The following is a 144,179-nucleotide window of genomic DNA, read 5'->3' as shown; positions in this document are numbered from 1 at the left end:
GTGAGACTTGGGGTCCATACAGTTCTGCTTCAGAGTCCAAGCCCAATACAGAGTATAGGAGAGAGGCACCACTGCAATGAAGCTCTGTTATCCTGAGGCTCCTGCAGCTTCCAGGGGCAATGCAGACCTGGGGTGTGAGAGCAGGAGGGTGGGTGTTGGGAGGGATTGTGGAGGAGCCATGGTGACACTGTGTTCTTCTCTCTTCAGGGGCCCAGCAGCTGTGCTGCAGTAAGGAGGACCCTCTGCAAGCAGCAGACCCTGCTGAGAATGTTGGGTTGGAAGAACATGGAGATACTTGTTCCCCAGAACACATGAGATCCCCTTGAAGAATCCCAAATAAATGGAAGGCTTTCTTTAAGAAGGAGTGTGGAGATGAGGGCCTGAAGTTACACAGTTACCATTAATGTGATTCCATGTGAACCCACAGACTATTGAGATCTGGGAATATCTAAGTCATATTAGTGTGGAGAGGAAGGGTTAAGAGTATGTGTGAGCCACCCACAGCCAACATCATACTGAACAGCGAGAAGCTGAAAGCTTTTCCTCTGCGTTCGGGAACAAGGCAGGGATGCCCACTCTCCCCACTGTTATTCAACATAGTACTGGAGGTCCTAGTCATGGCAATTAGACAAAACAAAGAAATACAAGGAATCCAGATTGGTAAAGAAGAAGTTAAACTGTCACTATGTGCAGATGACATGATATTGTACATAAAAAACCCTAAAGACTCCACTCCGAAATTACTAGAGCTAATATCGGAATTCAGCAAAGTTGCAGGATACAAAATTAACACACAGAAATCTGTGGCTTTCCTATACACTAACAATAAACTAACAGAAAGAGAAATCAGGAAGACAATTCTATTCACAATAGCATTAAAAAGAATAAAATACCTAGGAATAAACCTAACCAAGGAAGTGAAAGACCTATACCCTGAAAACTATAAGACACTCTTAAGAGAAATTAAAGAGGTCACTAACAAATGGAAACTCATCCCATGCTCCTGGATAGGAAGATTTAATATCATCAAAATGGCCATCCTGCCCAAAGCAATATACAGATTCGGTGCAATCCCTATCAAACTACCAACAGCATTCTTCAATGAACTGGAACAAATAGTTCAAAAATTCATATGGAAACACCAAAGACCCCGACTAGCTAAAGTAATCCTGAGAAGGAAGAATAACATTGGGAGGATCTCAATCCCCAACTTCAAGCTCTACTACAAAGCCACAGTAATCAAGACAATTTGGTACTGGCACAAGAAAAGAGCCACAGACCAATGGAACAGAATAGAGACTCCAAACATTAACCCAAACATATATGGTCAACTAATATTTGATAAAGGGACCTTGGACATACAATGGGGAAATGACAGTCTCTTCAACAGATGGTGCTGGCAAAACTGGACAGCTACATGTAAGAGAATGAAACTGGATCACTGTCTAACCCCATACACAAAAGTAAATTCGAAATGGATCAAAGACCTGAATGTAAGTCATGAAACCATAAAACTCTTAGAAAAAAACATAGGCAAAAATCTCTTAGACATAAACCTGAGTGACCTCTTCTTGAACATATCTCCCCGGGCAAGGGAAAAAAAAGCAAAAATGAACAAATGGGACTATATCAAGCTGAAAACCTTCTGTACAGCAAAGGACACCATCAATAGAACAAAAAGGTATTCTACAGTATGGGAGAATATATTCATAAATGACAGGTCCTATAAAGGGTTGACATCCAAAATATATAAAGAGCTCACACATCTCAACAAACAAAAAGCAAATAATCCAATTAAAAAATGGGCAGAGGAGCTGAATAGACAGTTCTCTAAAGAAGAAAGTCAGATGGCCAACAGACACATGAAAAGATGCTCCACATCGCTACTCATCAGAGAAATGCAAATTAAAACCACAATGAGATATCATCTCACACCAGTAAGGATGGCTACCATCCAAAAGACAAACAACAACAAATGTTGGCGAGGTTGTGGAGAAAGGGGAACCCTCCTACACTGCTGGTGGGAATGTAAATTAGTTCAACCATTGTGGAAAGCAGTATGGAGGTTCCTCAAAATGCTCAAAATAGAAATACCATTTGACCCAGGAATTCCACTTCTAGGAATTTACCCTAAGAATGCAGCACTCCAGTTTGAAAAAGACAGATGCACCCCTATGTTTATCACTGCACTATTTACAATAGCCAAGATATGGAAGCAACCTAAGTGTCCATCAGTAGATGAATGGATAAAGAAAATATGGTACATATACATAACAGAATATTACTCAGCTATAAGAAAAAGACGGATCCTACCATTTGCAACAACATGGATGGAGCTAGAGGGTATTATGCTCAGTGAAATAAGCCAGGTGGAGAAAGACAAGTACCAAATGATTTCACTCATATGTGGAGTATAAGAACAAAAGAAAACTGAAGGAACAAAACAACAGCAGAAGCACAGAACCCAAGAATGGACTAACAGTTACCAAAGGGAAAGGGACTGGGGAGGATGGGTGGGAAGGGAGGGATAAGGGCGGGAAAAAAAGAAAGGGGGCATTACAATTAACATCTATAGTATGAGGTGGGGCACGGGGAGGGCTGTGCAACACAGAGAAGACAAGTAGTGATTTTACAGCATCTTACTATGTTCATGGACAGTGACTGTGAACGGGTATGTGGGGGGTACTTGGTGAAGGGGGGAGCCTAGTAAACATAATGTCCTTCATGTAATTATAGATTAATGATACCAAAATAAAATTAATAATAATAAAAAAAAGAGTATGTGTAAGCCTTTCAATGAACCTTGGAACTGGGTTGATAGATGGCTGTGATAGAAACAATGATAATGAGACCCTATTTCTATAGTGCTCTAAATTTTAGCACTTGCAAATGCTTCCTCTTACTTGAGCCCCTCAACAAGCTTACAAGAGGTAGATGGGACCCTCAGTTTGCAGATGAGGAAACTGAGGCATAGAGTTAAGGTACCTAAGTCTTCCCTGGTTGCATACACCAGTATTGGGGCTTGACCCACATCCAGTACTCTATCCACTACATGAAGCCATTGCATTACACAACTGGAATGGTACCCCTTTAGTGGTGCTATGCACAGCTGGTGTGCCTAACCAAGGCAATCCTGCCACCAGGCTATGCGGTGCTCCAAGAAAGGAAAAAGTTAGGTATACTCCTGGCTGCAATCTAATAATTTTCATCTGAGAAATTTGACTTTAAAGTAGGGGGAATGCATGCTTCAGAAGACAGTTACCCCAAGTGCTTAGCATGCAGGCAGGTCAAAGGTCACAGGAAGCTTTGTGTGCATGTGCTAGTGCACATGTATGTGGACAACTGTGGACTCCTCTCCACCTCTCTGACATCTAGAAGGACATGGTTCTTCGCACTGGTGCCTTGGGCCTGGCGATTTAAGCAATGGTGGGTGCTCCCCACCAAAGCCTGCTCTCATTCTCTGTATAATGAGGAAGAGGTGAACCTGTTGGACCTTCCTTCCCTATTTGGGAACTCCTGGGACACCCCTTCTCCCTGTGAACGGCTCTCACAAGACACCCAACTCTTCTTGGCCAGGCCCAGTGGATCTTCAGGGAAATTCAGTGGTGGGGCCAAGCAGTGCCTTGAGGGTCTTTAGCTCCCTAAAACCTCCTTCAGCTCCTGAGTAAGATACCCCAAATGGATATGCAACCTAAGTAGAATAATATGCTTGCTATACAAACTCAGTCATAAGAGGGTTCACTAAACACTTTCCTAGCAGATTGCTTATTCTGTATAGTGATGTATTTCCTTTTCATCCCCTGCCCTTCTTGGTGCTTCCAAGGCTGTTCATGCCTCTGTGGTGGTGCTCCCTGCTGTTTCTGAGAAGCATTCATGTACTTTCCATAGTTTTCTTTCTGGATCCCACTTTTCAGGGCAAGGATGTATCTTATTCAGCTCTGAATCCCCCTCAGTCTACCACATCTCCACGGCAGCTGCTCACCCAACGTGAGTTGACTTGAGCAGGAACATGGAGCCCACAGCACAAACATCCTTTCAGCCCAGTCTTATTAATGGGGTGCAGGCACCACAGCTGAAGGTCCTGCCTCTCCAGGCAAAGGGCTGGGCTTCTAATCTAAGCCAGCACCCTCCCAGGCTTCAAGATTTCCTTCCATGATTCTTTATGCTAGGGGGATAAAATGGGGTATGTGGGGATTGCCTTTTGCTCTTCTGTCCCTTTTGGATTCTTATCATTTTCAGTCCTGCTGCCTTCTCTTTCTCTCAAATGCCCCTCAAGTTATAGAGTGCTGAGGCCACATGAGGACACTCTGCCTAGGTCCAAGTCTGTCCTCTCCCTTTGGTACCTACACTGCATTTTGGACCCTTAGTTCCATGATTACTATTCTCCTTTAACATGCAAAATCTCCTATCTCCGGTCTCATCTAAGCAAGGCTATATCAACTTTGGGCTCTCAGCCTTGGCACAGCTGACATTTGGGGCTGGATAAATGTCTTACTGTGGGACTGACCCATGCATTGTGGGGTGCTTAGCAGTATACCCAGCCTCTACCAGTAAGGCCTGCCTGCCACCCTTCAGTTATGACAAACAAAAATGGCTTTAGATATTACCAACTTTTCCCTAGGATGCAAAATTGTACCCATTTGAGAACTGCTGGGATAGATAATCCTCTTGGATTTACTAAGATTATAATTTCCATACTATTTAAGGAGATTAAAGGAAGTATTCAAGGCCAAATGTAATGTCATTAGGGAAGACACAAGGTTGATGGTGAGATACCTTGTGAGGCTATGGAAGTAAAATAAATACTTGATAGATAAGATCAGGTGTTGAAGTTATCTAAAAGAATAGGATGTATGTCAAGCCAAAAACAAGAAAGGAAGAACTTGGTTCTAGCCCAGGGTTTTAAACCTTGGCTCCAATGACATTTTGGACTGGTTAATTCCATATGGTATGGTGTTGTCTTATGCATCATATGATCCACCCCTGGCCTCCACCCATGAGGGACCAGTAGCACTGTGCCATCCCCTTCCACCTTTACAAAACCCAGACTGCCTCCAGACATTGCCAAATACCCCTGGGTGACATAATTGCCCCCAGGTGAGAATCAGTGCTCTAATTTAATTGAAGCTTCATTAAAAATGCATGAATTACATAAAGCCTAGAAATTGGGAGTCCAGAGAGCTGGCATTTGGTAGTGTTCATTCACAGTGTGCTGGGAAGGGGCTACCCTGATCCTCTAGTTATCACCTGATAACTCAATAGATGCTTCAGACATCACAGAGTACTGTTATTGGCTTACTGGTATCCTCCAACTACATTTCTTTGCCTGATTTCTGCTCACTGTAGTAGGCTGCTTACTGTAGCTGCTCACTGTAGTAGGCTTTTTCATTCATTTTGGTTGCCCAACATCTGAAACCCATCTCTGAGATGAATTGGAAAGATTCACTTACTTGATGAATCAGTCTTTCCTGTAAGGCTGAGAATACCAGTTACTTACTTTTCCAGCTTCCCTTGCAGCTAAGGACCAGGTTTGTGACCCAGGCCCAACAATCAGATGCACCCAACTCACAGTCATGGAAATCATAAGGGACTCTTTTTGGTGATAGAACAACTGTAGCAATTGCAGGAAAATCCAGTTCTTCCAACACACTAACTGAGCTTTGGGTGGAATCCAAAGCAAGAGATTTGTCTCCAGCTAGTCAAGTTTGTAATGGCAGAGCAATGATGCTCAAAGTATTCATGGTAGATTATGGTGTCAAGCCTGCAGAAATTTCCAATAGGATTACCAAAGAGGAGATCTCTAAAGTTTTAGAGCAAGTAAAGAAGCTACTGACTATTGAAAAATATCTGTTGGCTTGCTAATAGGCCCTGTTAGAGACTAATGGTAGGACAATAGATAACTATATATATACCACCTCAGCTATTCAGAGTTCTATTTTCTTCATCATAGTGTTTGTATTTTAACTATTTTTCTTCTTTTCTCTCTCTTCCCACCATTATTTTGTACAGAGTGAGTTGGTAGTAGTTTCCTTTATAATTAAATCCATAGAATATTACAGATATTATGGAATATAAATACATGTATTCCTCTTCTAAAGGAGAAAAATCCTCATTCAGAGATCTGGGACATGAGCTGGGTACAGTACCTGATGAGATTTGGTGATGTTATCTTTTTGAGAAAGGAGTTAGAAATTGAATGACTGTATGAGGAATGGTGGCACTCTGTTAGGCAGGAGCATTTAGCATGAAGAAGAATGTTGATGTTGGAGAGTCAAGGGGTGGTCTATGGTGGGCGTTTGTTATTCCTACTAATAATATATCAAATTCCTTAGAGTTTCTCATTACAAAATACAATACCTAATATCCAGTGACTGAAGCAGAGTGTCTTCACTATACCAGTCCCTTTGCATGGTCTGGCTATGTACCTAAACTTGATTCTTTAGTCACCCGTGATTGCAAGTATTATCCAATGTAATTTTAATAAATCCCTTTTTCACTTAAATCCACCATAATCATTTTCTACTACATCTAACTGAGAATCCAAACCAGTCCTCTCAGTAAAACACCCTTCTAGCTACCCAGTAAAGAAGGGTTTCCTTGGGTACTAGATATGAGCATTCCTGTTACTAAAAAGGGATATTCTTTTTTTATTATTAAGGTATCATTGATATACAATATTATGAAGGTTTCACATGAGGAACATTGTGGTTACTACATTCGCCCATATTATCAAGTCCCCCATACCCACATCCCATTGCAGTCACTGTCCATCAGGGTAGTAAGATGCTATAGAGTCACTACTTATCTTCTCTGTGCTGTACTGCCTTCCCCATGCCCCCCTACATTATGTGTGTTAATTATAATGCTAAAGGGACATCATTTTTAAAAACCAATATTGTGACTCAAACATTGATCTCTTCTAAGTTTGGTTGGCATGAGTCCAACTCTGGTGAGCCTAGTCTCCTCTGGGCACACTAGTAAAATCCAGTAACATTGTGGGAGCCAACAAGAGGTTCTGTCTCAGTGGTTACCATTGATCTCCTAGTCTCCAACTCTTTTCCCCTCAAACAAAAAATTCTGCCAAAGCCCACCTCCTACAGCCCATATCTCTAGAGTAGGTTCACACATTTCTTCATTTATTCCCCCACTAAAAGGCAGGGATACATTTTTATCTTCAATTTAGATAACATAATTAAGGTTAAGAGAAGATGCATTCAACCAGCTAGGAAGAAGTGGATCAGAAACCAGAACTTGGGTGTTTTGGCTGGACTAGCCTACTGCAGAGAATGTCTGCGTCATTTACATAATGCAAATGAGCAGTCAAAGAGCTCCCATGCTTGGAACTAATAGCACCTGCACCCAGGAACAAACACTTGTGGATGTCATGGGAGAGATTAAGCAAGTGTAATTCATTTCTAGGGGGCTTGAGGGTTTCTATACCTTGTATCTTCTGCTTGTTTTGTGTTTGTATTTGTGTTGTTTTGAGCTCCTAAGTTATCTTTGTTCTGGTGTCTGGTATCTTTAGCCTCATGTATCTTTAGGGTCACCTGTCCTATAGCCAGACTCATGCAAATGTGAACATAGTGTCCACTATTCCCTGGGATTGTAACACTAAGCCCATGTATAATGTGGAATATTTTACTTTTTGAAAACACAGAACAGTGATGCACAGAGGTCAGTTGGTTCAAAGGGGTTCTGTGTCAGCTAGTGAGATACTTTTTAATTTCTTCGCAGATAACTTATTGCCAAGAAGATATTAGCAAGTTATACAGATCACCACAGGAACAAAATTCTCATAAAAATGAACTTTCATTGCAAGGCCCCTTTTCTGAGTTAGAGAGAAAAGGATCCTAAGCCTCAAGGCTGTCCAGCTGCATGTTGTGTGCATGTTTGGTTTTATCTCTCTTAAGTTTGCTTTCAGCTCCCACTGTATACCTTTGTTCCAGGACCTACCTCAATATTTGAAACTAAAATTGCCACATCAACTTAAATTTACCAACAGACCCTTCTATTTATATTACTCTTTCAGAAACTTAGAAACTCAAAACATTTTTCTTATTTTGCTCTTTATATAGCAAAAAATCATTTCCAGAATTCTTTAAATTGTTGATGCTTCAAAACCAAACTAAATAGGCTATCATGGTACAGAGAGTATTACTCATACTCTAAAGTGGACAAATCAAGATATTTGAACAGATTTTCACCTTTGCTGCTTCCTATTTATGCTACTCATTCATTCATTCAATTGGCATATATCATCTCCTGTTGAGGACTCAGCTCTATATAAATACCTTAATTATACTTAAAGAGTAAGCATGACCCCTTCCAATTAGGAGCTTACCATCTTTTCCAGTTGTGAAGGACAAATAGCAATTATATGGAGCATAATGTATTTGTAATTATATAGATTTGTCCATATGTGTTCTGAGAAATACAAATTGTGCCTGCTGTTACAAAATATATAAGGTAAACCCTTTAAATTTTTTAGAAAGATGCAGAATTTCTCCACTTGACAGGATTGTTAAAGATCTAGAACAGGCACTAATTGCTAACAACACGTTATTATGTACTAGCCACGAGTTCTCTGTCAACAGGCCTGGGGGCCCAGGACTCCCTAAGTCACCTGGTGGTCTCCCCACATTCATTCTAACTGCTCTGACTCTCATCATTCCAGCTAGCACAAGGAAGGCAAAGTTCCCAGTCAGGTGGGTCAGGTGGCAGAAGATGACAGGAGAGCAAACCACAGAACCTCATCTCCATGGAATGCAGCAAGAGCACATGGCTGACATTTTTCTAAGTGGAGGGGAATAACTTCTTTCTAAAAAGGAAAGAATTCATCTTTACAGGAAAATCTATTAAGAATCCTTTTTGGTAAATTTTGGATCAATTTCTTTTCTAGATTTACATTAAATATTAGCATTTCTCTTAGCAGCAAAAGTTACAGCCTGCAATTGAGATAAACTTGCTTCTGGTACACACGCTAATCATTTGAGCTCTCTGAAATTGACATGGTTAGAAATGAAAAGATTATAAATTCACATTTGAGGATTTTAACCACAAGTTTTAGACAGAAAACTTATTCATTTAAATAGAGCCTTAAAGGACCTAATATATTCTCCTCCAATATTATTGGTAAAATGTTACTTTTATTTCTGACCTCATCAACCATTTTCTTTCTTCTCAAAGTTCAAGTCAAACCATGGGGCATGCAAGTGGGCTGTGGTTTACCACTTGAACCGGTGTTTCTACCTAAGGCTGACTCATCTAGCAGGGCTAAATTGTTTCAAGTCTGGAATATATTTTTTCATTCAACAAGAAAATCTGTTGATTTTTATCATCCCCTGAAAATGCTGATCAAATTCAGACAGGGCCTTCTGCTAGGCTTTCCTTGCAAATAACCTCAGCTTTAAGACCTGATATATTCCACCTCAGAGAATGCATAGCACATGCCACAGTTCCAATAAACATTAAGTCTGTCTGTCTATCTATCATCTATCTATCTATCTATCTATCTATCTTTGTCTATCCATCTTTCCAACCTCCACTCAAACATGTGTTGATCACTTACCATGTAAGTGATACCAAGCCATCAAGCCATGCCAAGCATAGTTTGGGCACAAAGATACACAAATGAATAACATGAAAACAGAGGTAACAGTTTAGTATGGAAGATAGGTAAACAGACTGTGTGGGTCTTGCCAATGGGTTTCAACCCCGGGAAATTTCGCTATGGATTCAGTGTGACCAAAGGAATCAACAGCAAAATGTTCTTGGGGTGAAAGGATTTATTACCCGGTTTGTTCTCCAGTGGTAGGTCGAGCACTAGCATCTCTGCCTCCTCCCAGAGCACTGGGCCCAGCTCTCTGTATAGCACAATAATAGCTTATTCCCTGAAGGTGTGGAAGCGGTAGCCCAGCAACAGGCCAGTTACATCATCAGGTGGTTTAAGTTCAGTGAGGATCCTGGCCATAGGAACCCCAACTTCCCCACAGTGGGTATGTGTTTTTAACTGTATCTTCACCCTTATATTTCTAATACAGAGAACAGTGCCCAGCACACAGTAGGTGCTCAAATCCTTATTGACAAAATTGGATGAATACATCACAGAGGCCAGTGTAAGTGGAGCAAAGTGAGAGGGAGAGCTGTGGATGGGGGCGGAGGGCATTCAGGGTGGGGCTGGTGGGTGAGGTAGAGACAGTGTGAGACCCTATAGGAACTTTAGCTTTTACTCTGAGAAAGATGGTGTGGATAAAGTGAAGGTTCCTGTGGCCAGGATTCTCACCTGGCTCTGGTCAGCTGGCTCACTACACACATGTGGGCAATGCATCATTATTGTCTCTATATAAAGAGCCCTGCCCAGTGCTCTGAGTGAACTGGTGGCACAGCTGCAAGGTTTCAGGAGAGCAGAGGCTGGAGTGGTGGCAGTGCCGAGGACAAAGACTGGAATGGCTGTGCAGGCAGAGAGGCCCAGAGGCAGAGACCAGCTTGCTGCATGCAGACTCTCTCTGGGTGGATGGGATTCTAGTGACTGACCTGCCACCATGGAAATAAAGTTGAGTATAACCCTTTCACCCCAAGAACATTCCACTGTCATTTATTTGGTGACACTGAATCCATAGTAAACTTGCCCAGGGCTGAAATCCATTGGTAAGACGATTGGCGACAGTCGGTAGGGTTCATTGGTGACCAAAGAAAAGGCTGCCCTCATGGAAAGAGTATTTCAGCAGGCTGCACCTATGGACGGAGACACATTTAAGTGTCCCCCTGTCTTGCCAATGGGTTTCAGCCCCGGGCAAGTTTGCTACGGATTCAATGTGACTAAAGAAAATGACAGAACATTCTTGGGGTGAAAGGGTTATACCCAACTTTATTTCCAAGTGGCAGGTCAGTCACTAAAATCCCATTCACTCAGAGCGAGTCTGCATGCAGCAAGCTAGTCTCTGTTTCTGGGTCCCTCTATCCTCACAGCTGTCCTCTGGGCCTCTCTCACACAATTGTCCCACACAGCCATCCTCTGGGCCTCTGTCCTCAGTGCTGCCACCACTCCAGCCTCTGCTCTGCTCTCCTGCAGCCTTGTAGCCATGCCACCATGTCATGCCCAGAGCACTGGGCAGAGCTCTTTATATAGAGTCAACAGCCATGTATTGCCCACAGATGTGCAGTGAGCTATTCAACCAAGGCCAGGTGAGAATCCTGGCCATAGGAACTCTCCTTTTATCCATGCCCCCTGCGGACATGTTGTACTGTGAAGGAGTGGAGAACTGGGGTCCACCCCAAGAGAAATAAAATTTGTTGCTGGCTGAAATAGCATCACTATGAAGTACTGTGGAAATAGTAAAGGTCTGAGAGGAGGCAGCACAAGAAGGAGCAAAGGCCCGAGAAGGAGCAGCATGAGAAGCAGCAGCACACAGTCTGCCAGGTGCTGTGGAGCAAGAGAAAGATATAGTGGAACTGTCAGCCCCAGAAATGGAGGAGAGGAGGTTTGACAAGCAGGTGGGGGTGGAGGCCCTGCAGGTGCCAGAGGCATCAGCCCCTCCTTGGTTGAGAACCCACCTGGTTGAAAGCTGGTAGAAAGCCAGGACTTGGCAACCACAGGTTCATTCAGGAGACGTGCAGACCTCCTCAGGTTGTGGAGCGCTCCATGCTCTGCTTCTGTCCTCAGGCTCAAGCACAAAAGGAAATATGGTCTGCTTCTCGAAGGAGGAATTTAAAGGACCCTGTGAAGGTCACGAGGATGCAGACATGAGTTGGTTTGAAAAGGCAGGAGCAGACAGAAAGAAATTGGATGACTGGAGTAGCAGTTCTGGCTGCTGAGGATGAAGCAGAAGGCAGAGATAAAGCAACAAGATCAGCCTGTGTGTCTATAAGACTTTTTGCTGGAGAGGTTGGAGAAGGTGGGTATTTTAAGGCCCACCCATGGTCCTTTTGGTTAACCCATTTGAGTAGAACTGGTTTGAATACAGGATGACCACTTGGTGGCAATGGATTTTGTCAGGCTTGAGGTTTATTATAATTTGTTGTAATTTTTGTTATTTGTATATAGTTGCAGATTATGGAATTTGGTTACAATGTTCCAGCATCCTTGCACAGGGACCATTGCAGAGGATTGAGAGCACATAGATTGAAAGGTGAGAATCCTGGAGGGGTGAAGTGTGGATAAATTAAAGGTTCCTGTGGCCAGATTCTCACCTGGCCCTGGTCAGCTAGCTCACTACACAATGTGTGGGCAATGCATCATTACTGACTCTATCTAAAGAACCCTGCCCAGTGCTCTGGTGACATGGTGGCATGGCTGCACGGCTGTAGGAGAGAAGAGCAGAGGCTGGAGTGGTAGCAGAGCCTAGGAGAGAGGCCCAGAGGGTGACTGTACAGGTAGAGAGGCCCAGAGGCTGAGACCAGCTCATGCAGACTCACTCTGAGTAGACGGGATTTTAGTGACTGACCTGCCACCATGGAAATAAAGTTGGGTATAACCCTTGGTCACACTGAATCATAGTGAACTTGCCCAGGGCTGAAACCCATTGGCGAGACAGATGGGAAGCCACAGAAGAGTTTGGGCGGAGGACAGTCATGATCTGATTTAAGTTTGAAAAACATCCCTCTGGCTGCTGTAGGGGCCCCAGGTGGAAGTAGAGAGAATGGTCAGGAGGCTCCTGCAGTGATCCAGATGAGAGAGGGCCAGGCTTGAACCACAGGTGAAGGCAGTGAACAGTGCTCAAATCTGGATATATCTTGAAAGTCTGCTGAAGGATCTGATGTGGGCTGTGAAAGGAAGAGAGGAAAGAGTCAAGGATGAGTCTAAGCTGTCTAGCCTGATGTCTGGCCAATGGGTTTCAGCCCTGGGCAAGTTCACTATGGATTCAGCAAGACTAAGGAATGACAATGGAACATTCTTGGGGTGAAAGTGTTTATTACCCATCTTGTTCTCCTCGCAGTAGGTTGAGCACTAGAGTTATGTCTGTATCCAGCAGTCTGCAGGTCTGTAGTCCTCCTTTGTCTCTGTCTCTTCCCAGAGCACTGGGCAGACCTCTTTATATAGTGACTCAGTCAATAATAGCTTATTGCCTATCAAATAGTTTAGGTTCAGGTGAGGATCCTGGCCATTGGAACCCCAACTTTCCCCACACCTAAGAAGGCAGAAGGATGATGTCTCTAGCCCAAATGTCTACCAGCTAGCTCCCTACTTTCTTGAAGTTTCTGCTTGAATGTCCCTTTATCAGAGAGGCCTTCCCTGATCATGTGTAGCAATCTTCAGGACTATTAGATGTGCTTGATTCTCTCTCCCCTCAAGAAGATAGTAGGGTTTCTCTTCTGCATCCTATTTAACTCAGGTGTGTGTGACCATGTGATCATTTTGGCCAATGAAATGTGAGTAAACAGGACTTGTGCCATTTTTAGATGAAAACCTTAATGGTTGGTACATGCTTCCCTCATTTTCTTCAGCCTTTGCCAGGGCAATTAGAAACATTTGCTTGGATTTATCTTCAGAGTGAGGAATGTGGAGCTGATCATCATTGGTCATGTAGAATAAACTAGAAGCAGATCTTTATTATAAACCACTAAGATTTTAGGGAGTTGTTTGTTATTGCAATATAATCCAGCCTATCCTAACTGATACATCATCCTAAATAAACTAGCACTCTCAACCCCTTCCCCTATTCCCATCTTCTTACTTTTACCACTTCCTAACATACAGTGCATATTGATTTTCTTTCTTTTGTTTCTAATCCACCCCTCATCTGAATGAATGCTCCATGAGGATAAAACATGGTCAGATGTGTTCACTGCTGTGTACTGCACTCAGAGCAGTGCCTGGTTTATATTACATGCTGAGGTGAAACATCACGCTTGTTCTGTGAATGAATACATACCTAGGACATCAGGGAGCTCTTTACAATACAGAGAGCACTGAAGCTGTATCTTGAAGGATGTGTAGGAGTGTACCAAGGAGAAGAAATAACATATGAGAAGACCTGGCATGTTTAGGGGACTCTAAGTTCAGTATCATTAGAATGTAGGGTGAGTAAAGACAATGTGGAAGGAAGTGGGATTTGGGGAGACGGAGTGATGGAAGGTGGAACCTGGAAGATTGTTTGGATCCAGTTTATGAAGAACTCTCTATGCCCTACTAATACACTTGGACTTTATTTTTTGAACAATGAAGAGCCAATGAAATACTTAAATATGGAAGTAAAAAGATGAGTTTTGATTCTGCCTGAGCAAATTACTTTTAGGAAGAAAGCTCGGATCAACTAATATTCTAATTTCTTTTTGACCACTGCAGCCATGTCATCCTTCATTAAATCAGTCATTCACTTTTTCCCCCAATAAATATTTATGATTACCATGAGCAATGTACTATGTAAGGTGCATGGAAACAAACCGAAGTGAAAGACACTCCTTGCATTAAATGAGCTCCCTAATCTGGGGTTCAAAGCCAATAAACATAAAGGTCAACTAGTCATGCAAGCCACAGAAGCAAATTCCTGCACTGGGGTCTCTGGCTTCTGTGAACTTTCTTTTTATTGGCACATCCACTCGTGTTCCACATATGAAATTCTCTACACCATTTCACATCATTTTCTTCTTAAAGAAGCCATCATTGTTGTCATTGTTTTCATCGTCATCATATTATCATCACAAAATGAACATTTATACAACACTTTACAGTTTACAAATCACTTTGATATACATTATCTCATTTAATCCTTACAAGAACCCTATAAAGTAGTATTATCTACACCTTAAAGATGAAAAAACAAAACAAACAAAACAAAATACCAGGTCCCAAGAAGTTGTAACTTGTCGAAAGTCATTTATTCAGAAAGCCTGGAATCCAGGTCATGCTAAACAGAGTGAAGTAAGAAATGGTCGTGGCCCCATTTGCACATTTTCATTTCTTTTCTTTTTCTGTTTATTTATTTATTTTTTATTTAAATTTATTTTTTATATGCCTTCATTTTTTTTAAATTAATTAATTTTTTAAGGTATTATTGATATACACTCTTATGAAGGTTTCACATGAAAAACCAATGTGGTTACTACATTCACCCCTATTATCATGTCCCCCATCCCCATTTCAGTCACTACTCATCAGTGCAGTAAGATGCCACAGAGTCACTATATGCCTTCTCTTTGCTACACTGTCTTTCCCGTGATCCCCGCGACACCATGTGTACCAATCATAATACCCCCCAATCCCCTTCTCCCTCCCTTACCACCTGCCTATCCCCACCCATCCCCTTTGGTAGCCGCTAATCCCTTCTTGGAGTCTGTGAGTCTGCTGCTATTTTGTTCCTTCAGTTTTGCTTCATTGTTATACTCCACAAATGAGGGAAACCATTTGGTACTTGTTTTTCCCTGCATTGCTTATATCACTGAGCATAATATCCTCCAGCTCCATCCATGTCAAAGCAAATGGTAGAATTTGTTTCTTTCTTATTGCTGAGAAGTATTCCATTGTGTATATGTACCACATCTTCTTTATCCATTCATCTACTGATGGACACTTAGGTTGCTTCCATATCTTAGCTATTGTAAATAGTCCCGCAATAAACATAGGGGTGCATATGTCTTTTTGAATCTGAGAAATTATATTCTTTGGGTAAATTCCTAGGAGTGGAATTCCTAGGTCAAATGGTATTTCTATTTTTAGTTTTCTGAGGAACTTCCATATTTCTTTCCACAATGATTGAACTAGCTTACATTCCCACCAGCAGTGTAGGAGGGTTCCCCTTTCTCCACATCCTCACCAGCATTTGTTGTTCTTAGTCTTTTTGATACTGGCCATCCTAACTGGTGTGAGGTAATATCTCATTGTGGTTTTTGTTTGCATTTCTCTGATAATTAGTTATGTGGAGCATCTTTTCATCTGCCTATTGGCCTCTGAATATCTTATTTGGAGAAGTGTCTGTTCATATACTCCACCCATTTTTTTAATTGGGTTATTTGCTTTTTGGATGTTGAAGCATGTGAGTTCTTTATATATTTTGGATGTTAACTGCTTGTCGGATATGTCATTTACAAATATATTCTCCCATACTGTAGGATGCCTTTTTGTTCTGTTGATAGTGTCCTCTGCCATACAGAAGCTTTTTAGTTTGATGTAGTCACATGTGTTCATTTTTGCTTTCATTTCCCTCACTTGAGGACATGTATTCAGAAAAAAGTTGCTCATGTTTATATTCAGGAGATTTTTGCCTATGTTTTCTTCTAAGAGTTTTATGGTTTCATGACTTACATTCAGGTTTTTGATCCATTTCAAGTTTACGTTTGTGTATGGGGATAGACAGTGATCCAGTTTCATTCTCTTGCACATAGCTGTTCAGTTTTGCCAACACCAGTTGCTGAAGAGGCTGTCATTTCCCCATTGTATGTCCATGGCTCCTTCATCATATATTAATTGACCATATATGTTTGGGTTTATATCTGGGCTCTCTAGTCTGTTCCATTGGTCTATGGGTCCATTCTTGTGCCAAATTGTCTTGATTACTGTGGCTTTGTAGTAGAGCTTGAAGTCAGGGAGAGTAAGCGCCCCCCCAGCTTTATTCTTCCTTCTCAGGATTGATTTGGCCTTTCAGGATCTTTTATCATTCCCATATGAATTTTGGAAGTATTTGTTTCAGTTCATTGAAGAATGCTGTTGGTATTTTGAGAGGGATTGCATTGAATCTGTAGACTGCATTAGGCAGGATGTCCATTTTGACAATATTAACTCTTTCTATCTGTGAGCATGGGATGTGTTTCCATTTATTGGGATCTTCTTTAAATTCTCTCATGAGGGTCTTACAGTTTTTAGTGTATAGGTCTTTCACTTCCTTCATTAGGTTTATTCCTAGGTATTTTATTCTTTTTGATGCAATTGTGAATGGAATTGTTTTCCTGATTTCTCTTCCTGTTAGTTCATCATTAGTGTATAGGCGTGCAACAGATTTCTGTGTATTAATTGTGTATCCTGTGATGTTGCTGAATTCAGATATTGGATCTAATAGTTTTGGACTAGATTCTTAAGGGTTTTTTACATACAATATTATGTCATCTGCAAACAGGGTCAGTTTGACTTCACCCTTACTCATCTGGATGCCTTTAATTTCTTTGTGTTGTCTGCCATGGTGAGGACCTCCAGAACTATGTTGAATAAAAGTGGGAAGTGTGGGTATCCTTGTCTTGTTACTGATCTTAAAGGAAAAGCTTTCAGCTTCTCACTGTTAAGTATAATGTTGTCTGTGGGTTTGTCATATATTGCCTTTATTATGTTGAGGTACTTGCCCTCTATACCCATTTTGTTGAGAGTTTTTGTCATGAATGGATGCTTTGAATTTTTTCAAATGCTTTTTCAGCATCTATGGAGGTGATCATGTGGTTTTTGTCCTTCTTTTTGTTGATGTGGTGGATGATGTTGATGGGTTTTGTAATATTGTACCATCCATGCATCCCTGGAATAAATCCTACTTGATTGTGATGGATGATCTTTTTTATGTATTTTTGAATTTGGTTTGCTAATATCTTGTTGAGCATTTTTGCATCATTGTTCATCAGGGATATTGGTCTGTAATTTTCTTTTTTGTGGTGTCTTTTCCTGGTTTTGGTATTACAGTGATGCTGGCCTCATAGAATGAGTTCAGAAGTATGCCTTCCTCTTCTATTTTTTGCAAAACTTTAAGGAGATTGGGTATTAGATATTCACTAAATGTCTGATAAAATTCTGTGGTGAAGCCATCTGGTCCAGGGGTTTTGTTCTTAGGTAGTTTTTTTATTACCAATTCAATTTCATTGCTGGTAATTGGTATGTTCAGATTTTCTGTTTCTTCCTGGGTCAGCCTTGGAAGGTTGTATTTTTCTAGAAAGTTGTCCATTTCTTCTAGGTTTTCCAGTTTGTTGGTATATAATTTTTCATAGTGTTCTGTAATAATTCTCTGTAGTTCTGTGGTGTCTGTAATGATTTTTCCTTTCTCATTTCTGATTTCATTTATGTGTGTAGACTCTCTTTTTTTCTTGATAAGTCTTTCTGGGGGTTTCTCTATTTTGTTTATTTTCTCGAAGAACCAGCTCTTGCTTTCATTGAGTCTTTCTATTGTTTTATTCTTCTCAATTTTGTTTATTTCTGCTCTAATCTTTATTATGTACCTCCTCCTACTGACTTTGGACCTCATCTGTTCTTTTCCTACCTTTGTTAATTGTGAGTTTAAACTGTTCATATGGGATTGTTCTTTCCTGAGGTAGGCCTTTATTTCAATATATTTCCCTCTTAGCTCCGCCTTCACTGCATCCCACAGATTTTGTACTGTTGAATTATAGTTTTCATTTGTCTCTACATATTGCTTGATCTCTGTTTTTATTTGGTCATTGATCAATTGGTTATTTAGGAGCATATTTTTAAGCCTCCATGTGTTTGTAGGCTATTTCATTTTCTTTGCATAATTTATTTCTGGTTTCATACCCTTGTGGTCTGAGAAGCTGGTTGTTACAATTTCAATCTTTTTTAACTTATTGAGACTCTTTTTGTGGCCTAGTGTTCTTGAAAATGTTCCAAGTGCACTTGAGAAGAATGTATATCCTGCTGCTTTTGGATGGAGTGTTCTGTAGATGTCTGTTAGGTCCATCTGTTCTAATGTGTTGTTCAATGCCTCTGTCTCTGTACTTATTTTCTGTCTGCTTGATTTTTCCTTTGGAGTGAGTAGAGTGTTGAAGTCTCCTAGAATGAATGCATTGCATTCTATTTCCCCTCTTAATTATGTTAATAGTTTTTTCGCATATGTAGGTGCTCCTTTGTTGTGTGCATAGATATTTATAATGGTTATATACTCTTGTTGGATTGACCCTTTATCATTAGGTAATATCCTTCTTTGCCTCTTGTGACTTTATTTGTTTGAGGTCTATTTTTGTCTTATACAAGTACTATAACTCCTGCTTTTTTCTCCCTATTAGTTGCCTGAAATATCTTTTTCCATCCCTTTACTTTTAGTTTGTGTATGTCTTTGGGTTTGAAGTGAGTCTCTTGTAGGAAGCATATAGTTGGGTCTTGTTTTTTTATCCATTCAGTGACTCTATGTCTTTTGATTGGTGTATTCAGACCATTTACATTTAGGTGATTATTGATAGGTATGTACTTATTCCCATTGCAGCCTTTAGATTCATGGTTACCAAAGGTTTAAGGGTAACTTCTTAGTATCTAAGTGTCTAACTTAACTCACTTAGGATGCTAATACAAACATAATCTAAAGGTTCTTTTTTTCCCCCTCCTATTTTTCCTCTTCCATTCTTTATATATTAGGTATCATATTCTGCACTCTTCATCTATCCCTTTAGTTACCTCTGGTGACAGCTATTTATCCTTAGAAACACTTCCATCTATAAAGGTCTCTCCAAAATACACTGCAGAGATAGTTTATGGGAGCTAAATTCTCTCAGCTTTTGCTTATCTGGAAATTGCTTAATCTCTCCTTCAAATTTAAATGATAATCTTGCCAGATAAAGTGTTCTTGATTGGAGGCCCTTCTGCTTCATAGCATTAAATATATCATGCCGGGGAGGCGGAGCCAAGATGGCGGCATGAGTAGAGCAGTGGAAATCTCCTCCCAAAAACACATAGAGCTATGAAAATATAACAAAGAAAAATCTTCCTAAAATAGGATCACAGGACACAGGACAACATCCAGACCACACCCACACCTGCAAGAACCCAGCGCCTTGCGAAAGGGGTAAGATACAAGCCCCGGCCCGGCGGGACCCCAGCGCCCCTCCCCCCGGCTCCCGGCGGGTGTAAAGAAACTGGAGCGGTTTTTTTTTTTTTTTTGGCAAGTGCTTTTTGGAAGCCTTAAAGGGACAGGGACCCTGGTGCTAGGGAGGCAGGGTGGCGGGACCGGTGAGCGGGTGCCCGGGACAGGCACTTGAGGACGGAGGAAATAATGTGTTTTTCCCCTTTTTTTTTTCTCTTTTTGGCGAGTGCTTTTTGGAAACCTTAAAGGGACAGGGACCCCGGTGCTAGGGAGGCAGTGCGGTGGGACTGGTGAGTGGGTGACTGAGACCAGTGCCTGAGGACAAAGAATATCCCGCGTTTTTCCCTGCGGGACCGGTGGGCAGGTGCCTGAGACCGGCACTTGAGGATGGAGGAAATCGCGCTTTTTTCCCCTTTTTATTCTCTCTTGTTGGCGAGTGCTTTTTGGAAGCCTTAAAGGGACAGGGACCCCGGTGGTAGGGAGGCAGGGCGGTGGGGCTGGTGAGCGGGTACCTGGGACCGGTGCCTTAGGACAAAGAATATTGCGCGTTTCTCCCTACGGGACCAGAGGGCGGGTGCTTTTTGGAAGCCTTCAAGGGACAGGGACCCTGGTGCTAGGGAGGCAGGGCAGCGGGACCAGTGAGCGGGTGTCTGGGACCGGCGCCTGAGGACAAAAAAAAAATCAAGTGTTTTCTCCTTTTTTTTTTTTCTTTTTTCTGTTCCCTCTCTAATTGTTGCTGTTGTTGTTTTGGTTTAGAGAGTGCTTTTTGGAAGTCTTAAAGGGGCAGGGCAGGTGACTTAGACCAGAGGCAGGGAATCTGGGGATCTCTGGGCACTCAAAACCCCTGGGCAGCAGGAAGCACAGAGGCCCCTTACGGAGATAAATAGCCTCCCAGCCGCTCCCCCTCCAACAGGGCTCCACCATATTGGAGGAGCAGCCCCAGCCAGGCCACGCCCACAGCAACAATGGAGATAAACCCCATAGCAACCGGGAAGGAAGCAGAAGCCCTGTCTGCACACAGATGCCCAGCACACGCCACTAGAGGTCGCTTTTCTCCAAAGTGAGGAAGGCCACAAACCAACAAGAAGGGAAGCACTTCCAGCGGTCACTTGTACCAGCTCTACACACTATCTCTATCACCATGAAAAGACAAAACTACAGGCAGACAAAGATCACAGAGACAACACCTGAGAAGGAGACAGACCTAACCAGTCCTCCTGAAAAATAATTCAAAATAAAAATCATGAACATGCTGACAGAGATGCAGAGAAAAATGCAAGAGCAATGGGATGAGATGCAGAGAAAAATGCAAGAGCAGTGGGATGAAGTCTGGAGGGAGATCACAGATGTCAGGAAGGAGATCACAGAAGTGAAACAATCCCTGGAAGGATTTATAAGCAGAATGGATAAGATGCAAGAGGCCATTGAAGGAATAGAAGCCAGAGAACAGGAACGTATAGAAGCTGACATAGAGAGAGATAAAAGGATCTCCAGGAATGAAACAACACTAAGAGAACTATGTGACCAAGCCAAAAGGAATAATATTCATATTATAGGGATACCAGAAGAAGAAGAAAGAGGAAAAGGGATAGAAAGTCTCTTTGAAGAAATAATTGCTGAAAACTTCCCCAAACTGGGGGAGGAAATAATCGAACAGACCATGGAATTACACAGAACCCCCAACAGAAAGGATCCAAGGAGAGCAACACCAAGACACATAGTAATTAAAATGGAAGGATCAAGGACAAGGGAAGAGTTTTAAAGGCAGCTAGAGAGAAAAAGGTCACCTATAAAGGAAAACCCATCAGGCTAACATCAGACTTCTCGACAGAAACCCTACAGGCCAGAAGAGAATGGCATGATATACTTAATGCAATGAAACAGAAGGGCCTTGAGCCAAGGATAGTGTATCCAGCATGACTATCATTTAAATATGATGGCGGGATTAAACAATTCCCAGACAAGCAAAAGCTGAGGGAATTTGCTTCCCACAAACCACCTCTACAGGGCATCCTACAGGGACTGCTCTGAATGGGAGCACCCCTAAAAAGAGCACAGAACAAAACACACAATATATGAAGAATGTAGGAGGAGGAATAAGAAGGGAGAGAAGAAAAGAATCTCCAGACAGTGTATATAACAGCTCAATAAGCGAGCTAAGTTAGGCAGTAAGATACTAAAGAAGCTAACCTTGAACCTTTGGTAACCACGAATCTAAAGCCCGCAATGGCAATAAGTACATATCTCTCAATAGTCACCCTAAATGTAAATGGACTTAATGCACCAATCAAAAGACACAGAGTAATAGAATGGATAAAAAAGCAAGACCCATCTATATGCTGCTTACAAGAAACTCACCTTAAACCCAAAGATAAGCATAGACTAAAAGTCAAGGGATGGAAAAACATATTTCAGGCAAACAACAGTGAGAAGAAAGCAGGGGTGCAGTACTAATATCAGACAAAATAGACTTCAAAACAAAGAAAGTAACAAGAGATAAAGGACACTACATAATGATAAAGGGCTCAGTCCAACAAGAGGATATAACCATTCTAAATATATATGCACCCAATACAGGAGCACCAGCATATGTGAAGCAAATAGTAACAGAACTAAAGAGGGAAATAGACTGCAATGCATTCACTTTAGGAGACTTCAACACACCACTCACCCCAAAGGATAGATCCACCGGGCAGAAAATAAGTAAGGACACAGTGGCACTGAACAACACACTAGAACAGATGGACCTAATAGACATCTATAGAACCCTACATCCAAAAGCAACAGGATATATATTCTTCTCAAGTGCACATGGAACATTCTCCAGAATAGACCACATACTAGCTCACAAAAAGAGCCTCAGTAGACTCCAAAATATTGAAATTCTACCAACCAATTTTTCAGACCACAAAGGTATAAAAGTAGAAATAAATTCTACAAAGAAAACAAAAAGGCTCACAAACACATGGAGGCTTAACAACATGCAACTAAATAATCAATGGATCAAAGAACAAATCAAAATAGAGATCAAGGAATATATAGAAACAAATGACAACAACAACACTAAGCCCCAACTTCTGTGGGACGCAGCGAAAGCAGTCTTAAGAGGAAAGTATATAGCAATCCAGGCACACTTGAAGAAGGAAGAACAATCCCAAATGAATAGTCTAACATCACAATTATCAAAACTGGAAAAAGAAGAACAAATGAGGCCTAAAGTCAGCAGAAGGAGGGACATAATAAAGATCAGAGAAGAAGTAAACAAAATTGAGAAGAATAAAACAATAGCAAAAATCAACGAAACCAAGAGCTGGTTCTTTGAGAAAATAAACAAAATAGATAAGCCTCTAGCCCAACTTTTTAAGAGAAAAAGAGAATCAACACAAATCAACACAATCAGAAATGAGAATGGAAAAATCACGACAGACTCCACAGAAATACAAAGAATTATTAAAGACTACTATGAAAACCTATATGCCAAACAAGCTGGAAAACCTAGAAGAAATGGACAACTTCCTAGAAAAATACAACCTCCCAAGACTGACCAAGGAAGAAAGACAAAAGTTAAACAAACCAATTACGAGCAAAGAAATTGAAACGGTAATCAAAAAACTACCCAAGAGCTAAACCCCGGGGCCGGACGGATTTACCTCGGAATTTTATCAGACACACAGAGAAGACATAATACCCATTCTCCTTAAAGTGTTCCAAAAAATAGAAGAAGAGGGAATACTCCCAAACCCATTCTATGAAGCCAACATCAACCTAATACCAAAACCAGGCAAAGACCCCACCAAAAAAGAAAATTAGAGACCAATATCCCTGATGAATGTAGATGCAAAAATACTCAATAAAATATTAGCAAACAGAATTCAACAGTATATCAAAAGGATCATACACCATGACCAAGTGGGATTCATCCCAGGGACGCAAGGATGGTACAACATTAGAAAATCCATCAACATCATCCACCACATCAACAAAAAGAAAGACAAAAACCACATGATCATCTCCATAGATGCTGAAAAAGCATTTGACAAAATTCAACATACATTCATGATAAAAACTCTCAGCAAAATGGGAATAGAGGGCAAGTACCTCAACATAATAAAGACCATATATGTAAACCCACAGCCAGCATTATACTGAACAGCGAGAAGCTGAAAGCATTTCCTCTGAGATCGGGAACCAGACAGGGATGCCCACTCTCCCCACTGTTATTTAACATAGTACTGGACGTCCTAGCCACGGCAATCAGACAAAACAAAGAAATACAAGGAATCCAGAATGGTAAAGAAGAAGTTAAACTGTCACTATTTGCAGATGATATGATACTGTACATAAAAAACCCTAAAGACTCCACTCCAAAACTACTAGAACTGATATCATAATACAGCAAAGTTGCAGGATACAAAATTAACACACAGAAATCTGTTGCATTCCTTTACACTAACAATGAGCTAGCAGAAAGAGAAATCAGGAAAACAATTCCATTCACCATTGCATCAAAAAGAATAAAATACCTAGGAATAAACCTAACCAAAGAAGTGAAAGACTTATACTCTGAAAACTACAAGTCACTCTTAAGAGAAATTAAAGGGGACACTAATAAATGGAAACTCATCCCATGCTCATGGCTAGGAAGAATTAATATCGTCAAAATGGCCATCCTGCCCAAAGCAATATACAGATTTGATGCAATCCCTCTCAAATTACCAGCAACATTCTTCAATGAATTGGAACAAATAATTCAAAAATTCATATGGAAACACCAGAGACCCCAAATAGCCAAAGCAATCCTGAAAAAGAAGAATAAAGTAGGGGGGATCTCACTCCCCCACTTCAAGCTCTACTACAAAGCCATAGTAATCAAGACAATTTGGTACTGGCACAAGAACGGAGCCACAGACCAGTGGAACAGATTAGAGACTCCAGACATTAACCCAAACATATATGGTCAATTAATATTTGATAAAGGAGCCATAGACATACAATGGCAAAATGACAGTCTCTTCAACAGATGGTGCTGGCAAAACTGGACAGCTACATGTAGGAGAATGAAACTGGACCATTGTCTAACCCCGTATAGAAAGGTAAACTCAAAATGGATCAAAGACCTAAATGTAAGTTATGAAACCATTGAATTCTTGGAAAAAAACATAGGCAAAAACCTCTTAGACATAAACATGAGTGACCTCTTCTTGAACATATCTCCCTGGGCAAGGAAAACAACAACAAAAATGAGCAAGTGGGACTACATTAAGGTGAAAAGCTTCTGTACAGCGAAAGACACCATCAATAGAACAAAAAGGAACCCTACAGTATGGGAGAATATATTTGAAAATGACAGATCCGATAAAGGCTTGACATCCAGAATATATAAAGAGCTCACACGCCTCAACAAACAAAAAACAAATAACCCAATTAAAAAATGGGCAGAGGAACTGAACAGGCAGTTCTCTAAAAAAGAAATACAGATGGCCAAGAGACACATGAAAAGATGCTCCACATCGCTAATTATCAGAGAAATGCAAATTAAAACTACAATGAGGTATCACCTCACACCAGTAAGGATAGCTGCCATCCAAAAGACAAACAACAACAAATGTTGGCGAGGCTGTGGAGAAAGGGGAACTCTCCTACACTGCTGGTGGGAATGTAAATTAGTTCAACCATTGTGGAAAGCAGTATGGAGGTTCATCAAAATGCTCAAAACAGACCTACCATTTGACCCAGGAATTCCACTCCTAAGAATTTACCCTAGGAACGCAGCAATCAAGTTTGAGAAAGACAAATGCACCCCTATGTTTATCGCAGCACTATTTACAATAGCCAAGAATTGGAAGCAACCTAAATGTCCATCAGTAGATGAATGGATAAAGAAGATGTGGTACATATACACAATGGAATACTACTCAGCCATAAGAAGTGGAAAAATCCAACCATTTGCAGCAACATGGATGGAGCTGGAGAGTATTATGCTCAGTGAAATAAGCTAATCGGAGAAAGAGAAACACCAAATGATTTCACTCATCTGAGGAGTATAGGAACAAAGGAAAAACTGAAGGAACAAAACACCAGCGGAATTACACAACCCAAAAATGGACTAACGGGTACCAAAGGGAAAGAACTGGGGAGGATGGGTGGGCAGGGTGGGATAAGGGCGGGGAAGAAGAAGGGGGGTATTAAGATTAGCATGCATGGGTGGGAGGGAGAAAGGGGAGGGTGGGCTGCACAACACAGAGAGGACAAGTAGTGACTCTACAGCATTTTGCTAAGCTGATGGGCAGTAACCGTAATGTGGTTGTTAGGGGGGACCTTATATAGGGGAGTGCATAGTAAACATAGTATTCTTCATGTAAGTGTAGATTAAAAATTAAAAAAAAAAAAGAAAGAAAGAAAGAAAGAAAAGGGGGATTACTCCTTGATAGGATAAAACTATTGGTAAATCAAACATCAATGCATGCTTTAAATATCCTTAATGTTGATCACTTAAAGGGTGTCAGATGATCAGCTATGGAGGTACTCTTTTCTGATAATATTCCTTTCTCTTAATTAAAAAAAAAAAAAAGCAGTTACTGTGTGCTGACCTCCAATGAGTTCTGCACAGTGGTATAGAGGGCATGTCAAAGTGTGGGCAAAGGGTCTGTTTGTTTCTATGCAGAAGATCAAGGCCTAGCTTGGATACCCAGAAAATGAACTAAGATACGATATGAGGAGGAGCTTCCGGCATCAGCACTCTCTGGAGGACTTGTGCCGGGGGATGATCATCAAAAAGCCTCCACAGGGATCCGGACGATGCTGCGGTTGTGGCTGCATCCAGCCCACCGTCTCCTGGACTTGCCATAGGAATGAGGAGGGAGATGTCTAGGCTGGCATGTGCATACAGTGAGACAACGAATTTGACCGGATCTGTACTGTTGGAACTCAACCAGGAGGTGGGAGGGGTGCAAGGTGTAGCACTCCTAAATCTTATGACTATAGACTATCTACGGTTAAAAGAACATATGGGATGTGAACAGATCCCAGAAATGGGCTGCTTTAATTTGTCTGATTTCTCTCAGACAGTTCAAGTACAGTTGGACAATATCCGTCATATCATAGACAAATTTTCACAAATGCCTAGGGTGCCTAAATGGTTTTCTTGGCTTCACTGGAGATGGATGGTAATTATAGATTTGCTTTGTTTATGTCACCATATTCCTATTATGTTAATATGTGTGTGCAAATTAGTTAGTAGTTTAAAACCTATACATACTTAAGGTACTCTACAAGAAGATATGTCAAAGAAATAATCAGTCCTCCCATGTTTCCTTCCATATGCTACATCTGTAGCTTTTCTTCTTTCTTCCTAATTACAACCCTTAAATAGAATTCGTGCCTCATATCGAATTTACCGAGTATCATAATTCCTCCAGGTGGTAAAGATACCTCGAGACAAGTGCTGGGCATAGAAGCCACAGGGCATAAATCTGCAAAGAAGTAAAAAGCTAACCTTTTCAAACAATATGGCTTCTCTCTCACTTATCAACTTTTTATTTCCCTGTATGGCCCCAGATGATGACTGGTTAGCCAGAGACGGGTAAGATTCCTCAAGGGAGGAACAACCTAAGACAGGCACAGTCGCAGGGGGGCCATCAGGTGAGAATTTGGGGATCAACAGAGGTGAGGCTCAGAACCTCACCCCCCTGCTTTGAGAGAAATCTTCTGCATCTGTGGATGTCTTGCTGCCCTTGTCTAGCCTGGATTAATACTTAGTCCATAGGCACACACCTGATCATCTGATCATCTACATTTGCCCTCTTACAACACTAAACTATATTTTCTTCCTTTATCTTGCATCTACCTACCACTTCAGCATTTTATTAAAAATAAAAATAATAATAATAATAAAGGGAGAAATGTGGGATCCACATATAAATCAAGTACAAAAATGAAATGAATATTCATATTTGACCTGATTGTTTATAGGTCATAATGCGTGATCAAAACCGAAAGTTTCTGTGATGAATGCCCTAGTACTGTTCACCATGTAAGAATTTATTCACTATGTAAGAATTCGTTCACCATGTAAGAACTTGTTTGTTATGCTTCAGAAGATTGGAGACTGACGAGAATTAGACTTGAGATGGATTAATGATTGTACATTGAGTATTGACCCCCCTATACTGAATTTTATTGTTGTTAACAACCATTTGATCAATAAATATGAGAGATGCCCTCTCAAAAAAAAGAAAAGTGGAAACAACCTAAATGTCCATTAGTTGATGAATAAATAAACAAAAGTGGTATGTCCATCAAAAAAAATAAATAAAATAAAATAAAGTTGCCTTTAAACAGAAAAAATATATATATATATCATGCACTCCCTTCTGGCCTGTAAGGTTTCTGCTGAGAAGTCTGATAATTGCCTGATGGATTTTTCTTTGTACGTGATCTTATTTCTGTCTCTGGCTGTTTTTAATAGTCTGTTCGTATCCTTGATTTTTGCCTTTTTAATTTTTATATGTCTTGTTGTTGGACTGCCTTGGGTCCCTTGTGATGGGAGATCTGTGTACTTCCATGGCCTGAGAGACTATCTCCTTCCCCAGATTGGGGAAGTTTTTAGCAATTACTTCCTCAAAGACACTTTCTATCCCTTTTTCTCTCTATTCTTCTTTTGGTACCCCTATAATATGAATATTGTTCAATTTGGTCACAGAGTTCTCTCAGTATTCTTTCATTCCTAGAGATCCTATTTTTCTCTCTGTGCCTCAGCTTCTTTGTATTCCTCTTCTCTAGTTTCAATTCCATTTATCTTTTCCTCCACTGTATCTAATCGGCTTTTAATGCCCTCCATTGTGCTCTTCAATGATTGCATCTCTGTCCTAAATTCATTCCTGAGTTCTTGAATATTTTTCTGTACCTCCATGAGCATGTTTACGATTTTTATTTTGAAATCTCTTTCAGGAAGACTTATTAATTCAGTCTCACTCAGTCCTTTCTTTGGTGTTGAGATTTTGCTTTGAACCAGGTTCTTCTGATGTTTCATATTTGTGTGTGGCACTCTCTAGTGCCCAGAAGCTGTACTCTCTGGAGAGCTCAGCTGCTGGAGCAATGTTGTGGGTCACCAGGGAACGGTGCTGGTGCCTGGGGTGCAGAAAGAGCTCTTTCCTGTTTCCTGACTGTTATACCTGTCTCCATGACCAGAACTAGTGGGCCAAATACACATGTGTAAGCCTCTATACTTTGTGTGTTTGTAGCTGTGGGGCTTCCCTCTGTCTGGCCCTTTCCAATGTCAGTGTTGGGGCTGCTGGTTTGCGAGCCAGGTGAAAGCTAACCAGGAGGAAGACACAGCAACTGTGTATCACAGTGGGGGCCTTGGAGCTGCATAGCCAGCAAGGGGGATGGAGTTCCTGATGGTTGTTTAAGTTCCCAACCTGCAGGACAGAGTGCACCCAGACAGTTTTGTCTACCCGTCATTTCTCCTCAGCAGTAAGCTCTGTGCAATTCTTGCCCCTTTAGCATCCCCCTTGCTGTTAGGAAATCTCTCAGTCTGCCTTCCCAGCTCAGCTGGATATGAATTCCTGTTTTCCACAAGCAGCTGGAATCTGTCTCTCCAGGTATTCCACCTGTCTTAGCTATCCAACCCCACTAATTACCAGAGTACCATGCAATGCAGGTTCGTGCTCCCAGAGCAGATCTCCAGGGCTAGGTGTTCAGCAGTCCCAGGCCTCCACTCCCTCCTTGCACTGTTTTTCTTCCTCAGACCAGTGAGCTGGGGTAGGGGAAGGGCTGGGGTCCTGCTGGGTCACAACTTTGGTATGTTACCCTGTTCCATGAGGTTCACTCTTTTCTCCAGGTGTATGCAGTCTGGTGCAACCTTCTTTTCTGTTGCTCTTTTGTATTAATTATATTTTCATTTTATGTGTGGTTTTAGGAGGAGGTCTCTGTCTCACCTCTCATGCTGCTGTCTTTAATCCAATCCCCACTTGCACATTTTCTCACCTGAAGTTTTCCATTTCATTTGTTTTCTCCTTCTGGGCAACAAATATTTTCTGGGCATCTATGATATTTCAGGTACTGTCTTGGGACTGCAGACAAGTGGCAAAGAAAACACACAATGCCTCTGCTTTCTTGGAGCCTAACAGAGCTTACAGTCTAGTTTAGCCCTCAGGGGCTTTCCCTTTTGCTACCATGCCTGGTGCACTGGGAACAAGGCCTTTCTCTCACTTGGCTCATGGACCGAATGGGCCTGCCACTGGTTCTCTGCTTCTGCAGCCCTCCTCTCTGCCACTGGTGTGTTTTTGCCTCCTGATTGTGCATAAACGTGCTGGGCCCACTCTTTCTGCCCTTTCCCTGCCTCACCAGCTACTAGACAGTAGCCCTCTCTTGCTGCAAGGGGCCATTCAGCTGCCTGACCCTCAGATATCCTAATTCCTCTAGGCAACAGGCAGAAGCTCCTCAGGAAATATGTGCCACTTGCCCCTTTCCTCACCTTATCTTCCTCTCTGTGGCTTTAGCCACTGAGGTTCTGGAACTTCCAGGATTATTATGCAGCCAGCCAAGGGTTGAGTTCAGTCAGGCACTGGAAGTCCCACAGGCAGCAACAGGCTAGCATGCTGCATGGGAGCCCACCTGAAAGTATCTGGTGATTGTTTCCAAACAGATGCCTCCTGGCCAGTAAGCCTAGTTCAGTTTTATTTTTTTTAGATATTATTAATGTACAATTACTTGAACAACATTATGGTTACTAGACTCACCCTATTATCAACTCCCACCCACATACCCCATTACAGTCACTGTCCATCAGCGTAGTAAGATGCTATAGAGTCATTACTTGTCTTCTCTGCATATACTGCCTTCCCCATGTCCCCCCCCGTGCTACATTATGTGTGCTAATTGTAATGTCCCATTTTTCCCCCCTTATCCCTCCCTTCCCACACATCTCCCAGTTCCTTTCCCTTTGGTAACTGTTAGTCCATTCTTGGGTTCCGTGAGTCTGCTGCTGTTTTGTTCCTTCAGTTTTTGTTCTGTTCTTATACTCCCCAGATGAGTGAAATCACTTGGTACTTGTCTTTCTCCACCTGGCTTATTTCACTGAGCATAATACCCTCTAGCTCCATCCATGTTGTTGCAAATGGTAGGATCTGTTTTCTTCTTATGGTTGAGTAATATTCCATTGTGTATATGTACCACATCTTCTTTATCCGTTCATCTACTGATGGACACTTAGGTTGCTTCCATTTCTTGGATATTGTAATATATAGTGCTGGATAAACATAGGGGTGCATATGTCTTTTTCAAACTGGGCTGCTATGTTCTTAGGTTAAATTCCTACAAGTGGAATTCCTGGGTCAAATGGTATTTATACTTTGATTTTTTAAAGGAACCTCCATACTGCTTCCCACAGTGGTTGAACTAGCTTACTTTTCACCAGCAGTGTAGGAGGGTTCCCCTTTCTCCACATCCTCACCAATGTGTGTTGTTGTTTGTCTTTTGGATGTTGGCCATCCTAACTGGTGTGGGTGATATCTCATTATGGTTTTAATTTGCATTTCTCTGATGATTAGTGATGTGGAGCATCTTTTCATGTGCCTGTTGGCCATATGAATTTCTTCTTTGGAGAAGTGTCTGTTCAGATCCTCTGCCCATTTTTAGTTGAATTATCTGCTTTTTGTTTGTTGAGGTGCATGAGCTTTTATATATTTTGGATGTCAGCTCCTTATCGGATATGTCACTTATGAATATATTCTTCCATACTGTAGGATGTCTTTTTGTTCTACTGATGGTATCCTTTGCTGTGCAGAAGTTTTTAGTTTGATATAGTCCCACTTGTTCATTTTTGCTTTTGTTTCCCTTGCCCAGGGAGATATGTTCATGAAGAAGTTGCTCATGATTATGTCCAAGAGATTTTTGCCTATATTTTTTTCTAAGAGTTTAATGGTTTCATGTCTGACATTCAGGTCCTTAATCCACTTTGAGTTTCCTGTTGTGTATTGGGTTAGAGAATAATCCATTTTCATTCTCTTACATGTAGCTGTCCAGTTTTGCCAACACCAGCTGTTGAAGAGGCTGTCATTTCCCTGTTGTATATCCATGGCTCCTTTATTTTTTGTTAATTGGCCATATATGCTTGGGTTTATATCTGGACTCTCTATTCTGTTCCACTGGTCTATGGGTCTGTTCTTGTGCCAGTACCAAATTGTCTTTATTACTGTGGCTTTGTAGTAGAGCTTGAAGTCAGGTAGTATAATTCCCCTTGCTTTTTACTTCTTTCTCAGGATTTCTTTAACTATTCAGGGTCTTTTGTCATTCCATATGAATTTTCTAACTATTTGTTCTAGTTCTTTGAAGAATGCTGTAGGTATTTTGATAGGGATTGTATTGAATCTGTAGATTGCTTTAGGCAGGATGACCATTTTGACAATATTAATTATTCCTAGCCAAGAGCATGGGATGACTTTCCATTTATTAGTGTCCTCTTTAATTTCTCTCTTGAGAATCTTGTACTATTCACTGTATAGTTCTTTCACTTCCTTCATTAGGTTTATTCCTAGGTATTTTATTCTTTTTGATGCAATTGTGAATAGAATTGTTTTTCTGATTTCTCTTTCTGGTAGTTCATCTTTAGTGTATAGGAATGCAACAGATTTCTTTGTAGTAATTTTGTATCCCACAACTTTGCTGAATTCAGGTATTAGATCTTGTAGTTTTGGAGTGGATTCTTTAGGGTTTTTTATGTACAATATCATGTCATCTGCAAATGGGGACAGTTTGACTTCTTCCTTAGTAATCTAGATGCCTTTTATTTCTTTGTTTTTGTCTGATGGCTGTGGCTAGGACCTCCAGAACTATGTTGAATAAAAGTGGGGAGAGTGGACATCCTTGTTTTGTTCCCTACCTTAGAGGAAAAGCTTTCAGCTTCTCTCTGTTAAATATGATGTTGGCTGTGGGTTTGTCATATATGGCCTTTATTATGTTGAGGTACTTGCCCTCTATACCCATTTTGTTGAGAGTTTTTATCATGAATGGAAGTTGAAGTTGTCAAATGCTTTTTCAGCCTCTGTGGAGATGATCATGTGGCTTTTGTCCTTCTTTTTGTTGATGTGGTGGATGACGATGGATTTTCAAATGCTGTACCATCCTTGCATCCCTGTGATGAATCCCACTTGATCAAGATGGATGTTTTTTTTTGTTGTATTTTTTAATTCAATTTGCTAATGTTTTTTTGAGTATTTTTTCATCTATGCTCATCAGGGATATTGGTCTTTAATTTTCTTTTTTTGTGGTGTCTTTGCCTGGTTTTGGTATTAGAGTGATGTGGGCCTCATAGGATGAGTTTGGGAGTATTCTCTCTTCTACTTTTTGGAAAACTTTAAGGAGAATGGGTATTAGGTCTTCAATAAATATTTGATAAAATTCAGCAGTGAAACCATCTGGTCCCAGTGTTTTGTTCTTAGGTAGTTGTTTGATTACCAATTCAATTTCTTTGCTGGTAATTGGTGTACTCAGATTTTATGTTTCTTCCTGGGTAAGCCTTGGAAGGCTGTATATTTTTCTAGAAAGTTCTCCATTTCTTCTAGGTTATCCAGTTTGGTACCATATAATTTTTCATAGTATTCTCTAATAAGTCTTTGTATTTCTGTGCTATCTCTAGTGATTTTTCATTTCTCATTTCTGATTTTGTTTATGTGTGTAGACTCTCTTTTTTTCTTGATAAGTCTGGCTAGGGGGTTATCTATATTTTTTTATTTTTTCAAGGAATCAGCTCCTGCTTTCATTGATTCTTACTATTGTTTTATTCTTCTCAATTTTATTTATTTCTGCTTTAATATTTATTATGTCCCTCCTTCTACTGACTTTGGGCTCATTTGTTCTTCCTTTTCTTGTTTCATTAATTGGGAGTTTAGACTGTTTATTGGGGATTGTTCTTCTTTCCTGAGGTAGACCTGTATTGCAATATATTTTCCTCTTATTATGGCCTTCCCTGCATCCCACAGATTTTAAGGTGTTGAATTATTGTTGTCATTTGTCTCCATATATTGCTTGACCTCTGTTTTTATTTGGTCATTGATCCCTAGATTATTTAGGAGCATGTTATTAAGCCTCCATGTGTTTGTAGGCTTTCTTGCTTTCTTTGTGTATTTTATTTCTAGTTTCATACCTTTGTGATCTGAGAAGGTGGTTGTTACAATTTCAATCTTTTTTAATTTACTGAGATTGTTTTTGTTGCCTAGTATATGATCTACTCTTAAAAATGTTCCATGTGTACTGGGAAGAATGTATATCCTGTTGCTTTTGGGTTGAGCATTCTATAGATGTCTGTAAGGTCCATCTGTTCTAATGTCCTGTTTATTGCCTCTGTCTCTTTACTTATTTTCTGTCTGCTTGGTCTGTCCTTTGGAGTGAGTGGTGTGTTGAAGTCTCCTAAAATGAATGCATTGCATTCTATTTCCCCCTTTAATTCTGTTAGTATTTGTTTCACATATGTAAGTGATCCTGTGTTGGGTGCATATTTATAATAGTTATATCCTCTTGTTGGACTGACCCCTTTATCATTATGTAATGTCCTTTTTGTCTCTTGTGACTTTCTTTGTTTTGAAGTCTATTTTGTCTGATACAAGTACTGCAACTCCTGCTTTTTTATCCCTGCTAGTTGCATGAAATATCTTTTTCCATCCCTTTACCTTCAGTCTCTATATGTCTTTGGGTTTGAAGTGAGTCTCTTGTAGGCAGCATATAGACGGGTCCTGTTTTTTTTATCCATCCAGTGACTTTTGATTGGTTCATTCAGACCATTTACATTTAGGGTGATTATCAATAGGTATGTACTTATTGCCATTGCAGGCTTTAGTTTCGTGGTTATCAAAGGTTCAAGGGTAATTCCCTTACTATCTAAGTGTGTTATTACAAACACAACCTAAAGGCTCTTTTTGTTTTTTCCTCCTTTTTCTTCCTTCTCCATTCTTTGTATGTTATGAATCATATTATGTACTTTTTGTCTATCCCTTGGGTGACATCTATTTAGTCTTAGGAATACTTCCATCTATAGGAGTCCCTCCAAAATGCACTGTAGATGTGGTTTGTGGGAGGTAAATTCTCTCAACTTTTTATTATCTGAAAATTGTTTAATCCCTCCTTGCTGGATAGAGTATTCTTGGTTCAAGGCCCTTCTCCTTCATTGTTTTGAATATGTCATGCCACTCCCTACTGGCTGGTAAGGTTTCTGTTGAGAAGTCTGATGATAACCGGATGAGTTTTCCTTTGTTTGTGATCTTCCTTCTCTCTCTAGCTGCTTTTAAGAGTCTGTCTTTATCCTTGATCTTTGCTATTTTAATTATTACATGTCTTGATACTGTCTTCCTTGGGTCCTTTGTGTTGGGAGATCTGTGCATCTCCATGGCTTGAGAGACTAACTCCTTCACCAGATTGGGGAAGTTTTCAGCAACTGCCTCCTCAATGACACTTTCTATCCCTTTTTCTCTATCTTCTTCTGGTACCCCTATAATAAGAATATTGTTCCATTTGGATTGGTCACACAGTTCTCTCAATATTCTTTCATTCCTAGAGATCCTTTTTCCTCTCTGTGTCTCAGCTTCTTTGTATTCATCTTGTCTAATTTCTACTCCATTTACTGTCTCTTCTACTACATACAACCTGCTTTTAAATCCCTCCATTGCATGTTTCATTTCAGATACAGAATTTCTTAATAATTGAATCTCTCTGACTTAAATTAGTTCCTGAGTTCTTGAATATTTTTCTGTACCTCCATAAGCATGTTTATGATTTTTATTTTGAACTCTCTTTCAGGCAGATTGGTGAGTTCAGTTTCATTTGTCCCTTTTTCTGGGGTTTGTGAGATTTTGGTCTGAACCATGTTCTTTTGACATTTCATATTTCTGTGTGGTGCCAACTAGTGCCCAGAGGCTCCAGTTTCTGGAGTTGCTCAGCCCCTAGAGTGAGGTTGGGGGTTGTAGGGGGTGGAGCTGGTGCCTGGGGGGAGGAAAGATCTGTTTTCTGATTCCCGTCTGCAGTGCTTGTCTCAGGTGTCAGAGCCAGTGGGCCATGCACACAGGTATAAAGCCTCTGTGCTTTGCATCTCTAGCTGTTGTAGGTGGGGCCTCTCTCTGGCTGGCCTGATGCCAGCAGAGTGACTGCAGGTTTGTGAACCAGTGATGGCAGGAGGAAGGCTCTGCAGGCTGTGTGTCACAGTGGGGGGCCTTGGAGCTCAGTAGGCAACAGGGGGATGGGGCACCTGAAGCTCCTCAAAGTTCCCAACCAGGTGGGCACAGCGCACCCAGAGAACCTTGTCCAGCTCTCCCCTTCCCTGCACAGCAAGCTCTGTGCAAACCCTGCCCCTTCAGCAGCCCTCTCGCTGCTAGGAAGCCTCTCAGATCATCTGCTTTAGCTCTGACACAGAGCGGCCAATTGTGGATCTGGTCCTCCACAAATGGCCAGAATCTCAGTCTCTCAAGCACTCCACCTGTCCAAGTTCCCCAATGTCCAGAGTACCACACAGTGTAGGTTTCTTCTCCCAAAGCAGACCTCCAGGGCTGGGTGTTCAGCAGCTCTAGGCTTCCACCCCCTCCCTGCTCTGTTTCTCTTACTCCACCAGTGAGCTGGGGTGGGGGAAGGGCTTGGGTCCCACCGGATTAAGGCTTTTGTACTTTACCCTGTTCCGTGAGGTCTGCTCTGTTCCTGACGTCTGTATGCAGTCTGGTTCAGCCTTCTTTCTTGTTGCTGTTTTAGGGTTAGTTGTATTAATTAAGTATATTTTTGTACTCTTTGTGGTTTTGGGAGGAGTTCTCCATCTCACCTCTCATGCAGCCTAGTTCACTTTTGAGTGAACACTTATAATCCCACTATTTCTTGCTCCTGAGGATGCTCGTTCTCCTGCTCTTCCATCCAGGGCTTGGCTGCCCAAAGGGCACAATATTCTGTTGGTGCCCAATAAGCAATTCCCAGTCACTGGCATTCCCTGACATCCCTGGAAATGTCTGCAGTGACAGCATAGTCTTCTGACTCCTGCCTGTTTGAGGCTTCCTCTGGGCCCACCAGGACACTATCTAAACCCAAAACAAAAATAAAGAATTTCTAAACATGGACTGGACAAATTAACAGTGGCCAACTAGGCCTGAATTACCAGTCTGAAGTTGCTCTGAGAAGTGACCTTAAATAATAACAGCAGAGGGGGCCTGTCCTGGGCTGAGGGCTCTCATCATCATCACAGCTCATGCTCTCATTTTCTGTTTGATCCATTGCTGACTTCCATATGGCTTCTGAAGCTGGGAACTGGAAACTTAACTGGATGGCACTGAACAGTTCCTGGCAGGGAAGGTGACACAATTATTTCTGGGGTTCAGACTGTGCCTCTGTTTAGTTCTGCTCCAAATAATCCCTCCTTCACCCTATCCATGGTCTTTGCTAGTGGGGTTAACTTTGAGCACCTGAACTTTTCCACTCCTAAATCCTAGCAGCCTCATTTTCCCTGGTGCTGGGGTGGGGAGTAGGAGGGCAGCTGCTCTCAACAGAAACAAAATGATTTCAGCCATGGAGAGCAAGCTGGAAGCTGGTGGAGCAGAGCGTAACTTCTTGCGTGGAGGATGAGCACCGTGCAGGGATGAAACTCTGTCCACAGGCAGCAAGAGTGGTGGAAGGTTGGGAGGAAGCCAAAGGAAGATGTGTGTGTTTCTCTCTTCAAAATGAAAATTATTGTGTTTCTGTTCATAAAAGTAAAGCAAATTCATTGTGGAGAATCTGGAAAATGCAAAAGGAACTATAAAGAAAATGCTTGTAATAATTGTATGTAATATTATGAAATGCTGCTTTTGACTTTTTCTCAGTCCATAAGTACATACATAAAGCTCCTCTCCTGTTTTTGAATAGTTAAAATATTTTCAATTTCCAATTATAAATAACTTTGTGATGAACATCATTGTCCCCAAATAGTTCTCTAACTTATTCATAATGGTGCCTTTCCTCATGACAGACAATGTAAGCATCTCAAGAGGAGATAAGAGTGGCTAGGATAGCAGGTTGGATCAGGGGTCACCCTGGGAGGATGACAGAAATGACATGGCTTATAGAGGTCAAGGTCTTTTGTGCAACTTCTTTCTCATGTGTGCTTAATGATAGTTTTAGACTATAATCAATCTTGCAGAGTAAGAAATAATATTAAAATCCTTGTGATTCGCATTTCCATCCTTTTTACTTTAGCTTGATTTTATTTGGCAATTTGGCCAAAGCATTCATTGCCCACAACATTATCTTGTGTATTGACAGACTCAGCATGCAGCCCAGCTCTTTCCTCACTGCATGGGAAGGTAGGAAGCGAAAATCGATGTTTCTCTTCTTACCTGGTAGCTGGGCTTCAGTGTGCAATTTAGAGGCTGCCTATCAGATGCCCTCCTGCTAGAAGAGGTGTTTGGAAATGAGCCAGGAGAAACAGGGAGAAAAGGAGGAAGCAGGCATTCATTTTGCTTAACAAATAAGGTTCAAGTTCCATCTGCCCACTTCCCCAATCCTGATCCCCTCCCCAGCATAACACTGAAGAGAACCACTGTTATCAGATTGGTGTGTATCTTTCCATTCCCTTTTCTGTCCATTTTCTAAATAGACCTATATACATAGATTCTATTTTTGTTTTGTTTCTCCAGTTTTTTTAATATGGGAAAATACACATTATTTAATGTGGTAAAATACATAAAACATACAATTTACCATCTTAACCATTTTTAAATGTGCAGTTCAGTGGTATTAAATGTATCTGTAATATTGTGCAGCTGTCACCACCATTCATCTCCAGAGCTCTTTACATTTTCACAAACTGTAACTCAATACCTATTAATTTTACCTTCCCATTCCTTTTCCCCACTGCCCCTGGTAATCACCATTCTACTTCCTGTCTCTATGAATTTGGCAATTTTAAGTACCTCATATAAATGGAATCATTCAGTATTACCTTTTGTGGCTGACTTATCTCACTTTGGATAATGTCCTGAAGATCATCCATTATGTAGCATGTGTCCACAATTTCTTCCTTTTTAAGGCTGGATACTATTCAATTGCATGTGTACACTGCATTTTGCTTATCCATTCATCCATTGGTGGACACTTGAGTTGCTTCCATGTTTTGACTATTGTGAATAATGCTGCTATGAACATGGGTGTGCAGATTATCTCTTCCAAACCCTGCTTGTAGGATATCAAGGAACTGAGGTGATACTTAGCATCACTGCTGGCATAGTAAATGATGATGAAGAGTGGCTCTTACTACTACCAGTATTACTGCTCTACCTCTCTAAGCTTATCTATAGAGGACATAGTTCTACTACAGTCCTTGTGGGATTGAGAGCATTTTGTTATTACTACAGGATATGCCTGCTTTTGAGAAGTGTTAACACACTCTGTACTGCATTTCTAAACTGGTCGTTTGAAAGAAACCCACAGTGATGTGGACTCCTATCTCCTTATGCTTTTAATATAATGAACTGAATATGTTCATGAGTCATGCTCAATTTTTTACTGAAAGAACCACTTCCCTGTGCACTTTTCAAAGGTTTTAAATGTAAGAGGCTAAAATTAAGTTAATATCTTCAGAATGGCAATTTTCAAATGATGTGAATTGTGCTCATTAGCGTGTTCTATTTAAGGGAGAGGACTATATGGTTCCATTTTAAAAGAGGCTTTTAGAGTAACTCAGGCTGTCATGGGGTGCAGGGAGAATGTAATGGGGAATTAGAAAGCCCCAGGATTGGTTCCAATTCCTGCTCCTGATTAGCATTGAAAGACTCATAATAGTTCTGAACCTCAATATTCTCATATTTATATTTACCTGATGGGGTTGTTAAGACATAATGTGTGTAAGTTCCAGGCACATAAGGCATCCTTAAATAATGTTCATTCCTGTCTACCCTTTAGTGGCACTTGCATGGCCTTCTGAATTCAGTGTCGATTTACTAAGGACCAGCTCTGTGCCAGCAGGCACTTTATAGGCTCTGGGGTAAAGGTATGAATCAGAAGGATAGTCTTATCTTCAGAGGGTCTTTAAACTAGTGAGAAAGATGGGCCATGGCTAAGGGAACTCAGAGAATGATAAGTATGACAATAACATTATGTGCAGGGCCCATACCTTCCAGCATGGCAAATAAGAGAGACCTTCACAGAAGTGTCACTGAAGCTAGGTCTTGAAGGATAAGAATGAGTTTACTAGGCAGGTAAGAAGAGCAGGCATAAAAGCAAAGACAGAAAGAGTATAAGGTAATGAACACTTCTTTCTTCTCTAGAATGCCTGGCCCAGCATTCTGATAGTCTTTCCTTTGGCTGGCATCCACATTTGAGTCTCCTTGGGTGTTGGAATCCATAGAGAAACCAAGTCATTAATGCCCTTTGCAGACTGGAATTTAGAGCTCCATAAATGAGCCCAGGCCTACAAGTCTACTTGGAAAATGTTTAGTTCATACCTCTTTTTCTCTTATTTTTCTTGGGGAGGACTAAGCAAATCACAATGGTAGTATCTGTCTGTAAATAGGTCCTACCTGTCAGTGTTGACCATGAGAGAGATTTTTCTTTCTGGAACTAAATCATTTAATCTCATTTCTAAAAGTTGTGCTCAGGGGCTGGGTGGGTAGAGGCTGCTAATAACAACAAAAGACCAATGATTCTTCTACTAAATATAGGAGTAAGTCACCTAGTGGACAGAGAAGTCTGTTTCTCCATGTTCATTTAATAAAGAAAATTCCACAGCATGAATTAGTTTGTAACTAAAATGACCATTCCTAGATAGAATTCTTATGTCCCTATACTCTTTTATATATAAATCACAGGCATCTGCCAGCTGCTGCTGCTGAGAGGAATGTTTATATCCAGGCAGAAGGACAAAAACATGGTAGAAAATGAGCAAGCTGAAACCAATAAGAAGAAATACTGAAAGAAAAAATGAACAATCAATTTTTCCTGGGTATTTTAAAAGAAATTCTAGTCCAGTTGTAGCTGTGAGATGACTCATCCTGTCTACAGACGCACCAAGAGGAGGAATGAAGCAGGAAAGAGGAACAAAAACAAGACTGTTTTACGTAATTCTCATTTTCATGCAAAGAGCTATTTAAACAGCTCATGACATTAGCCAGCAATTTAACTACCTCACAATTCAGTGTGTGAGGCAACGTGCAGGAGATTTTTCAAGATAATAATTATGACAGCTGGTCAGTGGAAAGACAGTCCTTGGCCATATCCTAACCCCTAGAACGCCAGGGAAATAGCAAAGCCCCTCGAGAGACTGGGAGAAGTGGTGCACATAGATCTTTTGGTCGCAACAGAAACTCACTCAAATGAGCTCCGGAAAGGCGGTCAGGTGGTTATCAGTGATTCTCAGACCTGGCCACATACTCACTTTGCCTGAGGAATTCTTTTAAACTACTGAGGTCTGGGTCTTAAGCCAGAAATTCTCATTTATTTAGTCTAAGGTGTTACTTGGGGAACAGGATTTTTTTTTTTTTAATCTCCAGATAATTTTCACGTACAGCCGAGTTTGAGAACACTGACAGAGCTGTGGAACAACTGGAACGGGAACAGAAACACGCCGGGAAGCAAAACGCAGTCAGGGCGACCACACCGCGCAGCTTGTGAGAGCCCCAAGTCGCCTGGCTCTTTGTGAGAACAGTGCCGTCTGGCGAGCGGCCCCGGACGCTCAGTCCTGTGGTTGTGTTGACGACTGATACTTCATCCCTTTCACTGGGGGATGAACAGATCGTGAAGCAAGTCTTGAATGCTGCCTCATGCCGTTTCATTATAGCTATGTTCCTAATCACACAAGTTTCTCCATTTCCCAATTTGAAATTCCTGAGAAAGGAATTTAGTATATTAAACTCCTGTTTCTGAGACAGATAACAAAAATCACCTGCTTCTGGGGGTGGGGATTTAATAATATTGGAAACTGTTATGTACTGTTTGTATACTTGAAAACAATATAAGATTGTGTATCAATGATACTTCAATTTAAAAAATTGCCTGTTTCTGAGCAGCCTACAGGTGAGGTACACCTGAGCCAGGTGGCCATCCCCCATTCATCATGAGTGGGGACAGAGGTAGCGCTGGCCACTAAGGGAGAATTCTGAATGGAATCTTCCTTCAGAAAGTGTGATGATGGTATCTTAAACACAATGATTTTGACAGAGGCTGACAGATTTCATTCACAAGATTGAACCTTGGGTGACAGGACAATTTTGAAAGAGAAAGGGTGCAATTAATAATAATATTGAGACAGTTAGGTGTAAAATGGAACAATCCCAGGTAAATTGGCATATATAACCACCCTTGTTTGGCTTCATTTTGATGGAAAAAGAGAAAAAAAGACCTAGATAAAACTTAGGATATGGATTTGGAAAGTAATGTTTAGATTAGGTGGAAGATCCATAATGAAGAAGGGGTTATGGAGAAATACACTCAGGCAACTACTCTGTAGGGTGGAATTCATGGAGGTGACAACCCCCTAATTCTGGAAGTTCTAGATATGCAAATTTCTCACCTAAAACGGGTGTATTAATTTACTAGGGCTACCATAACAAATTTCCACAAACTGGATGGCTTAAAACAGTAGAAATTCATTCTGTCACAGCTCTTGAGGCTGGAAGTCCAAAATTAAAGTCCCTAGGTTCTAATGTTGAAGACTATAGGGGAGAATCCTTCCTTGTCTCTCACAGCTTCTGGGGCTCCAGGCATTGCTTGACTTGTAGATGCATATCTCCAACATTTGCCTCTGCCTTCACATGGCCTTCTTCTCTTTTCTATCCATATCTTATCCTCTTCTGTCTCATTTAAGGATACTTGTCACTGAATTTAGAGCCCATCCAGTTGATTCAGTATATCTCATTTTGAGATTCTTAACAATTAATCTGCAAAGACTCCTTTTCCAAATGAGGTCACAGCCATGCATTCCAGATGGACATATCTTTTGGGGAGCCATCCTTCAACCTACCAAAGCAGATAAGGACCTTAGAGTTAGCTTTACTTAGGTCAGTATGGCCTGAAGAATCAGTGCTCAATAATCCATTTTTAGGTACTATACAGTAGGCTCTATGTTGAAAGCAGCAACAATCCCATCTCAAGATGGCCTAAACAATAAAGCAAATTTATGGGCTCATGAAAAATCAAGATATAGGATTAGCTTCAGGTGAGATTTAAACCAGCAACTAAATCATGTTTCATCCCAGGCCTCCACTTTGTCCTCCATAGGGTTGTTTCCTCATAAACCCAGCTTCATTTGTGGTCCTGGGGCTGCAAATATTCTGATTCAGGATATCCAGGGAAGGAAAGTCCACTTCCCAATGATGCAAAGTAAACCACTGGAATTAAACTGTTTTGGCTCTCATTAGTCCTACTTGGCTTAAGGTGATTGGCTTAAGTCAACTGGGACTCACTCCTGTAGTTGCAGTGGGGTCATTTCAACCCAAACCACATGACTGAGATTTAAGATGCTGTTAAAAAGAAGGAAAATGATGAGGATGCTGGAGACACAACCAGAATCACAGAATCACTACAGGTACCATCAAATAATGAAAATGAGAAGCTAATAACTAGAAATATTTTCTGAGTGCCCATTATGCACCATGCACTAGACATGAATTATATCATATGTTCACAACAGCATTAAGAGGTACTATAATTATCCCCATTTTAAAGAGCAGGAAACAGAGATATGAGATGTTAAGTAGTGTACTAAAAGTCACACAGCTAGTAAGTGTATTATTCTAAAGGCAATGAGGACCATCATAATCAAACTTATTTTAGAAATATCATTCTGGCAGTACCATAGAGAAAGGATTGGAAGGACACGAGGGGCTGCTGGGAGGCCAGTAATCCAGATAAACAGCAATGAGGGTCTGATGAGAGCAAGGGAAGCAGGGAAGGGGAGAAGTATTGGTGTGAGAAACGTCAAGGAAATTCCCTCAGGAATTATCAAGAACACGAACTTGGTAACTGCATGTGGAGAGACAACATGGGTATCAATGAAGAGCTCCAGGTCTCCAACCTGAGTGACTCAGTTCATTCCCTTCTCTGAACTGAAATTGTAATGATACTTATATTTATTGAGTGCTTACTTGGTACCAGAACTTCACAGGGATTTGCTCATTTAATCTTCAAAATACCTTATAATGCCACATGACAAACATCAAAATCTCAGTAGCACTCATCAGCAAGCACTTGTATAGCCAATGTGTGTCTGTGAGTGGGGGATGGAGGTCAGCTAAGTCACAGCTGAGGAAGTCTGGCTCTGTCCCACACGTCTTTCATCTTCCTCTTGGGACCAGCAGGTAAGAGAGACCTCCCTTACCAGATAATAACACTTACTGTTAAAATGTACCTAATCAAAGAGTGTGATTTTGGCTTAGGGGTAGATAAATAAGACAATGGGATTTTTTCCAAAAAAGAGTTGTTGTAGGCATGAAAAAAGAGAAATTTTGCAATTGTTATTGGCAGCATAAATCAATACAACCATTTTAGAGAACAATTTGGCAATATCTAGTAAAGTTAAAGATGTCTATAACTGATGACCCACGAATGCCACTCTTGAGTGGAAAGAACAGAATGCTGGTATACGGAAACCCGGTCTATGGCAGAGGTGGTATTTTAAATCAGTGGGGAAAGGATTCAATAAATGGCACTCTTACACTATACATAAAAAGTTGAAATTAGGTCTATATCATAGATTTCAATTGGATAAAATATAGAAAATTATCTTTATGAGAATGTCTTATGACCTTGGGATAGAGAAGGATTTCTTTCAAAGTCAGAAGTCATTAAGGAAAGATTGATATATTTGAATATTAAATTTAAAAACCTCTGTTGAACAACATAGCCAAGCATGATAGCTAACATTGCCTTTAACTGACAATCATTTAGTATCTAGAATAAATCTAGAACTTTTATAAATCTATAAGAAATGGTAAACACATAGTACTGAAATAGACAAAGATATTAAGGAGCACATTAAAAAAGAGGATATTTGAATTGCCAATACTCATATGAAAAATGTCTCAACCTCAGTAGGAATCAAGGAAAAACAAATCAAAATCACAATAAGATATTATTTCATCCTGATCAATTTGGCAAAGACACAAAAGTCTGACATTCTCAAGAGTTAGCAAGGATAAATAGTCAATATCATGGAATATTTTGTTAAAAGTTTAGGGAATTTTTCTAGATTAAAGGAGACTAAATATACATGACGATTAAATGTAATATTCAATCCCTGATTAGATGATGTATGGAGGAAAAATGATAAAGAGCATTATTACATCGATGGGGAAATAATCTGGACTCGACAACAGATAGAACTGTATCAATGTTCCATTTTCTGAGTGTAATGATTGCATTATGTTACATTGTTCTAGGAGATTTTTTATATTTATATATATATAAAACAGAAGGCCAAGAAATTTTGAAGCTACTGAAATGGAAAGCAAATATAGCAAAATGTTAATAACTGTTGAATCAAGAAAGTATACACATGTTCATTGTACCATTTTGGAAACTTTTCTGTAAATTTAAAATTCTTCCCATAAGAGAAGGCAAGGATATGAAAAATGGAAACTTTGTCATTGTTATTTGCCATATAAACTGATACAACTACTTTAGAGAACAATTTGGCTAAAGAGATCTAATCCTATAACCCACCAATTCTACACTTGAGATATTTTCTCAAATTGTGCAAGTAGACATGCCTAAGACAGTTCACTACAGTATTGTTGTTTTTTTTTTTTGAGAGGGCATCTCTCATATTTATTGATCAAATGGTTGTTAACAACAATAAAATTCAGTATAGGGGGGTCAACGCTCAATGTACAATCATTAATCCATCTCAAGCCTAATTCTCGTCAGTCTCCAATCTTCTGAAGCATAACGAACAAGTTCTTACATGGTGAACGAATTCTTACATAGTGAATAAATTCTTACATGGTGAACAGTACAAGGGCAGTCATCACAGAAACTTTCGGTTTTGATCATGCAATATGACCTATAAACAATCAGGTCAAATATGAATATTCGTTTGATTTTTGTACTTGATTTATATGTTGATCCCACATTTCTCCTATTATTATTATTTTTTTTATTTTTAATAAAATGCTGAAGTGGTAGGTAGATGCAAGATAAAGGTAGAAAACAGAGTTTAGTGCTGTAAGAAGGCAAATGTAGATGATCAGATGATCAGGTGTGTGCCTATGGACTAAGTATTAATCCAGGCTAGACAAGGGCAGCAAGACATCCACAGATGCAGAAGATTTCTCTCAAAGCAGGGGGGGTGAGGTTCTGAGCCTCACCTCTGTTGATCCCCAAATTCTCACCTGATGGACCCCCCTGCGACTGTGCCTGTCTTAGGTTGTTCCTCCCTTGAGGAATCTTACCCGTCTCTGGCTAACCAGTCATCTTCCGGGGCCATACAGGGAAATGTAAAGTTGGTAAGTGAGAGAGAAGCCATATTGTTTGAAAAGGTTAGCTTTTTACTTCTTTGCAGATTTATGTCCTGTGGCTTCTATGCCCAGCACTTGTCTCGAGGTATCTTTACCACCTGGAGGAATTATGATACTCGGTAAATTCGATATGAGGCACGAATTCTATTTAAGGGTTGTAATTAGGAAGGAAGAAGAAAAGCTATAGATGTAGCATATGAAGGAAACTTGGGAGGATTGATTATTTCTTTGACATATCTTCTTGTATAGTACCTTAAGTATGTATAGGTTTTAAACTACTAACTAATTTGCACACACATATTAACATAATAGGAATACGGTGACATAAACAAAGCAAATCTATAATTACTCCAGTGAAGCCAAGAAAACCATTTAGGCACCCTAGGCATTTGTGAAAATTTATCTATGATATGATGGATATTGTCCAACTGTACTTGAACCATCAGACAAATTAAAGCAGCCCATTTCTGGGATCTGTTCACATCCCATATGTTCTTTTAACCATAGATAGTCTATAGTAATGAGATTTTGGAGTGCTGCAACTTGCACCCCTCCCAACTCCTGGTTGAGTTCCAACAGTACAGATCCGGTCAAATTCGTTGTCTCACTGTATGCACATGCCAGCCTAGACATCTCCCTCCTCATTCCTATGGCAAGTCCAGGAGACGGTGGGCTGGATGCAGCCACAACCGCAGCTTCGTCCGGATCCCTGTGGAGGCTTTTTGATGATCATCCCCGGCACAAGTCCTCCAGAGAGTGCTGATGCCGGAAGCTCCTCCTCATATCGTATCTTAGTTCATTTTCTGGGTATCCAAGCTAGGCCTTGATCTTCTGCATAGAAACAAACAGACCCTTTGCCCACACTTTGACATGCCCTCTATACCACTGTGCAGAACTCATTGGAGGTCAGCACACAGTAACTGCTTTTTTTTTTTTTTTTAATTAAGAGAAAGGAATATTATCAGAAAAGAGTACCTCCATAGCTGATCATCTGACACCCTTTAAGTGATCAACATTAAGGATATTTAAAGCATGCGTTGATCTTTGATTTACCAATAGTTTTATCCTATCAAGGAGTAATCCCCCTTTTCTTTCTTTCTTTCTTTTTTTTTTTTTTTTTTAATTTTTAATCTACACTTACATGAAGAATACTATGTTTACTATGCTCTCCCCTATATCAGGTCCCCCCTAACAACCACATTACAGTTACTGTCCATCAGCTTAGCAAAATGTTGTAGAGTCACTACTTGTCCTCTCTGTGTTGTGCAGCACACCCTCCCCTTGCTCCCTGCCCCCCATGCATGCTAATCTTAATATCCCCCTTCTTCTTCCCCCCCCTTATCCCTCCCTGCCCACCCATCCTCCGCAGTTCCTTTCCCTTTGGTACCTGTTAGTCCATTTTTGGGTTCTGTAATTCTGCTGCTGTTTTGTTCCTTCAGTTTTTGCTTTGTTCCTATACTCCTCAGATGAGTGAAATCATTTGGTATTTCTCTTTCTCCACTTGGCTTATTTCACTGAGCATAATACTCTCCAGCTCCATCCATGTTGCTGCAAATGGTTGGATTTTTCCACTTCTTATGGCTGAGTAGTATTCCATTGTGTATATGTACCACATCTTCTTTATCCATTCATCTACCGATGGACATTTAGGTTGCTTCCAATTCTTGGCTATTGTAAATAGTGCTGCGATAAACATAGGAGTGCATCTGTCTTTCTCAAACTTGATTGCTGCGTTCTTAGGGTAAATTCCTAGGAGTGGAATTCCTGGGTCAAATGGTAGGTCTGTTTTGAGCATTTTGATGCACCTCCATACTGCTTTCCACAATGGTTGAACTAATTTACATTCCCACCAGCAGTGTAGGAGGGTTCCCCTTTCTCCACAGCCTCGCCAACATTTGTTATTGTTTGTCTTTTGTATGGCAGCTATCCTTACTGGTGTGAGGTGATACCTCATTGTAGTTTTAATTTGCATTTCTCTGATAATTAGCGATGTGGAGCATCTTTTCATGTGTCTCTTGGCCATCTGTATTTCTTTTTTGGAGAACTGTCTGTTCAGTTCCTCTGCCCATTTTTTAATTGGGTTATTTGTTTTTTGTTTGTTGAGGCATGTGAGCTCTTTATATATTCTGGACGTCAAGCCTTTATCGGATCTGTCATTTTCAAATATGTTCTCCCATACTGTAGGGTTCCTTTTTGTTCTATTGATGGTGTCATTCGCTGTACAGAAGCTTTTCACCTTAATGTAGTCCCACTTGCTCATTTTTGCTGTTGTTTTCCTTGCCCAGGGAGATATGTTCAAGAAGAGATCACTCATGTTTATGTCTAAGAGGTTTTTGCCTATGTTTTTTTCCAAGAGTTTAATGGTTTCATGACTTACATTCAGGTATTTGATCCATTTTGAGTTTACCTTTGTATATGGGGTTAGAAAATGGTCCAGTTTCATTCTCCTACCTGTAGCTGTCCAGTTTTGCCAGCACCATCTGTTGAAGAGACTGTCATTTTGCCATTGTATGTCTATGGCTCCTTTATCAAATATTAATTGACCATATATGTTTGGGTTAATTTCTGGGGTCTCTAATCTGTTCCACTGGTCAGTGGCTCTGTTCTTGTGCCAGTACCAAATTGTCTTGATTACTATGGCTTTGTAGTAGAGCTTGAAGTTGGGGAGTGAGATCCCCCCTACTTTATTCTTCTTTTTCAAGATTGCTTTGGCTATTCGGGGTCTTTGGTGTTTCCATATGAATTTTTGAATTATTTGTTCCAATTCATTGAAGAATGTTGCTGGTAATTTGAGAGGGATTGCATCAAATCTGTATATTGCTTTGGGCAGGATGGCCATTTTGACGATATTAATTCTTCCTAGCCATGAGCATGGGATGAGTTTCCATTTATTAGTGTCCCCTTTAATTTCTCTTAAGAGTGACTTGTAGTTTTCAGAGTATAAGTCTTTCACTTCTTTGGTTAGGTTTATTCCTAGGTATTTTATTCTTTTTGATGCAATGGTGAATGGAATTGTTTTCCTGATTTCTCTTTCTATTGATTCGTTGTTAGTGTATAGGAAAGCTACAGATTTCTGTGTGTTAATTTTGTATCCTGCAACTTTGCTGTATTCCGATATCAGTTCTAGTAGTTTTGGAGTGGAGTCTTTAGGGTTTTTTATGTACAGTATCATATCATCTGCAAATAGTGACAGTTTAACTTCTTCTTTACCAATCTGGATTCCTTGTATTTCTTTGTTTTGTCTGATTGCCGTGGCTAGGACCTCCAGTACTATGTTAAATAACAGTGGGGAGAGTGGGCATCCCTGTCTGGTTCCCGATCTCAGTGGAAATGCTTTCAGCTTCTTGCTGTTCAGTATAATGCTGGCTGTGGGTTTATCATATATGGCCTTTATTATGTTGAGGTACATGCCCTCTATTCCCATTTTGCTGAGAGTTTTTATCATGAATGGATGTTGAATTTTGTCAAATGCTTTTTCAGCATCTATGGAGATGATCATGTGGTTTTTGTCTTTCTTTTTGTTGATGTGGTGGATGATGTTGATGGATTTTCGAATGTTGTACCATCCTTGCATTCCTGGGATGAACCCCACTTGGTCATGGTGTATGATCCTTTTGAAATACTGTTGAATTCTGTTTGCTAATATTTTATTGAGTATTTTTGCATCTACATTCATCAGGGATATTGGTCTGTAATTTTCTTTTTTGGTGGGGTCTTTGCCTGGTTTTGGTATTACGGTGATGTTGGCTTCATAGAATGAGTTTGGGAGTATTCCCTCTTCTTCTATTTTATGGAACACTTTAAGGAGAATGGGTATTATGTCTTCTCTGTGTGTCTGATAAAATTCCGAGGTAAATCCGTCCGCCCCGGGGTTTTGTTCTTGGGTAGTGTTTTGATTACTGTTTCAATTTCTTTACTTGTAATTGGTTTGTTTAACTTTTGTGTTTCTTCCTTGGTCAGTCTTGGGAGGTTGTATTATTCTAGGAAGTTGTCCATTTCTTCTAGGTTTTCCAGCTTGTTGGCATATAGGTTTTCATAGTAGTCTTTAATAATTCTTTGTATTTCTGTGGAGTCTGTCGTGATTTATCCATTCTCATTTCTGATTATGTTGATTTGTGTTGACTCTCTTTTTCTCTTAATAAGCTGGGCTAGAGGCTTATCTATTTTGTTTATTTTCTCAAAGAACCAGCTCTTGGTTTCTTTGATTTTTGCTATTGTTTTATTCTTCTCAATTTTGTTTATTTCTTCTCTGATCTTTATTATGTCCCTCCTTCTGCTGACTTTAGGCCTCATTTGTTCTTCTTTTTCCAGTTTTAATAATTGTGATGATAGACTATTCATTTGGGATTGTTCTTCCTTCTTCAAGTGTGCCTGGATTGCTATATACTTTCCTCTTAAGACTGCTTTCGCTGCATCCCACAGAAGTTGGGGCTTAGTGTTGTTGTTGTCATTTGTTTCTATATATTCCTTGATCTCTATTTTGATTTGTTCATTGATCCATTGATTATTTAGTAGCACGTTGTTAAGCCTCCATGTGTTTGTGAGCCTTTTTGTTTTCTTTGTAGAATTTATTTCTACTTTCATACCTTTGTGGTCTGAAAAATTGGTTGGTAGAATTTCAATATTTTGGAATTTACTGAGGCTCTTTTTGTGAGCTAGTATGTGGTCTATTCTGGAGAATGTTCCATGTGCACTTGAGAAGAATGTATATCCTGTTGCTTTTGGATGTAGAGTTCTATAGATGTCTATTAGGTCCATCTGTTCTAGTGTGTTGTTCAGTGCCTGTGTGTCTTTACTTATTTTCTGCCCGGTGGATCTATCCTTTGGGGTGAGTGGTGTGTTGAAGTCTCCTACAATGAATGCATTGCAGTCTATTTCCCTCTTTAGTTCTGTTAGTATTTGCTTCACATATGCTGGTGCTCCTGTATTGGGTGCATATATATTTAGAATGGTTATATCCTCTTGTTGGACTGAGCCCTTTATCATTATGTAGTGGCCTTCTTTATCTCTTGTTACTTTCTTTGTTTTGAAGTCTATTTTGTCTGATATTAGTACTGCAACCCCTGCTTTCTTCTCACTGTTGTTTGCCTGAAATATGTTTTTCCATCCCTTGACTTTTAGTCTATGCTTATCTTTGGGTTTAAGGTGAGTTTCTTGTAAGCAGCATATAGATGGGTCTTGCTTTTTTATCCATTCTATTACTCTATGTCTTTTGATTGGTGCATTAAGTCCATTTACATTTAGGGAGACTATTGAGAGATATGTACTTATTGCCATTGCGGGCTTTAGATTCGTGGTTACCAAAGGTTCAAGGTTAGCTTCTTTAGTATCTTACTGCCTAACTTAGCTCGCTTATTGAGCTGTTATATACACTGTCTGGAGATTCTTTTCTTCTCTCCCTTCTTATTCCTCCTCCTCCATTCTTCATATGTTGTGTGTTTTGTTCTGTGCTCTTTTTAGGGGTGCTCCCATTCAGAGCAGTCCCTGTAGGATGCCCTGTAGAGGTGGTTTGTGGGAAGCAAATTCCCTCAGCTTTTGCTTGTCTGGGAATTGTTTAATCCCGCCATCATATTTAAATGATAGTCGTGCTGGATACACTATCCTTGGCTCAAGGCCCTTATGTTTCATTGCATTAAGTATATCATGCCATTCTCTTCTGGCCTGTAGGGTTTCTGTCGAGAAGTCTGATGTTAGCCTGATGGGTTTTCCTTTATAGGTGACCTTTTTCTCTCTAGCTGCCTTTAAAACTCTTTCCTTGTCCTTGATCCTTCCATTTTAATTACTATGTGTCTTGGTGTTGCTCTCCTTGGATCCTTTCTGTTGGGGGTTCTGTGTAATTCCATGGTCTGTTCGATTATTTCCTCCCCCAGTTTGGGGAAGTTTTCAGCAATTATTTCTTCAAAGAGACCTTCTATCCCTTTTCCTCTTTCTTCTTCTTCTGGTATCCCTATAATACGAATATTATTCCTTTTGGCTTGGTCACATAGTTCTCTTAGTGTTGTTTCATTCCTGGAGATCCTTTTATCTCTCTCTATGTCAGCTTCTATACGTTCCTGTTCTCTGGCTTCTATTCCTTCAATGGCCTCTTGCATCTTATCCATTCTGCTTATAAATCCTTCCAGGGATTGTTTCACTTCTGTGATCTCTTTCCTGACATCTGTGATCTCCTTCCGGACTTCATCCCACTGCTCTTGCATTTTTCTCTGCATCTCATCCCACTGCTCTTGCATTTTTCTCTGCATTTCATCCCATTGCTCTTGCATTTTTCTCTGCATCTCTGTCAGCATGTTCATGATTTTTATTTTGAATTCTTTTTCAGGAGGACTAGTTAGGTCTGTCTCCCTCTCAGGTGTTGTGTCTGTGATCTTTATCTGCCTGTAGTTTTGCCTTTTCATGGTGATAGAGATAGTTTGCAGAGCTGGTACAAGTGACCGCTGGAAGAGCTTCCCTTCTTGTTGGTTTGTAGCCTTTTCCTGGGAGAATAGCGACCTCTAGTGGCTTGTGCTGGGCAGCTGTGCGCAGACAGGGCTTCTGCTTCCTGCCCAGTTGCTTTGGGGTTTATCTCCGCTGTTGCTGTGGGCTTGGCCTGGCTGGGGCTGTTCCTCCAAAATGGTTGCGCCCCGTTGGAGGGGGAGCGGCCAGGAGGCTATTTATCTCCGTAAGGGGCCTCTGTGCTCCCTGCTGCCTAGGGGGTTAGAGTGCCCAGAGATCCCCAGATTCCCTGCTCTGGTCTAAGTGACCTGTCCTGCCCCTTTAAGACTTCCATAAAGCACTCTCCAAACCAAAACAACAACAGCAACAATGAGAGAGGGAACAGAAAGAAAGAAAAAAATAAAAAAAGGAAAAAACAAGCGATTTTTTTTTTTTTTTTGTCCTCAGGTGCCGGTCCCAGGCACCCACTCACTGGTCCTCCTGCCCTGTTTCCCTAGCACCAGGGTCCCTGTCCTTTCAAGGCTTCCAAAAAGCACCCACCCACCGGTCCCGCAGGGAAGGAACACTCAATATTCTTTGTCCTCAGGCACTGGTCCCAGGCACCCGCTCACCAGTCCCGCCGCCCTGTCTCCCTAGCACCAGGGTCCCTGTCCCTTCAAGGCTTCCAAAAAGCACTCGCCAAAAAGAGAGGAAAAAAGGGGAAAAACGTGCGATTTCTTCCATCATCAGGTGCCGGTCTCAGGCACCCACCCACCGGTCCCACAGGGAAAAACGCGGGATATTCTTTGTCCTCAGGTGCCGGTCCCAGGCACCCGCTCACCAGTCCCGCCGCCCTGCCTCCCTAGCACCGGGGCCCCTGTCCCTTTTAGGCTTCTAAAAAGCACTCGCAGAAAAGAGAAAAAAAAAAGGGGAAAAACGCGCGATTTCCTCTGTCCTCAAGTGCCGGTCTCAGGCACCCGCCCACCGGTCCCGCAGGGAAAAACGTGGGATATTCTTTGTCCTCAGGCGCCGGTCCCAGGCACCCGCTCACCAGTCCCGCCACCCTGCCTCCCTAGCACTGGGGTCCCCGTCCCTTCAAGGCTTCCAAAAAGCGCTCGCCAAAAAGAGAAAAAAAAAAAAAGGGGAAAAACGCGCGACCTCCTCCGTCCTCAGGCACCGGTCTCAGGCACCCGCCCGCCGGTCCTGCAGGGAGAAACGTGGGATATTCTTTGTCCTCCGGCGCCGTTCCCAGGCACCTGCTCACCGGTCCCACCACCCTGCCTCCCCAGCAACGGGGGCCCGTCCCTCTAAGGCTTCCAAAAAGCGCTCTCCAAAAAAAATAAAAATAAAAACCGCTCCGGTTTCTCTCCACCCGCCGGGAGCTGGGGGGAAGGGCGCTCGGGTCCCGCCGGGCCGGGGCTTGTATCTTACCCCCTTCACAAGGCGCTGGGTTCTTGCAGGTGTGGATGTGGTCTGTATGTTGTCCTGTGTCCTGTGGTCTCTATTTTAGGAAGATTTTTCTTTGTTATATTTTCATAGCTCTATGTGTTTTTGGGAGGAGATTTCCACTGCTCTACTCACGCCGCCATCCTGGCTCCGCCCCTACAGTATTGTTTTTACAAAACAAAATAATTAAATGTTCACCAAACACACAATAAAGAAAGCTTCTATTCCTATAATTCAGTAGGGTACTTAACATCTCAAAAATAATATTATTGAGTGAAAAAAGCAATTTGCAGAAAAGTCAGTGCAGTATTATATCATTTCTATACTGTTAAAATAGTTCAGAATCTTGAGTATGGATCCATAGATATGTAGTCAGTGTTTAAAAATATTGGAATGGCAAACAGCAAAATTCAACAAAGTAGAGACAGAGAGAGGAATGTAATTGTGATCTTCACCCTCACCCCAAACCACCCATAGGTATCTTTAATGTACTTCTTAAAAAAATAATTTGGGAACAATGTAGCAAAATGTTAACATGTGACAGAGCAGGGTGGTGGAGAACAGATGTTTGCTACATTACACTCTCTGCAATAAGAGTAAAACATTCACACTATATTTTTGAAATCTTTGGCACGACAGGAACAGGAAATATGCATTTTATTTTGCTTTTACAGGAGGTATGCTAGAAATTTGCTCTGAACTCAGGAGACAGAGCTCTCAGCAGAGGCTGCTCTCAGAAGGTATTTCTTGTGAGACAGTGAGATTACTGTGGTGGTTTTGTGCCCATCAAGAGCACTAAATTGTTACTATGAGCATTGAGTTGACACCAAAATGCTCTCTCCAGTTTCAACATGAGCACATCTATATCTGCAAAGGATTTAGGACAGCAGTTATGAGCTACAGCCCTATAGGGCCACATGGCTAAAGGAAGACAAATGGCCTGAATTGTGAATAAAACAAACCTGCTCACAGCCAGGTTCCTTTCAAGAAGAATCCTGAGCTGTTACTGAGAACCAGAGGGAGCATTAGGATGGGGCCCAGAGAGACTGTACCCTGACCCCTTGCTAAAAAATGGGGACCTCCAGTCAAGTACCCAGGCTCTGGAGGACGCCCCATGGATGGCATTCCAGATTTCTCTTTAACAACCTCCCGGATATGCAGCATGTCCCAGACTCTAGTCTTGTCTTGAATGTAGCTGAGACCTGGAGCCAAGAAGTGGGATTGCATAGGGCCTGCTCCTGCTTTTGAGTATGAACCAGTTTTATGCTTAAGGTGTTCCACTCTCCAACCTGCAAACAAGCAGGATATTTTAATAATTCCTTCCTTTGATAAACATTCTGAGTGGGCAGTGTCTCATTTGTGCCAGGCACTAGGCTGGACTGAGCAGTCAAAGGCGAACAAAAGTAGTTCTGGGCCCTCAGGAAGCTGGTAGTCTGGTGGGAGAAGTGGACAAACAGGTAAAACACGGGAAGAGAAGCAGTTGAGGGCTAGTTGTTGCAGAATCCCCTGGGAGTTGTTGCAGAATCCCCTGGGAGAACACAAACCTGGCAGGGTCTCTGAGGAGGAAGCCATGTCTGAGCTGATGACAAGTGGCCAAGAGGTATGTGCAAAGCCCAGGCACGTGAGAGGGCAGGTGAACTCAGAGCCCTGCCCTGGAAAGGAGAAAGATGGAGAAGAGTGATTCTTACAGCTTTCAAGGCAAGCAAGTATGTTAATAACCACAAGTTGAAGCCTGTTTGCTCTGGAGATTTCTAAACTTTGAGGCTTCCATCTTGAGATAGTGAATGCCTGGATCTGTACCCAGCCATGGAGCACCCAGAACCAACACCTGCTGGGTGGAGCTGTTTCCCCTTTAGTTCCAGCTCCCTCAGTCCCTGGGATGTCCTGCCAGGCAGGTGCCCCTCTGCAAGCAACTTAGTTCACCAAGAGGTTTGTGTGTATGTGAGAGGAGAGGAGGCAGGAAAGGACACTCCAGAGCACACAGGAGTCTTGCCAAACATCTCAAACTTCCTGTATGCTCTGGAATCAGAATGCTGAGATCTGTCTAGCTGTGTGCCCTGAGACTAATTATTTAACCTCTCTGAGCCTGATTTTTCTTATTTGTCAAGGTGGAATATTAATAATTTCTATCTCATGAAGTGGTTGTAAGAACAAAATGAGATAAAGCACATAGGGCAGTTAGTGCATATTAAGTACTTAATGTTAATTATTATCATTATTTATGTTTATCATTATCATTGTTGCTAATACTGTTTGTATTTCTGATATATTTTAAAGAATCCATGGCCTTTCAGTGCTTTTTCACTCTATCTTCTGTAAATAGACACCAGCTAGATTCCATCAAGATTTACTTCCTGTGTTTGTATTATGAAAAGAGTAGGCACATTGCTTGTTCTCCCTCAAATCATGCCTGCTCCCTGGAGAGCCTGGTGCCCATTTCCTGCTCCAATCCGCATGCTCCCACCCCACCACTGGTTGGGAAACCTGATGGGGTCACAGTAGGCTTTTAAACAGGAGAGACACAAGACTAGATGAGGCTGCTTAGAGTATCACTTAATTATCTTGGGGTCAAACTTGTGTGTCTAAAATAGTTGATGAGCTCTTGTATCTTCATTTGTTAACAGCCTGAATTTTTTATTTCTGGGGAGATGACACTCAGGGTTACCATGTCTGATGTACTGCTCTGGACCCACGGATATTATATTTTACATGCTGTAGAGATAGGCCTTGTCATCTTCTGGACTAATACTCCCTGAGTCAGATATCCGTGTCTAAGCGCAGAGCCTCTGCAAGGGGCCCTGCCTTTGAGGGTCAGGCCCATCATCTCTCCCATAGGTCCTGGCTCAGCTGCCACCTACTGGTAAGTTTTGTCAATTAATAAAATGGTTCTTGAGAAATGCTTCATATACACCCTTGGAAACAAGACCCTCTCTCTGTAGCTGTGAGTCATGATGGCCTGATAGACATTTACTCATCTTTGTAAAGAATGACTAAGTGCTTCTGGCTGATTCAAGACTGTCTTTGAAAAATAAATCCATTTTGTTTCTTCAAATATGAATTTTAGGATTTTCCAAACATATTAGTGATTTTTTCCTTCAAAATGCACCCTAGCAGAGGAAGGACTAGGTCACCAGTCGGGGAGGGAAGGGTGTATTGCTAATATTCGTCAAGCCTGTAGAATGTGCCAAGTTCTGTTGTTAAGCACTAAGAATACTTCAATCCTTATTTCAATCCTGAGGTAGGCACTGTAATAAAAACAAAATTAATAATTCTTAGTTACGGTCACTCTCATAGTTATTTTGTAAATGAGGGAATTAATGTTTATGTAGCTCTAATGTCCCTTGGCTAGTAAGTGGCAGCTGGAGTTATAACCCGGGTCTGTCTGACATCAATAACTGTGTTCTTGAAGCTCCACTCTTGAATGTTGACTTCACTTCTCTATACCTGCTGGGTTCCAGCATCAGCTCATCCTGAAAATATTTGTCAAAGCCCAGACCGTGTACTCTATCGAGTACTGGTTATCATCTGATTCAGACACAGACCCTTCCCTCACAGAGTTCATACTCTAGTGGGAGAATAAAGAAAAGTAAATATGAAATTGCAATATAGCTTGGAAAAAGGCTATAGTAAGGTGAACACAGGGTTCTAAGGAGCCATATATATATACATATGGCTATGGTGCAACCTTGGGGCAGTAAGGGCCAACTTCCTGGAGGAGATGACCAAGGTAATTCTTATGAGAAGAATGGGAATCAGGCAGGTCCGAGGAAGGAAGGGATCACAGAAGGACATTTCAGGCACAGTGAACAGAGGGCACAAGGCACTAGAGGTCCCAGGTGGGTGCTGAGTACTAGGAAAACACTCTGATGATTGGGAGTTTCACGGAGGGACCAAGGACTTTGCTTATTTGGGTACTGACTTGTTTTCTGTGTCTGGAGGATGCTGGCTGCCTCATTCTGAAAATAACTTTACTTTGCAAATGAGAAGCTCTAAGGGAAAGGTAAGAAGAAAGTATCTTCTTTCCTCTGGTGTCCTGGGCGGATGTATGAATGCCGTCCTGGGCCTCAGAGGGAGGTCTGGGAAGCCTGGTGATGATGCTCTATCACAAAGCAGCCGGCTTGCCTGTGAGGACCTGGCAGCCTGGCCAGTGCTGTGCGGTCCAGGTGTCACAGCACCATGTCCACTCTGGTGCCATCTCAAAGCCAAATTTGGGAAGATGGGTCTTGTTTGCTTGTTAAACATGACTACAGAGATGAAGGAAACCAGTGTAACAGGGACTAAAGAGAAGGGTCTCCGGTGTGGGCTGCTACTACCCACCACAGGGGGTGTGAAGGGATCATGGGCTCTTCTCTGAAGAGTGAGGCCTTGGGAAGGCCACCCTGTGCCTGCTTCTCCGAGGTACTGCCTCACCTAGTGACCTGCAGCATGACTCTGTTAGTCTGATGCTTACTGGACAACCATTTTACCAAGTTATGAGTAAACCATGAAGAAGTTATTTTACAGGGGTGCACTGTGTTTAGTCAGCTGAATTTGGCCTCACATGCTGATTGGGCTGTTGCCTGATCATCTTTGTCTCTGGTTTATTGCCTGCCTGATTGGGCCACTTTGCCTGGCCCTTGGAGACATTTTGGAGTTTCTTATTAGATTGTCCAGACTTAACCCTTTGGTTCAAGTTGAAATAGTTGTTCATAGCCTCTTGAATCTTAACCTTATGCTTCTTCAGCATTCTTCTGTATCTCTTAACCAAATCTCCCCTTCCAGGTGCTTTGTCTCCTTGTGGAGAAATTCTCCCTCAGTGCCGGCATTTCTAATTTAAGTCTTTGTAGAAGCAGTGTGAGTCTTCCAGTCTCAGTGGCAGTGGCCAGGCTATGGCACAAGCCCTGAGCATGGGAAATTGCTATGGCACTTTGCTATGGAATGTGGGAGGAATTGGCACCAATGTTTCTATTTTTGACTTCTATTTAGCAACCTGTTAAACTGTGTATTGTGCTGGTTTAGAACATGAACTTAAGTTCTGCCACTGTCAAACCTGAATAAGCCTGGATAATTCACTTAGTCTCTTTGTGCCTCATTTCTTTTCATCTATAAGCTGACATCATAATGCTACTTAGTTCCTGAGGTTGTCCTGAGAACCAGCGAGCCACGACTGCAAAGCACAGAGGACAGTGCCTGGCCCACAGGTAAGAGCTGTGGAGTATTTCCTTTCTTCTGGTTGGCCACTCTTCTGACTACTCCCTGTGGCCCCTCCAACCACGGTCACATCACTATTTATTTCCCTCATGTCTTATTTAGATAACATTTGTGTACAGAGCCAAGGTGCCAAGGAGTTCACAATGCTCATGTGGGAAGTGCATTCAACCCCTCCAGCGACTTCCACATGACTCAAGAAAGCCCATATGGCAGCAGGAAAGACCTTGTATACCAACTCCCAACTCACTCCTACTCAACAAAAACATGCTCCAGCTTTCTCTAGGGCTCCTTTCCAAATGCCCAGCTGTGGACTAGAAAGTTGTTGTGCCTATTTCCTCTTGTAGCATTAGTTCTGAACCCTCTCAAGTAATCTTAAGTAGTAGGTGTAACTAATTCGTATTAGGTAGTTTTCTATTAAAATTTGTAATTTATGCTCATGGAGACAAATTTTCTATTGTGTGCTATTTTATGCTTTTTGGTCTTGGAGTCTGCTTCATTCATTTGCTGGCTTCTGAATAGAGTTTAGACAGATGCCTACCTTGGTGTTTTCAATATATTCCATAATCCTGAATAACAGTGTCTTGTGGAACTGCCCACCTATCATTTCCTTCTCTTCATAGGAATTGGCCTGTGCAATAATAAAATGCTATTGCTTCTTATGATTCGTTTGATGAAAGAACCAAAAATTACAAACTGTTGGAGAAAGATCACATTTGCCTTTAAAAACAAAATTTTATTCCTTTCTGGTATAATGTAATTTGATTTGTCACTTACTTCATGGACATTACATTTTTGTCTTTGTTTTTCTGAATTTTAATATTTTAGTTCTCTCTGTTTAATCATGGAGAAGAGAATTTAAGGCAAAAACTCTTACTACTTGGACTCAGTTTTGCTTTTATCTTTGCAAAGGTGTAAAAGGTAAAATGATTTTTTTCTGATATTAACTCCTCTGCCCTGTGGAAGGAACCACAACAGACTTAATTGGAAGCCATGCCTTAGTGACTTTGCAGCTGAGAAATGGTAAGTAATGGCAGGTTGCCATGAGTGTACTTTCTAGGATTGAGTGCCCTAGTCATGGGTGATTCCAAATTCATATACATTACCTTTCCAACAGCTGGATGGGAAACTGGGAAACTCATATAAGGGCCTCCTCAGTAAAAGGTCTCATGTGTCTACTACTTTTGAAATCACAGGCCTCCTTGCCTCACCGTGAGCTGGTGGTGGCCCTTGGTGCTCACTGACACCACTTTGAAGCAGGAGGAGGCCATCTGGGGACACTCTCCACATCCCTCTTAAGGGCCCTTTCCTCCACTCTGGGCTCCCTTCTCCTGTGGAGCCAGAGCACTTGGCAGCTCCTAATTTTTTCCCTTCTTTCAAGCTGCCTTGGAGAGAAAAGACAAATACAAAACATTAGCTTTTGACACCTAGCTCCATTTCAAAACCCTGTCTACTTATTATCAATACCAATGGTTTAAAATTACTTTGTTGGATTTTTTCCAATAAAATGAAGCATGTGTAGGACTTGTATATGGAAAACTACAAAATGCTGATGAAAGAAATCAAGGAAGATCTAAATAAATAGAAGGACATACTATGTTCATGGATTGGGAGACTCAATGTAATAAAGATGTCAATTGTCTCCAAATTGATTTATAGATACAATATAGTTTCTATGAAAATCCCAGCAATTTTTTGTCAATATAGACAATTTATTCTAAAATTGATATGGAAAGCAAAATAATTAGATAGCCAAAACAATTTTGAAAAGGCATATAGTGGAAGGAGTCACTCTGCCCAACTTCAAGACTTACTATATGCTATGGTAATCAAGACAGTGTGGTGTTGGTGAAAAGATAGAAACATAACCAGTGTAACAGAATAAAAAATCAAGAAAGAGACCCACACAAATTTGCTCATCTTATTTTTACAAAGATGCAAAAACAATTCAATGGAGGAAGGATAGTCTTTTCAATAAACGGTACTGGAGCAATTAGACATCCATACACAAGAAAAAAAAGGAAAGGAAAAAAGGAGCCTTTAACTGAACCTCACACTTTAAGTGAAAATTAATCCAAAATAGACAATAGATATAAAACATAAAAGTACAGAATATTTAAAAGAAAACATAGGAGAAAATCTTCAGGACCAAGGGCTAGATGAGAAATTGTCAGATGTGATACCAAAAGCACATTTCATGGAGGAAATAAATCAGTAGATTGGACTTCACCAAAATGAAAAACTTTTTTTTCTGTCTAATGGGTTTTTTTTGGTATCATTAATCTACAATTACATGAGGAACATTATGTTTACTAGACACCACCCATCACCAAGTCCCCCCCACATACCCCATTACAGTCACTGTCCATCAGTGTAGTAAGATGCTGTAGAATCACTACTTGTCTTCTCTGTGTTGTACAGCCCTCCCTGTGCCCCCCCAACATTATACATGCTAATCATAATGCCCTCTTTCCCCCCCCTTATCCTTCCCTTCCCACCTATCCTGCCCACTCGCTTTCCCTTTGGTAACTGTTAGTCCATTCTTGGGTTCTGTGTGTCCGCTGCTGTTTTGCTCCTTCAATTTTTTTCTTTGTTCTTATACTACACAGATGAGTGAAATCATTTGGTACTTGTCTTTTTCTGCCTGGCTTATTTCACTGAGTATAATACCCTCTAGCTCCATCCATGTTGTTGCAAATAGTAGGATTTGTTTTCTTCTTATGGCTGAATAATATTCCATTGTATATATGTACCACTTCTTCTTTATCCATTCATCTACTGGTAGACACATAGGTTGCTTCCATTTCTTGGCTATTGTAAATAGTGCTGCAATAAACATCAGGGTGCATATGTGTTTTTCAAACTGGGCTGCTTCATTCTTAGGGTAAATTCCTAGGAGTGGAATTCTTGGGTCAAATGGTATTTCCATATTGAGTTTTTTGAGGAACCTCCATACTGCTTTCTGCAATCATTGAACTAATTTACATTCCCACCAGCAGTGTAGGAGGGTTCCCCTTTCTCCACAACCTCGCCAACATTTGTTGTTATTTGTCTTTTGGATGGTGGCAATCCTTACTGGTGTGAGGTGATATCTCATTGTGATTTTAATTTGCATTTCTCTGATGACTAGCAATATGGAAACATCTTTTCATGTGTCTGTTGGCTATCTGAATTTCTTCTTTGAAGAAGTGTCTGTTCAGCTCCTCTGACCATTTTCTAATTGGATTATTTGCTTTTTTATTTGTTAAGGTGCATGAGCTCTTTATATATTTTGGATGTCAACCCTTTATCAGATCTGTCATTTATTAATATAGTCTCACATACTGTAGGATGCCTTTTGTTCTATTGATGGTGTCCTTTGCTGTACAGAAGCTTTTCAGCTTGATATAGTCACACTTATTCACTTTTGCTCTTGTTTCCCTTACCCGGGGAGATATGTTCATAAAGCAGTTGCTCATGTTTATGTCCAAGAGATTTTTGCCTATGTTTTTTTCTAAGAGTTTTATGGTTTCATGACTTACATTCAGGTCTTTGATCCATTTAGAATTTACTTTTTTGTGTGGGGTTAGACAATGATCCAGGTTCATTCTCTTACAGGTAGCTGTCCAGTTTTGCCAACACCAGCTATTAAAGAGGCTGCCATTTCCCCATTATATGTCCATGGATCCTTTATTATATATTAATTGACCTTATATGTTTGGGTAAATATCTGGACTCTCTATTCTGTTCTACTGGTCTGTGGGTCTGTTCTTGTGCCAGTACCAAATTGTCTTAATTACTGTGGCTTTGTAGTAGAGCTTGAAGTTGGGAAGCGATATCCCCCCTGCTTTAATCTTTCTTATCAGGATTGCTTTGGCTATTTGGGGTCTTTTGTGGTCCCATATGAATTTTAAAACTATTTGTTCCAGTTCATTGTAGAATGAGTGCTGTTGGTATTTTGATAGGGATTGCATTGAATCTGTAGACTGCTTTAGGCAGGATGACCATTTTGACAATATTAATTCTTCCTAGCCAAGAATATGGGATGAGTTTCCATTTGTTAGTGTCCTCTTTAATTTCTCTTAAGAGTGTCTTGTAGTTTTCAGGGTATAGGTCTTTCACTTCCTAGGTTAGGTTTATTCCTAGGTATTTTATTCTTTTTGATGCAATTGTGAATGGAATTGTTTTCCTGGTTTCTCTTTCTGCTAGTTCATCATTAGTGTAGAGGAAAGCAACAGATTTCTGTGTATTAAGGATGTATCCTGCAACTTTGTTGAATTCAGATATTTGTTCTAGTAGTTTTGGAGTGGTGTCTTTAGGACTTTTTATGTACAATATCACGTCATCTGCAAATAGTGACAGTTTGACTTCTTCTTTACCAATCTGGATGCCTTTTATTTCTTTGTGTTGTTTGATTGCTGTGGCTAGGACCTCCAGTACTATGTTGAATAGAAGTGGGGAGAGTGGGCATCCTTGTCTGGTCCCGATCTTAGAGAAAAAGCTTTCAGCTTCTCACTGTTAAATATGATGTTGGCTGTGGGTTTGTCATATATGGCCTTTATTATGTTGAGGTACCTGCCCTCTATACCCATTTTGTTGAGAGTTTTTATCATGAATGGATGTTGAATTTTGTTGAATGCTTTTTCAGCATCTGTGGAGATGATCATGTAGTTTTTGTCCTTCTTTTTGTTGATGTGGTGGATGACATCGATGAATTTTTGAATGTTGTACCATCCTTGCATCCCTGAGATGAATCCCACTTGATCATGGTGTATGATCCTCTTGATGTATTTTTTAATTTGTTTTGCTAATATTTTGTTGGGTATTTTTACATCTATGTTCATCAGGGATATTGGTCTGTAATTTTCTTTTTTTGTGGTGTCTTTGCCTCGTTTTGGTATTAGAGTGATGCTGGCTTCACAGAATGAGTTTGGGAGTATTCTCTCCTCTTCTATTTTTTGGAAAACTTTAAGGAGAATGGGTATTATGTCTTCTCTATATGTCTGATGAAATTCAGTGGTGAATCCATCTGGCCTGGGGGTTTTGTTCTTGGGTAGTTTTTTGATACCAGTTCCATTTTGTTGCTGGTAATTGTTCTGTTTAGATTTTCTGTTACTTCCTTGGTCAGTCTTGGAAGATTGTATTTTACTAGGAAGTTGTCTATTTCTTCTAGATTTTCCAGCTTGTTAGCATATAGATTCTCTAATAATTCTTTGTATTTCTGTGGGGTCTCTCATGATTTTTCCTTTCTCATTTCTGATTCTGCTGATGTGTGTAGATTCTCTTTTTCTCTTAATAAGTCTGGCTAGGGGATTATCTATTTTGTTTATTTTCTAAAATAACCAGCTCTTGGTTTCATTGATTTTTTCTATTGTTTTATTCTTCTCAATTTTATTTATTTCTTCTCTGATCTTTATTATGTCCCTCCTTCTGCTGACTTTGGGCCTCATTTGTTCTACTTTTTCCATTTTCAAGAATTGTGAGTTTAGACTATTCATTTGGGATTGTTCTTCCTTCTTTAAATAGGCCTGGATTGCTATATACTTTCCTCTTAAAACTGCCTTCGCTGCATCCCACAGAAGTTGTGGCTTTATGCTGTTGTTATCATTTGTCTTCATATATTGCTTGATCCCTATTTTAATTTGGTCATTGATCCATTGATTATTTAGGAGCATGTTGTTAAGCCTCCATGTACTTTTCAGCCTTTTTGCTTTCTTTGTACAATTTATTTCTAGTTTTATTCCTTTGTGTTCTGAGAATTTGGTTGGTAGAATTTCAATCTTTTTGAACTTACTGAGGCTCTTTTTGTGGCCTAGTATGTGGTCTATTCTGGAAAATGCCATGTGTACTTGAGAAGAATGTGTATCCTGCTGCTTTTGGGTGTAGAGTTCTGAAGATATCTGCTAGGTCCATCTGTTCTAGTGTGTTGCTCACAGCCTATGTGTCCCTACTTATTTTCTGTCTGGTTAATCTGTCCTTTGGAGTGAGTGGTGTGTTGAAGTCTCCTAGAATGAATGCATTGCATTCTATTTCCTCCTTTAATTGTGTTAGTATTTGTTTCACATATGTTGGTGCTCCTGTATTGGGTGCATATATATTTATAATGGTTATATACTCTTGTTGGACTGACCCCTTTATCATTATGTAATATCCTTCTTTATCTCTTGTTACTTTCTTTGTTTTGAATCTATTTTGTCTGATACAAGTACTGAAACACCTGCTTTTTTCTCCCTATTGTTTGCATGAAATATCTTTTTCCTTCCCTTGACTTTTAGTCTGTATATGTTTTGTGTTTGATGTGAGTCTCTTGTAGGCAGCATATAGATGGGTCTTGCTTTTTTATCCATTCTATTACTCTGTATCTTTTGATTGGTGCATTCAGTCCATTTACATTTAGGGTGATTATTGAAAGATATGTACTTACTGCCATTGCAGGCTTTAGATTTGTGGTTACCAAAGTTCAAGGGTGGCTTTTTACTATCTAACCATCTAAGTTAACTTGCTTATTAAGCTATCATAAACACAGTCTGATGATCCTTTATTTCTCTCCCTTCTAATTCCTCCTCCTCCATTATTTATATGTTAGGTGTTTTATTCTGTATTCTTCTGTGTTTCCTTTGACTCCTTTTGTGAATAGTTGATTTTGTGAATAGTCTGCTTTCTTTGGTGTGATTTTATTTTCTCTGGTGACATCTATTTACCCTTAGGAGTGCTTCCATCTAGAGCAGTCCCTTTAGAATATCCTGTACAGGTGGTTTGTAGTAGGCAAATTCCCTCAACTTTTGCTTGTCTGGGAATTGTTTAATACCTCCATCATATTTAAATGATAATCATGCTGGATACTGTTTTCTTGGTTCAAGGCCCTTCTGTTTCATTGCATTAAATATATCATGCCATTCCCTTCTGGCCTGCGAGGTTTCTGTTGAGAAGTCTGATGCTAGCCTGATCAGTTTTCCTTTGCAGGTGACCTTTTTTTCTCTCTCTGGCTGCCTTTAATACTCTGTCCTTGTCTTTGATCTTTGCCATTTAATTATTATATATCTTGGTGTTGTCCTCCTTTTGTCCCTTGTGTTGGGAGATCTGTGGGCTTCCATGGTCTGAGAGACTATTTCCTCCTCCAGTTTGGGGTAGTTTTCAGCAATTATTTCTTCAAAGACACTTTCTATCCCTTTTTCTCTCACTTCTTCTTCTGGTACCCCTATAATGCTAATATTGTTCCATTTGGATTGGTCACACAGTTCTCTTATTATTCTTTCATTCTGGAGATCCTTTTATCTCTCTTTGCCTCAGCTTCTCTGTATTCCTGTTCTCTGATTTCTATTCCATTAACAGCCTCTTGAGCCTCATCCAGTCTGCTCTTAAGTCCTTCCAGATATTGTTTTATTTCTGTATTCTCCCTCCTAATTTGATCCTTTAGCTCTTGCATATTTCTCTGCAGGCCCATCAGCATGGTTATAACCTTTATTTTGAATTCTTTTTCAGGAAGATTGGTTATATCTATCTCCCCAGGCCCTCTCTCAGGGGTTGTCTGGGTAATTCTGGACTTTACCAAATTCTCCTGCCTTTTCATGATGATAGAGGTAATTGTTCGCAGGTGGCATGTGTGTCAGCTGGGAGAACAAAGTCCCTTCCTGCTTGCTTGTCACCTTATCCTTCTCTGCTGCCTGTGCTGGTTACCTGCACACCAGGAGCAGCCTCTGGGTTAATGCCCTGATCTTCCATGGGCAGGGCAGCCATCGGGGCAGCCCAGAGCCCTGCAGGGAGTGGCAGATGTGCCAGGTGTGCTCTCCTGCCAGAACAGCATCCCTTCGCACCTTGCCCTTCTTCCTCTGTGTGTGCTGGGCAGCTACACGCTGGCAGTGGCCTCTGGGTCTGGCCTGGGCATTTGTGCGCTGGGAGGAGACTCTGGGCAGTTGCTGTGGGTGCAGCCACTCTCCGGTTGCTCAGTCGCTGTGGCGGGGCTGCACTAGCAGGGGAATGAATGGCAGGGTGCTTATCACTGTGGGGGGCTTCAGAGCTGTGCTGCCACCCAAGGGGGTGGGGCGCCTCAAGTTCCTCAGGATTCCCAGCTGCTGGTCTGAGTGTGCCGGGACGCTTCTGTCCAGCTGTGAGGCCCCTATCCCTTTAAGACTTTCAAAAATCACTCACTTTTCTTTTGTCCCAGGGGAGCCGGCTGCAGGGGCCTGCTTGCAGAGTTTACTGTTCTGTTTCCCTAGTATCCAGCACACCATGCAATGTGTGTCTGCTCTCCCGGTGTAGCTGACTAGGGCTGGGTATTTAGCAGTCCTGGGCTCCCTCTCCCTCCCCACTCCGACTCCTCTCCTCCCACCAGGGAGCTGGGGTGAGGGGCGCTCGGGTCCTGCTGGGCCGTGACTTGTATCTTACCCCCTTCATGAGGTGCTGAGTTCTCACAGATGTAGATGTAGCCTGGCTGTTGTATTGTATCCACTGGTCTCTCTTTTAGAAATAGTTGTATTTGTTGTATTTAAAAAAATATGTATATGGTTTTGGGAGGAGATTTCCACTGCCCTACTCACACCGCCATCTCAGCTCCTCCCCCTCCAAAATGAAAAACTTTTACTCTGCAAAAGATGCTACTAAAATGCTGAAAAGACAAGGTCCAGTCTGAAAGGAAATATTTGCAAATCATATATCTGACAAAAGATTTATATCTAGAGTAAGTAAAGAACTCTCAAACTCAAGCATAAAAATATATATAAATCCAATTTAAAAATAAACTAAAGACTTGAACAAAAATTTCACCAAAGAGACTATACAGACAGCAAATAATTTTTTCATTTCAAGAATGTTATTTGTTCACAATCATGTTAATCAAGAAAATTGGTTTACCACAAGTAGCCATTAGAGAAATGCAAATTGCAGATCACTAAACACCTATTAAAACAGCTAAAAGAAAAAACAGTGATAATAACAAATGTTGGCAAGGCTGCTGAGCAGTTGGATCACGTGTACATTGCTGACAGGAATGTAAATGGTACAGTCACTCTGGAAAACAGTTTAAACACCACTGCTGATATAAATTTCCTAAAATACCACTTTTAGTATGCCATTTGTCAGCTCCAGGACCTTCAGGGATGTCACTATCTAAAGTAAAAATCCCAAACTCCTCAGCTTGGAGTTTGGTCTCCTTTCTGTTGATCCCAACTTATCTTCACAACCTAGATTCCCACTATTCTGAAAGAGATAAACCAAATAGGCTGGCACAATTTCAATGCCCTAAACACATTGGGCAGAATCCCTTTGCTTGAACTGAATGCTTCCCCATGTTGACCTTTCCATTTCCTCCATTCCTGTTTATCTCTGAATATGCCTCACTTAATTCTTAGTTTCCAGATACCTTCCCTGAACCTGCACCAATGTTAATTTCTTTCTCACTTGTCACACTGCAACACTGAGCAGGTTCACTTTCTCCATTTCAGCACATCATGCCTGGGTCCCTATTACCACATCAGCACTCTATTACCGGTTCCCTGAAGGCAGGGACCATGCCATACATCCACATACTCACCAACTTACTGAGTCTGCATGTAGTCAGAGCTTGGGACATAGCTCAGGCTCACTCAGGTGCCTGAGTGATGGACATTATCTAAAGGCAAATCATTGCATCATTTTGTTTTTCCTTGACCTTGAGTCCAAAGTCATACAGACTATAATGAAACCACAGAAAATTAGATATGAAGTGATTAACACTCAGGCCATTGAGCTGCTGCTTCCTGGGGATTGTTTAAACACTATTCTCAGAAAGTGCCATGGTTCAGCCAAATGGAGTCCATATCCATTCAGACTGAGAACTGGCAACTTGCGTTTGCAAAGCATTGGTGAGGGTAGCAAGGCCTCTTGTAGAAATCAATTCCATAAAGATGTAGGACTTTAAAAACTACGCTTTCAGCAATTGCAAAAACAAAGGCTAAGAAGTCAGTATTACTGGCTCTGAGGCCAGCAATGGACATTTCAGCAGAAGCAATGAGGGAAAACCTGACACAAGACAGTTCCCAGGACCAGTATGTGGCTGGCGAACATTATGGTGTGGGCCTCCACATGGCCTCTGCCACAACATGGCAATCCCCCGTCCTGAGGACAAACAGGAGTTTGGTGCCAGGATGCAGCATGGGGCACCACACAGCAGTGTCTGAATGAAGTTCTCTGTGGTGCATGTAGGTTCTGTCTTCACCAGATCCCTCTGGTGGTCTCCATAGTTTCTCCAGTTGAAGAGGACTTTTGGGTGGATGACCTGAGCAGGCCGGTCAGCCCAGTGAGGAGCTCCACACAGAGCCTTTCTTCACCCGATGCACATTTGCCTTTGTGTCACGCCCTGAAGGTGGGCATGAGGAGGAAAGGGTGGAAGGGGAAAGGGGAGGAGTAACAGTTACTGGACACCTACTATATATATACCAGGCCCTTTGTTAGACATCTCTGTCACATTACCTTAGTTGCTGAAAATCTGCACTGCACACAGGCTTCCTTCTCTGTGCTATTGAGAACAGGAACTGTTACTATGATTAGCAAAGTCATTCCTTTTCATGTAAGGTAGGTTTTTGATGAAGTGGTTTGGAAACTTATGCAGGGAATGACACAGATATCAATGCGGCTCAGAAGACCCCGTAGGGATGCTTCTCATTGCATGCATGTCCTGGCAGCCAGTTAATGTGTCATTCAGAGTGGTGGCTCCCAGAAGGGTAAAGGGAACCTTGACCCATTAGAAGAGAACACACAAGAATAGTTTCCCCTTTTGCTTTGTTTAATCCATATTATCTAACTTAATCCATATTCTCCAAGGAAGGGAGCAGAGTCTCTGAGAGTAAGGATGTTGCCCTCAAGAGCAGGACCACTCAGATTCAGGTGTGCTGCCCCTAGAAGTTATGGTTTCTCTGCTGTCCTACAGATGTAACACTTCCCAGTAAAGCCTGTTCATCCCAAAAAGTTAAAGGTGTGTCACTAGCAGCCTTGGGCTGGCTGGCTCTGTGGTGTGATTTTCAAAAACAGTGGCAGCTGCCCACTGAACCCTGAAATGTACCTCCCACCTGTTTCTTGAGGCCTGGGGTTTGTTTGTTTTTTTAAACAGAGAACAAGTCCTTTCATTCCCAAACTAGAGATGTGGCAAAATGCAAAAATTGAATACAAAAAGCAGCACTGATTTAACTTTGCACTAAAGTGAAAACAGGTAGCAGCCAAATGCAGAGTGTGAGCTTGGAGTCAGAACTGAGTTCAAATCTGGCTCCACCAGATGTGAGCTGTGTGGCTTTAAGCTTGTTGGTTCACTTGTTTGAGGCCCAGATTCCTCATCTATAAAGTGAGAATTACGCTACTAATCTTCAGTGGTGTGCAGAAAGATTTCACGAGAAGTTCACAGAGGCACCCAGTACAGTGCTCGACATACAGCATATGCTGAATCAATGCAAATCCTTCTTCTTGTGACCATGTGAAAGTGCTTTGTAGCATACGAAAATCTATGTCAGCAGCAAGGCAGATGTGGTGTGGTGAGCACAGAAGTAGCATTAGTTTATGGCTGTAATATTTTTGATCAGAGTACAGTACAGGTTACAATTACCATACAGAGTACAATAACACACTACGGAACATTGATGGCAGAATCTTGCTGGAGTTGTAAAGAATTTTGCCTTAATGCTTTATCTCTATTAGTGTGTATATATTACATGTAAATGACACCTAAATTTTATAGACATGTAAAAATGTTATATGATGATGTCAGTCTAATTATACATCACATGAATTCAGCAATAGACTTGTTTTTCTGTTTTGAAGCACTTTCTAGCACTACCCAGGGGCCAATCTGGGGATAAATGCTGCTCTACATGTGGACTCACAAAGACAAAATGTGACACTACAAGCTGGGTCAGCAGACACCTGGACAGAGCCCAGAGGTCATAGTGGGAAGGTGGCATGTCCCTAGATGGAGCATCTGAAATGGTCAAGATTGGTACATTCACTGATGTGGTCTTTCTCTGAGCTGACCTGATACAAATGAAAAAGCCATTCACAAGGTTCTCCAGACAAGTAAGGTCATGAATAAGCTCCACAGGGTGGGAAGTCCATTTGAAATTGTCTGTGGGAGATGCTGGTTGCTACTGGTTCTGCTCTGAGGTCTGGCAACACAGCTCCACCTTTAGGATCCTCACAGAGTCTAGGGAAAGGCACTACCTCCTTCAAGGAATGCCTTCTTTTTCCATAGCTAAAACAATGGTCTTAGTGTTCATCTGTTTGCTACAAATTCTTGGGCTCTATTTTACTAAAGGATCCTCTTCCCTCCAGAGAATTTACCAATGTGGTGCGTCATACAGAGATGTAAATAAGCCTTTTAGGATGCAAATAAATGCAAGATGAAAAGCACAGATTGTCTTATGGCGGTAACAGCCAAGTGGAGTAGTTAGCAGCTATCAGGCTCTTGAAATATGAAATTTAATTAAATTCAATTTGATGAATGAGAATAATCACTTCAAATGGAATAATGTGATAAATAATGCCTTATAAGGAAAACAATCATTTCAATGCTACAGGTGTCTGATTTTGAGGATTGCCAAAATATTTGCAAAAATTTCCAAGTTTATGAAGCCAATGGAATTAATACTAATGAAGTGCTATCCTGAAGACCCCACTGGTGGGACTCCTGCTTCTCACCACTAGATTTGTCCTCCTCTTTCAGCTAACTGGGAGTGTTATGATCCCCAAAGACATGAACTTCTTTGAGTGCTGTGGGTAAAACTGCAATATTTCCAGAGTCTCTCACCTGACTTTGGTGCATCTCCATACAGTAGATTTTTCTAAAGGGTGGAAAGAAGTAGTCCATATCCATATTATAGGTAATTACATGGAAGATCAAGGGCTTATCTGGACCAGAGAGCTTGGGTGGAGCTCTCTCTTCTCCTGCAGCCAGGTCTGGAGAGACGCGGGATGACTGCTTGTAAGATATAAATGGTTTTCTCCCACTTTATTTCTCCATTGATTTCAATTTCAAAGGTATTTTGCCCTGGGATTCCCCCCACTCCAGCCCCCAGAGTTATATCTGGTGGTAGCTGGCAGGACCTCTGAACCCAAAAACTGTCTACATGTGTGCAAACCTTTGGTGGGCTGCCCCAAGAGATGGAGGGGAGATGCCCAGAACCCCAGTGGCTGCAGTGATGGGGGATGAAGCTTCACTGGGAGCCCCGTATCTGTGGGGCTTCCAATCAGGGAGCCCCTAATGGACAATTGGCCCAGGGTGAAGCACCTCCTAGAGGGGTGGGGCCTTCCCCAGAATTGGGGAAGGATGGAGACACTGGAAGCTGTGGAATTAGCCCTCCATGAGATAGAAGACTGCTTGGAAGCCCTGAGTGGCCATGTAGCAGCTGGGGTTGTAGGATCTCTTTTCATGAAGATAGTGGAAAGTGTTATCGAGGAGAGAAAGAGAGAGACTTTGGCAGGAGAGAAACACACTTCAGCATCACTTAGAGGAACTGGGTGATGACCTAGGGGATGCTCTTAAGGAAGAGAGACATTTATTGAGAAGACGGATCATGCTCCTGGAAGATTCCTTAGCAGCAGCGATGGGGGAGGTGGCAGGAGAAGCCATGTTGCAGGAGGCCTTGCGGGAGGGGGAGGAAAGATGGTGCCTTCAGCCCTGGAGATGGTGGAGGAGGTATCCAGAGAGGATGAGGGGTGGAGGCCAAGGGCTGATCTGTTGCTGAGGCCACTGCCCAAGGCACTAGCCTCTCCTGTATTAAAGGCCATCCAGGTTACAATTAAGAAAATAAATCATAACAATTGTGGGATCCTTAGGGGTAGGAGCCACCCCCTCCCCAGGTTGTGGAGCACTCCATGCTCTGCCCCTATACCCAGGATGAGCTGTTGGACATGAGTGTCCAGTATAGGCAAAAACCACTATAGGAACAGCTCATGCTTACCTGTCCACTGGCCCTTTCTAGGAGAAACTCCATGGGCAGATTCCCAGCAACTGACAGGCTCCATACCAGTTACACAACAGAGGAGAGGAGAGAACAGCCTCTCTCCACCCCTTGCCCTGGAGGTTGGAGAAGCTGCAGTGGTATATGTAAATGGGCTAAGTCCAGCTGAGAGATTCTGGAATATTGCAATTTACCCCACAATATCCCTCTGTCTTAGAGATAAGGATGCTCCTTTCCTTTGGTATAGGGAGGGCACCCTGAACATGAAGACTTTATGACCAGTTTCAGGGCAGGTGTGTGGAGGGAAAGGTCACAGTGACCTTCTTGTTTTGCCATTCACTTTCTCCCAATCTAGCCTTTCCCTTGACTGATTTCCGTCACACTAGTTTATTTATCCGAGGCTGGGAACACACTTCCCCCAGGAGCCACACATGGCATAGTTGACAGGATTGGTGAACCCAAAATCTGTCTTCATGAATGTGATGTTTGGGTGGGCTGCCCCTAGAGATGGGGGAAGATACCTGAGAACACCCCTGTGGATGGTGGGGTTTTACCCAGAAACCCCCTCTGTGGAGGGTAGACATTCACCTGGGGATTCCACAGTGGGGATTTGGTCTGAGGTAAAGTGCCTTCTAGATGAGTGGGCCCCTCCCCAGAATGGGAGAATGGTGGAGACACCAGAAGCTGTGGAATTAGCCCTTCATGAGATAGGGGACTGTTTAGGGAGCCTGAGTGGCTTGGGTGGCAGGAATTGTGGGTGGTTGTTTTTCATGACATTGGAAAGAGTTACTAAGGAGAGAGATGCACTTCAGTGTCACTTGGATGAGCTGGGAGATGAGTTGTGCTGAAGAAGGAAAGTCCACTATTGAGAACTGAGATCGCACTGCTGAGAGACATGCTAGTGGCAAGGGAGGAGGCTGCTGGAAAATCCAAGCTGCAAGAGGTCTTGGGGAGGGAAAGGAGGGAGTGGTGACTTTAGCTCTGGAGGTGGCAGAGGTGGTGTCAGGAGAGGAGCAGCTGAGAAGGGTAAGGGGGTGGGGCTGATGCAGCGCTGTCACCAAGGCCGCCACTTGAGGCACCAGCCCCTCCCATATTGAAGGCCTGCCTGGTTGTGATTAAGAAAGTAAACACACAGCAACTGTGGGTTCCTTGTGGGGAGGAGAAACCTTCTCCTCAAGGTGTGGAGCACTCCATGTTCTGCCCCTGTACCCAGGATAAGCTGGTGGACTTAAGCATCCAGTTTTGACAGAAGTGCTCAGAATATCTACCTACATGGCTTTTGTGTCTTTGGGACTTAGGGGTAAGAGAGTATTGCTCTATCTCAGTCAGAAATGCATAAACTGGCTTCCCAGATGACTCACCCCTCCCTCCCGCAGCTGTTACAAAATGCCCAGGGAATCATACATTTCTGGATTGGCTATCTGCAGCTTTTAGAGCAATTTGGCCTGCTCAGGATGATTTACCATACTTTCCCACTTGCTGGCAAATGTATGCAGAGCTCCAGGAGGTTTTATGGGAGTTGGGCATGAAAAATATCATCTATAATATGGACTCTCAGGGCCCTGATGAGGAGTTGTTCACTGTGGGAATGAGAAATCTGGTGTACCATACAGCTCCCCATCTTCCTAGTGACTATTCTTGCCCCTGACATAAGTAGAAACCCATTATTGAGGTTACTCATACTATAGCAGACCTGGGAGAAGTTGAAACAATAAGGGCAAGGAGGGAAGTGTGGTCTACAACTGAAAGAAGAGGTTCAAAGGTCCCTAGAAAGGTCTCAATGACCCAGATGTGAACTGATTTAATAAAGGTGGGCAGTGAAAGAAAAACTTGATGGGCAGCCCAGTAGAATCTTGTTAGAACTGTGGCACCAATTAAAGCCAGAGCAGTGGTTCCAGTCACTGAGGTCCAAGACACAGAAGCTGGAGGTGAAGCCGCATGTCTGCCCTGTGTGCCTACAGGACTTCCTAGGGGAGGACATGCAGAAACTGTCTTGTCTCTTGCCAGAGAATGGTTGGGTGTTATGGTTTGACTGAGGGGAGGGTCAAGGCACCCTCCTTGGGGGGCTGGGTGGGGCCTCATGTGACAGAGGACCCATGTTGAGTGAATGATCAGTCTTTAGTGAATGTGTAGTGTGTCCTGGCTTTTGTGAACACAGGAGCTGGATGCTTTGTGATTTATTGTGACTCTAAACTGTGTCCTGGGGCCCCCACTGTTATACAGGGGTGGGGCTGTCAGAGTGGAATAAGCCTGAATCCCCTTGGGAGTAGCAGAATCTAATGTTGTGTACTCACCTCAAGTAGGGTGGAAGTAACGTGCAGTTACCTCCACCATTGCAAAACAGACAAACTAGATGTCCCTGTGACTGAGGTCTCTGGCACCAACTTGCCTGCCATTTGCCTTGACATCCCCAGGGGATGATGGAGCAGATGAGCTGGTCCAGGGCAGGAGACAATGTGGGCTGTAGTCCATCAGTGAGGCCTGCTTCTGTCTGGCAGGAACTCATTATGTGACTGAGTCCCACAGCAACCTAGAGATTATGTGGCCTTGGACATCTCAACACATGGAACAGCAATAGCTGGCCCTCCTGGTACCTTGGGGAGAAGGCCTGGAAGCTGGCTTCCTGTGTGTTCCAGGAGTAACAGCAGAATGGCCCCCAAAGATCATGGTAGTATACTCTAAACAGCTGGGAGGTAAAAGCATGTTTTGTTTAATCTTTGTGGCCAGTGCATGTGCTTCCCATTGTTCTATATATTGACCCATCTGTAACTCTTATGGTTGGGTGGGTGGTGGGGTGAAGGTCTGGTATGCTATGCCAGGACAAGATCCCATTCCTGCCACTGTCCTATTACAGGCCCACTCTCTTGCATGCACCGTATCTGATGGACAGGATTTGCCTATGCTGGTATCATTAAAATATTCATTTTATATCCCTTAAGGTTATTCTCTTCTACAGTCCTGGAGGCTTGAACCCAGCTCCTGGCTACAGATGTTGCTTGCTGAGTATGCATAGAGCTCCCTACTGGTTCAGCTGCTGGTCTCCTGTGGAATAGGTGAGCTATGGACTTAATCTGAGTAGGACTTTGAACTTAACTGGATCCTCAGGCTTAAGGATTATATTGCTACCTGTATTTCTGTTGTTATTGTCTGTTATTAGTATGGTCACAGTGCTCTAGCTTTCTCACCCAAGGGCCATTATAAAAGATGGCCATTATAAGGCAAGAATTCTAGAGGGTGGGTTGTGGAGTAAATTGCAGTATTTCCAGAATCTCTCACCTGGCCTTGGCCCATTTACATATACCACTGCGGCTTCTCACAGTCACTGGGGCAAGGGGTGGAGAGAGGCTGTTCTCTCCTCCCCTCTGTTGTAATTGGCCTGGCACCTGTCATACGCCAAGGATCCCCCTGTGGAGTTTCTTCCAGAAGGGATGGGTGGAGAGGTGACTGCATACCATGGTTGCAGATATGGGGAGGACCAAGCAGGCCTTGCTAGCGGGGAAAAGGGACAGAGGAGAGAGCGTGTGCAAACTAAGCCAGGCCACATTGTGGCCACTAAAAGGGTTTCTTCCAATCTAGCCTTTCCCTTGATGGATTTTGGTCACACTGGTTTATTTGCCCAGGGCCAGGAACACGATTTTCTCCTGGAGCTACAGATGCCAAGTGGTGTCTGGACAAATGGGCCTCGCCAGTTTTCCCTCAGTTTACTCCACTTGCCTCATATTCCCTAACCTGTCATATTTCTGCATGTCTACCCACCCTTCATCAAACCCAGCATACATATAGTCAGGTCCAACTGTTTCTTCAGGTCTTTATTTCCATATCATCCTGTGTCATAAAAAATTTATATCAAATACATTTGTATGCTTTTCTTTTGTTAATTTGTTCTAATGAGCAATTAAGTCAATTCTGATACCACTTACCTGGAGGTAGAAGCAGGTTCTTCAGGTGAAGGACCTAGTCCTACAAGGCTGCCCTTCTCCTCCACTTTGGATGTCAATCGCAAGCTCAGGTTGTTACCTGTGTTTCTGACTAACTGACTATAAGTTGGGGGTTCCCATGACCTCCTCCTCAGGTTCAATTGATTTTCTGGACTTACTCACAAAACTCAGAAAAACATCTACTTATGTTTATCAGTTTATTATAAATTATATTATAAACCACATAGATGAACAGCCAGAAAAAGAGATACCTAGGGGGTCCAGAAGGGTCTCAATGGCAGGAGCTCCTGTCCCCATGGAACTGGGGTACACCACCTCCCAGCAAGTGGATGTGTTCACCAACCCAGATGCTCATCAAATCTTGTTGTTCAGGTGTTTTACACACCTTAATCTGTAGTCTCCTCCTCTTCCTGGAGGTTGGGGGATGGGGACTGAAAGTTCCAACCCTTTAATCACTTGGTCTGTAGTGACCTGCCCCATGCTGAGGCTATCTAAGTGTCCCAGCCTAGGGCACCTTCTTAGCATAAACTCAGGTATGCTTGAAAGGGGCTCCTCATGAGTAACAAAGGACTCTCCTATCACTTAGGAAATGTCAAGGGTTTTAGGAGCTTTGTGCCAGGACCCAGGACAAGGACCAAATATATTTCTTATTTTACCACATCCGTCTTTCTCAGTTTAATTTTCAGACCAAGCCAAGGACCCTAGGAAGGTCAAGGAAAACTTGTTCCTTCCCTACAGCTTCCCCCTACTAAAACATGCAAGACATATGGAGTGCCTACTCCACACCCAATATTTTGCTAATTGCTGTTATATATGTTATCTCATTTAATCTTCACAACACTACGAGGTGGATTTTAATATTTTCAGTTTTACATATCAGAAATCAAAGCTTTGAGAGACTGCCTTCCTTGCCTGAGAACTCTAGAGCAAGAGTTCAGATGCAGGTCTCCAAACTGTGTGCCCACTGCCTCCCCACCACTCTAAACTGCTTCCCAGAAACTTAGCCTTGAGCCTTGCATGTGACCGATAGCAAAGTCCTCACTATTCTGTAGCTTTCTCTTTCTTGCAGCCATGTGGCAAAATGAAAACAAACTAACACAAAATAAAAACCTTAACTTTCGATTTCAGGTCAGATTTCAACCATCCCTAACAAACAGGTGGTCCAGGCTGAGTTCAACTGGATTTAGGTTACTGTTAATTTCTAACACACAACTTTGAGAGTCTAACCTCTTTTCAGATTATGGCTGCATTCCCATATTTCTAGAAGTTACTAAATATATTTATGTAAGAAGCTGTGTATAGATGTCTGCATTTGCGTGGTTAAGGAGACCCAGAGTTACTCTGCATCAACAAATTTGGCTTCCGTAATATTACTTCTTATGCAAAGAAAATTAAAGTTATTTGGTCTAGTAGCCCCTGGGGAACCATCGGCAGGAGTGCCAGGATGCTCACTTCTCTCATCACAAGAGAGTGTTTTCCGCTGCTGACTTTTGAGCTCCCTTATGTCCAGTGCTGCATTACACTCAGCATAATCATTGCATTCTTTTATGTAGGAACATGAGTATGGCCTATATTCAGAACACTCCAAATAGCAAAATTCAAATGCAAAGAACAGACATATTAGAGACCATCCCATCACAAAATATTTGCTTTAAGATTCACTATTTTATTTGTGTGACAGACTCCCCAAAGGCATTTAAAATATAATTTAATTAATAAAAACTCTATACAATACATCTAATAGCATATAACAGATTGCATTTCTGTAGGGGTTTTATAGATTTCAAAAGGATTCTACATGTATTTTCACGTTTTATTTTGTCCTCATGACTAGTTTGCAAGATGGAGGAAGTATTGCCACTTCCACATTACAGATGAGAAAACAAGGCAGAGATCTAAGTCCTTTGCCCAAGGTCACATAGCTAGAAGGTATTAGAGCTGAAAGCTATTTCAGTTCATTTGAGTTCTTTTTAAAGCACTCTTTCCTTTATAAATATCTTCATTTTTAGATTTATGTTTTTCCCTTGAAACTGAACTCAGATACTTAGAAGATATTTTGGAGTATATTCAAATTTAAAATGAACTGTAAAAAATGATTTTACTTCTTTTCCAAAGAGGGTACTTAGAGGTCTGGAAGATTTTAAAAAGAGGATATAAAAATATATTCCATCAGGATCACCAGTGAAACTTTTAAAAAATACACAGATGGTTAAGCCAGACTACAAATATATTCAATAAGAATCTCCAGGTATGGGTTTTTTTTAATCTAAAGAGTTGATTCAGCTAAAACTAAAAGGCATGAGTCCAAATGTGGCCAGATGAGGTGATTAGAGGACTGGTAAAGAGAGTCATAGATTTTCAGAGTGAATGATTCCTGTGCTCAAAGATTTGTGTCATTTCCTTGTAGGTAAAGTTAATAAAATTAATTTATATTTATCTTCTCTAGCATGGAAGAAGAGAGAATGAATCATATGCAGTTGACAATAATCAAGAATAAATTCAGTTCAGTTTTAGAACATGTTTCTATATTTAAATGGAATCTCTAGCCTGTATGTTCCTTCTGGAGTAATATTCGTCATACATGGATGGCTGTAATCAATATAATACCCCCCTCCGAGGTCTTCCATGGTCCCTGCTGCCTCCCGAATCACATCCATGATCTTCTACAGGCCCACCCATCCAGCTCTTATATCCTCTGTGTGCTGCCACTGCCCCTCCAGGGACCAGTGTATCTGTCACTCCGCATCAGATTGCTCACAATTTTCAAAAAACACTAAATTTTGTTTGGGTCTTTACTATTATCCCTCAACTGCTCTTCTTTTTATTTTCTTTAATGTCTTCCTCTAAATTTGTCTAGAGGGTTAAGCCAATTAACCCATTTTCCACAAGGCCATTATTTGAACTGAAATTCTTCCTTCTCTGTTCTCTGCTAGTGGTTCATCATTTCCTCACTTATAACACCTCATTTATCACTTTCAGACTTATGTCTTGGCATTTTGTGTATGTGTTTTAGGTCTTCTGTTAGACCAAATCTTACTATCTTTGTACTCCAAGGTGCCCAGCACAGTATCGGACATGTAACTTGTGGGTACCCAGTAAATAAAACTGTGGAATTGAATTGAATGGTAGTTCTCATATTTTTGAAGTTCATTCCAAATAAAATTATGAAGCTTTAGCTTAAGAGTCTTGTTTCAGGGAAAATGAAATTATTTTCCATTTCTTTATCTTATAGCCAGCAAAAAGAATGAGATGTCAACTGCAAGGTGGTGGGTGGCTGGGGAAACTGGTCAGGCCACTGAGGTTGGCAAAGGAAGAAGTAGCAGGGGGAGAGACAACAGTTGTCAGAACTACAAATCACTCGATACCAAAATGTTCAAGCTTGCAGAGAGGACAAACCAGTGGTTATGAGATCCTTAGAAAATTTGTTCCTATTCACTGGATGAGTAAAATCAGGTAAACTTGAGCTGCCAAAAATGGGGGTTAGCAAGAGGTAACCAGAGCTTGGGTTCTCAAAGAAATGGACTGGGGATTCAGTCTGTGGGACTTGATAAATGGATCAGAAACTAAACCAAGCATAAAAATCCACATAGGTGTCTGAATCAAAGCCTGTTTGAAAGAGCAGCCAGAGATATAGGAGGAGAACCTAGAGATTGTGGTGTCATCAAGCCCAAAAAAGAGTCACAAGAGTAAGTAGTAGTCAACTGTGTCTAATATAACAGAGATCATGGAAGTTGAGGCTAAGAAATGGACCATTAGGCTTGACAACATAGTGGTCTTTGGTCTTTGACAAAGCCAATTTGAATACAATGTCAGAAACCTGCTGAATTGGAGGGTATTGAAAAATGAAAGGATAGAGGCATTCTAATTAGAAAAGCATGCCAAAGGGTTGTATCAAATTCATAACAAAATCACAGATAGTGCAGAACCTTATTGCCTTTCCTACAGATGCTAAAGGTTTTAATTTTTGACATTATGATAGATATGATATTTCTTCAAATTCTGAACTTATAAAAATGATATGATACTATTTTTTAAGCACACTACAGAGTACAGAATAAAGGGGGAATATCCAGAGAGGTCAAAAACAGAGTAAAAGTATGAACTCAGAGAATAAGGGAGTGCTAAGAACCACTTTCACCCTGGTAATATTATCTAAATCCCAGTGAACTTTATTGATGTTTTGATGACTTTGTGGGATGAAGGAAATTGGCAATAAAGCCTAAATCATGACCAAGATGGAAACTGTAACAGGAGGCCCCTTGAATAAAAAACAACCCCAAAACTTAGTAGCCTAAAATAACAATCTATAATTACATTCTATTGATTGACTTGGCTAAGCTGATAAATTTTCACTTCAAGAGTCTCTTGGGATTAGAACCAGATGGAGGCTGGGGCTGGAGTCATCTTAAGGCTTAGCTGTCCAATTTATGTGGCAGCCAGTTAATGCTGACTGTTGGCTGGGAACTCAGCTGGGCTATCAACCAAAACATCTCCACTATTCCAGGTAGCTTGGTGTGCTCTCAGATGGCAGTTGAATTCCAAGAGGGAGATCTCAAGAGCAATGTTCCAGGAGACTCAGGTACAAGCCACAAGACTTATTGTGACTTAGCCTTGAAGTCCCAGAATACCACAGTATTCTATTGTCCAAAGAGGAATTCTGCTGCATTCTATTGGCCAAACAACTCATTAAGCCCAGTGAAGGTTCAAGAAAAAGGGAATAAGATCCAATTTTTGAGGTGATGAACAACATGTACTTACAGGTAGAGGAGGAATCAATGGCTATCCTTGTTGGAGATTACTTTACTCCTGAATAAAGCTGGAACACTGTAACCTCCATTCTTAGTGTCTTGTATGTCTGGACCCCTCCCTCAGGTGAAAGTAAGAAAATATATCTCCTGAAAATTTTGAATCACAAGCTGATTTTTGTGGGTATTATGACCAGAATTTTCAACTCCTACATGGTGTTGAGAGAAGTGAAACAATGAGTTTAACTTAATGTTGTCCCAGGATTTTAATGCATCCAAGAACTTGAAATAAATAAGTGTAAAACCTCTCTGGGGGAAAATAAACACAATCCTCAAAGAATTTCCACTGATAAAAGTTCCAAAGAATAGTCTTATAGTAAAAAAATTCACAAAACATAGCAAGTCACATTGGCCTAGAGGCAGCAGAAATGATAGACAGCAGAATCAGACTGGCAAAGACTTCATAGTAAAATTATTAGACACAGAGTATAAAATAATGATCTTTTAATAAATGAAGAAACTTGAAGAGATTAAGAACAAAACACTATAAATTACAACTGTGCAACTTTGAAAAAAATGCATTTGCAGAAATGAAAAGTAAAATGACTGAAATTAAAAATGCAAAACATGGGTTTAACAAAGGATTAGACATGGGTGAATCCAAATGAGGACAATTAAAAAGAAATCTATACCTCAATATATCACAGTAATATTTCAGAAAACAGAGAACAAAAAGAAATTCTCAAGACTCATGAGAAAGAAAATCAACTCCTCTATAAAGCAGTATCATACTATAGTGCAGCAGATGGTAAGTGTGGCTGGAAAGGGCATGAGCTCTGGGACTGCATGGACTGAGTTTCAATACTGGTTCTGTCATTGGCTAGTACATTTTGGCAAGTTATATCATTTCTCTGTGACTCAGTTTCCTCATCCATAAAATTTGATAATAACAATGAAAATTTCTTATATTATTTGAAAGTGCATACACAAGGACTAGCTTAAAGATGGTGGTGTGAGAGATGAGACAGAAACTCCCTCCCAAAACCACATATAATATGAAAATATAGCAAATGCAACTGATCTTGAAAGGGCACCAGGAAAGAAGGCTGCAACAGACTGCCTACATCTGGGGAAAAGAGCAGACCTTACAGAAAAGGGTAAAGTACCAAAGCCACGATCCAGCAGAACCCAAACCCTTCTCCCACCCCAGCTCACTGGTGGGAGAAAGAGAAACAGAACCAGGAGAGGGTGGAGGCCTAAGACTGCTGAACACCCAGCCCTGGAGATCTGCTCTGGAAGCACAAACCTACATTACATGGTACTCTGGAAATTAGTGGGGTTGAAAAGCTAAGACAGGCAGAATGCTTGGAGAGAATGAGATTCCAGCTGCTTGTGGAGAACAGGTACCCACAAGTGGCTGCTCCCACAAAAGAAAGGCAGGCATTTTAAAAGACTTCCCAACAGTGAGAGGGCTGCTAAAGGGGCAAGGATTGCACAGAGCTTGCTGCTCAGGAGAAAGGACAGATGAACAAAATTGTCCTGGTACACTCAGCCCAGCAGGTTGGGAATTTTCAGGATCTTTAGGCACTCCATTCCCCTAGCTGGCAACATAACCCCTAGGGCCCCCACCATGATATGCAGTCTGTCGCTCCTTCCTCCAGGCTCATAAACCTGCTGCTTCCGCCATTGCACCAGGCTAGCCAGAGGCCAACCCCTACAGCAGATACAAATGCATAGCATAGAGGGTCCTCACGGCATGCTTGGCCCACTGGCCCTGACAGTGGAGGCAGGCACTGCAGCAGAGAAGCAGGAAAGAGCTCTCTCCTCCCAGCAGGCACCAGTGCCATTCACCTGCAACCCCCACCATGGCTCCAGGGGCTGAGCAGCTCCAGAGATAGAGCATCTGGGCATGAGAGGGTGCTGCCTACACCAAGGTATTATTACAAGTATGAAACATTTAAAGAACCTGGTACAAACCAAAATCCCACAAACACCGGAAAGAGGGCCAAGTGAAAAACAAACTCACAAATCTTCCTGAAAACGATTTCAAATTAAAAATCATAAACATGCCAATGGAACTACAGAAAAATATTCATGACCTCAGGGAGGAATTCAAGAATCAGATACAAATGTTAAAGAATATAATATCTGAAATGAAATATACAATGGAAGGATTTAAAAGCAGATTACATGAAGTAGAGGAGAGGGTAAATGAAATAGAAATTAGAGAACAAGAATACAAAGAAACTGAGACACACAGAGAAAAAAGAATCTCTAGGAATGAAATAATATTAAGAGAACTGTGTGACCAATCCAAATGGAAGAATAATTGCATTTTAGTGGTACCCAAAGAAGAAGAAGAGAGAAAAAGGGGTTGAAAGTGTCTTTGAGGAGGTAATTGCTGAAAAATTCACCAATCTGGGGTAGCAAATAGTCTCTCATGCCATGGAAGTGCAGAGATCTCCCAACACAAGGGACCAAGAAATATAATAATTAAAATGGCAAAGATCAAGGATAAGGATAGAGTATTAAAAGCAAAGTGAAAAAAAATATCACATACAAAGGAAAACCCATCAGGCTATCATAAGCCTTCTCAACATAAACTTACAGGCCAGAAGAGTGCAAATGGTCTGAATGCACCAGTCAAAAGACACTGAGTAACTGAATGGATTAAAAAACAAGACCTGTCTGTATGCTGCCTACAAGAGACTCTTCAAACCCAAAGATGTACACAGACTAAAACTGAAGGGATGGAAAAAGATATTTCATGCAAAAATAGGGAGAAAAAAAGCAGTAGTTTCAGAACTTGTATCAGAAAAAATAGACTTCAAAACAAAGAAAGTAAGAAGAGACAAAGAAGGACATTATGTAATGATAAAGAAGTCAGTCCAACAAGAAGCTATAAGCATTATAAATATCTATGCACCCAATATAGGAGCACCTACATATGTGAAACAAATACTAACAGAATTAAAGGGGAAAATAGAATGCAATGCATTCATTTTAGGAGACTTCAGCATATCACTCACTCCAAAGGACAGATCACCCAGACAGAAAATAAGTAAGGAGACAGAGGCACTGAACAACACATTAGAACAGATAGATCTAACAGTCATATACATAACTATCCACCCAAAAGCAGCAGGATACACATTCCTGTCAAGTGCACATGGAACATTTTCAAGAATAGATCATATACTAGGCCACAAAAACAGCCTCAGTAAATTTAAAAAGATTGAAATTGTACAAACCAACATCTCAGACCACAAAGGTATGAAACTAGAAATAAATAAAGCAAAAAAAAAAAAAAAACCAAACAAGCCCACAAACACATGGAGGTTTAACAACATTCTCCAAAATAATCAATGGATCAGTGACCAAATAAAAACAGAGATCAAGCAATATATAGAGACAAATGACAACAGTAACTCAATACCACAAAATCTGTGGGACACAGCAGAGGCTGTGCTAAGATGGAACTCTATAACAATATAGACTTACCTCAGGAAAGAAGAACAATCCCGTATGAATAGTCTAAACTCATAATTAATTAAACTAGAAAAAGAAGAAGAAATGAGGCCCAAAGTCAGCAGAAGGAGGGACATAATAAAGATTAGAGCAGAAATAAATAAAATTGAGAACAATAAAACAATAGAAAGAATCAATGAAAGCAGAATTGGTTCTTCAATAAAATAAACAAAATAGATAAACCCCTAGCCAGACTTATCAAGAAAAAAAGAGAGTCTACACACATAACCAGAATCAGAAATGAGAAAGGAAAAATCACTATGGATACCACAGAAATACAAAGAATTATTAGAGAATACTATGAAAAATTATATGCTAACAAACTAGATAACCTAGAAGAAATGGACAACTTTCTAGAATGATACAACCTTCGAAGCCTGACCTAGGAAGAAACAGGAAATCTGAACAGACCAATTACAAGCAATGAAATTGAGTTGTTAACCAAAAAACTATGTAAGAACAAAATACCTGGACCAGATGGCTTCACTGGTGAATTTTACCAGAACATTTAGTGAAGACCTAATACCCATCCTCCTTAAAGTTGTCCAAAAAGTAAAAGAGGAGGGAATACTTCCAAACTCATTATGAAGCTGGCATCACTCTAATACCAAAACCAGGCAAAGACACCACATAAAAGAAAATTACAGACCAATATCCCTGATGAGCATAGATGCAAAATACTCAAAAAAATATTTGCAAACTGAGTTAAAAAATACATCAAAAAGATCATCCATCATGATCAACTAGTATTTAATCCAGGAATGCAAGGCTGTTATAGTATTCAAAAATCTATCAACATCATACAGAACATCAGAAAAAAAGGGCAAAAATCTTATGATCATCTCCATAGATGCTGAAAAAGCATTTGATAAAATTCAACATCCATTCATGATAAAAACTCAATAAATTGGATGTAGAGGGTAAGTACCTCATCATAATAAAGGCCACATATGACAAACCCACAGCAAGCATCATACTTAACAGTGAAAAGCTGAAATCTTTTCCATTAAGATCAGGAACAAAACAAGGATGCCCCCCCACTCTCCTCACTTTTATTCAACATAGTACTGGAGTTCCTAACTACAGCAGTCAGACAATACAAAGAAATAAAAGGCATGGATTGGTAAGGAAGAAGTTAAACTGTCACTGTTTGCAGGTCACATGATGTTGTACATAAAAAACCCTAAAGAATACACAACAAAACTACCAAAACTAATAACCAAAGTCAGCAAAGATGCAGGATACAAAATCAATACACAGAAATCTGTTGCATTCCTATATACTAATGATGAACTAGCAGAAAGAGAAATCAGGAAAACAATTCCATTAACAATTGCATCAAAAAGAATAAAATATCTTGGAATAAACCTAACCAAGTAGGTGAAAGACCTATACCCTGAAAACTGCAAGACACTCATGAGACAAATTAAAGAAGATGCCAATAAATGGAAATACATCCTGTGAAAATGGATAGGAAGAATTAATATTGTCAAAATGGCTATCCTGCTTAAAACAATCTACAGATTTAATTCAATCCCTATCAAAATACCAATGGCATTCTTCAAAAAACTAGAACAAATAGTTCTAAAATCCATATGGAACCACAAAAGAGCCTGAATAGCCAAAGCAATCCTGAGATAGAAGAATAAAGCTCGGGGGTTTCTGCTCCCTGACTTCAAGCTCTACTATGAAAGCACAGTAATCAAATCAATTTGGTACTAGCACAAGAACAGACCCATAGATCAATGGAACAGAATAGAAAGCCCAGATATAAACACACAGATGTATGGCCAATTAATATATGATAAAGGAGCCATGGATATACAATGGGGAAATGACAGCCTCTTCAACAACTGGTGCTGGCAAAACTGGACAGCTACATGTTAAAGAATGAAACTGGGTTATTGTCTATCCCCATACATAAAAGTAAACTCAAAATAGATCAAAGACCTGAATGTAAGTCATGAAATCATAAAACTCTTAGAAGAAATCATAGGCAAAAATCTCTTGATTATAACCATGAGCAACTTTTTCCTGAACACATCTCCTTGGGCAAGGGAAACAAAAATAAAAATGAACAAATAGGACTGTATCAATCTAAAAACTTCTGTACAGCAAAGGACACCATCAGTAGGACAAAATGATATCCTCAGTATGGAGAATATATTCATAAATGACATATTTGAAAAGGGCTTAACATCCAAAATATATAAAGAACTGATATGCCTCAATACCCAAAAAGCAAATAACATGATTAAAAAATAGGCATAGGATATGAAGAGACAATTCTCCAAAGAAGAAATTCAGATGGCCAAAAGACACATTAAAAGATGCTCCACATTGCTTGTCATCAGAGAAATGCAAATTAAAACCACAATGAGATATCACCTCACACCAGTAAGGATCACCATCATCAAAAAGACAATCAACAACAAATGTTGGCAAGGTTGTGGAGAAAGAGGAACCCTCCTACACTGCTGGTGGGAATGTAAATTAGTTCAACCATTGTGGAAAGCAGTATGGAGGTTCCTCAAAATGCTCAAAATAGAAATATCATTTGACCCAGGAATTCCACTTCTAGGAATTTACCCTAAGAATGCAGCACTCTAGTTTGAAAAAGACAGGTGCACCCCTATGTTTATTGCTGCACTATTTACAATAGCCAAGATATGGAAGCAACCTAAATGTCCATCAGTAGATGAATGGATAAAGAAGAGGTGGTATATATACACAATGGAATATTACTCAGCCATAAGAAAAAAACAGATCCTACCATCTGCAACAACATGGATGGAGCTAGAGGGTATTATGCTCAGTGAAATAAGCCAGGTGGAGAAAGACAAGTACCAAATGATCTCACTCATATGTGGAGTATAAGAAAAAAGGCAAACTGAAGGAACAAAACAGCAGCAGAATCACAGAAACCAAGAATGGACTAATAGTTACCAAAGGGAAAGGGATTGGGGAGGATGGGTGGGAAGGGAAGGACAAGGGTGGGGAAAAAGAAAGGGGGCATTATGATTAGCATGTATAGTGTGGGGGGGGGGCACGGGGAGGGCTATACAACACAGAGAAGACAAGTAGTGATTTTACAGCATCTTACTACACTGATGAACAGTGACTGTGAAGGGGTATGTGGTGGGGGGGACTTGGTGAAGGGGGGAGCCTAGTAAACATGTTCTTCATGTAATTGTAGATTAATGATACCAAAATAAAAAAAAATGGGCAGAGGATATGAAGAGACAGTTCTCCAAAGAAGAAATTCAGATGGCCAACAGACACATGAAAAGATGCTCTACATCACTAATAATCAGGGAAATGCAAATTAAAACCACAATGAGATATCACCTCACACAGTTGGAATGGCCAGCATCCAAAAGACAAGCAACAACAAATGTTGGCAAGGATGTGGAGAAAGGGGAACCCTCCTATACTGCTGGTGGGAATGTAAATTGTGGAAAGAAACATGGAGGTTCCTAAAAAAAACTGAAAATAGAAATACCATTTGACCCAGGAATTCCACTCCTAGGAATTTACCCAAAGAAAACAAGATTCCAGATTCAAAAAGACTTATGTACACCTATATTTATTGCAGCACTATTTACAACAGCCAATATATGGAAGCAATCTAAGTGTCCATCAGTAGATGAATGGATAAAGAAGATGTGGTACATATACACAATGGAATATTATTCAGCCATAAGAAGGAAAAAAGTCCTATCATTTGCAACAATATGGATGGAGGTGGAGGGTACTTTGCTCAGTGAAATAAGCCAGGTGGAGAAAGACAAGTACCAAATGATTTCCCTCAGTTGTGGAGTATAACAACGAAGCAAAACTAGGAACAAAACAGTAGCAGACTCACAGACTCCAAGAAGGGACTAGCAGTTACCAAAGGGGAGGGTGCAGGAAGGTGGGTGGTAAGAGAGGGGGAAGGGGATTAAGGGGCATTATGATTGGCACACATGGTGTTGGGGCCGTTCACGGGGAAGACACTAGCACAGAGAAGACAAGTAGTGACTCTGGCATCTTACTAGGCTGATGGACAGTGACTGTAATCAGGTATGGGGGGACTTGATAATATGGTTGAATGTAGTAACCACAATGTTTTTCATGTGAAACCTTCATAAGAGTGTATATCAATAATACGTTAATAAAAAATTGTTTTTCAAAAATTCTAATAAACTGTTTTCAGGCAGACAACTAGACTGGGCCAAAGTGGCCAAACGCAAAGGCGACAAAATAAAATTTTGTTTCTAGCCTACCAAAAAGAAAAAAAAAAGAAAATGCACATACATTTTCTGGAAGGAGTGTGTAGCATGGATATATACTAGCTGTTATTGTTAAAGGAATTGGACAGCTGATTCCTCATCAACAAGACAGAGCAGAAGATAGCTAATCTAGCTATCAACCTAGAATTTTTTACTTACATAGTTATCTATATCTTTGTTCACTATTCCTTCCTGCGTTTAGACTTGCCCTTTTTTTTTTAACAACAGTGCAACTTTTAGAATTTCTTTTTTGTAAGAATTTATTGGTAGTTAACTTACTAAGCTTAAATAATCTATGAAAATCATAGTGAAATATGAAAAACCACAGTAAAAGTTACTTAAAACCTAGCATATTTCAGCAGATTAAAAGTTTGACCATCACAAATGCTTCTAAGGAGGTAAATTCATGGGAGTTCTCATACACTGCTATCAGGGCTATGGATTCATAAAATCAGTGTGGAAAAGAATTGAGGATTACCTAGAAATGTTGATCATGAACACATTCCTAAGTGTATAATGTGGAGCAGCTTCTACATGTGAGCACTGAAAGACATGTATGAGAGTATTCATAGAACCGTTGCTCCTAATAGCTAAAGTCACACAATAACCTAAGTCTCCATTACTAGAAGTATTGAAAATTAAATTGTGTCACACTCACACCAGCAGCAATATCATGATTGAACCCCAGAAAGATAAAGCTGAATGGAAATAGTTACTATATTACTCCATTTCTAGAAAGTGCAAAAACATGCAAAACTAAGTCATATTTTGCTTGGAGATAAATTTTTGTGGTAAAAGAGTCATTAATACAAAATTCAGAATAATGGTTACCCCTAGGATCAGGGATACATAAATGAGCATGGAGGCACTACTAACATTTGACTTCTTAGGCTAGAGGGTAAGAACAGAGATAAAAAAAACTTCATTCTTCTTTAATTCATACATTTGTATGAAAGCTCTTGTGAATAAGGAAAGCATCATGCTTAATTTTAAGAAAATCAATTCATATCAGACTTTAAGCACCCATCCCACAAGGCTAATCGGAGGGAAATTCAGTCTTGGTCAAATAAGGGTTCTCCAATTTGAGTTACACAACAGTTTGTTTTTCCTTAACTTGAGTTTTGGCATCAACTCTACTATAGAATAAATTACAAATCATTTAATTAAGTATAAAACAGAGAATTGGTAGCTAAATATTATGTAATGGTATTTGCTTCTTATGTTCCCACTGAAAAACCACAGTTCCAGTATCATAATTCTGCCAAAGTTTACACAACAAAAATCCTTTCTCCCAGTTGAACAGTTTCTGCAGTTGCTCAAGGGGATACCAAATCTCTCAGATGCAAAACTGTACGTAAACCTCAGGCACACTCTTGTTGTTCATTCTGGTAAATAAAGAGTTCTGTTTTGATTTCTTCCTCAAGGATGACATTCTTTGCAAACTGAGATGCTTCACTCTGGTTGGACAAAAGGGAAATAAGTCATTAAGCTCCCCACCCCCCAACTTCTGTTTTTCTCTCTCTCTCACACACACACACACACACTGTAGACTTACACACACTAGTAACTCACAACCCTCTTTTACTGGTCTCTTCCTAAGGATGTGGTTGATCTCTATGCTTTTCATGGGCTATCTTACCTTTGGGAACTTGTTGAGATTTCTAATTACCATTTGAAAATCCCTACAACTTTGCAATATAAACTCCTATTTTAGGTTTTGCCTTTCTTCCTCTAGCACACCCTTTTTTCCACCCTCCTCAGCTGCTGGGGTGCCATTTCAACACAGGCCATGCCCCACGTTGATGTTCTCTTTCCACCTCACCTGCAATGCAGTATATGTGGCATCTGTAAGCCCATTTTCATCCCTCTTCCAGGATATCTCAGTAGGTTTAAGCCCAGTCCCCACTCCAGGTGTAGACAGATCTTCCTCAGTTGGTCAGAGCAACCCCTTCTTCTTCAGTTTAGTTTAGGAGCTGGTGTATAATCTGAGTGGATCTGATCAAAGGGAAACCATGACTTCTGCTAGATGACCTAGGCAGGAGCTACCCTGCTTCTTCTGGGTACAAGTAGGAAGCGTGTAGCCTCAGGCTTCCCAAAGTCAACTTGTTCTCTTGAGGGGATTTGGACATGGAACCCAGCCAGTACCTGAAGAGAAGGCCCACAGAAACCCTAGTTGAATCCTGAAGTTCAACTTCCCTTTCTGTTTCGGTTTTATGAGATGATGATTGTCGAAGCCACTTGGACCCCAGGAACTGACTCCCCTCACTCCAAGATGGGACTCCTTCCCTTGGTAGGGTTGGGTGGGCTTCCATCAGAGGCCCAAGTCTTTTCCTGCTTTCCTTTCTCCTGTCTGCACTCAATTTCCATTTCTGGTGGCCTTTCTTCTCTTCTTTTTTTAAAAAAAACACAGAATTAATTTGAATTTTAAAATTTAATTTTATCTTAATTTTAATTTTATTTCAGCAACACATATTCACAAGTTAGACAGTTAAATGGTTTTTAAAAGAAAAACAAATTCCCACCTATCCTACCACCCTCAACTTATCTCCAGAGCAATCCCCATCAATTCTTTTCACATTTTCTTCTGGGCTTTGCTCCTGTTGTTAAATAGCACTTTTACACAGCTATTAATTGTTCTCTAGCTTTAGTTACTATGCATTTTCTGTAGTGAAAGATGAGGACTTAGTTTCTTACACCCTGTAATTCTGGGGGGAAAATCCCAGGACAAAATAACTTTGAAACAGAAATCATTAAGGGGAGAAATAAAGTGGGAGAAACCCATTTATTTCTTAGAAGCAGTCATCCCGCGTCTTTCCAGACTTGGCTGCAGAAGAAGAGAGAGCTCCACCCAGTCTCTATGGTCCAGATAAGCCCTCACTCGCCCATATAATTACATACTGATCTGGAGATGGACTACTTCTCTCCACCCCTTGGAAACACCTATTGATATGGAGATGCACTAAAGCCAGGCAAGAGATTCTGGAAATACTGCAATTTTACCCACAGCCCAACCCTCCAGAACTCTCTCCTCACAATCTACATGTTCCCCATCTTCCGTAATGGCCCCTGTGTAAGAAAACTGGAGCATTGTAATCAGACTAATAACATACAGTAGCAACAGCAATAAAATAATGATGCTCCTCAACCTGGAGGATTCAGCTAAGTTTAAAGTTCTATGCAAATTTAGTCCACAGCTTGCCCATTCCATAGTCAGCACTGAACAGGTAAGGAGTTCAGAGCAATCATCACATGGAGGCTGCCACCAGGCGGCACATCCAGGCCACAGGGACTGTAGAAGAAAATAACCTTAAGAATGATAAAATACATGTTTTAATGATACCAGCATAGGCAAATCTTATCCATCAGGTAGGATACATACAAGACAGTGGTCCTGTGATAGAACAGTGGCAGAAATGGGATCTCGTCCTGGTCTAGTGTACCAACCAGATGTTCACCCCACTCCCTGTGGGAGTTACAAATGGGTCAATATATAGGGCTACAGGAGGTACATGCACTCACCATAAAGATAAAACAAAACTTCCCCACAAGACGCTCTTACCTCCTGGATGTTTTGGGTACACCACTGTGATCTTTGGGGGCCACTTTGCTGTTATTCCAGGAATATACAGGAGGCCAGCTTCTAGGCCTTTCCCCCAAGGTGCCAGGAGAGCTAGCCATCACTGGTCCATGTGTTCAAATCTCCAGAGCCACATCCACTTGACAGTGTCTCCAGGGCTGGCAGTAGGATGTTGCTCTGCTGGCCATATCCTGGCTTCAATAACTCCTCTTTGATTTGCACATACAGATGTATAGGAGAGGCAGCAATGTGTGTTAGCATATCCACAGGGCTTAAGGCTCCTCTTTGGGGCTTCTCATTCAAACGCCGCAGCACTATCTATAAATGAACTGACCAGCCCACAGACAACAATTGGTGTCTGACTTCAGGTCAGATTTCAACAAACCATTGTACCTCTCTATCATGCCTGTCCTAGTAGGGATATATGGTACATGAAGCTTCTACTTTATTCTTAATTGCTGCACCCATTCTTGTAACACATGTCCAGTAAAGTGAGTGCCTTGATCGCTCTCGATCACCTGCAGGCTGCACCATAGGCTGCAAAGAGATGCTTCAAGCCCCTCTTGGTGGTTTGCTGATCTGCATGACATGCAGGAAAAGCAACCAACAGTCCAGTAGCTGTGTCCACACAAGTCATGGCATACCGATATGGTATCCTTCTGATATGGGCATAGGCTTGATGTAGTCTATCTGCCACCTGACAAGGGGTAATGGCTCCTTTACTATTGTCCCATGTTGCTGCAGGACTCAGTGTAAGTCTTAGATCACACAAGGCACTCCTTTTGGGCTCTGCTGATTTTTTCAAAGTTCAACAGCAAGCCTCACTGACTGGCTACAGCCTACATTGTCTTTTGTTCCACATGCAACAAATCCTGATGTAACTATTGGGCCACATCAGAGGCAGGCTTTCCTTCTAGCCAACACACCTGACCCAACGTATCTGCTTCATCATTCCCTAGGGAGGCCAAAGGCAAATGGCCAGTCACATGATATATGGTGACAGTCTTAGTCTGACCAGAGGCCCATAGGTTTTGCCACAGCTCTTGCCCCCAAAGGGGCTGGTGACCAACCATCCAGTTGGCATGGTACCATGTCAGTAGCCACAGGGAGACACCCTGATAGACAGCCCAGCCGGCAGTGCAGACAACTATGGGGGATGGCTCTTGGATGATTACCAGACATACTGCCTGCAACTCAGCCCATGGCCTGATCTTCCCCATTGACTCTCTGTCCTCCATTCATGTTGTCCCAGTCTTAGGATGGAAATCCACAGCCCTACACTTTGGGGGCTGTTCACAACTGGAGCTGTATACCAAGCATCTTTAGGTATAGGGCCTTTTCCCTCCTGATATGGACTTTTGGCTACTACAGGCTCAGAAGCAAGTTCTTGCTTTCTACTGGTATATGTCACTGGCCCCAATAAGTATTGTAGTTGTCCACTTGAGGGACTAGTAGAGAGGGTGCTATGCTGCTGTAAGTAGGCATCCCATCTGGCCAGTGTAGGCATCTGTACTACACCACCCCATGGTCTTTGGGTCCAGTCTCACACCCACCCATGATGGGATAGGTGGTTATTACCTTGGTCAAAGCTGTTCCAGTGATGGGCTCTGTAACCAGCAAGGCGTGGTATGCAGCAGCCAGTTGCTTCTTTATCAAGGTGTACCGGACCTCTGCTACTTTCCATAGTTGTGACCATAATCCAATAGTTTCACATGTCTATTCAAGCCTCTGCCAAAGACCCCACCCATAACCATAACATCTATCTCACAGGGCCCTGATGAATCCATTACACTCAGGGCCTGTACAGCCTTGACTGCTCGCTTAGCAGCAGTAAAAGCAGCTGCACATGTCTCATCCCAGTCCCACCTGATGACCTTTCATACCAACCAGTATAAGGGCTTCAGAATTTGTGCCAAGTGTGGGATAAACACTCTCCAGTAGCCCAAGACCCAAAAACACTTGTAATACTGCCACAGTGGTAGGGGTAGGGAAATCCTGAACCTTGTCTATGACTGCTTCAGAATAACTTTAGTTTTATCTAACCAGACAACCCCCAAGAACTTTACAGACAAACCAGGTCCCTGAACCTTGCTGCTGTTCACAACCCATCCTTTCTCCTTTAGATGTTGCAGCAGTCTTGAAACTGTCCCTTCTAAATCTGCAAGAATATCAGGCGTGAGCATAATGTCCTCAATGTAGTGATACAGCCACAACCTTTGTGGTTTCTTCCATGTGGCCAAGTCCTGGGCTACAAGTCCATACAAATGGACTGTGGAGATATCCCTGCGGAAGGACAATGAATGTCCATTGCCAGCCTCCCACACGAAAGCAAACTTTTCCTGACTTTCCTGTGCTCTGTCAATAGAGAAGAAAGCATTAGCAAGGTCTACAACATAATGATACATCCCTAGTTCATAACTGAGTGTGTCCATAATGACTGCTATAGAGGGGACAGCAGCATGCAAAGGGAGTGTGATTTTATTCAATTCCCTGTAGTTCATGGTCATATGCTAGGGGCCATCTGATTTTTTCACTAGCCACAGTGGGGAATTAAAAGCACATAGAGCCCACTCATAGGGCTTTATGATGCCCACCTTCTCCAACTCCTGTAGAATTGCTCCAATTTCCTTGTGCCCCACAGGCAGTTTATACTGGTTAGGATTTGTCACTTTCCAAGGTACAGACAGAGCTACAGGTGGGTGCTTAGCATGTCCCCTCAGATCTGCCTTTACCACATGTCCCCTCAGTCTGAACTCACCTGCAATGGTCTGTAACCAACCACAGGCCCTGCAGAATATCTACCCCCAAAATATATTCAGGGATGGGAGAAATGTACGACCTATCCCCAATGGGATTTGGGCTTTCTTCCCTCTAACTGCCTTACCCCCATAGCCATCTATCACAGCAGGGGTCCTGGGAAAACGCTCAGGGTTGCCATGAATCAGAGAACACTCAGCTCCTGTGTCCACCAGTGCCAGGACATGCTGTACATTCACAGGGGACCAATGAATTGCTAATTTTACATGTGGCCTCTAGTCCCTACCACATATCCCAAGGTGGGGGCCTTGAGCCCCAACCACCATCAAACTGTGATGCCCAATCATCATCCTCTGGGGATTAGAGCCCAGGCAGAGCCTGAGTACAGTCCCCCAGGAAGTTCTTCAGGAATAGAGGATGGACATGGGGCTTTGACTCCAGTTTCCATGTCCTGGAACTCAGCGGCTGGAACTGCTGCTCTGGCTTTAATTGGTGCCACAGTTCTAACAAGATCCTATTGGGCAGCCCATCAAGTTTTTCTTTCACTACCCTGGCCTTTATCAAATCAACCCACGTCTGGATCCTTGAGACTTTCATGGGGCCCTTTGCACCTCTCCTTTCAGTCATAGCCTGTACTTCCTTCTGTGCTCTTATTGTTCCAACCTCTCCCAGATCTGCTAAAGTACGAGTAGCCTCACTTATGGGTTGTCCTATGTGGGGGCAACAATAGTCACTTGGGACCAAAAGAGAGATGGGGCCGCTGTATGGAACAGCAGATTTCTCATTCCTACCATGAACAACTCTTCATTGGGGCCCTAGAGGTCCATATTATAGATGAGGATATTTTTAATGCCCAACTCCTGTAACACCTACTGGAGCTCTGCATACATTTTTCAGCTAGTGGGTAAGTATGGTAAATCACCCTGATTAGGCTAAACTGCCCTGATGGCTGCTGTCAGCTGATCTAGAAGCACCCAATTCCCTGAGGTATGATGGGCACATTATAACTGCTGCTGGAGGGAAGGGTGAGTCATCAGGGAAGCTAGTCTACCCATTTCAGAACCCGATGTAGCAATGTTTTCCACACTCATAACCCAGAGGTGCATAAGCCATTTAGGCAGAGGTTCCAATGGCCTCTGCCCAAACTGGCTCATGTTCACCGACTCATCCTGGGTTTAGGGGTGGAGCATGGAGTGCTCCACAACCTGGTGAGGGGGCAGCTCCTCCCCCTGAAGAGCCCACTATTGTTGCATTTTTATTTTCTTAATTACAATTGGGCAGGTCTTTAATATGGGAGAGGCTGTTGCCTTGGGCAGTGGCCTCAGCAACAGATCAGCCCTCAGCCTCCACCCCCTCATCCTTTCCTGACATCTCCTCTACTGTCTCTGGGGCTGAAGGTACCTACCTCTCTTTCTTCCTCCTCCTCCAAGGAGTCCTGTAATGTGACTTCTCTGCCTGCCTCCTCCCTTGCTGCTGCTAAGGAATTTTCCAGGACCACAGCCTGTCTTCTCAGTAACTGTCTCTCTTTCTTAAAGGTGTCCCATAGGTTATCGCCCAGCTCCTCTGAGCAATGCTGAAGTGTGTCTCTCTCCTGCCGAAGTCTCTCTCTTCCCTCAACAACCTTCTCCTCGATAACACTTTCCACTATCTTGAGGAAAAGAGATCCTACAATCCCAGCTGCTACATGGTAACTCAGAACCTCTAAGCAGTCTTCTATTTCCCAGAGGGCTAATTCCACAGCTTCCAGTGTCTCCATCCTTCCCCACTTCTGTGAAAGGCCCCACCCCTCTAGGAGGTGATTTACCTTAGACTAATTCCCCACTAGAGGCCCCTCAGATAGGCACCTCCCAAGTAAAAGAGCACCCTCTACTGCTTCAGCCACTGGGGTCTCCCCACCATCCACAGGGGGATTTTTAGGTATCTCCCTACCATCTCTAGCGGCAGCTCACCTAAGGGTTGCACACATATAGACAGTTTTCAGGTTCAGAGGTCCTGCCAACTACCACCAGATGTAACTTTGGGGAGAAAAATCCCAGGGCAAAATACCTTTGACACTGAAATCAAAGGGAGAAATAAAGTGGGAAAAACCAGTTTATATCTTAGAAGCAGTCATCCCATGTCTCTCCAGACCTGGCTGCAGAAGAGAGAGCTCCACCCAGTCTCTCTGGTCCAGATAAGCCCTTGCTTATCCATGTAATTACCTATTAATATGGAGATGGCTACTTCTGTCCACCCCTTAGAAAAACCTATTGATATGGAGATGAACTAAAGCCAGGTGAGAGATTATGGAAATATTGCAATTTTATCCACACACCCCTCTTCAGCACATATACATCCTCTCCCCTCACTTCCTGAAAACAAGTTTTATCACAGTATTTTGCTATTTGCATCAATCTCTGTAAATATTATTCACAACTGAGCCATGTAGTGTACTATGGCTTTATTTCATTTCTTAATGGTTTCTTTTCCCTATGGCATTGAGTAATTGCATTGTCTTATTGTCTTTTCACTTGCATTGTCTTTTCCCTAAGGCATTGAGTAATTGCATTGTCTTATTGTCTTTTCACTTGCTTGTTTTTTCTATGTATTTTCACTCTGTATCTCAAGCTCTCCAAGAACAATATAAATCCCTCCAATGTGTGTGTGTATAAATCAGTTTCTTGTTTTTCTGCTATAACCAGCATCCTGGGAATTCTCTTCACCTTCCTCCTGTGTTGAATTCCTTGTTTCCTAGATAGCATGTTTTTTTTATCTTAGTTTAATCTCTTGTTTAGAGGAGCACATCCTCCAGTAGGTTTCTGATATTTAAAAAGTACAAGGATGATAAAAATGTGGTATTTCATATGAAGATGTCTCTGTCTACCCTTTCACTTAGTTATTGATGTTTTTGTCTTTGGGCTTTTTTCTCCCATGTGTAGCAATAACTGACTGTTCACAATGAGAGTGAGGCTCTAACAGGCTCATTAGGCTCTCTGTGAGTGGAAGGGATCAGTTACAGGGGGGACTTCTCTGTCAGGTAATAGGACAGGCACTGGCTTTCGTGTTGGGGAATCCCCAACAGTCTCTCTTCTTCTGCAACTTTCCCATAGGAGCATTCTCTAGGCTCCTGTCTTGATAGGGTGAGTCTATCAGCATTCTGGCAGCTGAGTAAGGAAATGACTATAAGGCTATGAAGTCTTTCATTCAGTCACTCCCTAGCTTCACAAAACCACCTCCCTTCCACCATTCATTCTGCCTGGGGTAACAATTTCAAAGAGAAAACCTCGGTGTTCAGTTGTTCAGTTTTCTCTCAAAAGTGTAGAGGGGTAGGGGCCTGATAGGGGAAGGAAATTCTTATTCAGACTTTGAACCAATCATTTTGGAGGTTTTCAGGGGGAAGAGTGGTAGAAGCACCCAGCCAGCCCTTCTGCATAGAAGTTTCAAAAACTCTTATGAGCTGTGTGAACTTCAAATTTCTTAATTTCTCTGAGCTTCATATTTTTTCATCTATAAAATGGAAATGGGCTTTGGTGTGAGAGTTAAATGGGATTAATAGATGTGAAGTGCCTGGCATAATCTGTGCAGCATGGAGAGGGCACTTATTTATTGGCAGTATGGTGTCATGGTGGTAGTAAATGGTCATCTCTGTCTTGTTTCAGTAGACAGAAAGGAACCCCTCTTAACTATCCAGTGCTTTTCTATACTCTCAAAAGGAAAGTCACCCTACACTTGTTCTGATAAAACATTAATAAAATTTCAGGGGTAAAACCACTTGCCCTTCACTCCACCCTTTCTCTGAGTGTCCAATCAAACTCAGAGAGCCCTCTCCTCTATTCTGTCTCTCAACCCAGTGGATTCATGTACAGAAATAAAAATTGCAGTGAAGTCAGCCAAACCTAAATCTCAAGAGTAAAATTGATACCCCCTTCTCCACTATTGCGTTCATAATTCCATATATAAACTCTTAGGGCAACATCCCAGGTCGTCCTCCTAGTCTTTCTGCCCTTCCTAACCCAGTAAAAAGAGAGAAGCAAATCTTCTTGCCTTCACTGTGCTAGAGACCCTCTTTCAGTGCAAAATTAAATTCCTCCCCCACTCCACTACTTCTCACCAGCTCTCTCTTGTCCCAGTCCTTCTCCTTTCACTGTTTTTCTCTGGGGCCTTGGCTCTACTTTGTGAGAGGGCAGCCTTCCTCTTCATGGCCATTCTTTGCCATGAATTCCTAGGATGCCCTTCTTACCTTCTCTGGATCCTCCAGGAGCTTTGTTAATTGGCTAACAAATCAGGGGGTTGAAGGGGCCGGAGGAACCAGAGAAGCTAGGCAAGTTATGGTTATCTTAAAGTTAAAAAATGTAGAATTCCTGGTGGGCTAGAGATTTGATGAAAAGCTTAGCACTGTGCTCAGCATTTTTCCCCAGTCTGACATTTCAAGTTGCTAGACTGTAGTAGGGGTTTTTCCTGCTACATTCTCACTTAGACTCAACCACTGAAAATACATCTCATGAAATTTTTGAAGTAGGTCTTATTTAAAAAGTCATGGTCAATTAGATGTTGGGAATCAAACTTTGTTGGAAAGAGCTTGGTCATTTGAAGACTATGTGTGAATGAAAGTGGAACAGAGATACAAGAATAGGCTTCACCTAGTAACTACTTAAACTTGTGCTTCTTTTTTCAACCACACAAAGACAGGAAAGTTGCACTTTGTCTTCTGTGGATGACATTTGTTGAGTGCAGTCCTTAGTCTGTCCTTGAAATTCTCCCCAGTGAAGTAATAGAGCAAAGGGTTGAGGCAGCTATTGGCTGATGCCAAGGCCAGTGTGACAACCAGGGCTTTATGCAGTTTTTCTTTGCATAGACTCACTTTCCACATGATCAGGTGGAGGGTTCTCAGTATGTGGTAGGGCAGGAAACATAGGAGGAAGATGATCAAGGCAAGGATGATGGTGACCAGTGCCTTCCTGTGAGCAACACGCAGCCCGGATTCTGGGATCTCCACCTTTAACAGGACTCGAATGATCAGCAGGTAACAGATGTTGAGCATGCAGAATGGCAGCAGGAAACCCATCACCAAGGCGATGTAGTTCATAATCTTCAGTTTAGCAGCTTTATCAGGATTCAGCTCTAAGCACGATGTAACATTGCCCTTCTGCTCAGAGCCAGTGTGCAGAAGCACTGATGAGGAAGCCATAATAAAGATCCATATAATCCCACATAGAATCCAGGCACTTCTGGTGCTGGTGACATGGAAAAGCCGGAAGGGGTGAACAGTTGCCAGGAAACGCATGACACTCAGCACAGTCAGGAAATAAATGCTGCTATACATGTTGACATACAAGGAATAAGACATGATCCTGCAGGCCAGGTCTCCAAATACCCAGTTGAAGTCTCTGATATAATAGTCAGCCCTAAAGGGAAGTGTGATTGCAAACAAGAGATCTGAAACGGCCAGGTTTAGCATGAAAACATTCACAGATGTGGACTTCTTATAAGGCTGCAGGAACACATATATGGAAAAGCCATTTCCCAACACTCCCCATACAAATATTGTCAAGTACACAATGGGATAAAAATCCTTTTTGAAGTTGTCAATTGTGCAGTTTCTGTAGCTATTGTGATTGCTGAAGTTATCATTGCGTTCCATTTCTGGCATGGAGATGGATGGAGACAAAGATGTAAATTTTTTCTCCATACTAGATTAAAAAGAAACAGACATAAAGTTACTTCCTGCTCACATCTTTCTAGGTTTTGATGTAACAGGGAGAAATACTAGCTTTTCTTTGAAAGCTGAGCAAAAAAAATATCAGGTTTTTATTATACGTGCCATTACATTTTGTGATACATTTTTAAAATGCAGACTAAAACTTAATTTATTTGGATGAAGCTGAAGCATCAAACCTGGGGGCTTCAGGCATAGTGTCCATGTTGACATGTGAGCCCTGCAACACTGCAGTTTAAATAGACCAGACAGCAGATTTCTGATAAGAATGTGTGGAAGACAAAAGGAAGTGACACATTTTTCAAGTACTGAAAGATCTAACAGTCTTAGAGACCTATATGAATATACACCCTTCAAGTATAAAGGAAAAATCAAGACACTCTCAAATGATGGAAAACTAAGAGAATTTGTTGCCAACAGATCTACCCTAAAAGAATGACAAAGTAACAGAGAAGACTCCCTACAAGGAAGAACCTTGGAACACTGGAAAAGAAGAAAGGACACAATAAGCAAAAGTATTCATGAACACAATAGGCTTTTATTTTCTTTTAGAGCCTAAGTTGTGTTTGATGATTGCAACAAAAACTATAACGCTGTCTGATGTGGTTCTAAATGGATATAGAGAAAATTTTAAAGATAATTATTTTATAAATGAAGAGGGGTAGAGGGACATAAAGGAGGTAAGGTTTCCACACTTCACTTGAACTGGTAAAATGATGATGCCAATAGACTGTGATAAATGATTTATATATATCTAGGGCAGCCACCAGAAAGCTATACCAAGAGAAGCACTCAAAAACACTAGATAAATCAAAATGGAATTCTAAAAAGTGTTCAGATAACTAACAGGATGGCAAGAAAAAGAAAATATACAATAGGTAAGACAAAGAAAATATATAATACAGAATATGGCAGACTTATCTCTAACAAATCAATCATTACATTAAATGTAAATAGTCTAAATGTACCAATTAAAAGCAAATTGGCAAACTGGAATATAAATATGCCCTACTCATTTTTGACAAAGGTGCAAAAGTGATTCAACAGAAGAAAGAGTCTTTTTTGGAGGTGTTAGAGCAATTGGATATCCCTGGTCAAAAGAATGAACCTTGATGCAAGCTTCAAATTTTATACAAAAATTAACTAAAATGGATACTGAATTAAATGTTAAATGTAAAACTAAAAGTTTTAGAAAAAAATTGGAAAAAATATTTGGATCTAGGGCTAGACATAGAGTTAGTTCTTAGACTTGACATCAAAAACGTGATCCATAGAAGGAAAACTGATAAATTGGACTTTATCAAGACAAAAAACTTTTGCTCTGACAAAGGCCCTGTTTAGAGGATAAAAGTCAAGCTACAGACTGGGAGAGAATATTTGCAAACCACATATCTGACAAAGGACTCATTTCTTGAATATACAGAGAACTCCTAAAACTCATACACTGCTAGTGAGTATGCAAAATGACAGTCATTCTGGAAAATACTTTGGCAGTTACTTAAAAATTTAAGCATGTAACTACTATAAAATCCAGTAATTGTACTCCTGGGCATTTATCCCAGGGAAGTGAAAATTTATGTTCACATGAAAACTCATACATGAATGTTTATAGCAGCTTTATTTGTAATAAATGAAAGCTGGCAGCAAGCCAGATATCCTTCAATGATTTAAATAAACTGTGGTATATACATACCATGGGATACTGTTCAGTGATGAACAGGAGTGAACTATTGATACATGCAATAACTTGGATCATTTTCCAAGGAATTATGCTACATGAAAAAAAAAGCCAGTCTCAAAATATTATATATAATATGATTTCATTTACATAACACCTTTGAAATGACAAAATTAAGGAAATAAAGAATGTAGATTTACAGAGATGTAAGAAGGTGGGGCTAGCAGGGAAGTGGATCTGGCTCTAATAGGGCAGCTTGAGGAATCCTTGCAATAGAAATACTCTGAATCATAACTGTACCAATGTGAGTATCCTGGTTGTGATATTAGCCTATAGAGATGTTACCATTGGGAGAAAGGGTACAAGAGATTTCCCTATTATTTCTGCATGAGAGTTATAATTGCATGAGAATATATAATTATCTCAAAATAAAAAGTTTAATTAAAAAAGAAAAAAGCTAGCTATTGTTTGAGCAAGATGCCCTAGGATGACTGCAGAATTCCAGCTAGAAAGAGCTGCTCTTTAGTTCTTCTGTTTAGGGCCTTTTTTGTTATTGTGAAAGGTCCCTTTCTGCACACACAGTGTTCATCCCCTGCCTGTACATGCTACACTTTGAGAGACGATCCCAGGGAAGACAGGACGAGTCTTGCTGTAGCTAGCAGTAAAGCCGACTTGTTCAACTACAGCTGTGTTTCTGGGGGTCTTTGTTTGGGCACATCGACAGGATTGGAGCTTCTCTGGGATTCATGGGAAGTCCTTGCTGCCTTGACCGAGTAATAGTGCACACATCTGAGATCCCTGTCCATGGCTGGAGATCAGTTCACACTCAGCTGGGCCCTGATATTTCGTTGAGAACCATCAGCAGTGTGTCTATTTTGTTTCCCTGCGAATAAAACTTTTGTGACTATGAGTTACTGATTAGACTTGAAAATACGGCGAATCAGGACAATTGTTTTCTAGCCTTCTAACACCCATTCTATAGCCTGTCTATTGAGTGTTGTTTGCCTATCAAAGGAAAGGTCTGTGAGGAAAGGCCAAGGAAGGCCCCATCAGTCCATCCTCCAGCTGCCCAGGGGCTGGGAGTTCGGGACTGGGATTCTTTAGAAAAACTGTCCTTCGGATGAACTCTGTGTCAGATTATCATTTCAAAACTTGGAAGGACTTCCTCTATCTTATATTTGAGACCCTGAGAACTTCTTTATTTAGTTTCTTCATCCCTAATTGGAGACAATTGACTTTTGCCCAAATTACAGAGATAGAAGGTCATACAAGCACCATCCTTACACCACCACAGCTCTTGTGGGGTCCACTCAACCTACAACTGCACCTTTTCCAGAGCTAAGATCTGTTCTCTTCAGCCTTTATTTCTGTATCACACATGTGTGTGCTTTTCTCTACAACTGGCACAATTTCACCAGGGACAATTTGGAATTGCAATGTCCACTTTGGAGAACCTTTGATATAAAAGCAAGTTTTTGACATACTAAAGACTGTTAACTTGAAAAGCACTTCAGAACAAAAAGTGAAGAAACCTTCAAGAGGAGATCATTTATCTAAAAGATAGATTTTTTTGTTTAATATTGGAGTTGGCACCCTCCTTTGCTTCTACAGTTTGAGGATTAATAAGTGCTGGCTTTTAAATCAGAGTTACTGATAAAATTGCAAAGGACTTAAGCCAATTTTAATGTCATTCTTTTTTGTGTGCATACTTCAAAATCTGTTTTTCTATATATAACCTTTCTTTTCTCGTTTTCTAGAGGGAACATAATTATCATTTTTCAGTGTTAATGTCATACTCATCTAGAGCAGTCTCCCTTTCTTTTTTTTTTCAATTCTTCTTCCTCTCTTTTTCTGTCTTTTAGGAAATTAATGGTTACCTGATCAAGAGTCATTCACTTTAAGTGTGCACATTCCAAGAATAGCTAGTCCAGATAAACAGTCCAAATGTCTGAAATAAAGAAAAAAAATGTGTATCATTTTGTAGACACTAAAAGCATATTTACATAATAATAGCTTTTATTATCACAATTATGAGAAAAGAAGAAAGGGCATTCTCTTCAAGTTAAAAGAAGATAATATTTTTGGCATGATTCAGAGTCTTTATAAAAATTAGTTTGGTATACAAAGTAGTGTCAGCACAATATTTTGGTTTGTACAAGGCCAGGGTTAAATTTCTTTTGATTAAATTGAATTTCCTACATTGGTTTTTATGAGTTAAGCAAATTCCACTATTCCCATAACTTGCTTAAAATTAAAAATTATACATATTGTCAAACAAAGAGGTAGACACTGAAATAAAAAGCATCTATTTGAGATCTCAGACTTGCAACTTGGGGAGGAGATTTGGGTAACAACCCAAATTGTGTCCCACTAGGGAACAAAAGTCAGGGTTTTTTAAAGAAAAGGTAATGCTTTACAAAGAATTACATTTGTTTACAAATGATACTGATTGTTGCTGGTAGCAGACAATCTTGGCTGATAAATATTGATTGATCAAGCTACCACTAAGCAAAAGTCTGTTACTGTAGCAAATTGCAGATGTCCACACAGAGTCCTTGGAATATTAGTGATCTGGCACAGTTTAAAAGTTTACGTTCCACTCTGTGAGGACACGCATAAGGCCCACACCCCTAATGGCTTCTGGCTCTGTTTCAAAACCCCTTAACATGAATGGCTTCATTTTACTTCAACATTCACAATATAAAATTATATTTAACTACAATAAGTGATAATAATGAATGCCTTTTTAAAGGTTTAAATTTCTAAAATCTTATTTTTTTAGAAATCTTAAGGATTTACTTGTGTTAACTAAAATTACAATTTCCTGAACCTTAGACAAATGGTTAATTAATAAATGGTCTTTAGATGCCTAAACAATTTCTGCATAAGAAACAGATTCAAAACATTGGTCATTAAATATAATTTTTACCTTATTTCTTAGAATGGCAATAGATGAACAAAATATGCAAATTCCTTTAAACTGTATGTTTATACATCAGAATTGTTTAAATTGTATGAAATAAATGCTGTAGACAGAAAAATTTCTAAAAAATTCTTTATTTTCTCTCCTCTGATGTTTTTAGCCTGAAGAAAAGGAAGTGTGATTACTTTGGTGAAAGATGATAATTAATATAAGTGGTTAATATGGAGAAATAGAAATATATGTCAATGATAATAAGTATGAATTTGTTTATTAGGAAAGCTGAAACACTTTGTTCAGAGAGTAAATTCAATATGATATACATATTATTTTATTTCATAGATTTAAAGTCATACTTAAAAACTTTAAATTTATTACTTATTTGTGTATTTGCATTGTGAATGCCTTAATGTATATAAATAAGGGCATATTAATAAATTCTTTATGCAGATTATTACATGAGTAATGTATAAAAAGTCAAATTAGAATTTGGGACTTTAAAATATAAAATCATTAGATTCTTTTATGGTCATATTAGTAAAGATTTCATTTTGTCAATAGAATATTCTATTAACTTTCAGTGCTTCTGACACTTTTAAATTATCCCTTTAAAAGATCCCTTACTTTAAAAAATGTTAAGTTCCTATAACTATTGTTAATTGCTGAGTGTTTTTACAATGTTGTTTATAATTATATCTTGACTGTAGATGCTTGTAATTTATATCTTGACTCTTCAATTCTTAATTCTTCCTTTCCCAAACTGGGGCCACAAATTCAGAAGGAAGCTATTAATATGTCTTTTGTGTCTAAGCTATTTTGTTTTTACTAGAATGGCTAATACGTAACACAATTTTTTTTCTTCATCCTATAAAAGGAAGGACCATGGGAATAATTAGATTTCTAAAAATATTTTGAATTTTAGTTAATTTAAAATTATGAGAGTGTTTTTGCTTACCAAACTTGGTAATAAAAAACTAATAATTAGAGTTGATTTTCCCAAGTTAATTATATTTAAGTAAAATGTGCTAATATAAATGTCTTTCAAGGATCACACACTTTTGAAGTTAAAACAAGCATGCTCCTGTTTAAATACAGAGATTACTATTATAACTAAACATCAAAAGACTTTTTTTCCAGGATTCTAGATTCACAAATTCTTTTCCTGAACAAGCACTAGGGCTTCTGACTCAATGACACAGGAATCATCAGAGACCAATGGTTTCCTGCAGTTTTCATTAGATTCAGTAGTCACAACATAGCCATCTTGTTTAAGGGGAACAAACAGCAGCTGCAGCAAGGTTTGGAGAAAGCTTAACTCAATTTAGCCAACTTAATCCTAGGATTCCACTAAGCTTAATAGTTTCCTTTCTGTACACTCTCTCTTTATTGACAGTGATAATGTGGGACTTTTCAGTTATTCACCTATCCTCCTATGCAATTTTTTTGGTTTCCCATGAAACATCACCATACATTGCTATGTAACACTCTAGAAATCCAGTTAACGTATTTCCCTTGTTACGGAAAATACTGGAAAACCTGGACTGGATCGCTGACAGAAGAACTAAGCAGCACTCGGAGTTCTTGGAGTGTTGACGTTTTATTTCACACCGGCGGCTCAGAGGGGAGTGATCGGCCAAGGTCTGAGCCCTAAGCACAAGCAAGGGGAGCAATTTATATTATTTTGATATGTGGCATTTCGGCATGCGCAGGGCAAAAGAGGGGCCTGGAGGAGGGGAGGGGAGAGCTGGGGGTGCTCTGCTGACTTTGCCAACCGGAGGAAAAAAGCAGTTTGCTGATCTTGACGGCTGTGCTGAATATTTTCCTAATCACCCTCACTGGTAGAAAAAGAAACCCATGATCCTTACCTCCATTAGGGAGGTGTCCGTGTGTTGCATGGACTTCTAGATTCTTCCTTGGATACCCCCGGCTAAATTTTGTTGATTGGTTCATACTTAAAAATAAAAACTGAAAATTGCCAAGAATATCATGCCATCATTGACTTGAATTTACACTTGAAATATAAACTTTACCCCCAGACAAAATAAGTTCAGATGGCTAAATCCATTGCCTTTACCCAGACTTGTCAGCTGACAAAAAAATAAAAGAACAAATATTTATACTGATACATGGTTTATGATTATGGATTCATCCATGAATTCAAAATGCTTTAGAAATAGGGATTTCTTGATGTAATAGGAATCCCAATAAAATAGACTACAAATTAAAGTAACTTGAGGTGCTTTGCTATTACCTAAAGAGAGAGTCATAATAAAGTAGAGTTTAGCAAGGCTGCTTCATGATATTACCTAAAATAGCAGAGATAACTGGCAGATAGTAAACCGACATTGGTGGGATAAATGTTCCAATGCCGTCAACAGCGAGACTGAGGGTAGAACATGGGCAGCCTCAGGGCGCCCTTGAACACCTCCAGAGGACTATGAATGGGTTTTGGTTATTGACTATTCTCAGAGAGTGTAAGAAGTTTTCTTTGCTGAAGAGATCTGGCTGTAATGGTAGGAAAAAAATGCTTAATTTTGTAATCCCAACTTGTCTCTCCACTAAAAGAGACACAATTCACTGATACAGTCACTGTAAAGCTTTATCTTTGACTTAGAAACATCACTATACTTATCCATAAACAACAGGGAAAGTAATAAGAACTAATGGAATTCTAAAACCCTCAACAGCTATGGCATTGGCCTTGACGGCAGGCAATCGGATCGATCTCTCTAGGACCTACTGCCTTATGCATTAGGAATTACTTCCAGTCTTCGATCCTCTCTTATTGCAATCTAACGTGATGACTGTAGGAAACTTGCATTTCCAAAACGTCCTCTGAAGCAGCCTCTGTACGATTGGAAACCTAAATATTTGGTCTTTTGGAAAAGACATCAGAGAAAAAATTCTCTTGACTGTTGATGGGAAGAACCTTACTGGTGCTTTAACAACTCACGCAGCATTAAGACTAACATTTTAATCCTTGGACTCATGTTTACAACTAAAAAGACATGTGTAACTTCCCTTCAACTACTGGAAGTCTGTTCCTTTAAAAGACTTCAAACTGAAGATATTTAGAAATTCCTCAGAAATGGATTTACAGAAGTAGACAGCTTCTGCCAAAAACAGCAAAACAAGCTTCTGACTGCAGAAGCAGACAGCTTTCACACGACAGAACAAAATTCTCTGATTCTTTAGTATTCTATTATCTTTCCCATAATTACTCATATTGTCCATCATTGCACTTTTGGCCCCTAGATTAACTAAAATGAGCTCCTTTATCTTCATCCTGTGATTCTTTATGTTCTTCTTCTGCTTAAGAAAAAACAAAATTCTCTGGTGCTGCTGTTCTGAATTTAACCGATGGCTGACCAAATTTAATAACTTAAAAACAATACTTCAAAAAATGAATTCTCTTCTACACATTCTTGCTGATATTTAAGTTTCCATAGCATAATTAATCCTGTGCTTTGGTCTCACAAAAGTTGTACACTGACCCTCACATCAATGAAATGCTTATGCTGAACTCCTTATAACCATACCAGCAAAACCTTGCCCTTGAGGAGTGGGAACAAAGAATGGGCCCATCTGGATAAAAAATAGTTATTTAAATTTTCTTCAGAGACATTCCAGCTGGCTTTTCAGGACCTGCCTGACTCTGATGAAGGAATCTATCCACTTCAACTGACTCCTGAGTAGATGCTCAAATAAAAAGGCTTGTTCCTGTTGTGATAATGATTCTTAAATTCTCAATACCAATACAGTCTTTGCCCCACAAATATACTTCTTCTCGTGTGGACATCAGGTTTGCCCTCACCTACCACATACTAACTTATCTTGTGTATTCGGATAACTGTTAGAAAATTTCAGATGTTTAAAACTTCCACCCCTCCAGTGAACCATGTTCCCTGAAAAGGGTACCTAGGGGAGCACGGGCTGACTTAGGGTCCCTGGGGGAGAACTGGTTCCCTAGCATGCGTACTGTGCCAACAGCCCCCGCCAGAGTTGGGGTGATGCAGCTGGAAAGGATCCTGCTCACCTTGCTTCTCCCCTGGCCAAAGACACGCATCACACAGCTTCTGCTCTGGAAGCTGACAGAGATTCTCTCCTGGGTCAGATTCTAGCCAGGCTCCCCTGAGCGCTAGGCTTCCACTTCAAACTATAAAGGCATGGATAAAATTGTAACATTTTTAAAACAGCTTCAAGACCACACTTCTAAGATAACCAGAACCTCCCCTCCTTGCATAGACTTGAGGCTGTCAGAAGAATTTCCTGTTTGCTCTAGCTGACGCCTGAAGATAGGGCTGCTGCCTCCCAGCCTCTGGACGAGGGTATAAGCCTACCCTCTCCAAGTGCAGGTTAGCAAACCCAGATGCGTCTCACACACCGCAACCTCCCCTGACCCCCATGTTTTGTAATTTTTCATTCCCTGACTCTACTAAAACCCTGTCCACCACCCTTCCGTATTCCCTCATTTTCCCTTGAAAACGTCCAGCCGCTCTGTTAAAATCGAAGTGAAGTTCCGTTCATGTTGGATTCTTTTCTCTATTGCATTAGTATATTACTGAGTAAAATCTGTCCTGTCCACTTTAACTAGTGTCTGACTTTCTCTTTGACAAAGCCTAGGCGTAAATTCATCAGGCCAAGTGTCATGGATGATCACATAGTCCTTAATTTCTTCTTAGCTAGCCAAAGAGAAGTCTTTGCCAGAGTAACCACTTCTTACTGCACTTGTATAAATATTACTGAACAGCCCATGACTGGGGTGGGGGTGAGGGTTGGGGGGAAGCATCCTGGATGTCTAGAAAAAGATAGCTGGTTTGTGGGGGGTGAGGAGACTTTCAGTGTCTGGGTGTCAGATAGTCTGGCTGTTTTCAGAATCTGTTTATTTCAGAATATAAGAATAACCATTTTTGTTCCTGAAAGTTCTATTTCCTTGAATCTTACCACCAAACTGCCTAACACAAGCACAAATCCTATAACAATGCCTAACATCCTCTTTCTGAGATATCCTAGTTTCCCATGGTATGTATTCTTCCTCTGATGCAAGTCAATAGACCCTACCTTGTTCAATTACATGCATGTTCCTAATGGCCTTTGACTAGAAGACACTGACTCTGAGAAGCCATGTAATGATCTAAAGAATAAAAGAGAGACAGTAAACCATCAATTAAATTAACTTACCCAAGGAGATGGTTTGTAAATGTATTTCTGATGCAGCGAGGATGTTTTTCAATTTTCCTTCAGAGACCTAAGTGAAGGTGTAACTCAGAAAACATGGCTGGCATATCAATAATGTCAAAAAAAAGCTTTTTTTTCCTTTTAAGTCAGCACCTCTTAAAGTATCTTCTACAGAATATGAGTTCCATGACATGCTCTTCAAAATAAAGGGTTCCATGTTCAAATCAGCCTGAGAATCACATATAGTTTTAGTGTCCTTCTGGGAGGTTCTTAATGCATGTTAAAGGCTCTATTTTTGGGTAAATTACTTTTGGGTAAATTAGCATTTGGGAACATTTATTACTTCATTTGTAAAATGAGGATTACGTTAATTTCCTAGTACTGCCTTGACAAACTGGGTGGCTTACAAAAACAAAACTTTACTCTCTGCATTTCTGTAGGCTAGAAGCCTGAAATGTCAGCAAGGTTACGCTTTCCTCAAAGGCTCCAGGGAAGCAGTCTTCCTTGCCTCTTGCAGCTTCCCGTGGCTCCCAGCAATCTGTGGCAGGCCACAGCTTGTAGATGCATCACTCTCGCCTCTTGACTCTGCCTCAAGGTGTTTCCCTTCTGTGTCCTCGCATCATCTTCCCTCTCTGTATTCTGTGTGTCAGTCTTCTCTTGTTATAAAAGCCCCAGTCAGTGGGCTTAAGGCCCATCTTAATTCAGTATTACCTCATCTTAACTAATTACATCAACAAAAATTCTATTTCCCTATAAGGTCACATCCACATGTTTCTGGGGTTAGGACGTGGACATATCTTTGGGGGGTGCTTATACCCACAACAGGGATGTATAACATCTGTTTCACAGAGTTGTTGTTAAGTATCAACTGAGATAGAGTGCTTCACAGATACGCTCCACTCTCATGAATGTGGGAATGACCTAGATTCAATGTATCATCCCATCAATGCTCAGATGATGTGTGACCTCAATTCTCATGTTCATGTAAAGTGTAAATAGCAACATCTTCTGGTGTTTTACAGAAAGGCATACCCAACAGATATACTGATTACTTTCAGATTATCCTAGAGCTCAGGAGACAAGTCAAAAGTTGCAGCTACAGTTAAGGGAATAGTCACGTAGATGCTGGAAGTTTGGGAGACTGATATGGGAAAGGCAAGCAATGTGAGAAGCTTGGAGAGGGTGTTTTAACTCAATGTTATAGAGAATTAAAGTTTCCATTGGCTGGCAGGGCCAGGACAGAATCAGGAAGTACAGAGCTGAAATGTGAGAGGCGGTGCATGTGCAGGCCCAAACCAAGACTACAAAGTGCAAGTGGGGCTGGATTGGACGTCACAACCAGGTGTCACCTCTAGGTTGGCAGGGCACTGAAATCGGTCAGCACACAGAGCCTCGGGGGACAAGGAGACAAGACGTGGGAATTCAGATTGGTATGTGACCAGCCAGAGGAATTCTCATGGAAGGTTCCATTACAAATGGCCTTTTATTGAAAGGATAGAGTCCCATCCATATAGCCATACAGAATCTACTTTAGTCTTAAAGAGCCTAACTTTGGAGCCAGGAGTCTGATGGAATCTTAGAGAAAGCTTATATCTAAGAGACCAGAGAGTATCTGAAAAAGTAGAAATAAATTTGAGAGCAATGAAATCCTTTAACATTTTCACTATGAAAACTACCACTTCTCCCATCTCAAGATAGCAGGGCTTATGAATTGCAGTAAGAAAGGCAGTCAGAGAAGGTTGAGACCCAGCCCTGTATTCTTCCTTCCCTAGGGTATGGCAAGCCTTCAGAGACACTGTCAGCTACAGATGTTGAGCAGACCCATTTCATAGACAGAGTGTGGAATCCAGCAGGCATGACCACAGATAAGATGTCATAAAAAAGATGGTAACTGGTGGCTCAGCAGGGATCCAATGAGTGTGGGGAGACCAAAAACAGACCTTAGCAACAGGGTCTCCTTGAGCAACTAGGAAGGAAGGCAGCACTCAGGGAGGAAGTTAGTCTGCACACAGCAAGGCCCTTCACTGCCAGGCCACACTGCAGGGAGAGGACCTTGGATGTGAGAAAAGGCCTGGCCAGAGTAGGCAGGCCCTGAATCCTGCTGAGCCCAAATGCTGGGCACGGGGACTCATACCAGGGGAGAAGCCAGGACAGGAGTCCATTGCCCCTAATGAGGTAGAGTCTCAGGACTAAGATTGAGCTTCAATTTTAGAATCATGACATAAGTTCAGGATCAGATCAACCCCAAGGGAAACACTGAGCTCCAGAGCTGCTTCAGTTCCTCTGCCTGAGACTGGGATTAGTTCTGGGTCCACAGCAGGCTGAAGAAGAGTGGGAAGGGTCAAAGGCTGTCACACAGCCCCAGCTATGGGGAGGGGAGATCTGCAGAAGCTAGAGGTTTTATTCTAAGAGTGTCTTAATCCCTGGAAAGCTAAAGAAAAGTACACAAACACCCTTCCTACAAGCCTCATTTAAGCTAACAGCCACAGGCTAAAAACTGGGCCAGCTCAGGGCCAACATTGCCTTTAGCTAAACATTTTCTCTTGAGGAACCTCTAAAACATTTTGGCTGTTCTGTCCTGCTTGTATAGAGTATGTTTGACTACACCGTACCACAACTTTTCACTAGACTATGAAAACGGAAAAAGAAAATTGCTGACTAGGTGTGGCTGTAAAAATCAGTCAGGCCAATTAAGTTGGCAGCTGAGAAATATATGAAGAGGTAAATTCAAGGGAAATTAGGAAGTAAATTGACAGCATAATTTCCACTGCCTTGGAGAAGAGGGAATGAGCATGGGTGTGGCTTTCTGACTGAAAGGGGGCTTGGAACAAAGAAAAAATTAAGGTTTTGTCTCCTGCAGCTTTACTGGTAATAAAGCAATGAAGGAGAAACAGTGAGAAGCAGCAGCTGATGAAGCTTCCACGTTTCCGTTATGGAGGAAACCCTTTGCTGCACGACCAGTTAAAATCTGATGCAGGTGGGTAGCTTACACTAATGCCTAGAAGGCCATGGCAAAAGTCATAACATGGTCAAAAGCTCACGGACTTATTTTCATTTAAACTTAGAAAAATACATATTTTGAGGCATTCACAGGGGGCCAGTTAGACTGTTGCAGAGTCCCCCTCCACAACTGACTGGGTGCTGTGCCCACAGCTGTGCTCACCTTCCATTCTCAGATCTGGGCCTGTGACTGAGACACTCAGACACGTTGACCCAGACATGCCCAGAAGAATAGCCAGCAATGTGCCATTAGACAGAGAGCCACTGTGATATTGGGGTAAACTATTAAAGCACAGATAATCTTCCATAGAATCAAGGTTTGCATCATCTTACAAGGAATGATGGGACTTTGTGCAGAGTGGTCAGAGAAGAATGAGCATCACCAGACCTGTCAGTACTCTGTCAGGAGATGTAGTAGACACATGCGGGCAGCCTCCCTGATTGCAGAGAGGCGACATTCTGAGTCCTCTGCTTGGGCACTGCCTCTGGGCTTTCTAACTCCCACATCAAAAGTCCTCGTAAAGTGTCCTCAGGGTCCTTGGCTGTCTGATTTCATCAGCCATCCTTCACTTCATGCCACCAGCCTTGGCCAAGCCTAGGGCTTTGGGAGAGCAGCTTCCTAGATCAGCCCACCTCTGCCTCTAGCCACAAATGCTTGTTGATTCAAGAGGAGGACAGCCAACCTGTACTGTGTTTACTCAGGTGGAGGCACTCTGCAAAGCTCATTATGTACATTAACTCAACTAATGCTCAAAGAAGTCTAGGTACTCTGAACTGGTCATTTTATAGATGAGAAATACCAAGTGCAAAGACATGGCATAGCCTGTGTGCTCAAGTTCCTTTGTCAGTTAGTGGTGGGGATGGGCTTGAGTCCAGTTATCAGCTCTCAATCACAGGCTGTCCTGCTTCTCTCTCAGCCACATACACTAAGGAACACAGTCTCAGACCTAAAGAAACCTCCAGGGTGCTGAATAAATCAGACAAGTTAATAGACAAAGCTCTGTCAGAGGGGAGAAGTTAACAGACAAAGCAAGGTGTGAAGGCCCATCTGAAAGGAATGTAAAGAGTGCCTGGGAACTTGTGGTAGTGGCCCAGATATCCTTGGGAACAAGGGGGAGTTTTTTGTTTTGTTTTGTTTTTTGTTATCATTAATCTACAATTACATGAAGACATTATGTTTACTAGGCTCCCCCCTTCACCAATTCCTCCTCACACACACCATTACAGTCACTGTACATCAGCATAGTAAGATGCTGTAGAATCACTACTTGTCATCACAGTGTTGCACAGCAACTCTTTTTGATGCAATTGCGAATGAAATTGTTTTCCTGATTTCTCTTTCTATTAGTTCATTGTTAGTGTATAGGAAAGCCACAGATTTCTATGTGTTACTTTTGTATCCTGTAACTGCTATATTCCAATATCAGTTCTAGTAGTTTTGGAGTGGAGTCTTTAGGATTTTTTTATGTACAATGTCATGTCATCTGCAAATAGTGACAGTTTAACTTCTTCTTTACCAACTTGATAGGTTGTATTTCTTTGTTTTGTCTAATTGCCATGGCTAGGACCTCCAGTACTATGTTGAATAACTGGGGAGAGTGGGCATCCCTGTCTTGTTCCCAATCTCAGAGGAAAAGCTTTCAGCTTCTTGCTGTTCAGTATGTTGGCTGTTGGTTTATCATATATGGCCTTTATTATGTTGAGGTACTTGCCCTCTATACCCATTTTGCTGAGAGTTTTTATCATGAATGGATGTTGAATTTTGTCAAATGCTTTCTCAGCATCTATGAAGATGATCATGTGGTTTTTGTCCTTGTTTTTGTTGATGTGGTAGGTGATGTTGATGGATTTTCGAATGTTGTACCATCCTTGCATCCCTGGGATGAATCCCACTTGGTCATAGTGTATGATCCTTTTCATGTATTTTTGAATTTGGTTTGCTAATATTATGTTGAGTATTTTTGCATCTACATTCATCAGGGATATTTGTCTGTAATTTTCTCTTTTGGTGCGGTCTTGGCCTGGTTTTGGTATTAGGGAAATGTTGGCTTCATGGAATGAGTTTGGGAGTATTCCCTCCTCATCTATTTTTTGGAATACTTTAAGGAGAATTGGTATTATGTATTCTCTGTATGTCTGATAAAATTCTGAAGTAAATCCATCTGGCCCGGGGGTTGTGTTCTTGAGTAGTTTTTTGATTACTGCTTCAATTTCGTTGCTGGTAATTGGTCTGTTTAGATTTTCTGTTTCTTTCTGGGTCAGTCTTGGAAGGTTGTATTTTTCTAGGAAGTTTCCATTTCTCCTAGGTTTTCCAGCTAGTTAGCATATAGATTTTCATAGTATTCTCTAATAATTCTTTGTATTTCTGTGGGGTCCGTTGTGATTTTTCCTTTCTCATTTCTGATTCTGTTAATGTGTGTAGACTCTCTTTTACTCTTGATAAGTCTAGCTAGAGGCTTATCTTTTTTGTTTATTTTCTCGAAGAACCAGCTCTTGGTTTTCATTGATTTTTTCTATTGTTTTATTCTTCTCGATTTTATTTATTTCTTCTCTGATCTTTATTATGTCCCTCCTTCTGCTGACCTTAGGTGTCATTTGTTCTTCTTTTTCCAATTTCAATAATTGTGACATTAGACTATTCATTTGGGATTGTTCTTCCTTCTTTAAATAGGCCTGGATTGCTATATACTTTCCTCTTAAGACTGCTTTTGCTGCATCCCACAGTAGTTGGGGCTTAGTGTTGTTGTTGTCATTTGTTTCCCTATATTGCTGTATCTCCATTTTGATTCAGTCATTGATCCATTGATTATTTAGGAGTGTGTTGTTAAGCTTCCATGTGTCTGTGAGCCTTTTTGCTTTCTTTGTACAATTTATTTCTAGTTTTATGTCTTTGTGGTCTGAGAAGTTGGTTGGTAGAATTTCAATCTTTTTTAATTTACTGAGGCTCTTTTTGTGGCCTAGTATGTGGTCTATTCTGGAGAATGTTCCATGTGCACTTGAGAAGAATGTGTATCCTGTTGCTTTTGGATGTAGAGTTCCATAGATGTCTATTAGGTCCATCTGTTCTAGCGTGTTATTCAGTGCCTCTGTGTCCTTCCTTACTTATTTTCTCTCTGGTGGATCTGTCCTTTGGAGTGAGTGGTGTGTTGAAGTCTAAAATGAATGCATTGCATTCTATTTCCTCCTTTAGTTCTGTTAGTTTTGTTTCACATATGCTGGTGCTCCTGTGTTGGGTGCATATATATTTATAATGGTTATGTTGTCTTGTTGGACTGACCCCTTTATCATTATGTAATGTCCTTCTTTATCTCTTGTTGCTTTCTTTGTTTTGATGTCTATTTTGTCTGATACTAGTACTGCAACATCTGCTTTTTTCTCCCTGTTGTTTGCATGAAATATCTTTTTCCATCCCTTGACTTTTAGTCTGTGCATGTCTTTGGATTTGAGGTGAGTCTCTTGTAAGCAGCATAGATGGGTCTTGCTTTTATATCCATTCTATTACTCTGTGTCTTTTGATTGGTACATTCAATCCATTTACATTTAGGGTGATTATTGAAAGATATGTACTTACTGCCATTGCAGGCTTTAGATTTGTGGTTACCAAAGGTTCAAGGTTAGTTTCTTTAGTATCTTACTACCTAACTTAACTCACTTATTGAGCTATTATAGACACTGCCTGGTGATTCTTTATTACTCTCCCTTCTTATTCCTCCTCCTCCATTCTTTATATGTTGGGTGTTTTATTCTGTGCTCTTCTGTGTTTCCTTTAACTGCTTTTGTGGGTAGTTGATTTTATTTTTTGCCTTTAGTTAGTATTTGCTTCATCTGCTTTCTTTGCTGTGATTTTTTTTCTGGTGATATCTATTTAGCTTTAGGAGTGCTTCCATCTAGAGCAGTCCCTGTAAAATACCCTGTAGAGGTGGTTTGTGGGAGGCAAATTCCCTCAACTTTTGCTTGTCTGGGAATTATTTAATCCCTCCTTCATATTTAAATGATAATCATGCTGCATACAGTATTCTTGGTTCAAGGCCTTCTGTTTCATTGCATTAAATATATCATGCCATTCTCTTCTGGCCTGTAAGGTTTCTGTTGAGGAGTCTGATGATAGCCTGATGGGTTTTCCTTTATAGATGACCTTTTTCTCTCTAGCTTTCTTTAAAACTCTTTCCTTGTCCTTGTTCTTTGCCATTTTAATTATTACGTGTCTTCGTGTTGTCCTCCTTGGGTCCCTTCTGTTGGGAGTTCTGTGTACTTCCGTGGTCTGAACAATTATTTCCTCCCCCAATTTGGGGACGTTTTCAGCAATTATTTCTTCAAATATACTTTCTATCCCTTTTTTTCTCTCTTCTTCTTCTGGTACCCCTATAATGCAGATATTGTTCCTTTTGGATTGGTCATACAGTTCTCTTAATATTGTTTCATTCCTGGAGATCCTTTTATCTCTCTCTGCATCAGCTTCTATGCATTCCTGTTCTCTGGTTTCTATTCCATCAATGGCCTCTTGCATCTTATCCATTCTGCTTATAAATCCTTCCAGAGATTGTTTCATTTCTGTTATCTCCTTCTGGACTTCATCCCTTAGCTCTTGCATATTTCTCTGCAGCTCCATCAGTATGGTTATGACCTTTATTTTGAATTCTTTTTCAGGGAGATTGGTTAAGTCTATCTCCCCAGATTCCTTCTCAGGGGAGGATGTCTGGGTTAGTCTGGTCTGTATCAAATTCTTCTGCCTTTTCATGGCAATAGAGGTAGTTGCAGGAAGCTGGCACATGTGTTTGCTGGGAGAACATCCCTTCTTGCTGGTTTGTGGCCTTCCTCTCCTGGGAGAATGGTGACCCCTAGCGGCTTGTGCTGGGCAGCTGCACACAGACAGGGTCTCTGATTCTTGTCCGGCTGCTGTGGAGTTAAGCTCCGTGGTTGCTGTGGGCATGTCCAGCCTCACACTGCTGCTCCTCTATAGCGGAGCAGCATCAGAGGGGAAATGGGCGGGAGGCTAATTATCTCCTTGAGGGGCCTCCAAACTGCACTGCCGCCCTGGGGGTCAGGGTGCCTGGAATTTCCCAGGATTCCGAGCTGCTGGGCTAAGTATCCCGGGACACTTCCATCCAGCTGTGGGGTCCCTGTCCCTTTAAGTCTTACAAAAAGCACTTGCTTTTCTTTGTCCCAGGGCGCCAGCTGCTGGGACCCTCTCACAGGTTTTACTGTCCTGTTTCCCTAGTATCCAGCACCCCATGCACTGTGTGTCTGCGCTCTGGGGCAGATTGCTAGGGCTGGGTGTTTAGCAGTCCTGGGCTCCCTCTCCCTCCCTGCTCTGACTCCTCCCTGCTCTGACTCCTCTCTTTCCACCGAGTGCCAGGGTGAGGGGCGCTCGGGTCCTGCCGGGCCGCAGCTTGTATCTTACCGCCTTCGTGAGGTGCTGGGTTCTCGCAGGTGTAGATGTAGTCTGGCTATTGTCCTGTATCTTCTGGTCTCTCTTTTAGGGATAGTTGTATTTGTTGTATTTTCAAAAATATATATGGTTTTGGGAGGAGATTTCCGCTGCTTTACTCACGCCGCCATCTTGGCTCTGCCTTCAAGGGGGAGTTTTTAAGGTTGATGAGAGAGGCTGCCTAAGGAGAGGGGGTCAGGTTCCAAACAGGAAATGGGATGTAGGAAGACCAGTTGTTGAATGACAGCCTGGGGAAACTACAGGAAATATAGTCTAGGTAAGCATGAAAGGGAATTCGAGTAGGGTAGAGGGTGGTTTGAGAGAGACCTACATCCACAAAAAGAATTTGGATTTTATCCTGATGATGGGCCTTGAATTGTGGAAAGCAAATTTGTATTTTAGAAGGGAGATTCTGGCAGCAGATGGAGGACAGTTTGGAAGGAGATAAGCCTAGGTTCAGAGTGACTGGAAGGTTGCTCGGGTGATTGTCATGGGCAGGGACATGGACATATCTGGGTGGGATTGAAAGAGAAAGAAATTCTAGTTGACTGGGCTTGTGGATGGACCAGTTACAGAAGGTCAGGGAAAGAGGGCTCAAAGATTTTCTTGGGTATTTGTATGGGAGAATGGTGCCTTATATTAATAAAAATAACATAAGAGGAAGATACTGTCTGGGGAGCAGTGAATTTAGTTTGGGGGTATTCTGAATCTGAAGCATTTAGAAAACCAGTCTGCCTGTTGCAGTCTAGACCAGGGAGGAGCTCAGGCACCAATCGGCACTCAACGGGGACTGAGGCCAGAGGAGTTGAGGAGCCCATGCAAAGGCATGAGAGCAGAGGAGGGAGGAGGGTCCAGGACAGAACCTTGGGGAGCAGCAACGATTAAGGGACAGGCAGGGAGAACAGGGGCCCTTGAAAGATGATTGAGAAAGACTGGTCAAATAGTAAAAGATGAATCAGGAATGCAGTGTCAAGGAGGCCAGGAGAAAGACTGCTTTAAGCCTGAGTCTGAGTAGTCACTGGGAATAAAATATATCAAGGGCTTGGAGATAAGAAGGCTTATCAGTGATCAGAGGTGTTGTGCAAGCCAGGAGACAGGAACTGGTAAGGAGCAGCAGTGGGCAAGGGGCACAGAGACGGAAGAGGGTGCTCTCTGGGGTCCTGCTGTCTGCGGAAGACCTGGGGCCTGGGAGGAAGGTGCAGGACTTCTTTTCTCTGGAGGTACCATGATTCTTACTCTCAGCCCAGCTCCCACTGTGGGCTGCACACTCTTCCTCTGTTCACCTCTCCTCCTCTCTCTCCAAATGTCACACTCCGGCATCCTGCCAGAGTAGAGTGCACACTGTACCTGAAGTCTGATAGATCTGGTTTGACTCCCAACCCTCCCACTCTGGCTTTTTAACTCTTACTCTCTGAGGTTTAGCTTCCATGCCTTTAAAATGAGACTAACAAAGGTAGTCCCTTAGGATTGTTTGGAGTGGCTTGTGAAAGACCAAATGGTTCACTATGCATAGCAGGTGGTCAACCAAATGTTAGTCTCCTCTTCTCCTACCTAATTCTGTGACCTCGTCAATTTTTTGCTTTGACTTTTCCTTTTACACTTGACCTCCCTAAATCATCGGGCACACTGCTGTCATGTCTTTCTAGCCTTTTCCTTGCAGATCCACAGCAATAGCTGCCCTGCCCACCCCACTGCCTCACCAGATCCTCCTCAGCACCATACACAGCTCGGATGAGGTCATGGGCTCCTGCTCAGCTGCTGTTCTAATGCTCTTTGCTCAAACTTCTTTCTCAGTCATTCTAGAATTTGATCCTCACATCTTGTCTTTGAAACCTCCACTCTTTCCCTGACTTCTGTGGCCCTGAGTTCTTAATGGTTTCCCATTTTCTGACTGCTGTGCCCTTCCTGAGTTCTTCACCCAGTTGTGGAAGCCCACTGGGCCCCACCAGGGTCCCCAGCTCACCTCTCTGTAATCCCCCAGAGCTCATCCACCCTTGAGACTTCACCACCATCTCTCTGCCCTGGACTCCCAGACATGTCTTTTACATATAAAAATATCATATTTCTCTCTTATAATTTGCAAAAAATTTTCTTCTCTGTTATCTCATTTACTCCACTTGGCTGTCTTTTGTGATAGGCTGAGCTGACATTATTATCTGCTCTGATAAGGAAAAAAACTGAGACCAAGAGAATTTAAGTGTTTTTTCCTAAATTCTAGCCCAAGCTGTGTTTCCACATTTCTAGTTGTCTACAAGATAGGCTTACTTGGAGCCTATCCACTGTGTGTGTCTACATTTGTATGCTGAAGCCCCAACTCCAAGTGTGACTGTGTCTGGAGATGGGGTCTTTATGAGGTAATTAAGTTGAGTGAGGCCACAGGGTAGGGCCCTGATTCAAAAGGATGAGTGTCCTTAGGAGAAGAAACACTGTGCCGTGTGAGGACACAGCAAGAAGGCAGCAGCCGCCTACAAGCCAAGAGGAGAGACCTCCGAGTGAGACCAACTATGCTGGCACCCTGACCTTGGACTTCCAGTCTCAAAACTGTGAGACATACATTTCTGTTACTTAAGCCACCCCATGTATGGTATTTTGTTATGGCAGCCTGAGCAGACTAATACAGCTGGTGACCACATTGGGATATTTTCTTATTTTTCTTTATTTTATGTTTCACATCCAATCAATGGCCAGAGTTATCTCCATTGTTTTTACATGATGTGCCTTGAATTTTATCCTTACTCTTCGTATGCAAAGTCACCACCCTAACCTTGCACTTTGTTAGCTAATGCCTGAAGCTGTTAGCATCTCCTGACCTGTACACCATTATAGGAGTGAACTAATTAAAACACCATTTTTGTTTCACCGTGAAAACCTGTAACTGCCTATCAGACCAAATACAAATTCCTCAACAGGAAACATAAGACTTTCTACCCCTTGTCCCAGCAACACCTGTGTTCTTATATATGAGATTCAGCACCAACTCCTGGAGCCATGCAATGGGGTGACAGATGGCAGAAAGCTCACAGAGATCTGGGTCCTGGTCTGCCACTTTCTAGATATAGGTGGCTTTGGCTAGACACCTCACTTAGCTTCTTTGGGGAAACTTACCTGTAAAATGAGGATAACAATGCCCCCAACCCCACCTCTGAAGAGGTCTCTGGGGGCAGCAGATGTAAAAGGGATCTGAAAGTACTTTGGAAATGGTGAAGCTAGCATATTACAATATTACGGCTTCTCAAGCCAGGTAGCCCACGCCTGGATTTGCATGCTCCTGTGCTGTTCACACTGCTCTCTTCTCTGCTTCTCCCCTCTTCTTTGTCTCCGCACTCCCCAATATGCAAGGTGCCTAACTCTTGTCCAGCTAAATCCTCGTCTCCTTCAACATCTAGATTACCTCCTGCACATCACCTTATGCAACTGACACTTCCTACCAGCCTCGATGTTTTTAATCATTCCCACAGCACTTGTGGTTAATTCTTCATGTGCTTCCATAGATATATCTTAGGCAGACTCATCACATTGGCCTCTCCAGATTAGGAGATTTGCAGGAGGAAGGGACGGTCCTTTACTTATTTGCATTCCTTATTACATTAAGCAAGCATTTGGCGGAACTTCACTGGCAAATGAGGGTTATCCCATTTGTAAAGCATGTGTGTTAGGAACAGACCTGAGATATTCTTCACCTCTTTAATCATTTCTCTGTGCTCCAAATTTGAGGTATAATCACTATAGTTAACATCATTGAGTGCTCACCCTGTATGAGATAGTTCCATTCATTATGCCATTTACAGATAAGGGAACTGAGGCCCAGAGAAGATAAGCCACTTGTGCAAGATCCCCAAGTGAAATGGGCAGCTGTGGCTCCATGACCATACACCAACTCCCTCTGAATATTTCTATGAACTTAAAGAATGTCCTATTTGTCAGTCCACAGTGTGCAGCAGCTATGGGAACTAAAACCCAAGTTGTGCTCTGAAGTTATTAGATAAAAGGAAGAGCTTTATTGTGGGGAGAGTTGTGAACTGCAGGGGGGTGGGGGTTATTAAAGCAGAAGCCTCCTGCCTTGCAGAACTTCAAACCCACAATGACACAGTGGTTAGAAATAGGCGTAACAAGGAAAAGCTGATGCCTCACAGGGCTGTGAATTCACTGCGCCATCAAATCACATGGAGAAATGATTAAAGAGGTGAAGAAGATCTCAGGGCATTAGTAAAAATATAAAAGCAAGGGCTGAAAGATGAGTTGAGTAAATATGTTGAGAGGCCTAACGGAGCCTCTGCTGCAGGCAAGTGGTGGGGCAGCAGGTAAGAGCACAGACTCTGGACCTGAGGCCTGGTTCTTCCACTCAGAGCCTCCCTAAGACCTTGAGCAGGTGACTTTATCTCCCTCTGCCCCGGTTCCTTAGCAGTAAAACAGAGATAATGACAATAATAGTTCTTGCTTAACAGGGACCTTGTGAGGAAAAAGTGAGATGACGTATGACTGGCACTCTGGCCAGGGCCTGGGCCAGAGAAAGGGCTGGTGTTAGCTGTTGTCATTGCAGAGGATTATGCACTCAGCTCCCCCAAGCTATGCAGACAGGATGCCACCGTCTGGACTGGAAGATCTATGTATCTGTCCTTCAAAACCCCAGAAGGCCCAGAGTGCTGAACTAGTATGCCCCCCAAACCCAAACAAGGAAGTGCCTAGTCCTTGAAGTCCAAGACTGCAAGCTCAGCCTTTAGTGGAAACGGGCCCTGAATGTCATGGCAGAAACATAAAGCTTCATAGACATTTCTGGCCTACCAGGAACAGTCTTGCACTTTTTCAAAAGAATAAAGTGAATTAAATTCTTGGAGTTTAAAGTAGAAATACAAACAAAAAGAACTGAGATTACAACATTGTTTGAATGAGGAACTGAGCTGGTCTCTAGGCTTCCAGAATAAATGTGGTGGGGGGAGGATAGGCAGGGGGTAAACCACACAGAGCCTTGTTTCCATGGAGTCAGCACTTGGGGCATGATGCTGCTCCCATTCCTCTTCCACCCTGTCTCCCGCAGCGTGCCTCAAAGCGCCCCAGTGCAAGTCACCAAATGCACTAGGCTAATGCTCGTTGCCTTCCCAATGCTATTTCCTTACCCAGGCCTCACAGTGAAGTCAGCACCTTGTCCCATTAGTAAAGATCAAAACCAGCAGCTGTTAAATAGCAGTTAATGGTCCCGGAAATCTGTGGAGGAAATCCTCTAATTCACTTTGTTCTGCAGAGATTCTGGGAGCAGCTTTGGTGCCCAGAGGAATTTCTCAGCCAGAGTCCTGGGGACGGATAATTCACCCTGCAGGATGACTGTTTAGCTTTCCCCTCCTGGGTCTCTGAGTCTATGAAGAGTTTTATTGTCTCATTTTTGTCTTCTGGTTAGGAATGTGCATTTGGAAGCTGCAAAGCTCGCAGGGTCCTGTCCTTGTAGAACCAAACTGTGCCTGGTTCACCCTGGAGCTCAGTGGACAGGAAATCTGGTGTGTGGGTGGGATCGCTGCAGGTTCGTGGAGTGGCTTGAAGCTCTAAGGAATACTCTATGGAACTGGTGTGTTTTCTTTTGCTGGGGGGCTAGAGGGTGCAGGGGAAACTTGGGTGAGTTCCTGCAGCAAGGGTGGGAAGCTTTACCAAGCAGCTGTCATAATAGATGAAGATCCCTGTGGGGGACCAAGTGCACTAAGCAGTTTCTCCCTTGTAATCACCTACCCTAGCTGGCTTCTTTTATAAGTAACCTTTCAGCCCTCTTTTACAATCATTCCTCAGGAATCTACCAGGATCATGCCAGCAGGAAGGGGAACATAGGTGACTGGCCAGTCTCTGACCTGCCTGCTGACTAAATTCCAGAATGTTAAGAGAAAGTTCAGAAACCCACAAACTAACTTCTGAATTTCATTAACTTGTTTTTCTATTGTAGATAAGACCAGACATGTCCTAGGATATTGTTTCCTAATTAGAACATTTTCTTGAAAGCATAGCAATTTGGTTGTCAGCTTTCCAGTGATTTCTCCCAGCTGCTGAGCTACACGTGCCCTTCAGCTTGCAGTTGCCTCCTTCTCCTTGCAGTACTTTCCCTGGTGCCTGAGAGGTCCCAAGAGCCAGACCCTTCCTGGCCTGGACTCTGCCCGAGGCCACAGGGCCTTCTTAAGGTATAACTATGAGGCCCTATTTGGGTGGGCCTGGGCATAGCACGTGCTGGCTATGCCACCTTCCTCTGAAAGGGACCTTTCCTCAGAACACAGAATGTGTGTCAGATGACACCTGCCACCACATTGCACTGTGACAGATGTAAGAAGAGGCACCTCAAGAAGATGTGAATCACTAGAGAACCATTAGGACAAAGATCTGCGTGGGTGAAAATCAGCAACTTGGAAAGTGCTAGTGTGGCCAAAAATTCAGCCCCTTTAAGCATCAGTGTTGATGGTGGTTCAACAAAAGTTGCCTTCTTTCTACCCTTTGCTCACAAGCTTTTCTCCTCTGTTTTCTTGATTGGCTGGTTTGCATATTCTCCTCTGAAGTTCCTTCCTTGAGAATTTCCCTCTGCAAAAAGGAGCCTAAAGCTTATGGACACATCTGGGGATAACTATCCCTTAAAATTGGAGTCTTTTCACAATTTCATTCTTTCTTGCATTATTTTGAGAGTACAAATGATCCCAGAGAACATTTTATCCTCAGGGACATAGCAGGAGCTGACCCCCAGCAGGAGGATGGCAGCAGCGCACGTGAGGGAGACTCTCTCTGCCTCTGAGAGTGAGATACGTGGCGTTACCCTGACATCCTTCTTCCTATCTCTGTCTTTGCTAAATCTCCCTGTTTCATTGTTTAATATCCTCTAAAAGCTAGTTTTCCTTCCACGTGCATCCTAACCACTAACACACAGCTACTATAATAAACACAAATTCAACACGAGGAAAACAACATGTAAGGGAAGTGCTCCTTGAAGATATGACTTTATTTTTTTAAAGAATTCTTTTGACTAAGTGCTGTATTCTCTCTGGCTCTCCAAATTTTTCTCATCTCTTCTTTGCTAACAGAACATATGAGTCTGTGAAGCAGATTATGAATTTAACTTTACAAAAATATCTCAACAACTTTTTGTCATTTTCATCAGTATTCTGTATTTCATCCCCCTGTATTTCATCAGTAGAGTCATCTGTTGTCAACCCAACTTATGATCCAAGTAAGGCCACAGAGTCCTTCTACATCTGAGTCTTCAATTCCCAAAACTTTTGATTCCAAAGACAGTAAAAGATAAACAGTAGATCACCAAGTATCATCTCAGAGGCCATTGCCCTGATCATTTCAATAATTTCCTAGGTATTGTGTTAGCATTTGGATTCTTCCTGTCCACAATCAAAGTGACTAACTGACATGACTCAGGGGTTCTGCAAAAACTTATTCAAATTAAATTACTCTCCTACCAAGACATTTCATAGTATGACATTAAATTCACCTCTCAGAGCAAAGGAATTCTTTGTGAAGGTAGTGTGTGAAACATCCTGTTTCCTGAAAGATATAGAAGCATTGTGATATCATACAGAACCTTTGGGAGTAATCCTAAGAGGACCCAAGTCCTAGCTTTACCCCATGCCAACTGTGTGACCTTAGCAAGTACCCAACCTCTCTGAGTTATTTTGAAGATCTAAGGAAACAACACAGATGAAAGCGTCCAACACAGATGCACTGGGCCTGGCAAATACTACAGTCAATGTATCCTCATGCCTGTTGTGAACTTGTCTACTGCCAATGGAAGCAAAACCTAAGAACCTTTTAGTATGCCAGATGTAGGATAGCTCAAAAGGCATATCCCAGTTATATTACAGGTTTGGTTCCAGACCCAATAACACAAATATCACAATAAAGGGAGTCAAATGAATTTTTGTGGTTTCCCAGTGCATAAAAAAGTCATGTTTACACTAAGTGCATTAAGTGTGCAATAACATTACGTCTAAAAGACCAAAGTGCATTGTCAATGAACAATAATATTTTGAAAGTAATCTTTTTTCTGAATGGTAGGTCTCAAGAGTGGGCTTAAAATATTCAGTAAACCATGTTGTAAACATGTGTGCTGTCATGCAGTCTTTTTGTGTCATTTATAGAGCACAGGCAGAGCAGAATTAGCATAAATTCTTAACAGCCCTAGGATTTTTGGAATGGTAAATGCACATTCAAACAGACTTCAACTTAAAGTTACTGGTTTCATTGGCCCCCTAACAAGAATTAGCCTTTCCTTGGAAGCTTTGATGCCAGATATTGACTTCTCTCAATCTATGAAAGTCCTAGGTGATCTTCTTCCAATAGAAGGCTGTTTCATCTATGTTGAAAATCTGTTATTTAGTGTATTCACCTTCATTAATAATTTTATCTGGATCTTCTGGATAACTTGCAGTTTCTACATCAGCACTTGCTGCTTCACCTTGCATTTTTAAAGAGTTGGCTTCTTTCCTTAAACTTCACGAATCAATTCTGTTAGCTTCAAACTTTTCTTCTGCGGTTTCCTCACCTCTCTCAGCCTTCATAAAATTGAAGGGAGTTAGGGCCTTTTTCTGGAATAGCTTTGGCTTTAGGGAATGTTGTGGCTATTTTTTATCTTCTATTCAGACCACAACATCTTTCTCCAGATCAGCAAAAATGTCTCACTTTCTTATCATTTATGTGCTCACTAGAGTGGCACTCTCAATATCCTTTAAGAACATTTCCTTTGCATCCACAAGTTGTCTAAACTTTTGGTGCAAGAGGCCCAGCTTTCAGCCTATCTCAGCTTTTGACATGCCTTCCTCACTAAGTGTAATCATTTCTAGCTTTTGATTTAAAGTGAGAGACATGCAACTCTTCCTTTCACTTGAACACTTAGAGGCATCATACAGTTTTTAAATAGCCTGATTGAAATATTGTTGTGTCTCAGGGAATAGGAGAGAGGAGAAGGAGAGAGATGGGGGAATGGCCAGTTGATGGAGCAGTCAGAATACATACAACATTTACTGATTGAGTTATCTGTCTTCTATGAGTTCATGGTGCCTCAAAACAATTACAAGGTAACATCAAGGATCACTGATTACAGATCACCATAACAAACATAATAATGAAAATGTTTGAAATATTGTGAGAATTAACAAAATGTGATACAGAGACATGAAGTGAGCAAATGCTTTTGGAAAACTGGTACCAATACACTTGCTTGATGCAGGGTTGACACAGACCTTCAATTTGTAAAAAAAAAATGCAGTATCTGTGAAGTGCAATAAAACAAAGTGCAATGAAGTGAGGTATGCCTATATAGATAGTAAGAAACAAACAGATAAGGAAGGAATGTTTTAATATGTCCAGAAAAATGGAAAACTTGGGGAATTTCCCTGGAAGGTGCCCTAAGAAGCTGTCAGTAGAATAGAGGCAGCAGGCTTCTGCCATCCAAAGAGGACAGGGCAGAGAAAAAGCAAGCCTCAGGCTTTCCACCTTCTCCAGACCATCCTGCTGCCCCATGTCTCCTCTAAGGCACATCTGGCCTCATTACTCGACAGTTTCCACCAACCCCTCCTCATATCACGGGGACTGGGTCAGTCTGCCATAGTACAGGCTGTCATCTGTCCCCTGGACAAAAGACACAATCTCCTGAATGGTCCACTGCATTCTCTCTTACTGTTCCCAATCCATTCTCCACACAGTGGCCAGAGTGACCTTTCCCAAATACATATCTGAGCATGTTACTCTTCTGCTTAAAAACCATCATTACCTCAGAACAAAGTTCATCTCCAGGCTCTTCACACTATGGATCTTGTCACCAAGCATATCCTCTCCTCCCTACTCCCCTCAGTAAAATCCACCCTGCCTCATGGAACTTATTTCAACACCTAAACACATCTGGTTCTCTCATTCCTATGCACTCTGAGCCCCAGTCATCTCATGGGGCTATCTCTTAACCAACCTTGGTCTTCTTTCTAGCCATTGCTTCTAGAAGAATCCTTCTCTGAGCCTTCAAAGGTCTTGGTTGTCTGCCGCCCCACCAGCCCCTGCAGCCGCTGGACCCTGTTTTGACCCACTCGTCAGACTTTTGCCCACTGATGGTGAGAACGGGTTCTCACATGTCTGCTGCTGCAACCCCAGCCCCTAGCACAGCTCACAGCATGTGGATGTGTCAAACAAATGAGCAATGAGTGAGCTTATGAAGCTGTTATGCAACCCTATCATTTTATGTCTCACAATACATACCTTCTAGGGAAAAAATTAAGTGCATTTTTTCTCACAAACTGTCTACCTCTGAAATTCAAATCTAAAGTCTGGAGATAGTAATACAGGGTCAGTGACCTAGAGGCAAAGGTGTAGCCACAAAAAGGGCCCAAATGGTGCTTTGTTCTAAACATTGTAGGAAGCAAAGCTATTTACATCTCTGAGGTTTGTAAATCTTCTTTCTGGTTCTGTGCTAACAAGTTCCTCATAGGGATTTGTGTCTGCTGTAGTTAGCAAGGGGAACTGTCTTCAAATCTCTCAGAGAATTTGTAAGAGAACAAAATTATTGTTAAGGTGAGACAACAGGAAAAGAAACCAAATAAGTTCAAAGAAGTTGTGATGCCTCCAAGTCCTATGTAGGCGATCATGTTTTGTGTACCAGTGATAGGGAAAATTTACAAGGACAGCAACCTAGCAGGTGGCTCTCTTCTGCCTCGCCCCCATCTTCAACCCAAACAAAAAACACTCCCCTGGTTTCCCCGTGCTGCCAAGCACCGGGTCCCAAGGTTCACTCCCTAAACTCCCTCCCCCTTGACTGCTCGGTTGCTGTGCACATAGGAATGTTACAGATAAGGAAGCGGAAAGGTATAAATTGCTCCCTTTTCCTTTGGGAGACTTTTTGGGAGATTACTCCCCTCTGAGCCCGCCAGTGTGAAATAAAGCCTCAACACTCTAAGACCTCCGAGTGCCACTTGGTGTTTTCCGTCGGTGATCCAGTCCAGGCTTTTTTTCCAGTATTTTCCATAACATTTGGTTCCCTGATAGGGAAACCCAGCCGTACTGGCCCTTTGTTGCCACCAGTTTGGGGCAATGGCAGAGCAGTGATGGAACAGGAGATCTCAAAGGAGAAAGCACGCCCTGCCTGACCTTTCGGCAGTCTCCCACCCAGTCGCCCTGGGCCAGCCCTGCTCTGCTGTTCCCACCGGACTCAAGGAGGCTTGGCAGGTGAGGACCTGTTTCCGACATCGAATCCAGTAAGGCCCCAGGGCACCTGACCCAGCCAGTCCCACCCACTGGGGTGGAAGGGGAGCCTGATCAACTCCCAGGAGGCTTATTAGAAGTCTCACAGGTAGACATTCCCAGGGGGGAATGTTTAAACTCTGGTCTGCCTCTGTGTGTGTGTGTGTGTGTGTGTGTGTGTGTGTGTGTGTGTGTGTGTTTGTGTGTGTGTGAGTGAGTGTGCAGGGCAGCTGAAGTCATTCAGTCTGCACTGAATCTATGATTCTGTGGCCTGTGCTATGGAATCTGCGTTGGCCCTCATCCACTTTCATGGTCAGCCGTCAGGGCATATCGGTGATTCAGCTTCAGCTGACCTGGCCTGGGACTTATACAGATGCACCTTAGCCAAGGCTGGCCAAAGTCTCCGCAAGGAGCATGAACGGATAGGCATCTGACTGGTCTCCTTTCTAGAGGAGGCACCCCTCCCTTGTCTGTTGTCGCGGCCCCGTCCATGGATACATCATGGGGTCAGGGTCAGGGCACAGTAAACCCACAGTCCCCGACACTATGATCAAGAATTTCAGGAACAGATTTTCAGAAGACTACAGAGTGAAATTAACTCCTGGCAGGTTGAAAGCCCTGTGTGAATCTGAATGGCCCACCTTTAATGTAGGGTGGCCTCTGGAAGGGTCTTTAGATGTCCCACCAATCCTCTGAGCCTGGCAGGTCATCCCTAGAGATCCAGGTCATCCTAATCAGTTCCCATACTTTAACTCCCGGTTAGAAACTGCCCAGACTCTTCCCCCTTGGGTGCAATTTGCTTGCAACAGGCAAGGACAGAGTAGGGTCTTAGTTGCCTCAACAAAGAAGCCTGCAAAGAAACAACAGAAGCCTGAGCCTCTGCACATTTTTACTGGTGACCCAGAGGAAGAGCTAATATTGCCCCTGCCTTTTGTGCCTCCAAAGCCATCAGCAACCAGCCCCCCTGGTCCCTGATACCTCGTCGCTATCAGCCTCCCTGCCAACTCCAGACCAGTGAACCCACTTCCCCCTGGACCAGCAGCCTGACTGCACCCTCAGCTGGGAGCAGATGCCCTTCAGATGCCAGCACAAGACATGCAGGGCCTGAAAGACATAATAAGTATGAGACCATCCAGACCAGCCAGTCCATGTTTTACTATCAACCCTTCTCCACAACTGAAACACAGTCAGAAAAGCCATAAGCCCTGGTTGATCTTATGTAATCCCTCTTCCAAATCAATCAGCCAACTTAAAAAAAACTGTCAACAGCTTCTCAGTGTCCTGTTCACAGTAGAAGAGAAGAGGCAGCTGGGGTCCTTGGTCAGGGTGCATAGGCTGAAATTGATGTCCCTGAGGAGCACCCCAAGAGGGACTTCACCACCCCTGAGGGGCAGCACCAGATCCGCCGTTATCAGGATGCCCTCCTCCATGGAATCAAAGCCGGGTCCAAAAAGCCTATGAACATGAGTAAAGTTTCTTCAGTCACTCAACAACTAGGAGAGTCTCCTGGAGACTACTATGAGAGACTGTGTGAAGCTTATCGCATCTACACCCCATTTGACCCTGAGTCACCAGGAAGTCAGCAGACGGTAAACACCTCATTTGTAGCCCAAGCTGCCCCAGACATCAGATGAACGTTCCAAAAGCTTGAGTGTTTCACTGAGATGACTGAAATTGCCAATAAAATATACCTAAACAGAGAAGTTCAGGCCAACAGAGAGAGAGGGAGAGGGGGACAGAGAGAAAGAGAGAGCAGCGAGAGCAGTGAGACAGAGACAGGGAGAGAGAGAGAGCAGTGAGACAGAGAGACAGAGAGAGCAGAGAGAGCAGCAGCATGGTGCAGAGAGTTGTGCCTTTTATTGTAGTAGATCAGCTTGGCCTGTTGCCTTGGGGGAGGGTCGATATGTTTAGAGATAAGGTGGGGCAGGCCCAGGCATGATTTTCACTGGCTTATGTGCTTGAGACCATGGAGTAAATGGAAGATAAATTGCTGTATTCTTACACTCAGAGCCACAGAGACAGCGGCAGTATCCCCTCTCAGAAGAGGTGAGAGCAGGCATCCAGGAACACCTGATCAGACTCAGAGAGGCAGGCATTCTAATCGAGTGTCAGTCTCCCTGGAATACCCTGCTTCTACCAGTCAAAAGGCCAGGAGGAGGGCACCAGCCTGTTCAAGACCTGTGAGCCATTAATAGAGTGACTGTTTCTTTACACCCAGTGGTCCCAAACCCACACACCGACCTCAGCCAGATCCCAGAGCCTGCCAAATAGTTCACTCGCACAGACATAAAGATGCCTTTCTCCATCTCTAGCTGGTTCCCTAACGCCAGCTCTTATTTGCTTTTGAATGGACTGGACTGGATACAGGGTGGCAGATGCAGTTAACATGGATGCGGCTTCCACAAGAGTTCAAGAACTCACCCACTCTCTTTAGAGAGGCATTGGCTGCACACCTTTCCAGCTTTCTGAGAGATGCCACATGCTGAGTCCTCCTGTGGTAGGTAGATGACCTCCTCCTTGCTAGTAACACCCAGGAAAACTGTGCAAAAGGCACAAAGGCCCTCCTGCAACTCCTGTCAGACTCAGGATACCGAGCCTCATAAAGAAAAGGGCACAAACCTGCAACAGCAAGTCCAGTACTCAGGCTTCCTCCTCACCAAGGGAGAAAGGGCACCAAGGCCAGAGAAGAAAAAGGTCGTTAACTCCTTGCCCCAGCCCAAAATGAGGTGGGGCATGTGAAAGTTCCTAGGGGCCACCAGGTTCTGCAAAAATCTGGATTCCTCGATTCTCAGCAATGGCAAGGCCCCTCTGCAACCTCCTTGGGGGCCAGACTGAAAGCCTCTGCCTGGACAAAAGAGGCAAGAGCCACCTTCCTGGAAATACAAACTGCTTCAGAACAGGTACCATCCCTAGGCCTGCCAGATATGAAAAGGCCCTTCAATCTCTTCGCTACATAATAAAGGTAGCAATTCTGCATTGCAAAGAATATCAAAAGGAAAACAACCCTACAGCACAGGGAAATGGGATGGCAGATGAAGCTGCCAAAGCAGCAGCCAGTAAGGAGGCAGGGAGAGCTCCTTCCCTCACCATGGCCCTAACACCCTGGTAGAGGCCCCTCCACCCAGGTACACTGAAAAGGAGAAAGACTGGAGCCACTTTAACTGACAACGGATGGTGGATGTTGCGGGACAGACATATCTTTGTCCCGACTGCAACTGGGAGGCAACTAGTCAGCAAATACCACCTCACCCTCCTGGGAAAAACTGCACTGAAGACCCCCTCAAACCTCAGAAAACCGGCCCCACATTATTGTTCTAACTACTCCTACTGCCCTCAAGGTTGCAGGCATCACTCCAAGAGTCTGTCATTCCTGAGTAAAAAGAGCCTGTCATCCTGACAAGGAAGCACATCAGCAGGAGGCCCGGCCAGACCTCCAGATCCTCTCCACCTCTGCATCGGACTATTGCCCTCTGACTAATAGACACCTGCGTGCCATAGATCCTGGCTCTCGTTGGAGTAGTGTCTTTTATTCTGGGCATTGGACTCTGTGCTGCTGCATCCCTGGACTGGACTATTCCTCAAAAAAGTTGCCCTTTCTATTGTCTATCGGGTAATCGTTAAGTTGTTTTACTGTGCTTACCTGTCTCTGCTAGCTGGACCCAAGTCTCAGCCTGCATTTCCAAAGTACCTCTCTGTAATGTTTAACTGTACAAAAGTTATAAAGTGCATAGTGGGCTAAAGGGAGCTACCTCCTTTTCCCCAGTGAGATTTCCTAGGCAGAACAAGCTGTCCCTTTACTGATCCCTGTTCTGGTCAGGCTCAGTAGAGCTGGATCAGCTGCAACAGACACAGCAGCTGTAATAAAGAGACTTAGGGCCTGATGCCCTAACAGAGAAAGCTGATCAAGCTTTAGAGCAGCTTGAAACCACCATGATTCAGCTGCAAGATCAGATTAATTCCCTGGCTGAAGTGGTGTTGCAAAGTCATAGAGTACTGGACCTCCTGTTCTTGTCACAGGGAGGCTTATGTATAGCCCTTAAAGAAGATTGTTGTTTTTATGCAAATAAGTCTGGCATAGTTAAGAGTTATCTAGACAAAGTAAAAGAAAACATCCAGTGTAGGAATAAAATGTTAGAAAATAAAAAGTCTTAGTTCCAGGGATGGTTTGAATAGAATCCATGGCTAACAACTCTTCTAACTGGCCTTGCTGGGCCAGCGATTCTGCTGTTCCTTAAACTATTAGTAGAACCCTGTATATTTAACTGGCTCATTAACTTTATCGAGGAACGCGTTTCCTCCATACAGCTCCTATATATGCAGAGCCACTATGACCCTGTCATAAGCCAAGGAGACGATGCCCCCTAAACGAAGTGTTTGAAGGGGCATCAGAGGGGGGAGTGATAGGGAAAATTTACAAGGACAGCAACCTAGCTGGTGGCTCCACTTGGTCTCCCACCCCTCCCTCCTCAACACAAACAACACTACAAGGACAGTAATTTACGAGGTGGCTCCCCTCTGCCTCGCCCCCCTCCTCAACCCAAACAAAAAAAAAGAACAGTCCCCTGGTTTCCCCGTGCGCAGTGTCCCAAGGTTCGCTCCCTTAACTCCCTCCCCCTTGCCTGCTCACTTGCTGTTTATGTAGGAATGTTACAGATAAGGAAGCAGAAAGGTATAAATTGCTCCCTTTTCCTTTGTTCGGGACTCAGACTTTTTGGGAGATTACTCCCCTCTGAGCCTGCCAAGGTGAAATAAAGCCTCAACACTCCAAGACCTCCGAGTGCTGCTTGGTGTTTTCTGTCGGCGATCCAGTCCAGGCTTTTTCTATTTTCCATAACACCAGAGGTTCAGCAGCAAGAGGCTGTCTCTATGGCCTCAAAGGAGGACACTTACATGGGAAAGGAGTTTTTTCATGATAAAAATTTCTTGTACAATAGAGGTAATAACCTTGGACTGGATCCTTTTAGATTTTCCTGGCCTAATGAATATTTAAACTCCCAGAGTCAATAGGCTTCCTTTCCCCTTCTCTCTACTTTTCTCTCCCCAGCCCTCTATCCCCTTCCTTCTTATTCTTCCTCAGACCCTTTCTTAAACCTCTCTTTGAAACACTAACGATGAGAAAAGCTCCCTTGCTGGGCCCTGACTCTTCCAAAGGAGCCTCCCAACTTGGGGTTCTTTGGTCTTGCTCGCTGCTTAGGTCCCCATTACTTTCTTTGTGAAAGGGTCAACCCAGGCTGCCACCAAGTCATCAATCCAATAGAAGTTTTCTTTTAAATATTGTCAAAGATTGTACCATTTTTTCCATGAGTCGATGAATACAAAGGGGGTTAACAGTTTCAACGGAGATAAACATAAGCTGCTAACTAAAGCTCACATTCACTGATGAATTAATTTATTTGCACCTTCCCATTTATTCTTAGTAGAGCCCATATACTGGGTTTTCTGCAAGGACTCCATCTGCAGGCATTCTTGCACCAATAGAAGGGATGAGACCCTCACATAAGTTGTTCCAGTACAAAGAAGGACGTGGTCAGTGCCCTGAAAAATGCATAGACATGGTGCTAGGTGTTCTGCATGAATTTGTAAGGCTTTATAGCAAAGTTGGGCAACCTAGGCAAATACTTGCTTTTCTCTGAATTATTCAGCATAGCATTGAGAGCTCACTGGGTAATTGCACAAGTCCTTCTTAGATTTTATGTTCCAGGCTTAGCCTTGGGAGGCTAGCACATCTCAGTGCCTGGTGTGCAAGACAAACTAGAAAAATAGGAGTCCCTAAATCTGCATTATGTGAGTTACTAAAAAATGCTCAAGGTAACCCTTGACACATAGTAACGAGTACATTGAAAAAAATATATTATCTTTCTTCCAGAACAGGTGCTGCTTAGATGATAGGGTATCCCTTATGGCCCCAGGTGGGCATGGAAGCAGACTATTAATAGATGTTTGGCTTAATTATGATGCATTTAGAACATTCTTGGAACCTCAACCTCTAACTTTTAACCACCAACACACTCATACAAATCCATCTCTTAAAAACATTAGTAAATTGAACTCTCAAGTTGTTTCTCATTCCAAGTTTATGTGGTAAGGTTATTAATTTCTAGAAGACATATTTGTTTCCCCCAAACTACTCTTGCATTAATGATATAGTATTGAAGGGAGATTTGGGTGGCTTGCCTGAAATTTTACCTGTCTTTCCCTTAATACATATTATTCTCATATATATGTCAGATAGAGGAAGATATTTCCAATGACTTAAGTCAGCTGTTATTATGCTGGTCACCCATTAGAACCACCTGGGAAGCTTTTGGAAAAACAAACAAACAAAATGCCACTACAAATGACTAGCTCATCTCCAAAAGTTAAGTTTCAATTATTCTAAGGGTCATTTTCTAATCTCTTCAGAATCAGATGATTCTGGATGAACGTGCAGCTAGAGTCCAGACACCGACTGAGGTCCCAAAGGCATAATGAACAGATTGTAAACACATACTCCACACGTTCTTTTCCTCTCATTGTCTCTCTGTGTAAAACCTCTGAAATCTACATTCTCAAACTTAACCTCTGTCCCCCCCAAAACAAGACCCTGAATGGAAAAAGTATATCTTACAATAAAATGACCCAGTCTATGAAAAATAGGTCACTGTATATATAAGACATTATATATATATATATACAATATAAGATTCTCTACGGCCAGAAACAAGGCCTTGAGTAAAGTAGATTCCTCAATGCAACATTACTCAGAAATTTTAAATTATCATTATGAAGAATTTATAGCAATGTGGAAAAATATACTCTAATAGAAAAAATGAATATAAACCTAGTTGTACTGTATGAACATAACTATGGAAGTTGAACCAAAATTATATACAGACACAAAAAAAGAATGGAAAGAAATGCCCCCAAAATGTCAATAGAGGCTATCTTAGTGGTGGTTTTTGCTTTCTTCTACTTTTTTGTGCTTTCCTACTATTTTTTAAACTATCAAGTATATGGTAGAAAAAAAACTTATAGTAGAAAAAAAATTATTCTTCTGACTATGAAGTGATAAACAAGGTGTAATTCTCAACAGTGAATTAAAAAAGCAAAGACAAAAGTGCTCACCTGCTGGTTTCTTTATTGCAGCTCTTTGGCTTCTGTCTCCTCTATCTCTCCTGCCTTCCTCCTTCAAGTAATTCAGCTTACCCAATTAAAAGAAAAGTGAAACAGCAAATTATATTTTACGAACAGTGTCAGCTAATAGAAAGAGAAAAGGGAACTTGGGCCACTGAGTCATCTGTGCCTTATAGAAGTCAGTGTGGGTGTTGATATGGCATCCTTCTCGAGCAGAAGGGGAGGAGATTTCCATTTAGGGACGACATCTAAAAGGAAAAAACCTGGATTAGCCCTGCCCCACTAATGACTTTTTCCCAGCATCTTTCACAACAAATCAAATGGACTAGAGTCAGGGGTTTTAAGTGGCTTTAAGTTCTCTTAAACGGTTATTTCCATGACAACAGTAATATCAACACTACCTTACCTGTATAGCATTTTAGAGCTGTTTAGAGCACTTCCCATCACCCACTTGCTTTTTCAAGTCACTCACACAGATGGAAACAATTACTGACCCATTGCACTGAAATGCTTGCACCAATGAACCAGTGACCTCATTGCTCATGTAAATGGTTCTTTCTCAGTGCTCCTCTTCTTCCCTCAGTTTACCTTCTTCCCCCAATTAAGCTGCACAGTTTACCAATGCTGCTTTCTTGAGACTTCCACCTTCTTGTTTCTTCTACCCTTCTGGTTATTTTTCTACCCTTTGGGTTACTTTCTCTTTGCCTCCCTTTCGATGCCCTTTTTTCCACCCTTTTCTAAGTGTGAGTGTGCCCTAAAAGTCTCCTTTGACTTCTTCCTGTTCTTTTGCTCTTACCAACATTATCCACATCCATAGCCAAATTTAATATGGCCAAAACAGAGCTTTTCTCTTCCCCCGTGAAGTGTACACTTCTCCATCTACCTCATCTAATCAAATGGCACCACAACCACTCAGCCAGTTAATCTGTGTAACCTAGACATCATGCTTAACTCCTGTTTGTCTTCCACAACCAACATCCTAGCCAACCAATTCCATTTGTTCTATCTGAAAAATATGTCCCAAATCCAACCATATCTCACTTCCACCATCCCCAGTAAAATCCTCATCATCCCTTCAATAGAATGCTGCAGTAATATTAGGCAAGAAATTGGAAAGAAAGAGGTAAAATCAAGTTTGTTTGCAGACAGTAAAATCTTATACACAGAAAACCCTAAAGATTCCACAAGAAGAAAACCTGTCAGCATTAATAAAAAGTTTTGCAACATTGCAAAATACAAAATAAACACACAATCAGTTGCATTTCTTTACACTAACAGTGAAGAACCCAGAAAGGAAATTAGGTAAAGAATTCCAAGTACAATAACATCAAAAAGAATAAAACACTTAGGAATTAACTAAGGGAGTAAAAGATGTATACACTTAATACTACGAATATTGCTGAAAGAAATTAAATAAATGGAAAGTTATCTCATGTTCATGGACTGGAAGACTTAATGTTATTAAGATGTCGATATTACCCAAACTAATCTACAGAGTCAATACAATCCCATTCCAATGATATTTTATTTCTGAAACAGAAAAATCCATCCCAAAATTCATATGGAATCTAAAGGGATACCCAAATAGCCAAAACAATCTTGAAAAAGAAGAATGGAGTTGTATGATGGATACTTTCTGATTTCAAAATATTATAAAACATCAATAAGGTAGTCTTGGCATAAAGACAGATATATAACCTAATGGAGTAGAATAGAAAACTCCAAAGTAAATCCTCACATATATGATAAAATAACTTTTGACAAGAGTGCCAAGATCATTTATAGGAAAAGAATGTTTACAACAAATGGTTTCTAGGAAAACTGGATATCCACATGAAAAGAAATGACATTTGACCCTTACCTAACACTATGTACAAAAATTTGCTCAAAATGGATCAAAGACCTAAACATGAGAGCTAAACCTATAAAACTCTTAGAAGAAACATATGGGGAAAACTTCAAGGATTTGGCATTGATTTCTTGGTTATGAAGGTACAGACTTTAAAAGAAAAAATAGACAAGACTTCATCAAAATTAGAAACCATTATGCATCAAAGGACACTATCAACAGAGTGAAAAAGTAATCCACAGAATAGAAGAAAATACCTGCAAATCATATGTCTGATAAGCAATTAATATCCAGCATACAAATAAAACTCTGGGTATCAATCACTTATCAGATATACTATTTGCAGGTATTTTCTTCTATTCTGTAGATTACTTTTTTACTCTGTTGATAATTAAAAATTCCAATAATAAAAACAAACAACCCAGTTAAAAAATGAGTAACATACTTGAAGACTGTTCTCAAAAGAAAATCAGTAAATGGCCATTAAGCATGTAAAGACATTCAACATCACTAATCATTTGGGAAATGCAAATCAAAACCACAATGAACTATCACTTCATACCCATTAGAATGACAATTGAAAAAATAGAAAATAATGAACATTGGCAAGGATGTGGAGAAACTGGACCTTGTACATTCTTGGTAAGAATGTAAAATGGTACAGCCATTGTGGAGAACAATATGGTGTGGTTTCTCAAAAAACTAAAAATAGAACTACCATTTGATCCAGAAGTTCCACTCTTGAGTATATACCCCAAAGAATTGAAATCAGAGTCTTGAAGAAATATTTCTACACCCAAGTTCATTGTAGAATTATTCATAATATCCAAAAGATGGAAGCAGTCTAAGTATCCATTGATGGATGAATGGATAAAGAAAATGAGGCATATATACGCAATGGAATATTATTCAGCCTTAAAAAGGAAGAAAATTCTGACACATGCTACAACATGGATGAACCTTGAGGACATTATGCTAAGTTAAGTAAGCCAGTCACAATAAGGCAAATACTTTTTTTTGTATGATTCCACTTACATGATATATTTTTTTAAATAGTCAAGTTCATAGGGACTGAAAGTAGAAGGGTGGTTGCCAGGGGCTGAAGGGAGAAGGAAATGAGGAGTTATAGTTTAATGGGTACACAGTTTCAGCCTTGTAAGATGAAAAAAGCTCTGGCGATGGATGGTGATGATGGTTGCACAGCACTCTGAATGTTCTATGTCACTGAACCCTACACTTAAAATGGTTACAATGATAAATTTTATGTTATGTGTATTTTACCATAATTTTAAAAATAAATTGGTAAAAGTCTTTAAAAAATGCTGTAGTAACATCCTACCTTATTGTCTTCCTGTAGAACAGCAAGATCAGATCATGTCATTCCCTTGCTCAGGACTCTGTAATGACTTCCGACATTCTCAGAATGAGAATCCTTATCATGGTGCACAAAGGTGTGACCTGAGCACTGCTGCCTGTGTATCTGTGCTTCAGCTCTAGTCACTAGGACTTCCTGCTGCTATTCCAGGCAACGTGCTAGCATGCTCCATCCCCTCACCCCTTCACTTCATTTGGGTCTCAGCTTAAAATGCTACCACCTCAAAGATGACTTCCCAAGCCCCCCTTTTTAAAAGAGCAATTCCCTTTGCTATCCCTCTTGCTTTATTTTGCTTTATAGTGCTCACCACCTTCATGACTTCTTATAATATCATATGTTTGTTTGTAAATTATTGGATTCCTATACTGTATGTTTGCATGTAATTCTCAGATTCCCTGAGGTTCAGGCTGGTCCATAGCCACTTCAGACATCTGCCCTTATTATCATCCCACCCAAGCCTCTGCCATGCATTACCAGGAGCTCTCACTTAGGCCTGTGAACACCCCAGCCTTATGTCCATTTCCCTGCTTCTACAAACAGCTGCTCCAGGCCACCCCAGAACACAGAACTCCACAAATTATATGCTCTGACATATCTGGGTAAGAAGTGTTGGGGAGGAAGAAATCTCCTTTACCCCTTGTGGATAAAATTGCAATATTTCCAGAATCTTTTGCTTGGCCTTAGTGCATCTCCGTATCAATAGGTGATTACAAGGGGGAGCGAGGTTATATCTGGACCAGAGAGAATGGGTGGGGTCCCTTTTTTGCAGCTGTGTCATGAAAGGCATGGGCAAGCAGAAGTGGACAACTGCTTGTAAGCAATAAATGGATTTCTCCCACTTTATTTCTCCCTTTAACTGATTTTGGCTCCAAAGGTAATTTGCCCTGGGCTGAGAATATATTTTTCCCCTGGAGTGACACCTTGTGGCAGTTGACAGGACATCTAAACCTGAAATCTGTCTTCATGGGTGCAACACTTGGGCGGGCTGCCCCTGTGGATGGTGGGGAGGCTCCAGTGGCTACTGTGGTGGGGGGTGATGATTCACCCTTACCTCAGGCAGCAGTGGAGGGTGCAGTTTCACTCAGGAGCCCTCTATCCATGGGGCTTCCACTTGAGGAGCCCCTAGTGAGGAATTGGTCTAGGATAAAGCACTTTCCTAGATGAGTGGGATCTTCCCAGAATTTGGGAAGGGTGGAGACAATGGAACCTGTAGAATTATTCCTCCATGAGATAGAAAACTGCTTAGAGGCCCTGAGTGGCTGTGTAGCAGCTGAGGTTGTGGAATGTTTGTTTCTTAAGATAGTAGAAAGGGTAGGAGAAAGATAACACTTTGGCAAGAGAGAGGCACACTTCAGCATTGGTTGGAGGAGCTGGGCAATGACCTATGGGATGCCCTTAAGAAAGAGAGGCAGTTATTGAGAAGACAGGTGGTGCTCCTGAAATATACGTTAGCAGCAAGGGAGGAGGCAGCTGGAGAATCCGCATTGCAGGAGGCTGTGGGGGAGGGGGCGGAAAGAGCAATGCCTTCATCCCCGGAGATGGTAGAGGAGAGCTGATCTGTTGCAAAGGCCACTGCCCAAGCCACCAACCTCTCCCATATTGAAAGCCTGCCTGGTTGTAATTAAGAAAATAAGAATTCAAGAATCATGGGCTCTTCAGGGGGAGGAGCACCCCCTCAACCAGGTGTGGAGCATCCTATGCTCCGACTCTATACCCAGGATGAGCTGGTGGACATGAGCCGGTTTGGTCAGAAGCCATCAGAACCTCAGCCTACATGGCTTTTGTGTCTCTGGGTTATGATATGAGGGTGGAAAACATTGTTATGTCGGGTTCTGAAATGGGTAGACTGGCTTTTCTGATGACTCAACCTTCCCTCCAGCAGCAGTTACAAAGTGCCCATCACACTTCAGGGAATCCAGTACTTCTAGATCAGCTGACAGCAGCCATAAGGGCAGTTTAGCCTAATCAGGGTGATTTACCATACTTACCCACTAGCTAGAAAACGTATGCAGAGCTCCAGCAGGTGTTATGGGAGTTGGGCATTAAAAATATCATCATCTATAATATGGACCCCTAGGACCTCAAGAAGGAGTTGATCATGGTAGGAATGAGAAATCTGGTGCTCCATACAGCGGCCCCATCTCTCTTTGGGTCCCTAGTGACTATTCTTGCCCCCACATAGGACAACCCGTAAGTGAGGCTACTCATACTTTAGCAGATCTAGGGGAGGTTGAAACTATGAAAGCACGGAAGAAAGTATGGGCTATGAGTGAAAGGAGAGGTGTAAAGGGCCCCGTGAAGGTCTCAAGGACCCAGATGTGGTTTGATTTGAGCCTTTAGTAGTCAAGAATCCTTATCAGGAGGGAAAAGACCCTATATCTGAAGATGCTTGGTTAAAGACAGCTCCAGTCATGGACAGCCCCTGAAGTGGAGGACTGTGGCTTTCCATCCTAAGACTGAGACGATACAAATGGAAAAAAGAGAGGGGAAGAGCAGTGAGTGGGCTGACTTGCAGGTAGTATGCTTGTGATCATCCAGAAGCCATCCTCCTGTAGTTGTTTGCCCTAACAGCTGGGCCATCTATTGGGGCTTGACCCTATGGTACCATGACAACTGGATGGTCACTGGCCCCTTTGGGGGAAAGAGCTGTGGCAAGACCTATGGGCCTCTGGTCAGACTAAGACTGTCACCGTATATCATGTGACTGGCCATTTGCCTTTGGCATCCCCAGGGAATGATGAAGCAGACACTTGGCCCAGGTACACTGGCTGGAAGGAAGGCCTGCCTCTGATGAGGCCCAATGGTTACATCAGCATTTGTTGCACAC

At 41.6% G+C, this 144,179-nt stretch overlaps 1 protein-coding gene across 11 annotated transcripts; it reads right to left on the bottom strand.

The window, feature by feature from the left end:
- Positions 1 to 82,280: 82,280 nt before the first annotated feature.
- Positions 82,281 to 138,314, bottom strand: CYSLTR2 (cysteinyl leukotriene receptor 2). 11 transcript variants are annotated; one of them, XM_073212662.1, is made up of 8 exons: positions 138,120 to 138,314; positions 111,401 to 111,467; positions 110,256 to 110,375; positions 108,085 to 108,184; positions 105,177 to 105,247; positions 93,152 to 101,595; positions 91,415 to 91,981; positions 82,281 to 91,049 (listed from the first exon to the last, which is right to left on the bottom strand). In XM_073212662.1, exon 6 carries the CDS (start codon positions 101,592 to 101,594, stop codon positions 100,557 to 100,559), a length of 1,038 nt encoding a protein of 345 aa, XP_073068763.1. In that variant the 5' UTR covers position 101,595; positions 105,177 to 105,247; positions 108,085 to 108,184; positions 110,256 to 110,375; positions 111,401 to 111,467; positions 138,120 to 138,314; the 3' UTR covers positions 82,281 to 91,049; positions 91,415 to 91,981; positions 93,152 to 100,556. The 11 variants fall into 11 exon arrangements, with proteins under 11 accessions (XP_073068763.1, XP_073068766.1, XP_073068764.1 ...); XM_073212665.1 differs by having other exon boundaries at positions 108,085 to 108,170; XM_073212663.1 differs by lacking the exon at positions 111,401 to 111,467 and adding an exon at positions 111,281 to 111,353.
- Between the last annotated feature and the right edge of the window lie 5,865 nt (positions 138,315 to 144,179).

The sequence above is a fragment of the Manis javanica genome, chromosome 9, assembly GCF_040802235.1.
Source record: "Manis javanica isolate MJ-LG chromosome 9, MJ_LKY, whole genome shotgun sequence".
Classification (NCBI taxonomy): Eukaryota; Metazoa; Chordata; class Mammalia; order Pholidota; family Manidae; genus Manis; species Manis javanica.
Note: the sequence above shows the minus strand (reverse complement) of the source record. Positions and strands in the feature narration are given on the sequence as shown.

Excerpts from the sequence above, each read along its gene's own strand:
- CYSLTR2 (XM_073212662.1), bottom strand. The coding sequence starts at position 101,594 with ATGGAGAAAAAATTTACATCTTTGTCTCCATCCATCTCCATGCCAGAA.